We start from the raw sequence: 122,503 nt of genomic DNA, 5'->3' as shown, positions 1-122,503 counted from the left end.
AGTGATTTGCATTTTATTCTTGCTGTGCTTTGCACTGGTATTTTGGTAAGCCTGGAAAAATGAGCCGAGTGGGAGCTCGGTTATTAAAAGGGAGCAAATATATCTCAAAGATCTGTACAGTTTGTACATTATATGTGTTAATGTATATGCATTTCAGGTATTTTCTCTCGTTAGATTGTTTTACATTTGATTTTAATTTCACTTTTAAGTCTAAAATGATCTTCTTTGGTGATGTTTGCTTCCTTTGTTTCATTCTTGTAGAGACTATATTTCGATAATGTACACACACAAAGTGCTTGTTCCTCCTCTCTGTAAACTAAAACCCCGCTCCATTTAACCAGGAGCTCCCTCTTGTGGCCTCTTCCATCACATACATGTAAGATGAGAGTCAGCCTCCATCAGCTGGACACACACACTGAGGAACACTGAGGTGTAATGACAGGACAGATCTGCCTGGAGATAAGCTGCTGAAGTTTGACCTTAGCTGGTTCACTGTCACAAGGAAGTGAGTCATTGTCAAACAGGAGCCTGCAGGACAAACAAGCGGTGTTTAAAGCATCCAGGTGGACAGCTAAACAGCTCCATCTACTGCTGAGATGTGCAAAGACCAGTGGTGGGAACAACACTCAGATTATTTCTTTAATTAAAAAATGTGTAAAACATTCAAGTTCTCCCTAATTAAAAGACATAATCACACATAATCATTAAAAGTGTCATGTATCCCATGTATCACAAGTACAAGTGCTTGTAATACAAAAATGCCTCCTGAGACATTAGAATTAGAAATATTTAATTGATCCCTGAGGGGAATTATGATTCGTTACAGCTGCTCCCTTGTAGAGAATATAGAATTATAAAAAGTAAGAATAATAGTATGCAATAGAAGTATGTACATATAAAATAAGAAATGAAATAGAAATGAAAATGTGCATTAAAATAAAAATAAAAAGTGCATTATGCTGCAGTGTTTAACACTAGTACTTGTGATACTAAAAATATTGAAAAATAAAATATATATCATCACAGTGCTGTGTCTGTAAGTGTAAAAATGTAACTACTATATATAAATTAATGGAATAAAACAAGAATAGAATAAGAGTTAACATAAGAAATATGTACAGTTATGTGCACTGTATGTTGAATCAAGTTGTAATACTGATGTATCAATACACATGTAACATTTTAATGTAGTGGCTGGTAGAAATGAAGCTAAGTTTATACACTTTATATACAGGCTGATAGTCTAGCTGAGGGTTTTCTCCAATCATTGCATGTTTTTGTAAGGTATTCAATAATGTTTTACATTTTGAGCCTCGTAATTCTTTTTTAAATTAACTCATAGACATCTTAAATGGTTGGAGATACTGTTTTGAATTTTGTTTTAAATTTATCAAAAAATATCTCAAAACATTTGAGGAATTATCAGTGAATTGTGTTTTCATATCATGAAAATGTTGTAAGAATTAAATGTAAAGCTGATTGAAAGTAGAAATACCCCTTGGAGGAGAATGAGAGACACTATTTTTTGGAACTAAAGGTGAGTAAGTGCAGGATGGATAAATATATAATCAAGGTTAGTCAGATAAATATTTATGTTTTTAAAGAATTACCATTAATTTTGCTGAGGATAAAAAATTCCGTCCATGAGTTCTTGGGGAACTGTGATGAATTTATAATTTTGTTGAGCATAATTCTTGTGAAAAGGATGACAATTTGTATCTTTGTGTTCTGCTTAATGTTAAACCACAAAGATGTGCTGTCTAGTTCACTGTGTTTATGTGTTTTATTGTGTATGAGTGTGTAAGACTGTATGTGCATGGACCACAGGAAGAATAGCCAATGCTCAAGCTGGTGCTAATGGGGATCCAATGAAAGAAAGAAAACATAAAAAAGGAGCCCCAACTAAACAAAGCTACTTTTTTAAGAGGTTTAATTTTTTGACATGACTTAAGAGCTCATTGTGTTTTGTTTCCCCATGTAAAATCTGGTAAACATCACATGAACGTAGTGGAGTTTAAAAAGTACAATATTTCCTCTAAAATGTAGTGGAGCATTCAAGAATCTATTCGACATCCGTATGCATTAGGCATCATTTATTACATTCATTCATTTCTATAACTGCTTATCCTCTTGAGGCTGGAGCCTATCCCAGCTGACATTGGGCGAGAGGCGAGGTACACCCTGGACAGGTCAGCAGACTATCACAGGGATGACACATAGAGACAGACAACCATTCACACCTAGGGGCAATTTAGAGTCACCAATTAACCTGCATGTCTTTGGACTGTGGGAGGAAGCCGGAGTATCCGGAGAAAACCCACGCTGACACGGGGAGAATATGCAAACTCCGCACAGATGGGCTCCCTCCTGGGATTCGTTTTGGAGTTGCTGTTTGTGTCTGGAGCTTAGTATACCCTGTTGTGTTAGATGTTGTTATGAGTGTATGAATATGTTCTAAAAGTTTAATAAAAAGATTTCAAAATAAAACGTAGTGGAGCAGAAGCCTAAAGTAGCATAAATTGACCATTAGTACTGGAGTAAATGTACTCAATAACTTTACACCACTGACAAAGAACAGCCACTGGGGTTCCTACACATTCATTTATTCTCCTCCCTTTGCACTGGATACACTCAGCACCACAGCTGACAAGGTTAAAGGCACAAGACAGATAGAAAACAGTGGAGTATAAAAATCAAATGGTAGCAAACATCATGTTATTATTTAAGTATAACCAGTGAAAAACATCACATGATCTGACACTGAGTAAAGACAGCAGACGTGATACAAACATTTACAAACAAGTGTAACTGTAAAACTCCTCTGTGATGTTGAGTATTGATTATACAATACATCAAATGCAATCTGCAAACATGTACAGTATATGTAGTCAGTCCTTTGTAATAACAGCATGGAAAAGTGTAGTTACAGTGTGCACGGATATCCAGATACAGTGTAGAAGCATAAACAGACAGAACGTGAAAATATAAAGTGTAAGTTTTGCATAGGTTGTGCGCGTCAACAGTAACAAAGACAGACAGCATCAGTGTTCCCTGTAAGCCCCGACATTCTGCTTTAATAAATGTCCCTTTAAAACCCAAAGCTGATATAAATATGTCCAGTTAAATGTGCAAAATCAAAACCAGACACCAAAAATTTGATTTGTATTTTTTTTAACCGTCCTATGAATGAGCAAATGCACAGAAAACAAAGTCTACAGCAGATACATTCTCCCGTCCTGGTTAAAATGAGTATACCAAGGACCAACAACCAAAGATAAATAAAATAAACATGTGTTCATTGTAAAAAAGTGTAAAGTAAATGGTATAAACTCAAATGTAAGTGAGAAATAAACTCTCAAAGTTAAACAGGTACACAGACAGTGTGGTTAAAAGGCACCGTTAGTTAATTAATTTGGTGTTTCTCTTCACAAACGTGAAACGTTGTATGGCACCTAGTGTAGCTCTTGCTTTGATTATATATATATATATATCATTCCCCTGCTCATCAGTAACACCCTGTCCTTAAGAAAATATTTTATAAAACCCCAAAAAGTAAGAAATTTCAGACTGAATTACAAATTTGTTACCTAAATCATCCAAAAGTTGCTGTTATTTTTTCAATGTTTCCTGAATGCAGCATTTTATTTTAGAGCAAATAATTTCCTATGCAGATGACAGTGTAGTGTATGTTTAATATTCTACAGGTTATTCCTTTTGTGCGGGCTGCTCGATGAGTTTCCCCTTGTGGTACTTCTGTCCGATACCGTAGGGGACGTGTGCGGATATGGTGCCCAGCTCCTTGGCCCCCTCGATGTGGAACATCTGGTCATCAAAGTAGATGTGAGGTTTGATTTTCTGCAGCAGGGGCCCTTTCGGAGCCCCGGCCAGGAAGAGAGCCTCGTCGATCTCCAGGCCCCAGCTGCGGAGAGTCTTCAGGACGCGAGCGCCGGAGCTGGCGGCGCTGCGGGCCGTCACCAGGTAGGTTCGGATAGGGCAGTTCAGGCGCTCATTCCTGCTGTAGAATTTTCTCTGGAGCTTCCCCAGAGCCTCCAGGAAACACTTTAAGGGACCCTGGAAAAAAGAACCAAAGAAAAGACTTAATTAAAAATGTTCTAAAATAAGGAGCGCAGCTACAAATACATAGAGAGAAGATGGCACATCTGCATGGCACAAAATGAAAAAAAATAGTGTCTGATTTAAAACTTGATTAGAGCCAGCAGAGCCTTGCAGACATTCCCCAGAGCCTTGTTATGCCCCATACAGGTCTATGTTTCCTGTTACACTAACAGATATGGTGAACCCTTGTGTTCAGTTTTTTGCTTTTTACGTCTACACATAAGATATTTTTTGTTTTGGCTTCTTGTCCACACACAAACAGAGTTTCAAGTTAGCAAAACAGTTTTAAAATGCCTTCAAAATGCAATGCAAAATGCAGAATTTTTTAAAACTCTGGTTACTATGTATCTGTGTGGACATGTAAAATGGAGTCTCCTCAATTCGTGCATGCCCACTCTTGCTTTGTGTCATGAACATGCACCACAAACAACAATAACAAGGTCGACTGGTCTGTTTACATTTTGTTAGCACTGCTTGGTCTAATAACTACTTGACACTTAAACCTATAACTGCTGCACCACTTTAAAGATGAATGGAGGCGTCTGCTGCGCCCAGTGTTATTGCTCCACCTCTTTGTCCACAATTTAAAGTCCGCCAGAAACAATGGTTTTGGAAGAGGCCGAGTGGAACCAACAGATGGTGGGAGAATTCAAGGAGTGAGTGTCCTTATATCGAAGGGGAATTAACGATGATGAGATTTCCAGTAGGTGTTTTGCAAAAGGTAATGTTAGCTTGTAGACTTTACAAAACTTTGCAACGACGGGAGACAGCTTACGCCATCAAGTTTTTGGAGTTGTTTTTGCATTCTAGTATGTACGGAGATATTTTGTGAAACAAAGGTCATGCGGACAGAATTTTGCCGACTAATGAAGCTCAGCCAAAGTTCAATCAGGAAGACTTTCTCCATGCTCATTCATTCACAATTCTCTGCATCCCGCTCCCACTGCTTCTTCTAAACAGCTGACTATGGGTGTTCACTCTTCTACTTATCCAATCAAACTTTGCCTCCATCTCTCTCAGCCAATCAGGATGCCACTGCAAAATTTAAATTTAAATCTGCTCTCTCTCTCTGCTGCTGTCAGCCATCATTTTAGGCAGAACTGTCGCGCCCTCCTCCACCCCGTTCACCTCCAGCCATCGTATCCAGAGTCCAGGACGAGCTCAACAAAGGCTCCTTCATCTACTCATCCAGATCATCGGCACTTCACCATCTTCCTCTCATCTCATCTCATCTTCACCACCTCTACCACCGCCAGCGTCTAGTCCCTGGGGGGGTTCCCTGTTTGACTATGGATTCATCACCCTCCTTAAATCACACCATCTCTACGGGGTCTAATTGCAAAAGACTTTCCATATTTTTCATTCTAATGTGCACATCTTAATACATATTTTTTTTACAATAAAAATCAAGTCTCTCCTGATTGAAATATATAATTTCTTAGCTTTGTATTGTTATCCCTTATTAAGGGGAGGTCCATTGAGTAAGCCTGTAGCTTCTTGACCTCTCCTGTCACGTAATTTCTATTATCAGGATTTATGATGTTGTACACATGCACAACTTTCTTTCTTTCTTTTTTTTTTCTTAAAAGCACATATATGAAGCAATACTCCCTGAGACCTGTAAACAGACTTTCATCGTCTGGATTTAAAGTCTGCACACAGTGATGTTAAGTACACACAAACAGCCATCTGTTACCTGAGCGAGAGGTTTGTTCTCAAACTGCTTCTCGTGCTCAAAGAAAGTGTCCAGGCCGTGTTTCTTCACGATGATCTCCGACTCGTCTGAGAAGAGGACGGCGTCGCCATCGAACGCCACTCTCAGCTGAGTGTCGCTCAACTCAGTCTCTTTTTGCGGCATAAACATCGTGGCTGCAGCAATACCTGGAGGAGGGGAGGGCTGGTTAAAATCGTGCATCCATTGCTGTGTTCTAAGCAGTCTAACATTTGATACCTCACAGCTGCAGGCATCTTCAACTTCCTGTTTTATTAACAATGTTTTAACTGCTGCTGCATGTCAGCTTTGATTGTTGATACTTCTGTCTTTCAGTGAAGAGATTCAAATGTTACATCTATAGAGTTCAGACAATGTGGTCTCATAGTAACCATCAAATCTTGTTTCCTATCCTAAAGACAAACACCACTTTGCTTGAGAATAAGGCAGTGGTTCTCAACCCTTTTGTGTCAACCCCTGATACACATTAGGTTACAGACCCCCATTAGATCCCCCAGACCCCATAAGATCTCGGCTAAGGGACCTCCATCTGAAAAGATTGTGGTTGCTACATATGATTAACACCAGAATTCCATAGCTGACAACTAGAGCTGCAATGAGTATTCGATTAATCGATTGACAGAACATTTATTAACAACTCTCTTGATAATCGTGTAATCATTTCAGCAATTTTTTAAGTATAAAAGCCCAAGATTCGCTGATTTCATACTTATTAAACGTGAGAATATGACTCTTGTCTTTGTCTTACATGATAATAAACTGAATGACTTTGGATTTTTGTACTTTAAGTCAGATAAAACAAACAATTTGAAGATGTCACCTTAATAAACAGGGCATGTTTCACTATTTCTGACATGTTACTAACAAAATGATTAATTGATTAATCAAGAAAATAAAGAGCAGATGAAGCGATAATGGAAATAAGCCTTTGTTGCAGCCATATCATGTCATAACAGGGTTCCAACACATTTTCATGGACAAAATTTCAAAACTTTTCCATGACTTTTCAAGGACCCATAATTTTCTTTTTTGCCCTACTTGCCTCTAATTGTAATTTCAGCTAACTGGCATACATAGAACATACATAGAAACGTACATGATGGTAAACAAAAATCACACATTGACACATACTTGAGTGACGCTACGTTGACAGCTTCAGAAAATACATTTGCTGTTTTGTTACATCACATGGAAGGTTAGCCTTGGAAGATAACGATAACAATTTCATTACACAACAAAATTCCATGACTTATCCAAAACTTTGAATGATTTCCAGACCTGGAAAATGTGCCTTTAATCAATAGTACAGTCAAGCGTGAAAGGGGGAGAGAGAGAGGGAATGGCATGCAGGCTGGAGTCGAACCTGGGCCGCTGCGGCAACAGCCTTGTGCATGGGGCGCCTGCTCTATATGCAAAGCCACCGGTGCCCTGACATTTCATGTCTTTTCCAGGTTTTCCATGACCGTGGGAACCCTGCTTAATTAACTGAGGAGAAGCCCATTAAGGAAGTAAAACTTGTGATCTGGATAGTCACTGTTATGACTCTTACTCACACTGGGCTAACCTTTATAGTGAATTAAATATCAAAAATTAACTATTGTCCATGTTTCCGGGACCCCTGGGACTCCTTCAAGGACCCCTGGTTGAGCACAACTGGGGTAAGTTATGGTTAAAAAACTTAAGTCTGCACATTATTGATGCACTATCTATCAATGTATCTGGTTGCTCATAAGCCGAGGACAAGTGGGAAATTAAAACTTAATAGATCTTTTTAATGTGCAAATAGAATCTGACATCCTGTGCCTCGTGTGATGACAGGTGGTCACAAAAAATCCCATCACAATTTCTCAGAGCCAAAAGTGACGTCTTCAAATACCTTCCTTTGATCAAAGACAACCAACAGTCAAAGACCCAAAGATATTTCATTTACAGTGATATAAAATATGATATATAACATGTATATGTGATACACAACAGATAAAGCAGCAAATCCTCACATTTCAGAAGGTAGAACCTGCAAATGTTTAGCAATTCTGCTTCATAATCGACTTTAAATCCATTCTCAAAATTTTCTGCCTCACAACTCATCACTTAATTTCCGCACTACATCTGAACGTCAGTGTTTCAAATCTGTTTGTGTGTATTTGAACAACAGGGAGCCATAAATCACAGGCTGTCTCCAACCAGCACCTTCTTGCTGCACAGCGTGGGGTCGAGGTTTCCCTCAACAGTGTGAATGAGTCACACACAAAGTCAACATGCAAGTGTGTAAATATCAGTACAAATATGTCTCCAGGCTGCTGACTCATGGGTTGTGTGTGATAGAAACGAGGATTATAATCCAACAGCAGCATCACTTACCTTCCTCTATGGCTTCAGTGACTTTCTCTGCGTCCTTGGAGAGGTAAAGGTTTGTCAGGTAGGCCTTGAGGTAGCCGATAGGACTTTTCCCTCCAGTCATACAGAATCTCTCTATGGTCAGATCTGAAAGTATAAAAGCAAGTTGGAGTTGTAATTACACTTTAACAGCTCCTCTTTGTTTCTAGTGTGTAATTACTTGACTGAGTGCTGTTCTTGATTACTCCTGTTGCTGCAGCCGGCGAGCCGCCATCGTGCTAAACAATCAACAATGTTTGCTTTAGGATGCAGCGTACCATAGTGATTAATGCTGTTTATGAGGCGCACTCCAACTTGGGCATGGTTGTTAGTCATTAAGACGATGTCAAACAGCTCCTCGCTGTCTGGGTAGAGCTGCCTCAGTCGAGCGTTGACATTCATCAGCGCCTGTGTGAGAGGACGGACAGCTTTACATCACAGGCCGGGTTGTTGTGTCAGAGCGGCCAACACCAGGTTACGACACACATTACAACATTTGAACCACAGCTTTCTTTCAGTTACAGTCTTTAGAAAGAGAATATCAAGTTATTAAAACAACAATGAAACAAAGAAATGTGTTTTATACACCACAAACTCCTTCATCATAGGGCTGGACTCTAGAGTGATGCAGCTTAGATTTTGGATATTTTAAGTGGTGTCTTTTCCTGGCTTTAAAGCTCAGTAAACATTGGTCTGGTAGGGACATAGTGGCCCTGGGAAAATGATCCTGGTTGGACGCCAAAAACTGCATCCCGGTTATGAGGCAGACCGCCAGATCATATTGTTGTTTCCATGTCCAATAATGGTCAGTTCAGATCGTCTCTTACAAACCAGGAAGTAGTCATCATATTATTGCTATAGAAAAGCAACTGCATGTATCTGGTTTTTTTTTTTTTTTAATCTACACGACTTTTTGACAATTTATTTGTTTGGTTGTGATTAGACGGCCACACTGCAACATTCACTCCACACGATGCCCTTTTTTAAAAGTATGAATAGATGTTTATGCCATTTACGTATATCTGCATGTGAGTTACAGTCTTGTCTTATCATTTTAAGCTTGTAGTGTCTCTAAGAGACAAAAGTCTTTATCCAAACTGTCTTTGATCACACATGGGAGAAGTAACCCTCAGGGCTGTTTGACATACAGTCAGATGACATAGTATAAAGACTGACAAAGTCCACAGAGAGAGACAAACATAAAGCCAGATAAATGTATTAGGCACAGGACTTTCACCCAGGAGACTGGAGTCTTATATGAACATTCATTGATTTTCCACAACTGCTCATCCTGTTGGGGGCTGCAGGGTGGCTGGAGCCTATCGCAGCTGATATTGGGCAAGAGGCAGGGTACACCCTGGACAGGTCACCAGACTATCACAGGGCTGACACATAGAGACAGACAATCATTCACACTCACATTCACACCTACGGACAATTTAGAGTCACCAGTTAACCTGCATGTGTTTGGACTGTGGGAGGAAGCCGGAGTTCGAATTATGAACCTTCTTCCTGTGAGGCATCAATGCTAACCACTGCACCACTGTGCCTCATGTGAACAATACCAGTTTATTATTCTGTCGTGTTAAAATATTTAGATGTTGCTAGGATGCTCGGGAACGATGTCCAGCTTACAGCCAGGTGACATCCCAGATGTTGGCACAACTTTCATTTTGGACCTATTTTTGAACCTGAATGGGACGTTTTGATTTGGTGTTCAAACAACAGTCATTCAACATCTCTATGAGTGTGTTTAAATGACGTAATAACCCATTTATTATCAGGTTTTTGTAGTATCCTGTACATGTGTTTAACCTTGTAAACACCATATAACATTTATGAGAAACCTTAATGTGCTAGCTTAAGTACTCCAAAAAACACCAGGATGCTTACGGGGAATATGAATAACCAGATTTCTCTGTGCTCATGTAAACACCATATCCCAGATATTATCATAAACAGGATAAGCCTCATAAACAGGTTAGTCAGGTTCATGTGACTGCACTCATAATGCTTGCTGGGAGTCTGTATTACAGTAAAGTGATGTAGCTTTCTGAATTAATGTTGTTTTATGCTGTTTTAAATCACAATATTTTGAACCAAATACCACAATATCAGTTTTGCAACGATCATGATGACTAGAGCCAATTAATAGAATAACTAATACATATAATGCAGTCTTAAAAACCAGGGAAAGACAACACTTACGATATGACGATATCCAAAATCTAAGACAATATCTAATCTCATAATACAGTATTAATTAAATATAAATATATTGCCCAGCCCTTAACTTTAATACCATTTTTATTACTTGTGCATAATTTTACAAATGTATGCATTTATTTAATAATCTGATATTTCCGCAACCCCTCATATTGAAGTAACCACATTTCAAATGAAGCCAAAAACTAGTCATTCACAGGAGTTAAATCCACAGAGAAAACTTCTCATTATGGGCTGAATTTATAGCATTTCTGCCATTTAGAAACTAACAGTAGAGAAAACAAGGAGCAATGGTGCAATGGAAATAACTGACACGCTCCAGTGAGTCACTGGTCACTTTATACCCAACATCCAGGCAGGTTTACGTTTGGAGAAAGCCAAGTGATGCCTCAAACCCACAGTGTCTGTTGCCAGCTGTGGCAGCAGGTCTGTGTCCTCTGTGACCGAGTGGTTGCCTTACCGCCGAGGAATACAAGATCACTTTACAGTAACGGGGTGCAATCACTCTTCTCTAGATGTTCCTCTATTCCACGTTGCTGAACACATTCAGGAGTGGTCTGCAATTATCGCTCTGCACATCAATCAACCTTTAAGCGAGGTTGTATGGTAATGTTGGATTTTTCTCGCTAGAGACTGGTGATACTTCAGGACCTGTATGACTTCATTCCAAGAATGAGTGAAGCTGTTTTGAAGGCAAAGAGGAGCTTTAAAGGGACATTTCAGATATTCTGAACTGGGGTTGTATAGGGTACTTTTCCATACACATTGTATTACATACAGTATTTGTCAGAAAGCCTGCCCTCAGTCTGGAGAAGCAGGCTGGAAGCTAAGTTATCTACTGCTGTGGAGGGGTCTGCAACAAAAATCATTTTAGCCAGCTAAAAAAAATCTGTATCAGTTTGAATGTATGCTATATTTTCACCGCTTTATCTTAATGTCAGACAGTGATTTCTAATGGGAAAAGGAAGCAGTTATAATCTCTCTTCAAAGCCAGACTCCATTGAGAAAAACAGTGATTTAACATTGCTGAACACAGGAGCTGCTGGTAAATCACTGCCTCAATCAGTATTACTGTGTGACTTTGGTGTTAAAAAGGATTAGTTCGGATTCACCAAAGTCACACAATAACACAAACAAACTAACTGACAGAAGCAGCAGTAGACCAGCAGCTACCGTGTCCAGAGAGCCTTAATTGCTGTTTTTGTCAATGGGGTCTGGTGGCAGTGTTCAAGGAGCCAGATTTTGGTGTCAGTTGCATTTGCATTTGCTTTCCTTGTTATTGGTCCCCAGACTGATCCTGGCTTTGTCTGTCAGCTGCTTCTCAGCCTCTGCTGGACAGAGCCATGATCTGTTTGGGGACCAATAACAAGAAAAACAAATGCACATATTGAGATAATAATGTCAGGAAGCATCACATAATGCGTGTTTCTTAATCTGGTGGAAGGTTGATTTGCAGTGCCCGTCCCATTGACTCTAATAGAACTGATGTCAAAGTCTGGCTCGTTTGACGCTGTCACTGTCGTCATGACCCGTCCTTCTTTGCAGTTTCCTTAACCAGAACAGGCTGTCTGATGGAAAAGTAAAAATACTTGAAAAAATTCTAAACATAGCATGCACTTCAGCTGATATGGACTTTTGTATGTGGGACTTTTTTAGGTGGCTAAAATGGTTTTGTTGATGACCCCGCCAGACCAGTACACTCGTTAGCTTCTGTGTCTGACTCCAGTCTGCTTCTTCAAATTGGGGGGGTGCTGACTGACATCTACTGTATCCACCTTATTCCTGAGGGCACTAATGTAGAAATGATTATGGGCACAACTTCCTGTGAGATAGCGGAAGTACCAGTAAGCTAGTTAGTCCCATAGACTGTTTGTGGTTAGTCCCAGTGGCTGCTCTTGGTGGCTAACTGCCAACGCTGGTTCTTTTGGACAGTAATTTGCCTTTTAGCAAATACTGATTTATTTTTTTTTTTTTTTTTTTTTACAAATATTTAGCATTTTCTAAAATGTCTTTGCGGAGCTCTGGTAGCTGTTGCACTGTCCATGTCTGTATCGACTAACAACCAGTCTAAGCTAAATTTTTGTCTTCAGCAACTGTGTGTTGAACATGTGACCACAACAAAAAAGGATTGTTCCTGTTGCCAAAGGTTTGAGTTGCCAAGAGTTTCACCAGACATAGCGAAAAAGTATTAAATCAGAATTTGCAGAAGAGAATGACACCTAGACAGCAGTGAGTAGCCCCTTTTAACAGATTTTCCACAAATGTTGGGCTGTTTTGCCGGCAAGAAGCAAGCGTTTAGACACACAGAACTGGACTGGCGAGTTGATCCTAGGTGTCCAATTTTCCGGCTCGTAGGGTAGACATATTGGCGGAACCCTTTTAGTTTAAAAGGACAGAGGCAGCCTTCCGCAACAGGAGGAGCTGTTGATGACGCCACACGTGCGCCACACTGGCGGTGGATAAAAAGGAAACAGCTGATAGCAGGAATTAGCGAGCAGCTAGTAGCAAGAGGGAAACACAAACCTGACAGACACTGTAAAGATGAGCAATTGGGGAGACAACGAATTGCGCGCCCTCCTTGCCCTCGCAAGTGAAGAGGCCATTAACCATCAGATGATGGGGACGGTGAAGAACGGGCTGACTTACGAGAGAACTGCGGAAGGACTGACCAGCCGCAGCTTCCCTCCCACATCACTGTTTACGTCACACACTGAGCTACACGTTTTGATACTTGCTCACGCCCCCCATTGGCCCGAAAAATGCGCATTCTGTATAAGCAAAATTAGGTAGGCGGCATTTTGCTGCACTCCCTGATTTTGTTTTTATACTGCCAATGCTGAAAAAAGACTGATTGGGCTTTCCTGCAAATTTACATAATTCCTGTCTAAAAAGGGCTAGTGACAACAACCCCGCACACTCTTAAGAGTAGCATTTGCGGTGGAAACACTAGGGTCTAGGTACCACGTCTGAAGGGTTACTTTTGATTCCAAAGGTACCATACCGAAAGTGTTTGGTGGAAACGGGGCTTATGTAATACACTGATTATGCATTAAGTACCCCGTACAATCCCACTTCAAAAAATCCAAACTATCCCTTTAACTTTATCCCTTATTTTGTCCTGGCACTGTGCATATTAAGCAGCAGGAGAAAGTCTGAATTGTTTTAAAATGAGGAATTAATAAATCAGTGAGGAACCACTTCCATCTCATCAAACAAGGAAACTGTACATACATAATAGTTTCATAGTTTCCTTGATATCAGAAGTTGATGAGATGACTTCCTGATATCTGACATTTAAGGAATGAATGAACAGAGAATTAAGTGATTTGAAAATAAGGAGAAAATTGTGTCTCTGGTACATGCACTTAAATTAAGTTTTCTGATTGTGCTAAAATCCTTCCTACCTGCCTATGGGCTACTTGACGAATTGAGGTGTGGCCTGGTGTATCCAGGCCTTCGGTCTCAGCACAAACCTCTAAGATGTGGATGCAGGGTTTATAACTCTGTCCACTGTCAGAGACCACTGTGGTTTGTTGTAAATCAGGTTTTTCCTGGTGAGGAATGTATCAACAGCGTCCTTATACGAGAAGCCGAGGACATTGAACGCACCACGCCCTGCAAACAATGTGCAGAGACTTGTTGCGGGGATTGATTCTACCGGGACTGTGGCCTACCTTAACGAAGGGGAAAGCAGCTCCTGGCTTCAGAGGATCGTCTTCATGCTCCACCTGATAGGCCACGTATTTCTCTACCCCTTCGTCCTCATAGATCTTCCTCTCTGCCACCATGTTAAACAGGGTGCGAGAGGAGACGGCGATGGTGACAGCGTTACGGGGTTTGGGCTGTGAGAGGATGGGGGAAGATAAAAAGCAGTGTTGTTTGCAGTTGTAGAGTCACAAATTGTATGCAATGACATGTGTGAAGCTAACACACAAGTTATGGGTGATAAAGGTTGTCAGCAGAGTACTCACAGGTCTCGGTTTGTTTGATTTGAGGTTGTCAAAGAAAGCTTTGGCCGCAGCCCAGTCTTTCTCCTCCCCGCCGTCTTCAGTCGGAGCTGAGTCCTTTGGTTTGAGTTCACTCATTGTTGTAAAAAGTTTCCTCTGTAGTGAAACCTTGACTAAACCCGGCAGAATGGGAGGCAGCTGCAGTTTGTAAACTTTGCGGAAATGTATTTTCCTACAACGCTGGTGGGCGTGTCTTTGGGCTGTGACGTAGGCAGAGCTGGGCATCACTTGCACTCGGTTGGCTGGGACTGGACTGAGATAGATAGATAGATAGATAGATAGATAGATAGATAGATAGATAGATAGATAGATAGATAGATAGACATAAAGTCAAAGGAGCATGGGAAGATTATGAAACAATAAGCCCCTGGGCACAGATATGCTAATGGACCCACCACCTCTTTTTAGTTATTTTGTGTCTCACTGCAGTTCCAGTGCATCTCTGTGTGGTCTTTTTGTGTCTCTTTGGGGTCGTTTTGAATCTTTACCTGGTCCGTACATGTTCATTTGAGTGACATTTTGCAAATGACGGCCAGGAGGCAGCCTGACACTTTGGGCTCCTGGGCCTGTGCCCGGTAGGATCGTTCAGGAAATCCATCCCTGTGGTGGAAAGTAATTAAGCAGGCTACTGTTACTCAAGTGCAGCAGCCTATGTAAGTACAATTTCAAGGTACTTTTACTTTACTTGAGCATTTTCATTTTGTGCAACTTCATACTACTACCCCACACACACACACATGGGACACACACTCTTTAAAATTTAGAATATGTGTATTTTTCCCCACAGTAAAACATGAAGGTAGCAGAGAGCTTTTATTTTGACAAAATTAAAGATGCTTCCACCTTTGCATTGATGCAGTAAAGGTACAAATTGGTGCATAAATATTCAACAGAATGCAGGAAATTAAGTGTTTGATACTTACATTTTCTGGGGGAGCCAACCAACCAACCAACCAACCAACCAACCTCCCTGGTTTCATATGAGTCCCCCACAATGTTGAAACAAAACCTATGCCTTTGCCACTACACTTTATCGGAAAGACACTTTGTCAGACACTTTGTCTTACACAATGATTTAAGTGTTCAAAAGTTTGAGCATCAAAACTTTGTTTTTCTGCCCCATGTATCATCTCACAACCCTTCAGATTTATTTTGTGGTGCTTTGGAAGTGACCCGGTCCCCAAATTGGGAACCACTGGACTAAAATTGCTAATATGAGCACCCTGAGCAGCTAACAGTTAAAAGGCTTCTTACATATTGATGTATCGCTATTAACATTCTAATAATGTCACATATCTGTCACAGCAGACATTTTATTGCAGAACAAGTAATTTCACTTTTGATACTTTAAGTACATTTTGCTGCTGAATACTTTTCTCACCACTACAGATATGTCATATGACATGAAATTAACATGGTGTTCTCAGTCTGTCTGTGAAACCAACATTGTTTACTTTGGGACTGTTACCACAACCTAATGCCAGAAAGTCTTTTACCTGAAATTATTTTCTAATTAATAATATCATATGCATTTTTGAACAATCACTCTGTATACAGACCTGCACTCCTGCTTTTTTATATGATATAAAGTGTGTGTAATGCTTGAATTTATCAGTAACTTATAAATATTGCTATTGGCATAGGAAACACTAAATTACCTCAAGAAAGCTTGCAAGATGTGGTTAAAGAAGCCCTTTATAATAAACCATTCCGTATGCTGCTGTTCAGTGCTATTGATTTATTGTACATAAACATAAAATTATTTAAGATGTATGTCAAATGCTATGTTTAATGTTTTTTGCTTTTAATTGTGTATATATATATTACTTCTTTTTTTAAATATACAGAAATATTCTAATACTATCTTCATATTTTTAATGGTACAGCAACGATGTGTTATATTGCTCTGTCTCTTAACCCCATGTGGGATGTGCCAAATGTTTGTTATGACAGGCAAATAAAAAAATAACTAACCACCTTTACTGCACAAAAATAGATTAATATGATTCATGATAACTATAGGAGCGTCCTTATTCTAAGGTCACCGTGCCTCAGCTAATACCATGTACACACTGTGCACTTGTGTAGGCTATTATGGCCTGTTTAATAATATAAAATCAAATGCTTCTTCAATGTTCGCAGCTATTAATAGCATCAATGTCACTTTGCCTAGTATATATTTTAATTGCTATAGTATATCTTTTGTCTTTACTCATAATCTGATTGCAGTCATATACTATTTATATTATTATTTTATTTATCTGTAGCTAATTTTGTTGACTTTGGCTTCTGAAGATAATGATGATAATAATAATAATAATAATAATAATAATAATAGTAATAGACTCATTCTATCTTACATTCATGTTTTAAATATCGCATGTTTGACATTAATATCCTACATAGTACTCCTGTTACACAATCTCTCTACCTATCACACACACACACACACACACACACACACACACACACACACACCGTCCACTAGCACATGAATGACCTCCCTCCTCCATCACACCCCCCCAACAGTTGGTAGAGTCCGGGACGGAGCATCATGGCGATTGACGGTAAGTACTCGGTCTCAGGTGTCCTGCGGGACTCGCGTGAAACTTTACTCGGGACATAATGAGGACGCTTATTTTTAAAAAAATCTCTTTACATATTCAGAAGTGTGTTCTTTTTTACCCCGTTGTTGTGTTTTAATTCATGGCGTGAGTACCGCAGTGCTCCGGAGCTGGGACAGCTGATGCTGAAGTGCGGACACCCGCGCTGATGCAGGAATGTTGTGATCCCTTCATGGGATGCGCGCGTGCTCTCAGCTGCGTTAAGAAGTGATGCTGAAGTGGACACAGACACTAATAGTCCTCGTGCTTTGATTGACCATGTCACGTTTGTGAGATATTCGTTTCTGTGACAGCGATTAAAATTAAATTAAATATTTATTTGTTGGGCTTTAACCGAAATCACGGCAGGCTGCTGTAGTGCTACATCACATGACAACTACTTTGTTCTGCTACTGTTAGAGAACTACATCACCTGGCGGATGGATGTGGTGTCATGTCATCGTTTGAGTTGGGAAACCAGCTTGTTGTCAAATAACCGTTGTTTTTGTGGATGCACGTCACGTGCTGTTGATGTTCTCCCTCCCTGAGCGTCATGGGTAATGTGTACAACGATGAAGGATGAGTGGTGTCTCCTCAAGGTTTTAGTGAAAGTGACCGGAGCACATGACACCGAGCAGCGACAAGGGGGGAAAAAAGGATGCAGTCAGCGAAGAGTAGGCGCGTGCCTTGCACTGTCCTGTCATGGGCACTGTTCTTATTGTGTCACGTGCAGCCATGCGTGCAGCAGTGTTTGTTGATACGTACCGTGACACCTGAGAGGGAGAGGAGGGAGAGAGGATACGTTTTCATATCAGCAGTGACTCACCAGTGGTTCAGGGAATAGCCTGCAATTCCCTTTTCATACACTCAAATACTCATACTAAATGATTGGCTAATTGTTTCTATGGCAGCCAATCATCATACCTATACATACACACACACACACATATATATATATATATATATATATATATATATACATACATATATCAAATTGACTTGTTTGATGGTTTCTTATGAGACCAAAACAGAGGTAGGGGAGACCAGGGTTGGTTGACACACTTTTAAAGTGGGATTTATACTTGTGTGTCAGCTCTATGCAGAGCCTGCACCATAGCCTACACATGTGGAGCCCGGTCTCACTCTGAAGTCATCGACATCTGGCGCTTGGGCAGTGACTTGCAGCGTCAGAAACCAACAAAAAAGGCGTCCTTTAACATCAGCATGATACGCGGCCAATTGTCATTATAGTTTAATGGCGCCAGGGGGAAACGCGGTGAGACAAGGATGAAAGTTAAGGTGGCAAGATTCCGACTGTGGCTGGTGGGAGGGGTGGTGGATGGGTCCAACAAACACGGACTTTCACCCAAGAGAGCAGTGTTTGCGTCCCAAAAGATTCTAAAGCCAAACCCTGTTCTTTTTTCCCAAACCTAACCACATGTTTTTGTTGCCTAAACCTAACCACGTGTTGTTGTTGCCTAAACCTAAGCACATGTTTTTGTTGCCTAAACCTAACCACATGTTGTTGTTGCCTAAACCTAACCACATGTTTTTGTTGGCTAAACCTTACCATGTGTTTATGTTGCCTAAACCTAACCACATGTTTTTGTTGCCTAAACCTAACCACGTGTTTTTGTTGCCTAAACCTTACCACATGATTTTGTTGCCTAAACCTAATCATGGGTGTTTGTTGCTGAAGGAAAAAAAACATCAATTTGCGGTGTTGTACTGACGTAGTGTGTTTATTTTGAAAGAGACTTTATGTAAACGTTAAATTTCCTGTGAAAACTGAAGTGTATTTTGAAAGAAGACAATGCATGCATAGGCTATAAATTAGCCTAGCTGCTAGCAGACTTTTCCTCTACTCATATGAAGCCAGGGACAACAGCAACTTTTAACAAAGGTAGCTTTACAAAATTCGGCGCCGTCACAACTCACAAGGTTCACTGACAAAATACCTGTCTCATACTAAACACGTTTTCCAAACAAATATAACATGCCAACGTTATTAGCACAAGCCTATGGCATTTTACATTGTATAAACTAGCCTAGCAACAAGCGGAGATTTCATCTGTAGTAAGTAAATAAAAGCTTTGTTTCCACTGAAATGGTTTCAGCTTACAAAAATAGACAGGAGGTCTGCGTTGCCATGAGGTGTAGTCACATTTCTGGGGAGGTGCACGTCAGGCTATGGTGTTTTTTTGGGGGGGGGGCAAAATTTTATTTTTGACACAACTTGCAAGTATAAATTAACCAATAATGGCTGTCAACATCACAGCACAAAAGAATAATTTTAAAACAAATTTTCAGTAGGAATGTATTATAATGTTTGCCATTGACAATTTAAAATAATAATAAATAACAATAAAAATAACAATAGCCTGTAAACACTATTTTTAATTGTTTAAGATAATTTTAATCTTTCAAAATGCAGTTACAATTGTTAATTTTGCAATTTGTTGGTACATGTGCATTATGTATTTTAATATCTAATATCAAAATGTGTGTTTATTAATCAGAAGTTACAAATTTCCAACGTCTCTATCTAACACAGTCTTTGGAGCACTTTTTTTTTTTTAACTTTTGATACTGTAAAGCTGAAATGTCACCCTCACCAAAAAGTTTCAGATGTTCCAACATGGTAGATGAGTGCGGGTGAAGCAAGCAAACTTTTTTATGTTACATTTTTTTGTCTGTGACCTTCAAAGGGCCAGAAAACAGCTGTGTGCCAACCGACCCCTGCAGACAACCAACTTTGTTATTGCAGTTTCAAGCTTTTAGTTTTTTACTGATCACAAACAAGTGTGATGCGCAGCTTGTTCTAGAAACCAGTGTTACTCCATAAAATAGCCTGATTTAATGTTTCAACTGCCATTTTACTTTAAAACCATCAGTAAATCGTCATTGTGATGATTGTGGTAAAACAGCCTTTGTCCTTGTTTGGTCTTCTACTCTCATTTGTTTAAACATCAGAGGATCCAGGCTTCTTATTGTATATCTTGTTGCACTGTTAGTATAAACTTTTCCAGTCATTGGTGAATCTGTCTTTGGAAGTGTTGCCACTTGCCATGTGGAATAATCCACTGCAGTAGGAGTAGCATAACTTACTTTTGTCCTACATTTTTTGTCCAGTTGACTGAAGAAAAAGAGAGGCACACATAATCTTCTTCTCCTATTACTGTAAAAAGCCCCCCCCCCTTGATTTTAAAGATATCAGTGACCAGTGTATTACTGATTGCTACATTTTGGCAAGCTCTTTGTCCCAGCAGCAAGATTCTGTAACATTAAGTGAATTGGTCTGGAGGGCGTCTGGCAGAAGATAAGTCAGCCTCAGAGCTTTCCCTTCGCTCTGGCATCGAGTCGTCACCTCAGACCATTTCCAGCGTCCAATCCCTGGTGTGAGAGGAGTAATACAATCACTCCACGGATGATTTGTTTAAATTTTATGCGTGGATTTAAGAGCAGTAAAATATGGTTTCTTAAGATCAAGACGCTGACACAGTTTTGTAATTTAGACCCTCATTTGGGCCGTTAAAGAGCCGAGATCTGCTCCTGCCACACTGGAGATACAGGAATCATTAAATACTGAGGTGTTGAGCCAAGAGAGATAACGTGTGAATGTATGTGTGCGTGTGCATGAGCCTGTGGGTGTGTGAATGTGTGTGAGGGTGATACAAGTGTCAGTATTGTCTGTTAAATTAAGACTCAGGGGGATTGTGAGGGAAATTGTGGAGAGAAAATAGCAACATATTTCCAAGTAATGTAAAGGGATCATGTTAATTGGTGATAATTAGGTGAAACATACCTTTAACTGATGATATAATCAAGCCGGTTTTAAACATTGAGCTCACACAGGTCAGGACCCCTGTTGTTTTTGTCCATGAATTTAATGGTTTTTAGCAGCCAGTAGGGTTTAAATGACATATAGTGGGTATTTTATAGGATGATTTTAACATTTACAATTAAAATGAACTACTTTTAGACAAATGAACACATAAAAAAAGGATTCAGAATGTCCACATCTGAAAAAGCTTCTTTATTTTAAGAAAGACAATTATTACTGAATTAATACTTTAGATTGTATGAAAGACGCATTGAAGTAATGATCACTGCATTTAATTTGAATAATTTATCACATTAATGGGCTTTAGCACAGTTTTGACCCATTTAGAGAGATATATTTAAATTTATTCCATTGAAACTGGAACTACTGCTGCTTTTGATATGGTTACAAACTGTGTATCCCTGAAAGTGAACAGTATTTTAAAGGAATAGCCTGGATGAAAGGATTGATACACCTCTAAAATCTGTCAGTTAAAGGCCTAGTGTGCAGGATTTAGTAGGATTTAGTGGCATCTAGCGTGAGGTCGCAGAACTAAAGCTTTCTCAGGTTCCCAAGCATGTAGCAGAGTTTCAGTGGCAGATGCAAAGATGTAAATGCCCCAATTTTGAGCCAGCGTATGGTTTGTCCATTCTGGGCTACTGGAGAACAATATGGTGAACTCTGTGTGACCTGTGTGACAAGACCAAGCCCACAGGAAGTGTGTTGGGCTTGAAGCCAATATTCATAATGGCCAATCAGTGGAATTATAACTCATTCAAATTAGCAAAGCGCGAAACTGGAAGTTAGTCATTCAGCCTGTGAAAGTAAGACACTTGGCTGCACTCAGTCCAGCTTGGTCGCACTTGGCCAACATAAGTCACTCGTGCACCTGCTCAATGGGCTGCACAGTGCTGAAGTAGTGCCAATCATCTCTAGATCATCTGGGTAATTTTATACGTGGCAGTTAAACCATTTTGGCTTCATGTGCCGCTGTTCAACTGTCATAGGAATGAATAGGGCCCTGCGTTCAAGGCTGTATTCATGGCCGATATTCATATTGGCCAAACAGTGGAATTACAACTCACTGGTCCGTCACATGATGCCATTGGGCCCATAAAGACTTTTTCCCATTGACTTACATTGTAAAAGAGACATCAGCAAATCAGTGGTTACATTTTTTTTTTACCATTACAGCCCCCTGGAAATGATTTGTTCCTCTATCAGGATGAAATCTTTTTGTTCTGACAATATTTAAACATTTAAAGTCTAGAAGAGCTGCTAGATCAAATCATTTTATCCCCATTTAGTAACGGAAGTAAACCAGAAGTAGTCAGCTTGGCCGGTGGACGTATGCAATGTGTTTGATCTATAGGCCCAATGATGCGGACACAGCGCTGATCATCTGGCTAATTTCATCCTGCAGAAATAGAGCTTTTTTGGCTTCATGTCCCACTGAACAACTTTCATAAAAAAGAACAGGGTCCCTCCTTTAATGCTGTATTCAGGTCTGTTAATATATCAATGGACCGGGCCTGCACCGCATGTAGATATTAATGGTTCATTCTAAGGTAACAAAAACACAACAATTCTTATTTTGCAGTGATCATACACTAATTTAAACATAGTAATGAATATTATATTATATTCCATTGCTGTTAGTTTATCACCCTAAATCCCACAAAATGGACCTTTAAATATAGTTTGAACCTGGAACCACAAGACCATTAGCTTAGCTTAATTTAGGAGGTAACAGCTAGCCTGGTTCTGTCAGAAGATTAAAGAAATCTACAGAGAAGCATCTTCAAAGCTCAATAATGAACACAGCAAAGAAATAGTCCTGCATATACCCTCCACCATAAATCAAAAACTTGTAGTTTTTGTATTTTTTGTACGCTTGTAGGCTGGCTGTTTCCCTTGCTTCAAGTTTTTTTGCGCTAAACTAAGCTAAGCTAAGCTAAGCTAAGCTGAGCTAAGCTAAGATGAGCTAAGCTAAGCTAACTGGCTCCAGGTCTATATATGACAGAGTTATCAGTTTTCTCAGCTAACTCTCAACCAGAAAGTGAATAAAAAATGTTGAGCTTTTCTTTTTAGCCAGACTCCCTCAGTATGCATTCACAAATATTCTGCCTTCACTACGATCACCCGCTCAGTATATAGATATAAACGTCTTATTCTAAGGTAACAAAAACACAACAATTCTTATTTGAGATTCAGGTGATCATAAACTAATTAAAACATAGTTATGGATATTATATTTCAATTATGCCAATTTATCACTCTAAATCCTACACACTGACTGGACCTTTAAATACAGTTTGAAGCTGGAACCAAAAGACTTTTAGCTTAGCGTAGGAGGAAGCAGCTAGCCTGGCTCTGTCAAAGGTAAAACAAATCTACCTAGAAGCACATTTAAAGCTCAATAATTAGCACGGCCAAGAAATAGTCTTGCACATACCCCCACAATAAAACAAAAACTTGTGTTTTGTGTATTTTTGTTTTTGTAAACTTGTAGGCTAGCTGTTTCTCTTGCGTCAACTTTTTGCGCTAAGCTAACTGGCTCCAGGTCTATTTCTAACAGACAGATATGAGAGACTTGTCCATCTTCTCAGCTAACTCTCAGCAAGAAAGTGGCTAAAAAATGTTGAGCTTTTTTTTTTTTTAGCCACACCCCCTTTTAACATGCATTCACAAATAGATTCTACAGTCATTTTTTCCGCACCTCCTTTTGATGGCACATTCATGCTAACTTGATGTTCATAATTAGGCTAGTAATTTGATTGTGAGGTTTTTTTTCTCCGGTGGTTCAGATAATTAGTTTTATATTTGTTGTCATAATCATCTACCAGCTTCCCTAACCTGAGGCCTGAACATATGTTTCTACAGTACGTGGAATAATATTTCTAACCTTTGACTTCATCTCTCTCTGTCTCTCTCCCAGGAGGGGGGAGGAACTGTGGTGTTCATGAGCTCATCTGTGCCAGACGAGGTAAGGCCACGGTACAGCCGAGCACTGCACTTGTATATCTGCATTAGCAGATGTGTGTGTGTGTGTGTGTGTGTGTGTGTGTGTGTGTGTGTGTGTGTGTGTGTGTTTGTTTTCATCCTGAGCATAATTCGTGCTTGGCTGAATTCCACAACATCATTTTAAAAGCACAAAGATTGCCACATCCAAATGCAGCTCTCAACCTGCCTTTATTCATGTGAATTTCTTACTGAAGTTTTGTGTATGGAAAGTGCCTCCATATAGACTTCAGAAAGCATAATGTCTGCGAGTGAATTATGCATGGCATATCAAGTTTTGGTTCACTTCAGCAAAAGAAGGCAGCTGTGTGTTCATGATTTATTCAGCAGCGTGGAGGTTGTGTTTCGTATCAGAAGTCCATGTGTAAGCAACATTTCCAGATTGCCTACCTACTTTTTAAACAAGCCTGCCCTACAAACTACAACCAAGTTGAGTGTGTGCGCTGGTGTCAAAGCTTAGAAGTGGGATAAGTTGTGACATGAATGAATTAATGTTCACAATGAGGATATTTGACATAACATGACAAAATAATTTGTTTCCCCTTTCGTCTAAATGGGCTCACGTTTCTCTGAGGTTATTATTCATTCGCTGTTTGCTCATTGAATGGTTCAGTGGCTGCGTTCTCATGTTTGTTAGTCAGCGTGCCGGAGTCATTACCTGGGAAAAAAAAAGAGGCAGATTGAATCCTGAGGCTCAGTTCAGAGTCATGAGTTCAGCCTGAGTTCACACGCAGTAAAAAACAGATTTATTTGCTTATGTTTTCTTGTTTATTCAGTCGAGACACACAATTTGTACATGCACACACTCAGGGAGGATGGGATAGGGTGATAGAAGGGCAGACAAGGGGAGAGGGAAGTGGCTGAGAACGGAACTTTAATCTGCTCTGCTGTTGGGAGAAATATTAGGCTTTCCTGAGAGTGATGGGTATTATATAAAAGAGCTGTCTCAAAGGCCGGCTCGCTACCTCTCCACTTTCCAGTATGCATTGACGGAGGCATCAGGTTACCTCAGGTGTCTAAATTATTCAGCTGTTGTTGACATTTACAGAGCAGGGCCATGTATGAAGTGTCCTCACGCCCTGGGAGCACGGCCATAAGCTGTTCATTTCGACAGTGCCCGATGGCTGCGGAGGTCATTCTGGCACAATCAACACAAGTGTCTGCAGTGAGAGTTGATACGTAAGCCTGTCAAGTGCTGGCCCGGACTAAGTGTAAGGGATTTATTACATGTCGGATTACTCCAGAGCAGGACAACTTTGTTTTTCCCCCCTCGTCTTAGATCACTTGCTATCTATAGCAGCAGTGAGTACTGATAGTGCTTTTTGGGAACAGCTGCCGTTAAAGAGGATATTCATTTGGAGAAGGTAAGCCTCTGCCGCCACATCGCCTCTCTTATCTCTCCCTCCGACTTCTCTTGCCATTCTTGGGAGTTTAGCATTCATCACTTTGGCAGTCTGCAGCAGCGCCAGTTGTCAGGCTGCAGTGGTCTCTGCCTGTTGCCATGGTGAAACAAGTACGTCCGTAAGTTCAGTCTGTAGTCAGGAGGGTTGAGAGACTGTGCCTGTGTTTTTCTCTGCGTCTCTCATGTTAGTGCTCTCAGGGTGGGTTTTACACTGCTGACCAGTTTAGTCAGTGACTGCTGCAAAACACATGCTGCAACATGTGGGCTGCTTCAGCAGACGCATCCACCTGAAATGCACCATCGTTTTATGTCTTTTTATAACAGGGCTGCAACTAATGTTTATTTTATCAACTGATCAACTGTAGCTATAAAATGTCAGGACATACAAGTTCCTTAACTCAAGTAGACGTCTTCGAATAGCTTTCATTAAAAGTCTAAAACCTGTTTTCTGTCAGACAACGAAAGACAGTAAATCCTGACATCTGAGAGGCTGTGACTTGGGAATATTTGGTTCTTGGGGAAAAAAGACTAAAAATGAATAATAGATTATCAAAATAGTTGTTTTCTGTCAAACAGGGCGCCCAGTAGGTAGAGCAGGTGTCCCATATATGGTTCAATTCCAGCCTGCAGTCCTCTGCTACATGTCATCCCCTCTTTCTCCCCCTTTTACGCTCAGACTGTCCTATCTAATAAAGGCAGAAGGACCAAAAATCATCTTTAAAAATAATAATAGATTCTGTTGATCAACTAATCGATTACTTGAGTAACTGATTATGGTCTAGTTGTTTACTCATTTAACAATGACCGCAACACTGAGATTAAAAATCAAGAGTGCTACAGACTAATTACATGAAACACGTAACACAAAATATGTCACAAAATAAGATACAAACAGAAATGCAATTATCAATCACAAATAAAATAGCCATTTACGTTGATGACTTTGGCCGATGTATTTCGGTACAAGGAAAATAGTCCCTACATGAAACTGCTCACAACAAGGTCTGTGGATTATCTTGAGTAACGAGATTATACATTTTGGAAATAGATGTTGCTGTTGAGTTTTTCAATCTTTTGTTTTTGGCGCTTTGGGCAATACAAGCTGAGTGCCATCTAGTTCAATTATATTGGAGAGAAGGCAGACGTCTCCAACACAAAACAGTTGCTGTAATATAAACTTTCCCAAACACAATATAGGGCAAACCTAAACACTGATAGCATCCAGGACACAGTGAGAGAATACTGCACATTGCTAGTCAAGAATCAAGCTTTTTCTTGACTTGATTCACCTTCTGCATTAATACGTAATTCATAATTATTTATAAGGTGCAATAATTCAACTGCTGGAATATTCCGTGCAATTATTCAACTTTTTTTGTATACGACTTTATCACGCACAAAGTGGTGGGGAGCCCTTCTGTGCAGAGTTTGCATGTTCTCCCTGTGTCAGCGTGGGTTTTCTCAGGGTACTCCAGCTTCCTCCCACAGTCCAAAGACATGCAGGTTAACTGGTGACTCTAAATTGTCCGTAGGTGTAAATGTGAGTGTGAATGGTTGTCTGTCTCTATGTGTCAGCCCTGTGATAGTCTGGTGACCTGTCCAGGGTGTACCCTGCCTCTTGCCCAGTGTCAGCTGGGGTAGGCTCCAGCCAACCTCCAAAGTTTTGCCCCACAGCACCACACTCACTGTCTCAACCTGCGGAGAAACCCACGGCTCTCCTACAGTTGCTAAGCTACGTTTGGACAATCGCTGCTCAGGGGAGGGGTTTAAAGAACAGTCAATTTTAAAGCACTTGTGTGGGTGTGCAAACCCGTCAAGACTGGTGTTTCTAATACAACTCTGAGGGATTCACTGCTGAATACGTCCATATAATTGTGGGATCAAAAAACTGTATGATGTGGTGCTCAGATTTAAAATCCAGACACCGCACATCACACAGCCTCGCCTGCAGTGAGCTTCATCTCACAAGCTACCCTTTCCACCGAGGCATTTGGTCTTTGGAAATACCATTCATGCCTCATTGTCCACGAACTTCCCCTTTTTCTTCAGCTATTACACTGCGGTGTGTCTGCGTCGTAGCCTATTAAAGGCAGGCCCAGCGCGGTTCGGCTGGTTTACTGAGCCTACGTTTCAGTTAGATACAGCCCCTTTGAGGCTCTCATAAAAATAGCACATCAGCAGCGCTGCATGGTTACATGAAGTATGGTTGGCCTACATACACTGCTGTAGATTGTATCTGGTGTGCCTTTGAAGTGGAACAACCACTGACTGTTAAAAAAGCACAACATTTCCCTGACAAGGCAACAGTGGAGGAGTTTGATTCCAAAATAAGATGCGAATCATCAAATGGAGTTATTTGTGGTATCAAAGTGTGGTTGTTTACAGCTTTAAAAGCATTGTGTGCATCATATTTTAGCTTGCAGCCATCTGTGTTTGTTGTGTGCTGTATGTATAGCCTTTTTGTGTAAATGTAACTGTTACCTCACACCTCCATAATCAGTAAATGTTTGTGTCTAATTTTTGGTTTTCTCTTTTTCTGTCTGTCTTTCCTTTTCCTCCCCCATCTCTCTCTCTTTCTCCCTCCCTCTGTATTCCTGTTCTTCTGCTCCTCAGTCTCTCCTGAGCTTCTGGGTGTCCTGTCTTCCATTGCAGCCTTCATGGCGTTGATGGCTCTGTTTTTTCTTTACCTCAGCAACAAGCTGTCAGTGGAGAGTCCTGGCGATCTGTCACATCTCGGTGGCTATAAGAACAACCAGCCAGGTACTCAACACACATGTAGATCTACAACAGTGGCTGCATATACACACACGTTAGGATGATTGTTGGGCTTGTTCTGGTTTTATGTTCAGACCTTGAAGTTTACCCTGATGTCGTCTCAGACACATGTCCAATGTAAAACCAAATCAAATCCAAGGAAAAAAAGCAGCTTACTGTTCATATGCCGGGTTTGTGGGCTGAAATGGTGAAATGGGTGTTCTTATGCAGCTTATGACCTGGGATAGCAGTCCTCCAGAAACAAAAAAATCACATAAAATGGCCTCAGTTAACCTTTTAATTTCTTATCCTGACATGTTTCAGCAAACATCATCTCCAGGTGTGATGGAGTGTCACCACACTGAACAAGAATATACAAGAGAGAAGGTTAAACACTTTATATAGTGTTGATTTGCAAACAGAATTTTTCCATAAGTGGTTTCAATGTATGTTTGTACGCTCAACTGTGAAGCTTTGTGTCAAATTTGTCGACCCAGATTTTAACAGTGCTCTGCCAGACCTCTGAGAACGGGTGATCTAGTGGCTAGAAAATGTAGCTGAAGTTAGCTAATATTAGCAAGTAGCCTGATGCTAGCAGCGCATTCAATTTTTACGGACATTTATTCACCTGGTAAAAAAAAAAAGATGGCAGTCTGACTTTAGTCCCGAGGTTGCGGACCCAACTGCACACAAGATAGATCCAGTCCACTAGACTCTTGTACGCTTTCATCGGCTAGCCCAATAGTAATACAGTAACGTTAGGACATCTGTAGTGCGAGGTAATTTATTATGATGATCGTAAAGCACACGGGTTGAGAGCTTGCTGACATGGCTGCACATGTGTCACGTGTCTTCCTGTGCTGCTTGCTGAGTTACAACAAGCTGTGGACTGATGGGCCCAGGGTTCGCTGGGTGTACTGGTCTGAGGAAATAATCACGATATGCTGATGACAATCTACCAACAGGAGGTACTGCTGAGGGCCAGGCATGAGCAGTTGTAGTATCAGGGATCCGGCGTGGTGGTGCTGATGTTGTTTGTATTGTGTCCACTTTGGCAAACTGGTAAGATTGTAGGAAAAATCCCTTTTCTTTGTTTCGTACGGATCACATCCGATACGAGTTTCAGTTTTCTGAGGATACCTGCTGCCTGCAGGTTCAGCGCTTATAGTCATTTTCCTTTATTTGCAGTTCTTAGAGTATAGATTTATCACTTCCTGCCCTCCACCTGAACTCACACATGATTCACATGATTGCAGACAAGTTATAGTGGATGGAGGATGGATAATTACCTGATTGTAAAGCACTCTGACATGAGAACAGAGTTAGTACTGGAGAAAATGTGTAAAATGAATAAATCAAGTCTTAACTGAGGCCGTAGCTTGAGATTGTCATGTGTTTCTGAAGTGCTACTGTCCCACTTCATAAATTAATGTTCATTTTATTGTGACTCTAATGTTTGAACATGAGAAAATCACTGTGAAAGAGCTCTTGTACAAACGTGTTACAATCTTTACAGTCACCATATTGGTGTGTGTACATGTGTTGGTGTCAGCACACACTGATGGCACCCCCCTGCTAACAACCACATGTCCGTGTCAGTGCCTCTGATGAGCTAATCTAGTGGTCAGCGTGGTGACAGGATCCCCGACTGAGAGATGGCCTTCTTCAAGAGCTTCCAGCAGAACCTCCCATCTGTCAACATTTCCTCTGTCCTGGATGCCGTCACCAGTCGCGTGGACGACCTGGCCAACGCCGTCAGTGACGTCACTTACGCTGTCAGCGACCAGCTGACTGAGCAGGTCACCACTATAATCAACAAGGTGCAGGACGAGGAAGATGGTGAGAACGCCGGCGGCCAGGAGTCTGGTCAGACGTCCACGGCACAGGAAGGAGGAAGCAAAGCCAGCAACACGTCCTCAAAGACCAACCAGTCCAGTGAAACCAAAGAGGCAGAGTGCGCCCAGAGCCAGCTGGAGTGGGAATGGAGGGACGGGTGCTGGCGAGTTAAAAAGACAGAGGCTGAGTTGGCAGAGGAAGAGAAGAGGAAGCAGGAGGAGAAGGAGCTGCAGGAGAAGAAAGAGCAGAGGAGGAGAGAGAGGAGAGAAAAGCAGCTGGAGAAAGAGGCAAAGAAAAACAAAGAGGAATCCCAAGACAGAGAGAAAGAGGAGGGAGGTGATGCTTCAGAGAAAACAGACACCAGTAATGGACGAGACAGGAAGGCGAGTGACAGTGGAGAGCACGCCATCGCTCAGCCAAGAGGTGATGACTGCGACAAAGCCCCTCCATCACCTGGTCCTGACACTGAAAGCGGGTCAGCAAAACAGAATAAGCAAACAGAGGACAGAGAGGAAGAGGAAGAGAAAAGCCTGGAGAGAGAAGGAGATGATGAGGAGGAGGCTGAGCTCTCTAGATCTTCCTCAACGGTAAAAAAGAAAAAGTCAGACAAGAAGAAGAAGAAGAAAGAAGCAAAAGAGGGTTCAAAGAAATCTGATGAAGCCTCGGACGTGGAGAAGAAGAAGGAGAAAGGGAAGAAAAGCAAGAAGAAAAAGAAAGGAAAAAAAGGTTAGATGGTGTGCTGCTTCTGTTTCACGACCTGGGTCTCTTCTTCTTCTTCTTCTTCTTCTCTGAAGCTCTTACCTTGAAGGACCTTTTCCCAGCCTGCTGTGTTCCAGTTTCAGCTTCTGCATCTCTGCATCTGTGTCCTGCTTTTATTCAAACGCTGCATATGTTGTATTTTGTAAGACAAATGTAATGTTTGAACCGGAGTCTCCGTGTGCTCTGTCCAGAGGGAGTTTTATCAGACAGCGAGGAGGACAAAGGCCCCGAGGCTGTGGCCCAGCAGAACACGACTTCTGCGTGGAGCAACAAACGCAAACAGTCTGCTGAGCAGGGAGGCTACAGCAGTGAGGCCTCCAGTGGGCGAGGTGAGAGCACGCTCAGTTATACAACACAAACACTGCACATCATAAAACATAAAGGTTACAAAACACACAAGACACACGCAAGATGAAATAGGATGAAAATATAACACAACATGACTATAAAAACAGAGATTCAATTAATTGAAATGTCTAAAAATAAAATGTAATAAATGCAATAACAACATTAATAATGTCAAGTACCTATTCTGGTTAAATGTACCATTGTTTCTTAATTTCACTTCTATTGCCTTAAAGGTCAAAATGAAGACATTTATATCAGTTTGATATTTTCACATTTTACACTTCCCGTCACTGTATGTCCCTTTCTAGTCTGTGCTGAGCCGTCATGTTACTTTGACACTTTGAAACCTGACAAAACTGGCTAGATTTTTTTTTCAAAACTAAAGAATAAATGACACAAAAAAATTAGTAAAAAGAAAAAAATTAAATACAAGAAAATTAGTGGGGAAAAAAAGAAAGTTAAAAACAAATAAACAAGGAAATGACCTGGAAAGAGTGCTTAAAATTATAATAATTCTATAAAATAATTTTAAAATCTAATAACAATAATAATAATAATTATTATTATTATTATTTTTTTTTTTCCTAGCTTTTTTCTTATATTTTCTATTTTATTTTATTTATTTTTTGCAATTTGTGGGACATTTTTTACCATGTTGCTCATCACCCTTTTCCCCCATGTTTCTGAAAGAAATCGCACCAATTTGCTCAGGGTTTAAAGGTAGGATCTGGTGGATTTTCAAACAAAACAAAATATAGACATATACAAATGAAATCCTGCTTAATCATCCCCTATGGGCTTCTACTCATGTGTGGTGGTGACTCTGTTTGCAGAGCTCCTGCCCTTTAACTGTATTTTGATGTTTTTGTGAGCTAGGACCACTTCTGGGCAGAGATTTCCCCAGCCAATGAGAGAGCGCAGGTGCCGTGCCTGAGCGTGTCCGAGCATGCACCAGTGCGAGCCTTGCCTGAACCTCTTCTGTGAAGCCTTCTTCCGTACCTCCGGGCTCCGTACACCCGGGAGAGCTGAGCCTGATAGGAGGGGCCAAATTTGAATGTGTGTTTACAAACAGCAACTGGAAAATCCTCCAGACCCTACCTTTAAAGGTTTAAACACTTGCGAAAGGCATCTGAAAGCACAAGAAAAGTGATGTCACTCCAGGTTTCAAAGGGTTAAAGGAAGACTCCCCCCCAAATGGTTTATAACCCAGCCCCCAATGTATTTGTATATCAATTACTTACCCAATGTTACCTTGAATTTGTGAAGAAAACGTAATTGTTCTTGCATGCCTCCAACGGAGAATCCAAAAAAGGAGGAAATTCTTGATGTACTGAAGTCGTAGTGGTTTGTGTTTAAAAACAGCAAAACTATAATAAACCATCTGGTCACAAACTCTCATGCATTATAATCCAAGTCTTATTTATCCAGTCGTATGCTCAGTACTCCCCAAACACACTAATTTTCTGTAACCTAACTATCGAAAAAACGTGCGCATAAATAGTCTCACACAGATGAGTGGTGCATCTGCACTGTTTTTGAGAACGTGTTCCCCTACAACTTAAGTTCATGAAGAATGTTTGCTTTCGTGACGCCCCACCCTTAGGTGGCCCTATGGGGCAAACAAAACTCCAACACTGACCCAAAATGACCACATAAACACCTTTAAAACACTCAATTCCATGGGATTTATTAACAAATAAAACAAGCAAACAAGACAACAAAAATCCCAAGCTGAGAGGAGGCAGTCCCCACACCAGAGGCCTCCTCCATGCCAGGTGTGATGCACCTCGTTAGGTAATGCAGCTCACCTGGGCAGATCTACAAGGGAGGGAGAAGGGAAAGTAGCTTTTTACAGATTCTTCATTCACACTGGAGTCTTCTTCCCAAATTTAGAATACATAGGTTGAACAACTGATATACAAGTGATCATTTAGGGGGTGAAGTATTCCTGTAAAGTCTCACTATATTAGAGAAGTTACTCAAAACTTTGAACTGCATTTAATGTCTGCCTTTAGTGTGCACTTATTTATGTAGGATCTTTTTTCACATGATAATTACAGAGTGAAATATTTAAACTCAAGATGCCAATCTTTGTGTGACTGAATTTTACATCTCGACAAGAGTTTAGAATAAAAGTCTGTGAAGCTGTTTAGTTAAAAAAAAAAGATGGCCTCTGTGGCTCTGACACAGTTTAAGAGGTTAACCTGACTCTGTGGTCGACTGTACATTGCATACATACATAATGCGTATCTCTGCAGAGCACAGTGCGTCTCCAGTAACACTCCTCTCGTATCACATTACTCCCTCTGCATCTCTCTGTGTCACTGTGCTGAGAGCAGCCAACAGCATCCAGAGAATTAAGAAGGAGTCGTCCCTCAGTGAGACTCAGCCTCCACCGTATCAGGACGAGGGCTCGGCGGTACGCGTGTCCTCTCGGTCCCGCTCAGAGCGAGGGGTCAGGAGGGGGTCGTCCCCACAGCGCTGCGACAGCCCCCGCTGCTCCAGTGAGGCCAGCGTGGAGCAGGACACTGAGAGCTACCTCAACAAAGGCTGCGAGGAGGACATTCCCAGTGACAGCACCGCTGTGCTGGGACCAGAGGTCAGAGCAGAGCTACTCTGTGTTCCCTCCTCTGTGACTTTAAGCAGTACTAACAATTCTTTTTATAGTATGAATATATTTTATATCAAACCTGCCTTGTTGTTCACTAAGGTTATAGTATAAACACCATATACAAAGCCCCCTTACTGCCAATTAATTAAAGATTCATATGAGACCACTACTGTAATTACATACAGTAAGTTGTTTACTGTCAGTGTTACTTAGGTTACAGTGTCAGTTACAGTTCAGTTCATCTCATTATAACGAGACAAGGGGGCGGGTCACTGTACTGGTTTGAAAGGGGACAAAAATACCAGCACTGTTCCAGATATTGTTGTGCTGTTGTTACATTGGTCCTACAGAATATCCTGATACTCAGTCTGACCCAGATCTCATTATTATAACTCCTGAGGATCATTATATAAAAATAAATCAGTGATTATTTTAAACATGACAAAAACAGGTGAAAAAACTTACACTAATTGGGCTCTAAAAATACCTTTTGCTGCACAAGCTACTCTGTAGATTATTAATTTATTGTCTTAACTTATTCAGAAACTCATTTACATTTTTTCTCCTTTTTTTTTTTTTTTTTTTTTTTTACATCGCTTCCTACTGCCAGAAATATTTTCTGTGTGAACAAAATATGTTTGCAGCAGGAAACACAGCAACTTTTTCACTGTGTTGGGACATAAAATATAGGTTATTATTTTAAACAGATATTTTTTAAATTTAATTTTATTTTATTTTATTTCAATTTATATTCATTTAATTTAATTTTAAGTTTTAAATTTGCCACATTTTAAAGGCAAAATGTAATCAAATAATTTTTAATAATCGCATTATTTGTATGATATAATTATATGTTTTCAAATGTAATCTGGTTTGATTACATAATCCCAAATACATGTAAGCTGTTCCTACCCAACCATGATGAGTAACTTAACTGACCCAATACTGTCCAGGAACAGGAGGAAGTTGATGGAGGAAGTTGATGGAGGAAGCTGCTTCAGATTCTCTCCTCTCTTACACTCAGCCTTCCTCTTATTCTTTCCTCCCTTCAGGACGGCTCCGGTCCTCGCCTCCCCACAGCCTACGAGCCAGAGCCACTCGCCAAATACGGCACCCTGGACGTCGCTTTTGAATATGACTCTGGTGAGCAGTGGTTGGCTGTCACGGTCACTGCGGCAACAGACATCCCTGCTCTCAAACAGACGGGCAACATCGCGTGGCAGGTCCACCTGGTCCTGCTGCCCACCAAGAAGCAACGGGCCAAGACGGGCGTGCAGAAGGGCCCGTGTCCTGTCTTCACGGAAACATTCAAGTTTTCCAGGGTGGAACAGGAGGCCCTGGGGGACTACGCTGTGCGCTTCCGACTGTACAGCATCAGGCGGATGAAAAAGGAGAAGGTCCTGGGAGAGAAGGTGTTCTACCTGACTAAGCTCAACCTGCAGGGCAAGATCGCTCTGCCTGTCACCCTGGAGCCGGGCTCTGAACTTACAGTGAGAACACTTTGTGAATTTATATCTTACACTGTGCATAGTTTTATCTGACGCACTGGGACTGTAGTTTGACAGTGAATATATCAGCTGCAGACCTGTGTCATTCAACTGCATATTAATCTAGGGCTTCAAGTAAGGGCTGTTTTCATTATCAATTAATCTTTATATTTTCTCAATTAATACATGTATTCTTATTCTATAAAACTATAAGAAAATAACCATCCTAATTTCCTAGAGTCCAACGTGAAATCTTCAGATGTCTTTGTTTTGTTATACCAGGAGTTCAAATCCCAATAATGTTCAATTTTTCTCACCCTAGTGAGAGGGGTTCAGGTTTTCTCTAGGTTGTGCTTGCCAGTAGTTGCTAAGCGAACAGCAGTTGGAGCATGGCTAGGTGTGTTAGCTTCACCTTTGCACTTTCGGCACCTGCTGTGTCACCTGACGTTGCTGTGTCTCAGCCAAGAAAGTTGCACATGAACACACTGCAAAGACTACTGCTAACTGTCAACCAGCATATACGTTCTGGGCCTGTGTGGGAGGAAATGACTCCACACCAGCAGACGGAACCAGAAAAATGTCTTGGCGCTAGTTAGCACATTAACATCTGCTAAAGAAAAATAATCTTGCCTTATGCAACAAGTTTGTTTTGGTCCCTCTCAGCTTTAGCTTTTTGTTTACTTACCTCACTTCAGTTTCTCTTCTTGTGCGCTGAGCTGAACTGCCAATCAGAGTGATCGGCTGTGCCAACATTGAATCGGCCAAGCAAAAAGCCAATGGGGGGCAAAGAGGGGCAACAGCGCAGGACACACCGCACTGACGAGGGTGGCAGACGCTCACCAACGGCTCAAATTTGGCCAATGGCTGACTGTCAGCTTGGTGTGTCAGGGCCTTAACAGTTAGCTTATCACCAATAATGTGTAATGTAAATTAAATTAAATATGTATCTACATATTTTTAATGAATGGCCTGATTTATCTTACAGTAGCTAATAAAATGTTGGATTTATGTTATTGTTTATTTTCATACATATTTTAATTCAGAATTAAATAAATCATCAAACAATAATCTGGCGGCCCCTTGCAGAAACTCTGAGGGCCTCTTAGAGGTCACAGACCGCCTGTTGAGGATCCAGGTCCTATAAGAAGGCCAGACTGCCTTGGAACGCCTTCTTTTTATTGGTTATGACTCCATGTAGATACTGTTCAGAATCTAACTGGTGCTTTTACTGATAACTCCCTCTGTGGTTGATATTCCCAGGGTTGTGGCTCTGTGGTGAGCGTGTCTCGCAGTGCAGGAGCTCTGTCCTACCGCTCCACTGAAGACTCCTCCTTGCCAGAGATCCTCCTGGGTCTCATCTACAACTCTGCCACGGGACAGCTATCAGCTGAGGTCATCCAGGGAAGCCACTTTAAAACCACAGCGTCGGATAAACCTGTCAGTACGTACAAAAGCTTCCATGTAAAATCATCTAATTCTTGGCTGTTGTGCCAGCTTTGATAGAGGTGCCGAGTGACGATGTAAATTTCCCTTTCGGTAAAATTTCTCTCTTGTAATATTGCTTCCCCAAAGTGTGCTGATACACTGAGCAATTGTTTTGGCAAAACAGATGGGCAAGACTCCCGGCAGCGTGTAACGAAAACAAATTGTGCACCATTACATTTAAATGTTTCCTGGCAACAGCACCAGCTTTTTAATAACCTCAGTGATTAAAGCCATAATGCTGAAACAATTGCAGTTTATCAGAGTTCCATGAAAGCTGAACTTTTGGTGTGTGTCACAATCTGAAAACTATTTCCTCTCTTTCTTCTTTCCAACTCTGTGTGCCGTGGTGTGTGTCACAGACGGTCTGTTCTGTTGTATAAAACACTTTGTCGGGGGGCAGCTTTATATCATGAGAGGTGAGTCAGCACTTAATTACTTCAGGTAATTAGTGTTAGGAATATTTCAATCATGTGTAAGTTATATTTTAAGGTTTTAACCCAAAATGCCACGTTTGGTTCCCTGGATGAAATTTGATCAGTGCGTAAATTAACAAACACACACTCTTTGAATATAATCCTCCAAATATTTGTTTCTTACATATATAACATTAAATTAAAGGGCTAGTCCGTCCAAATTTCAGAACAACATTTATTATCACTCATATCTTGCAGTATCCAGCAACACAGAAACGTTTGGTTTTATTTCTGGTGTTTGCACATATAACTGCGCTGAAATCTTTAAAGGAATTTTTGGGAGAAAACACTTCTTTGCCTTCTCAGAGACGTGCTCACATGTCTGTACAGTAAATCTGAAGCTACAGCCTGAGGACTCTTAGTTTAGTTTTGCATTAAGACTGAAAACAGTGAACAGCTGGCCTGACTCTGTCCAAAAAAAATCCTTACCACCACCACCTCTAAAGTTTATTTCTGTGGGTGTAATGTAAATGTACATGTACACAAGTAGGTCAATAAATGCTCAGCACTTCTACTCCTCAAACTTTAAATTGACATTTTTCTATGTACGTTTTTGTACCGTTAATAAATAAATACAGGAAATATATAAACATATTAAGTAGATACCATGTTTATTTGTGAGCTTCAGAGGGCTAACAGACTGATTTTTTGCACCTTTGGACGGAGCTAGACTAGCCGGCTGAATTTGACCGAATTTACAGGACAGCCAAAACAAAAAAATGACCATACTTTCCAACTTTATTCATTGATTATAACCTTGAATATAAAACTGGGCAATGTCTTAATACTTAATGTCTTACATACAACTGGTAGGAGGCCCCAGGGCAGACCCAGAACATGCTGGAGGGACTTCATATCCCATCTGGCCTGAGAACGCCTCTGGGTAATCCAGAGATAGCTGCAAAAGCATTGCTGGGGAGAGGGACGTCTGGGGTGCTATGCTTGGCCTGCTGCCCCATGACCTGGCCCCAGCAGATGAAAGTGATGGACTTAGATAATGAACAATGTTTTAAAATTTACTGAAGAAAATATTTTCAAGTACACTTGTGCCCTTTTGGGCCCCAAATAACTCAGTGTGAAGTCTTTTGATTTTTGAATAATAAATCTGGATTGGTTTAGAGTTCACAAGTATCCTTTCAGTAGAATGCAGAAGAAAGAGCCCTTAAGGAACCATTTGATAATGTATTTCCACCCAAAATGTCGCTCACAGCACTGGTTCACTTCCAGACACTGACTCTGCTTCCAAGATTTAAAAACTGTGCTTGTTGCAGTACTGCTCTCCCACCACTTGATGGCGCTCTCTCACCACTCTCCCACACCTCCTTCCAGACACCTACGTGAAGCTGACCATGCTGGACTCCAAGGGGAAAGAGATGTCCAAGTGCAAGACGGCCGTGTGCCGCGGCCAGCCCAACCCCACCTACAAGGAGACGTTCCTGTTCCAGGTGGCGCTCTTCCAGCTGTCCGAGGTGTCTCTGGTGCTGACGGTGTTCTGCCGCCGGAGCAGCATGAGGCCCAGGGAGAGGCTGGGCTGGGTCTCCCTGGGCCTCAACAGCACCGGCGAGGAGCAGCAGGCCCACTGGACAGAGATGAAAGAGGCGGAGGGACAGCAGGTCTGCCACTGGCACACGCTCACCGACACATAAGAGGGAGATTTATGTAGACTGACATTAACAACATTCCCTGGAGAGTCAGTTTTTTTGGGGGGGAGGGGGGGAGCAGGAAGCACCTTGTGAGATGTGTGTGTGTGTGTGTGTGTGTGTGTGTGTGTGTGTGTGCTGCGTACAGGTGTGAGGGCGGGCATGGGTTCCCAGTCTTCACTGCCAGCAGAGACTGCATGAGTGCCCTTTAATCTGCCACTTTCCTCTGACAGACTGACTTTATTGGCGGAGGTGGAGATGTAAACTGCAGCTCCAGCCTTTTTATTGACAGGAGAAGGCGACGGCAGATTGAAAATTAATGACATTATAATTACTGAACTAACCCAGAGCAGACGGTTTCTCCAGTAATGCTGCATACAACAAAAATCTGCATGTACACTAACTGTTTACAGGACAATGTGAAGACACTTCCAAATGTTTTTGTTTTTTTTTTTGTCTCTGAATCTTGGACCAAAGAGCTCGGTCCAGCACTGGCAGACTCCTCCCAGCCAGACACGGCTTCTCTGGACTTCAGCTGCCACCAGCATACCAGACATTTCTCTATCAGTCATAGCCATTGACAAAAGAGAAGGCAACCAGAAGACTGTTACAAAGGGCCTACTACATGCTGCAACTATGCTTACAAGCTATGCTTTGTACAGTTTGTTTACATGCACGTGACATTATGCAAGATCCATTCACCGGTTTCCCCCTTTTATGATTTTGGATTATCAGTCAAACCGTTTACCAGATTTATGGGTGTCTCTCTGAGGGTTTGTGCGACACAAAGACAGCTCTTTTTTTCTGTATTGTGGTCTGGCATAACTCTGTACACTATGCATCTTTAAACGAGAGGAATGAAATTCTGTCTTGTGCTCGCTGAGTCGCTTACAGAATTGGACACAGCTCCGCATGCCACTGGTATCAAAGAGCAGCTTCCTTCCCTGTGTAATACAGATTGAGCCTGTTTCACCATTCAGCCTTCTGACAACTCAGCCATGTTCATTCATGTAGAAACACGGTGCTTCCCGCTGAGGAGGAATATGCAAAAGCCTGCGCAGTCCAATAAACCTGGCTGTTTGTCTGAGGCAGCGCCGATGACAGCAGCGTTGGCTGTGAAGTGAGTTGGAGTGGTGAGATGAAATTACAGTCTAAAAGAAAGGGAAATCATTTTTTTTCTGATTGCAAGAGAATGGAGGATGGATTATTAAATAAAGGCTAAAATAAATTGAAGCATTGTTCAGAAGTGTTTGAAATATGATTGTAACTGCACTGTCCTCATCTGGAACAAAGCCAGTCTTCAAGCCTCATCAGAAAAGAAAAGCTGTGAGTCAGAAAATCTCCCCAAGAAGACTACTGAAGACTTCGCAGCCACACCTCGAGCTTCAGTCACAAGTATGAAGCCCTCTCTTCCCTGCTGGCTGAAGCTGAGGGGTGTGGGATGTATTTTTCTTTCTTCTCGTCCCAGTGATGTCAGATCTGAGCCCCTCCTCTGGGTCTGGGGTGCTGCAGCCACACCTCGCCCCATCAGTTCTCCTGCAGGGCCAAATTTCTACAAAGTTGGGTTTTAGTCAATATAAGATGAATATGAACCAGATGTCTCACATTCCTGCCAGATAAACAATTGGCTTTTGATTGCAGGAATGGGAATAAGAGCCACTGGAGTCTGTTTATCAGAAGTCTGGCTTTTTGTTCTGAGCACTATTTGTGCATTAGCAGCATTTACAAGCACTGAAGAATTAGTTTAGCATTTTGGGAAAAACACTTTTCTGGCTGAGGGTTAAATAAAAGGCTGATGCCACGCTCGTGTCTATATGGTGAGAACAGAGTTTACAGTTAAGCTGGTTTGCAGACAGCAGCTGGTTAGTTTAGCATGCTGACAGAGAACAGGAGCATATCTATGCTCCCAAGGTCAGCAATTCTGTTAAACCCTTATTTTGTGTTCAGGTCAAATTTGACCCCTTTCATGTCTAAATATTTAATGAATATCTTAACCTGACCCCAGACCGCTTTCCTAATCTTAACCTGTTTGGAAATGACAATAGTCGACTACTATTGATTTCCTAACCCCAAACTGTTAAAAAAAATAATTTTCTCCTTTATCATTTTGTGGTTTTCTTCCTCTCTTTTTGTTGGTTAAGAAATTATTATTTTAAATTTCAGGCTGAAATATGGGGCTGTTCTCCATACAGAAACAGTGAGTATTGATGCACCCTGGTGGCTCACCGGGTAGAGCATGTACCGTTAAGGCTGTGTCCAGTAGATTTAATGACTCAGAGTCTCAGAGATTATAGTCCCCTAAACTAACCCCAGCACATGTCAAATTAAGCAACTACCGAGCTGAGGAACATCTTTTACAGGTTCCCATCATGTGCTTCATAGACCCTTGGAACACAACACATTGAGAACATAGGACCTTGGAAAATAAAGGACCCTGGAAACATAGGACCTTAGCAATGTAGGACACTGGGAACATAGGACCTTGTGAATATAGGGCGTAAGGAACATAGGACCTTAGAGACATTAGAATCTGGGAATATAGGACCTGAGGGACATAGGACCTTATGAGTATAGGATACTAGAAACATAAGACCTTGTGAATATAGGACCCTGGGAACACAGGACCTTAGAAACATTAAAATCTGGGAATATAGGACTGTAGGAACATAGGGCCTTGAGAATATATGACCCTGGGAACATAGGACCTTGTAAACATAGGGCCTTGGGAATTTAGGACCCTGGGAACATAGGACAATATAAACACTAAAATCTGGGAATATAGGACCTTAGGGACATAGGACCTTATGCATAGAGGACACCAGGAACATGGGACCTTGGGAATATAAGACCTTGGGAACATGGGACAGTGGAAATATAGGGCCTTAGGAACATACAATAGGCTCTTGGGTATATAGGGCCTTGTGAATATAGGACCCTAGGAACATAGGACCTTGAGAATATATGACCCTAGGAACATAAAGGCCTTGAGAATTTAGAACCCTGAGGACATAAGACCTTGGGAATATAGGACCTTATGAACATAGGACCTTGAGAGTAAAGACCTTCGGAACAAAGGTTCTTGGGAATATAGGAACCTGGGAACATCAGACCTGGGGAATATAGGACTTGGAAACATAGGACCTTGAGAATATAAGACCTTCGGAACATAGCACCCCGTGAAAGCACAAATGTAGTACTGGGGAACATAGGACTTTGGGAAAGTGTCATGATAAAAAAAGAATCATAAAAAGGGTCTGAGAAGTCGCTAAATCTCGTGGGAATGTAGACAGGTTGGCAACACAGAGCACCGCCGTAAATAAAGGAGTGTGCTGGATTTATAACACCAGACAAAACAAGAGCATCTTTGAGAAACACAGTGAATGATTGTTTTATCTCACTCATCTTGTTTTCATAATTGTTGGAAGCCAAAATCATAATTGAAAATAAAATTTGATCATTCACCTAGCACTATGCTAAGCTACCTAGCTGTAACTTGAGTCTCACCACACGAACATGACAGTGGTATCAATATTTTCATTGAGCAGGCTAACTTGAAAATAAACACAAAAGGTGGAACAGTATTTTTGAATAAATCTCTGATTCACCCTCTTCATTTAAGACCTTATCGAACAGTCAAAGTGCAGGAATGTGTTTTGTAAAGATGAAGACAAGAACGAGGCCATAAGACAGATAATGTTTTAACAATGTTGAAAGTTTTTATTTCCATTAATCTGGCCTTCAATGGTATGTTTGACGCTGTCATCAGTCATCATTCTGGCACAGCGCAAGCAGCGTTGCAGGTGGCTGGAGCCTCGCCCACAGTCGTGGATCAGACCCAGGAGCACATAGTTTCAAAACTCCTAGCAGAGTGACTGCGGCCTCCCAGGGACGTTTATCCTGCTCTCGGCCACGGAAAACCAGCTGTGCCACAGATCCTTGAGGAGGGAGGCTTTGACTTACAGAAAGAATACCAGCTGACCCTATTTACGCCCCAGGACAGGTTTAGTCAGCCAGGTAATTATGAAGCCCCCGGAGCTCCAATAAAAGTGTTCAGGTGTGACGAGGTGAGAAGACAGGCTGGTTTTTCAAGTCTGGTGCAGCAGTGTAAATTTGGATTTGTTTTAGCTGTGCAGCCATTTTGCGCCAGTGTAATGCAGAATCTGGCTCTTTGTTTAATCCATTTTAGCTAAACATGCCCAATCAAATATTTTTATATTTTAACTGGAGGGGCCAGAGGAGCAGCAGCAGCCAGCTGGAGCAGGTAGGTTTGGCTTCAAAGACGCTTTACTGCCTGTCCACTGACTGTTGCAGAAGCTCCGTTTATGACCATCTGTTACATTTCGACCTTTTTAAGACCCAGGTCGTCTTGACGTCTATAAAACACATTTGCCTGCCTGAGTGCTGCTCTAAGGTCAGTTAAAACCGTCCTAAGCATTCGGTGGCACAAGCTAGTTTTCCCAGGCAATGAAATAAGCTGACGGGACCTCTTTAAGATAAGGAATAATAAACTACACTGTCTTCTCATTTTATTGAATGTGTCATTATCAGTTTTAAAAAAATCTTTTTTTAATAATATATTCAATAAATATACAGGAACCGTGGACTTGTGAGAGTTTCATAAAAGCATCCTCACACTTAGAACCTTATTTGGGGGAAAAATACCTTAGCTTTTCTCGATATTTTTTAAAGGGATCTTTTTAGGTTGACCTTTTGTTCAGATTACAGGAATTAAATCTGGTCAAATAAAGGATCTGTATTTATAATACACGATGGGAAAGGCTTTGAATGGATCGACTCTACTAAAGTACCATGCAGAGTGGATATGGGTGTACCAGACTGCATCCCTTTAGCAACCATTCACACTGCGCACCCTGCAAATTATGCTGTAAAGCAGCAGACATCGTACCTATTTGGCAAAGAAAACATTCATCAAGCAATGGTTAAAAAAAAAAAAAAAAAAAGACAAAAAACAAAGTGGAACCAATATGGTGACACTGTAAAGTGACGTTTCTGTCTGAGCTGAGAAAGTTCTATACAGGAGGGTGACATGAATGGCGGGAAATATTTAGTACTTCTGTCTCAAAGCCAGAACTGGCGACATGTTAAAGAGAATAGCTCAACATGTTTATTTGCTGTTTGGTGGAGAGTAAGATGAGACGAGCTGTTTGTCAAATACGAGGCTAACTGTTGTAGCCTGCAGCCAGTTAGCTTATCTTAGCATAAGGACTTGAGCAGGGTAAACAGTTTGTCGTTTGTACACCAGATTTCACAGATGTTAGTGAGCTTCAGAGGTGCTGATGGGCAGGCTAGCTGTTACTGCCCATTTCCAGTCTTTATGCTATGCTAAGCTAAGTGGACAGATGTGATTAAAGTATAGATTAGAGATGCACAGACTGCAACTTTCTTAGTCGATTCCAATTTTGGCTGATCCTGATTTTCTTTCCTTCTGAGAACTACAACTGACGACATACACAACACGTTTGATCTTTTCTTTAAAGCTACTGGAAACTTGTCTTGAAGTAGTTAAAATGCGAATATGGTATCAAGGAGGAGCGTCCCGTTAAGCATCAGTGAAAATACATGTTCATAACTATTAGAAGACCTAGCTCAAGAACAGCATTTGTCAGGTTTGTGTGGGCAGATCAGATCACGCTTAATTGACAGCTCCATTTTCACTCAAGTAACGTCACCATTTTGTTTTCATTTTAATCACTAGCACTAAAACTTTTTGCGACCATGGAATAAACCACCAAATCTATGAAATGGACCCCACTCAGGAAGAAAGCTAACTAGACTAACTAGCAAACTTGGTTAGACCACCCAACTCTGTGTTTTTATTTAACTATACCTCCCAGAATATGGCGCTAATTAGCTTTAGCATTTTCCATTCACTTGCATGAAACAGTCAGCATTAGCTTTTCTATGCAAACCCTTTGAGTTTGTTATCAACTACCCGAGTAGTCTGCTAGTTATCTAAACTAATCTGCTAATTAGCAAACTAGGGTTAACCTCCCATAATTGTGTTTTTATTGAGTTATTTCTCCTGGACTAAGAAGCTAAGTGTTTTAGCATCTGCCGTTCACCTACTTGAAATACTTGGCATTAGCTTTGCGATACTACACTTTGCTACAGTTACAGATTTGGGTGACACATCAGTTTGCTAGTTAGCTTAACACAATACCTTCAAGCTATGTGAAGCACAAACGGGAATGAATTACACTGGCGGACAGTTATGGTCTGTGCTGATATTTGTGACGTAAGTGATCGTGCCATGCATGCATGTAAATTTTATCCACATGGGATCGGCTACATCTGACCAGTCGGTCATCAGTCATGGCCGATTAATCTGAAAATCGTCCACTTGCAGTCACCAGCCAATCAATTGGTGTATCTCCAGTATGGATCTTCTCATCTCACGCTCCTAATGACAGCAAATAAGTTTGTTTCCTATAATGTCAAGCTGTTCTCTTTAACATTTTTTTTTACCATAATCCTAATAGTACATTTAACTGTCTCTATAATCACAACCTTAATTAGACATCCAAACCTATTTTTTGTTGATTTTGGCAGCAGTGATTCTTGACTTTGTTGCACTTCTGTAAAGGACATTGTAACCTTTGATTGGTTAATATTATTACATTTAAACATGACTACTTCAACCTCGGACCATTTTTACAAACATTAGTAAACACCCTATAGCATAAAAAACAGGCCAGGCCAGTCCTGTAAGCATAACAAAATGACAAAATGGTGGCTGGTTTTCATGACAAATTTTGAGGCATTATGGTGACCGCTGAAGTGAATTCCTTCTTGAACACGTAGCGTTACTAAACATGATCGGGCCAACCTGTTTAACTCTTCAGTCGAGGTCCTGTCTCGTTCTCAGACTAACGAGTCTGTGTCTGATCTCCCACAGGCAGAGGTTCTGGAAAATGTTCATCCGACATAGAGATTTACACATTTAAACGACATTATTTTAAAAAAAAGGAAAAAACGTTCAATAAAATACTTCTCCATCAGTGCTTCTCTCACGTACATGTACAAGAAGTACAGTTTGTAACTGTAAAATGAAAAGAAAAAAAAAAAAAAAAAGAAGCGCATTGGCAGCAATGTGCCGCTGCCACGTCTGCTCTCCCAGCTTTAACTGTCAACAAGCTGCTGGGCGAACGCGGCCTGACATCAGTCTGTCAGTGATTCAGTAACTGATAGCTCCATTGTCAGGCAGAGTTTATCGTGGGGGAGTTTCTGTACACTGTGTACAACCGTCCTCTTTCCTCAGCAGGCCATTAAGAGGTGCAAATGACATCTGTAGTGGTTGATGATTGAGCGTGATTGAAGAACATGAAAAAGGAGGAGTGACATCCACTGAAAAGGCTTAATTTGTTGGCAGTGGTGCCTTTCAGCTTCCACTCTTCAAATTTTCAGCAGAGCTGTGGATTAGACCACCAAGCCAACAGCTTTTAAGGTCAACTCGTCTCTCCCTCCTCGGGCAAAATCCTTACTCCAAACTTTACTTCTGTGCATTCATCTGGCAGCCCATCCATCCATCTCCATCACTGCTCGCACAGGGAGCTGCTGTTCTTTAAACACTTCCAGTCCTTCAATCCTTGCCGCTTTTGGCTCTTTGCTGGGCCACTCAGCCCGATGCTAGATAAACTTGAAACACTTGGTCTTGTCATGGGGCAATCGAGTCTTAAACAGCACAGAGTCCACGCGGAACTGCGTGTACAGCAGCGGCATGTAGCCGTACACCTTGACGAAGAAGTTGATGCACTTGTGGCGTTCGTGGAAATGCGAGTCGTCATGTGAAAGGGCCTGAGGGCAGCCGGGACAGCGGAAAGTCCAACGTGACGTTACCTAAGACAGACAGAGACACAGTCATTTGTGCATGAGGTACTTTTCAGCACAATGCTGCTGTAGGATGGAAAAGATGAGCTTCAGGAACTGACCAAGCTCTAAACTGGCCAATCATATCATAGCAACTGTAACTAAACACAGATGTCCCATTAGGCTTTGGACTCTACATTTGATGAGAGCAATACTCTGCATTTGCAGAGTTTGGAGAATGGTGTCTTTATTTTAGCCTCTCAAACATTAAAAACACAAGAGGAAACGTGTAGGCAAAAAGTAAACAGTGTTCGTCTGCAGCCATCGTTAGCATGTCCAACTATGGAGCTTTATCCCTATCTTTATCCAAGAGAGTGGTCTATCAGTTTGAGAACATTATTTATTGATTTCACGTTCAAAAACCCTGCCCTTGCACTCAAATAGCCTCTGCTTGCGCTTGGATCTACTCTGTTTCTGTTCAAACTGTGTGCTCGCACTCAGATACCATGTTGCTCGCACAGATTTCCTGCTCGAGCTTCGGCTTTTCTCCTCGCGCTCAAACTGTTTCTGTGTGCTCACAGAATTTTTGCTCTCAGATTTCTGCCCTGCGCTTGGATTTTTTTGTGTAACAACCCTGTCAAAATCCCCCAACCAACAGAATGCCAAATGATCCCTGCCTCTTTGTGGGCACGCTCGCTTTAGTTTTAGAACGTCCCGTCTGGGCGGGTACTCTTTAACCGGGTTCATCCACTCCCACCCTCCAGGGCTTTATTAACAGCTCAAATGATGTTACTAACCCTAATCTTAACCACTTACTACCTTACTCATCACTGCCTCTGGGACACAAGGCTGCAATGGTAACTATCCATCACAATTTGTCCCTGGCAATATGCTGCATTTCTCTCCTTGACCGGCGCATCTTGTCCATCAGTTTTAGGCAAAATATTGTTGTTAAGGCCACATAGCCAAACAACTTTTCTGGGGGAAGCCCTGATATGATAATAAAATAACAATCTGATCCAACATTTTAATTTAATACATAATACCAGGTCTAACTAGCTCTACACTGTGATACAAAAACAATGCTGTTTCTTTATTTCCACATCCTCTACATGGATCATCAACTGGTGAAGATGCTAACTTTTATCCTGGGACACACAGCTTTAGCTTCACCCTTTTAGTAGGTTATCACATTTATAGCCATCAAGTGTCAGCGTCAGCTTGACACATTAAAAAGTCAGCTGGAGTTTGCTTTTTAAAACAACTCAGGGAGCTAACATTAGCTTAATTAGCTCGCCAGGAACAGCTGGTTAAAATCTGGTAGTGAGACTTAATTTCATGTCATTTCAGCCGACAGTCATTGACTAGAAATGAGAAGACTGCTTTTGTCTACCACTGTCTAAAGGACCCACTGCTTTAAAAAGTTACAGTTATTCAAGTGGCAAATCCGACACCATTATCATGTAATTGTAAACTGCGTATGTGCTGCACAAAAGGAGACGGGGCTTAGTGAATGGTCAATTAAGAACAAAAACTTAAGACTACAGAACTGCTGAAGAAAAGGACAGATATCCCTAAAACTGAATTTGTTAATTCGTCATCAGTGATGCATAAAAATCAATTTCTTTTCTGTTTTTGTCTTATTTGGACTAAAAGAAAGCCCCTCACCATTTATGACTCCACATTCAAACTTGCCCCAAATTCATTATTCACCAGGCTTATTCCTCGCAGCGAATTGCTGTCATGCAACACACTCCATCAAAGCCGTCCTTAATTCCCCTCTGAAACACCCCTGAATATTAACACCGCACTAAATCAAAAAGAAGTTAAACTGAGGGCTGCAATAACATTTCTGCTCCAACAGCTTCCATGCCTTGATTGCTATAATTATTTGTCTAGCCATAAATATGCACTCCGGTAATAAATGTCCTTCCGATAAAAATCCAGTGGAAAAAAAAAATCAGGCATAACCCACCAATTCGATCTTGTGTTTTTGATTTATCATTTGTAAGGAATATTGGATATGTCAGTTTGAGTAATGGCAAGGCTAAGTGGGCAAAAATATAAATACACGGGGCCTGAGGGAGACACAAAGCTTGCAGATGCTGAGCTGAGCACGAGCGGACTGGGTGCTCTGTCACTGACCTTGATGGGTGGTTTGCGAGTGATGTGTGAGACCAGGAAGTTCATGGCGATGTCCTCGCAGTTTATGTACTCGTCCACCATGTCCCTGATGGCTTGGGGCATCACGTAGGAGTACAGATAGGCGTAGTACTACAGAAATACAAACACAGAGGGGAAGTGAATGAGATGGCTATGAGACAGCAAGACGATTATTTTGGCTAAATGTTTATTTTTTGAGGATGAGGAGTAAAAGATCTGACCTTGTGGAAGAAAGCCGCTCCTGTCAGGACCATGGAGAGCTCACAGGAGTAGTTGGAGTTGTAGAGCCAGGACTGATGGTTGACGTCCCACGCGTGATACCTCCCGGGGAAACCCACGATGCGATCTCTGGCCTCGCGCCACACTCTGAGAGACACCGCCGGACACAAAGTCAGCAGAATTCCTCATTTTCAATCCATCAAATACGACTTCACTGGGCAGGATTAATAAATGATTTATGGATGACTTTCTACTGTTGTTATTTGTCACTTTTATATGGTCATTAGTCTCCAAGTGTCTGTGCATATGCCACCCTTTTAAATCCATCTGTTTCAAAGTGTCGTCTTTATAAGCAATGTGACAGCTATTCGCCTCTTGGGAGCAATTAAGTAACCGTTCTGTTGTCTTCTATTAGTATTAGACAGTTGAGACAGTTTAGATATTTAAAACCAAAGTGTCACTCTTGGCTCATTTTTACACGTGCTGCAGCCCAGTAACTGCGAGAAAGTCTTGGACCCAATAAAAGTGTGTTTCCGTTTATCAGATTAGATACTTGGAATTCCTTCCGCAGACACAGAAGACACAAGAAATCTCAAAAAGCAAATTTAATGTTTCAGACAGGCTCATGTGAGACCACTTAGACAGACATCAAACACAGTCAGCTGCTGCATAATGTTTCCTCTTTGGTGAGAATGAAAGTGGGCAAACATTCCGGGGGGGGGGGGGGGGTTGGTACACACACACACACACACACACACACACACACACACACACACACTTCCTGCCTGCCTGGACAAGCTGCAACAGCCCCGAGTTGTAGACGAGTCTGGAAGAGAGAGGGGTGGTGCACAGAAATAACTGAACCTGCTCCTTTAATGGGTTTAAACATGGCCTTCACATTCAGCTTATCTAAGTACAGTATTAGCAAATGAATCATAAACACAAGGCACTGGCAGCATGTTTCCCTTTTATTTTTCTCTGGTTCAGTTACAAGTGGTTCGTTCAGTCTCTCCAATTCCGTATTTTCAGGAAGACGTCGCTTCTGCTATTTTTTCACCTCTCACTCGAGACGACGTTTGTCTTCCTTTTTACTGCATTTTTTCAGCTTTTTTTAAAGCACTTCTCCTTGGAAAAGACACTACAAAACTTTTAAATGGATTTCCTAGCCAATGCAGTGCCTTTGCTTTACTACTTATGTAAACAACTATCTTGTGTGTTATCGGCTCCACTGAGGAGGTTTTGTGTTCGGTTTGGTTTGTCTGTCTGTCAGCAGGACTACGGAAAAACCACTGGTCCGATTTTCATTTGATTGGTGGAAGGGTGTTGCATGGGCAAAGGAAGAACCCATTAAAATTTGGAGAGGATGTGAATGACAGGGCAGATGGATACATAAATTGTTTTTTACTTTCATGAGATAGGGCATTTGGCCTTGGCAGATTAAGTGCCATGCATGAGCTCAATGCAAAATTCAAAGCTTACGAGTTGTCTAGACACAGTTCTCTACATGAAGGGTGGCTGAGCCGGCGGCTCGCAGCTAATGGTGACTCCACAAACAGTGTTATAACAGCAACAGTGCTAACAGAGCTAATAGTGTTAACCATGAGGGAACTGGAGGGTGGGCCTTCCACGACACCATCATGTATGAGCACAGTACAGAATGGCAGCAATGACCTGGCCAGTGGGTCTCGATGTCTTCAAACAGTACTTCCTAATAAGCTTAATTAGCTTGTTACTGTTTAACTATGCATCGATCTGGATGCATATATTGATTTAATGATCAACAATTCAATATTATCAATGCAAAGTGAAAAAATGACAGTGTCGATATATGAATCCCTAAAGCGTCACGCATTCTGTCGCCATCACTGACCTGAACCCAAACATGATCTCATCGTGCCGGAGATGAGCGTCATCATCAATTGACAGTATGGCCTCGGTTTCCACGGCATCCCAGGGAAGGAAGCGGTTGTTGAGGCTGTTCTTTTCTGTGCGGACAACCTGCAGGCACAAGACAAGATTCTGCTTAGTTGCCATTTTTGTGAGTAGTGATACTCACATAAGAAATGTAACTATTCACGACTTAAACTTATAGTTGAGAACATTCTGAGTACTGACACACAGAACATTTCGTACTTCTACCTGACCTATATAAACCAGCAATAACTGACTTTCTGGCTACGTGGTGATACATCTTCTAAAACTGATTGTGACTGCGTATGACTCATGATTAAACTCAGTCTTCAAGATTCATCTGATCACAGAATTATTCCATGCGTGGGTTTGCTGTGCTTTTTACGTTGTCATACAATCTACATGTGCCATATAGAAAAAGTAAATATAGAAGCTTATTTAATCTTTGGCAGCACCAAGACTCTTCTAGCACTGAGGAATACAGAGTCTAATTCTTTAGTTCCTCTTTCACAGCTTACCACTTGTTCCTGTCACAAACTAATGGTGTGAATATGAAACACATGAATATTTTATTTTCCAGGCTTAATTCAAAAGCACAAATTTTATTATTCATGGATGTCACACTTCTTCACATCTAAAGCTTCTGGTAATTTGTATGGACTCCTGCAGAGTTCCAAAGAAGCACTGATCCAAACAGCTCAGTGTAATGTACTTCAGCAAACTTTGCACCACCTCTAACACATCGGAAATATAACAGGTTACTGTTTTGCACTTCAGAGAGATGGAAAGAGACATAGATGTATTCCTTATAAAAGAAACCCACACCATTTAGATGAATATGTGAATATTTGCTGAATTTCTAAAGGAATACTCACCACAATTGGCAGGCCAATGTCTGGCCACAGCAGGTCATCCGAAGGAGGCTTGGGTGAGTTCCACACCACCACTACTTTGTTGAGGTACGGCAGTCCATTTAGCCTCTCTAGAGAGTTCATCAGCACCTCCTCCCTCTCGTAAGTCAGCATGACCACGGTGAACTGTTCTCGGGGCACATTCCCTCCTAGAGCTGCCTGAAATTCCTTCCCCGAGCCTCCCGTACCTCCACCGATAGGCCTGAAACCAGTACCTGAGCCAAGGAATTTAGCTTCAGAGGGCAGCACAGGGTCCAGAGGAGTGTGAGGGAAGAGATGGAAAGGCCCCGGGGCCCGGTTCCATGCTCTGTAGGTGTCTGCAGCTGTGTAAGTGAAGTTGCGCAGAAAGCGCGGAGAGGCGTAGGGGGGCTCTGTCTCGACAGGACCTAAATCAAGATCGCCATTGTCAGCCAGGTTGGCATCAGTTCCTGCCAGTTTCCCTGCTTTGTGGGGAATCTCGTGGGCGGGCTCTTCTTTGATAGGTGCAGCAGGGACCTGGATGCTGGTTCTGATGCTGGCCAGAAGGGTGTTAAGAACATTCTCTGAGGTGGAAAAGTAGGTCTCCCACAGGAAGCGGCCCTGCCGCCTCATTGCTAGCATATCATTGTCTGATAGGCTGCGTAGCAGGAAATGTAGTTCTGTGACACGAGGCTTGGGGACTATAATGGCAGCTTCACTCCAACGAATAAACTGGTGATATGGTAGTCTGGAGTGGTCCCCCAGCACGACTGGGATGGTCCCTACCTCGAGGGCCTCAAAGAGCCTCATCCCACAGCCTGCCGAGGCCACCAGCTGTCCATCCCCTGGAGCAATCACCAAGCCAAAAGTTGAAGCCTTGAGCACCTCCAGCCTGTCCTCCCTTTCTCCACAAAGAGCCCACTCAGTCGGCAGACTTGGCCGTGGGTTCTTGCAGGTGAACTCCACCAGCACCTGATCCAAGTGGCTGTCCTGCACCGCCTTTAAGGTACCGATGATGCGATCATCGTAGTCTGCTGGTGGGTCTCCTTCCATTTCCTCCTCGAAAGACTGAGGGGGTGCCTCCTGTAAGCTGCTCCTCAGTGACTCCACCCTCTCCCCCTGGAAGGTGAAGAGGTATTTCCTCTTTACAGGAACTTGAGGGGGCACCTCCAAAAAGTTTGGTTCTGAGAGGGCATGAACCAGTGGGGACACAACCAAGTCAAAGCCCTCACGGTACTGCTGCTCCAGGAAGGTGGACTGAGCGACTGCTGCCCGTCCTGTGCTCACATTATACAGGAAGTTCTGTGTCATGGATTTTCTAGAAAGATGCACCAGTACATGATTATGTCCATCAGATCTCCAGTATGGGAGAGCTTTTAGTTGCTTCTCCAGCTCTGCAGGGGATGGAGGAAGGGAGGAGGACTCCTGTAGCTCCCCTACCAGCACCAAATACAGACAGGCAATGCTGGGGTTATCAGTTATATAAATGTTGCTCTTAACTGACGCTGCAAAAGCCTGCTTCACCAGTGGGTCAATATAGTCCGCCCATGAATAGGAGATTGTGTCGTACACATAAACAGGAAACCCAGACGTAAGAGGGCAACGCGCATAGTCGAAGCAGGAGCGTAGGCGGCAGGAGCGCGCAGACTTGGGTGGTGGCAGTCCTGGGTCCTCCTTGTCTGGCAGCAGCCTGACCGGCAGTGATAGTTTGGGCTGATTCTGGGCCATTAGTTCTTTATAGGAATGCTCTGTCTGGCTGATAACATTCTTGAGCTGCAGCAGATCCTGCTTGGCGCTGTCAATGCTGCGCTTGCAGGCCTCGATGCGCAGGTTGAGTCGGGCAATCTCCCCGTTGAGCTCCTGCCTCTTGGCCTCCAGCTGCAGCAGCTCCTCGCTGACCGACTCACGGATACGACACAGATCCTGCACATGCTTGGCCTCACATAGTTCGCCACCGGGCCGCGGCCCAAAGATGCGCTTATCAGGACCCCCAGCTTCATCGATGGTAGTGAGGTAGTAGTGGGCAATGAGTGGGAAGAAGACCAGGATGAAGAAGAGCATGAAACTGAGCCAGGTGAGACGCACACGCCGCAACACCCATGGCTGGCCACCGGCACCCACTCCACCACCGTTACGCTGCATTGTTGACTCTCTCAGTCTGCACCCCGCCCCACCAAGGAACTGTTGCTATGGGGATCAGCAGCAGCCATGATACGACCTTGTCAGCAAGGCAGCGGGATGGATACTAAATCATCAAAGCTGGGCTGTGGCTCCGTCCTTGTGTAAAGGTCATCTGAGGCTGTCTCCCTCCTCTTAAGCGTCCTGTGGATATTGGCTAGAGGTTCAGCCTCACCTGTATTCTAATATGTACTCTGATGTGTTATAGCGCACACAAACTAATGCCATTTCTATTGTGAGGTTCAGCTATTCTTCTAAATCTATGTCAGAAAACAGTCCCGCGTGTAGAGAGGGGTTCCCCTCGATGTGTGCTGCAGGGAGAGCATGGCTGCTCACAGGTCAGCCAGATAGCTGGGTTGACCCGTTGCTTTTGTCTGTGTTGTGCTCATTTTCTGGCCCCTTGTCAGGAATTCCACTGGAGATGGGACTTATGAAATCTTCTCGTCCTTGTCAAAACAGCCTGGGGAGAGAATGACAGAAAAACACAATGAGTGACAACAATTAAATATCTGTGGCAAGATCAGTCTGACTTCAGTTTAACTAGAAGACAGATTTAGCTGGTATTTCAGATGGTGCCCACAAACAGTCTCATGCTGCGTTTACATGGAATCAGGCAGATAAGAGAAGGGAGACAGAAACACTTTCTAAACAGCACAGGAAAAACAAACAGTCTAATGGAACAGCAGGACGGTAAAACAAAACACGGAGGACGATAAGTTGCGATGGAGATGCTGTATCCTTTATAAAGAATAGAATAAAATATATCAAATAGAATTATATTATGTTTATTATTTCATGTAACTCTTCTAGTGATATCCGATTGTCCAGAACGCCCGTGTTTGTGCCCTGTGTGAAGGAGCTACGTTAACATCTGGTTGTAAATTCCATTGCAGAGGACAGCAAAAAGTTAAAGTATGGTCTCACAATACATCCTGGTATTATCTGCCAGCCTCACCTAATTTTACTGCCTGCTCTCGTCCACTATAATGATATCCAATTCGCCATCCACTGTCTCTCTGATTCCATGTGAATGCAACGTTAGGCCCAGTCCACATAGACACAGGTATTTTTGTAAACAGGGTTTTACTGTCCTGCCATTCTCAAAGAAAATTTTCGTCCAAATAAAAGCAAAAAAAAAAAAATGAGGCACTGTCATGATCATGCCAAACCTGCAGGCGGTGATATAACTCTAACCATAAAGCCACGCAAAGAAGACGACGATAGCGGCCAGGGTTGGAAATTAGCACCAGCCACTAGCCCAATTTAGTAAAATATGCACGTGGTTGCTAGATTTGCTTCACTCACTTGGCAAAAAAACATTGGTAATCTACTGAGTGGCTGGTAGATTTTGGGAGCCGCCAGCCAAAGTGGCAAGTGGACAAAAAAAGTTCATTTCCAACCCTTATGTTGGCCGATCAGCAGCGTGAAAAAAAGCTATTACCGGGCAGCGAACTCCATCTCATGTTCTGACACCTCTGTTCCTCGATTTATCACAAGAGTAACTGTACATTTATGTGTGAACATGTAAGAAGTTATCTTAGTGAGGTTAGAGTCAGCCCGAGTTTTCAACATGTCTGCTGTTGCACTAAATGTAGCTCATTTGTGACGCCTCACAAAGGTGGAGTTTCTATAAACTTTCACCCTGGACAGAGTTTCACAAAAGGTTCTTCTCCAGTAGAGATGTTCTTAATGTCTTATTTCCCTGACATTTAAATAAGGTTTAAACTCATACTAGTTGACAAAAAGTAAGAAAACAGTCAGAAAACAGTTAAAATTGAGGTAATTGAGGTAAAACTTGTCAGAAAAAAATATTGTGTATATTATAAGAGCCATTAATGATTGTTAATCACATTTTTAAATGACCAAATCAGATTTTAAATGCCACTGAAATGTGTAGCACTTTGCACCATGCGTTATGAACGTTGCACATTATCCTACAAAGATAAGAAACAATGCGCTCACTCACGATTTAAACTTTCAGACTGGGTGCTGGATCCTTAATGTAATTTATAATAAAGTAAAGACATTAAAGAGAGTATAGATTCTGCCACACGAAGATTTTGGGCAAGACGCCCTTCTTCAGCATGTATTCCGGCAATGTCCTGATCTTTACTACATTATCCTACAAAACATGACAACCACTCACTGAATAAAAGTCAACAACTTTATTGAAAACAATATTCTTTAGGGGATAAAGCTTTCGGAAATATGCCTGATTTTTACAACTGCATTTTATTGGGTGACTGCAATCACATAATGATAATAATAACAGTTTAACAGACTCGTATCTCTAGTGCCAGCAAGCAAGGGTAGCAATGTTTAAATCGACTAGTTGACTAATTGCACACATCCCTAGTGTGAACACAAGGCCAAAAATGCACTAAAAAAGACATTTATAGAAATACCTGTGTGCAAAATGCCCCCTGTAAAACTTATGACTGAGAACTGCAAGCTACATTTGGCAAAGCAAACTCATCAGATACAGCCGAGATGCCGGTCACTTTGTTCTTTTATATCAGTCGGTTACATCTTGTTTGACATTACAAAGACACGAGGGGTGAAAGGCTGCAGGCCCCTAAGGAAAGGTCCACACTAACATTTATTTATAGCCAGGCTTTCCATCCTCAGCCACTGTAAAATGTTTCTTTATGAAGCAAGACTCGGCAGCTCATCCTTTTTCTCGCTGCATTATGTGCATGATTGCCCAGTCCAGGGAGAAAAAAAAATCATCAGTGCACTGCAGAGTACCAGGGGGTATCTTTTTCTTTCATTTGCTTTCTTTCCAAGTCACACAGAAAAGAGCACAAATCAGGGGAGAGCCATCACGAGTAAACTACACACAGTGGGCGTGCCAACACCACCAGCACCTCCAGCAAATCTCATTTAAGGCCTCCTCCTGCATCCCGACCTCATCACAGACTCAAATTACTGAGCATCCCTGATAACGGTCCATCTTTGAGAGTGATGTTGAATTATCTTGCGTGGCTCGGAAGAGAAAAAGACTCTTTCACAACCGGCTGCACCTTCTGATGCAGACTACTGTGCTCCTGCCAGTTTTATTTCAAAGTCTCCAAGATGTTCTGGAGACCGCTGGTGGTGAGCTTTCAGGATATAATGGCTAGTGTTTTATCTTAAAGATCAATGCAACAATAAACTCAAATACATCTCCCTCTTCGGCTCATTTTCATTTTGTTAGAAAACACAAAGAATATACAAAATAAATCAAGACCTCAGGAACTGCATTGTGCAGATGTTTTTGAAAATATAGCTCCGGGCTACAATCCACAGAAAACTAGAAGTTATATTAGGTCCCTTTGAACGGGCGTGAACGTCTCTGAGAGATCCTTACATCAAGTGCATAATCTAAATTTCAGCACAGATTGTTTCTCTCAACAAGCAGCAGGCAATCTGCTTTCTGAGCTCTACAGCTATATCACAACACAGCCCAAGCCCCGAGGACGTCGGACGATAGGCCAAGTGCCAAACAGTCCTTATCACATACAGTACTAAGCCCACAACACTGAGCGCGAGCCTTGATAAAGCAGCGCGGTTCAGAGTGACACAGTCACAGGGACCAGAAGCCAAAAAAGAACGCAGGTGCTGTTTACCTTTTGCCGACATAACAGCTCCTCTCGATAAGGATATTATTCCCAGTACCGGTGAATTCAAACTTCTGTGCTTCTAACGCTTTCATTGCCGGCTGGTTAGATCACAACGTAGACAGATATCATCTTAAAAAACAAACACGGGGGGAAAAAAGTCATTTTTCATTCTGTCTGAGTCGAGTAATCATTTCTCTGTGCTGCCTCCATGTGACGGGCATTTCTGATGTTTAGAGATTACTTCTCCCCCCGTCTCCTGAAAAACAGCATCTTGCAACACAGCTGGCGTGTGTGTATGTGTGTGTCTGTGTGTGCCTGTCAAGGAGAGGAATGAGGAAAGGTACTGGCCAATCACATGACAGGCACGTGACTTCACCTTGCCTAAAATGACCGACATCCTGCTGCTACTTGTCTCCCTGTAGCTGCACCTTAAATCTTACATACCATCAGGCTGCATGAAAAACATTTTCCTGCTAATAAATGCCGTTATGAGTTGTAACATACTTGGAACACACCTCTGCCCACGTATTTTTCATTTCATCAACAGGACTGCAACTAACGATTCTCATTAGCAATGAATTTCCCTAATTATTTTCTGGATTAATGGATTTAGAATTGTCAGAAAATAATGAAGACTGTCATTATGATTCACCAGACCCCAGACTTCTTAACATTCCTTGTTTTGTCTGACAAAAAACAAAAATGCGAACATTATCATCTCACAGTGATGTAACACAGAAAAAAATCATCACATCTGAGAAACTGAAATGACTGAAAGGACCAGTACAGTATATTTTAGTGCTGGGCATTATATAAGATATCGTCTTAAATTTTGGGTGTCACAGTAAGTATTGTCTTTTCCTGGTTTTAAAGGCTGCATTGCAGTAAAGTGATTAAAGTAAAGTAATTAGATTAAACTTCAGTAAGCTTCTGCCTACTTAGGCCACGATCAGGCAGAGCGTGTTTTAGCAGTGTGGGGCGGCTTTTTGTAATGGTTCTCAAGCATGAGTGAAGCATTGTTTAAAAAAAAAAAAAAGAATATAACTCAAAGTTGAAGATTCTTTTTTCAAACTTCAACTCAGAGCGGAAAAAACACTTGACGTCATTGCTTTTTTTTCCATCGTCCCATCACATAAATTGAGAGCCCTTCTGTGTTGCTGCTGGCAACAAGTGGTAGCATACAGTGTTAAGCTGACGTTAGCTTGCTTTCATCATCACCCTACAAGCTGTAAGACATATCTGAGCAAACTGTTGCCTCAACTACCTCTAAAGTTTAGCAACCATAATTAGGCCTGAGGATTGACAGCAGATTATCAAACTTTCCCCAACTGATCCTAAAACAAGCGTGACACTGACCATCGTTTAGGTGAAGCTCCTGGACCAGCTGGTGGTGCTCCCCAGTTTTCCTCAGTTTTTTAATGCAGATTTTAAGGTACAGATCTGTGGGTTTTCTTCCCTGCTTAATAGTGGTAAAACTAAGGTCAGATAATTCAGTCGTTATCAAGCAAGAGAAAGAAAAAAGATGCATCAAGCTTCAAAACGTGCTCTGTAACTGACAATTTCTATGACTGAATAGTGTGTCAATTATATTTATGTTTACTTCATTGATGATGTAGTCTTAAAAATGTCACCAAACACAGAAAGATGCTCTTCATAATTTCCAAGAGCCCAGTTTGACAGGTTAAAATGTCCAAAACTCAAAGATAATCAATTTACCATGATATAAAACAGCAAAAGCAGCAAATCCTCATATTTGAGAAGCCTGAAATTGCACGTTTAGTTTTTTTCTTTTGATCAATGACTTTAAAATTTAATCAAAATTACAAAATTACTGATGATTAATTTCCTTGCTACTGACTTACTGTTTCAGTCCTAGTGTCTAAGATTGATTTAAAGGCTGCAAATTCAGTGCCACACAAATACACCCTCTAAAACAATTTAAACATGCTGCCTTGTGATTCCCATCTTCAATCATAATACACCTTGTCAAATACAGTTGCATTTCCTGGCAGCCACCTGGATACTTCTGCATTTACTGCCACAGCATTACCAAGTTAGTGACGAGAGACTGACTTGACTTTTCCTAATGCCATCTTAAGCAGAAACAACAGAGCATCAGTACGCATTAGATACAGAAGTGACTGCACAGTGTATCTTCGGCTACAAAGGTACAGCCACAGTCAAATAGGGAAACAGAACAATCGAGGTTAAAGTTAGATAAGATGCTCTGGTCCTCCAAAGTAACTACAGGCCAATGGTTTTTGTAGTTAGGAGGGGACACGTACAGTAAAAACTCCCAGGGCAGACGACCCTTTGAACGCTGCCCCTCATCCTGCTGCTCGGTGATGTGCCCGAGGTGCAGAGTGACCGAGTGGCGACTATCACAACAGTCTGATTAATTGCTGCATGACTGCCAGTGTCACAGGGGTAATGGCAGACAGATGTTGGCAAACGCTGTTGCTAGGCCTAATCTGGAGCCAAAAAGCATGCTGGTTTAAAGCTCTGCCCGTGGCTGCCTCCGGGAAACAGAGCAACACACACACACACACACACACACACACACACACACACACACACACACACAGATAGAAACTAAATCTCAATCTCTTCAGATGTAGCTTTCTAATCTGCAGAATGTCTTCTCTCTGCTGCAGTCGGCTTAATCTGACTGCTGTCTGCATGGGAAAACACATAGGGAAGCATTGATCGCTCTGGATTTACTTTGCGGGGATCAATGATAATGCCATCATTACCTACCGCTGAGCTGTGAGGCGGTTTGGTGTTAAGCACCTAAAGGACTACCGTTGTAGCCATTTTCACTTATAGGCTTTAGGCATACAGGGCGGCACAAGAGTGAGAGTGAGCTATAAAATACATTTGCAGTCAGAGAGAGGTACTGGCACGCCCGTCCTCGCCTTCACCTTAAAGCCAAGACACGCCGACATCAAAGAACTCGTGGCAACAAAGGCTGACTCTGATGAAATCATTAATCACATTTTTCATCAACCAAATCATATGTATTTTTTATTTATGTAACCTTTATTTAACCAGGAAGTCCCACTGAGATTGACTGTCTCTCTTACAAGAGAGACCTAGGCGAGGTAGCAGCCAATCAAACACATTTAAAATACAACAAATACAACATATAATACAAAAATCCACAACAAAACAACAACTATTCAAACATAGCGGCCTCTCAAGAACAACAAGCACATGTGTCTGTCGCCACATTCTTTATGATGCCCTTAAATCCATTGATGGATGTAAGTGTTTCTAATTTTAGATCTTCACATCTGTTAAAACACAGGGTACATTAAAAAACAACCACTTGGAGGAGTGTAGCCGGTAACTACCAGAGCTGACACACAGAAGGGTGCAGAGGTAGGCTATCGCTTTAAATATTTATATTTTAAATGCCGGTGAAATGAGCGGTACTTTGCACTGTGCAATATGAACATGACACATTATCCTACAAAACATGACAACAGCTCACTAAGTAAAAGTTACACAACATTTATTTACTGTGTATTTAACGCCCAGCCTCATCTCCACTCAAAAACACACACTCGCAGTAGCTCTCTTGTATATACACACACATACATACACCCAGGGTTGCTGGGACCAAATTCAGCCTCTCTCATTCAGCCAAGCAAGAAGACATCCAGCTTGCACAAGTCTGTGTGTATTAGACTCGGACATACTTTCCATGTTAAACATCCAAAGACAGCTGCGGACTTGTACCAGTCGTGCGCATGCGGTTCCAACCATTGGGAGCACACGTGTGTTTGTATATATGTGAAACAGAGAGAGTTTCTCTAGTTTCCCTTGCTGATCCAAACTCATCTCATTTCCCTCTGGGTATCTAAGGTCAACCGACTAATTTCTTGTGGTGATTAGCAAAGGTAGTAATGTTGCTTCCCCTAGTCCAGTGATTCCCAACTGGTCCAGTGAGAGGGTCCACATTTCTCCTTAGTCATTAGTCCAAGGTCCACACAGTTTAATATATTCAGCGTCATACTTGCGTTTGGCCATGTTGTTTAGATAGTTTGCTGTCTATGTTATGTAGCTTTCTGTTTGTCACTCACTCTACAGCAGGGAATGGCATTTCAAAGTAAAAGCTCTGTGCCGGAAATTCATTGTACTTCAAAATAAAGTGTGTTTTTTACAAACTCGACACGTTCTCTAGTCACTTGTGGTCCATTCACTTCTGGACCAAGACCCACCAGTTGGGAACCACTGCTCTAGTCGACTAATTGGGCACAGCCTTTGCTCCGACACTGATTCAGCATGCTGAATAGGCCCAAAAACAGGTGATGAGGGCTGACTGGTGCCAACAATGCAGGACATACCTCAAAATCTTGGACAACAGATGCTCACCAACAACTGTCCATTGGCTTGGTGTGTCAAAGCCCTTCTACAACACAGTCTAAAGCCTCTGGGCATTAGTCACTGTACAGCTGCAGGGACCAAGTAACAGTTTATATTATTCTTTCAATAGATTTCACCGTGTTGAATTACATCTCGCAGATGATCACTAATCTCTGTATATTGTAGTGTAAATACTCCATTACTCATACTGCAAATCAATACAAATATGATATACAATCCAGCAGCTTTTCAGAGAGCTGAATCCTGCAGCACGTTCAATTCAAGTGTTCTGTAGTCTTCTCAGGGGAAAGGAGAAGCTAAAGCACAGCCGCCTCACTGATGACCCAGATAAAAAAACCTTTTGCTTCACATGGTGAGCACCGAGCGAGCAATGACTTAGTCAGCAAATTACTGGTCAGGCCTATGAATAACGCAGACCGCATTAGTCTAGCAGTCTGTTAATTTGATTTAGAGGTATGCAAACTGACGAGATGCATTCAACACGCGCTTTAATATCAATCAAGATCAAGTTGCTGGCTCATGCCGAGTCAGGGAGCGTGAAAGCATGTAATGTTTGCCGGCGCTCGGAGATGCATCGTGTTGTGATTAATACCAAGTAGGTCTGGAAGAATATCTTCATCTGAAGTCAAAAGAATAACAGCAGCAGGTGCTGAGCTCAGAGCCTGAATGAAGAAGTGAGACGCTGCTTCCAAGTTCCCAGACATTTGCGGGCAAGCGCTTGTATAAATGTTTGAACAGTCTCTCTGCACACTGGCTTTCTGAGACAGTCCTGAAATTCCTCTATGAAGAAACAGGAAGCACAGACAGAACTGACATCCAACTATAACAGGTTTTTACTTGACCGCAATCAACTCAAGGGTCGCATCTCATGCGGGGAGGAACAGGAGAGGCAGCTGGAGCAGTTTGTGAATGAGTGAAAGCTGAAGTTTCTGAGGAGTGACACATAAAGTGAGGGTGTTTGTTTTTTCCGCCTGTCTATGAGGCATCTGACAGAGCTTTTGACAGATAGTAAGATGAACTGAGGGATTTCAGGGCTGACAGAAAGATCACACAGCTTGTATTTTTAATAAGGCCCCTGGTAGCAAGGCTCCAAGAGGTAGCGACTGCGAGGACTGAAATGTTAAGGAGATGAATTTTTGATTTTTCTTTTAATGTCTCGAGAAGAAATGGCTTACTTCTAATGATAAGAATGACAGTGATTTTCCACAGCACTTCAAATACTCTCTTCCACTGCTTTATGTGTGACTCACTGCTAAATCAATCTGAAAATAAATAATAAAACAAGAAAAACTGTCATAAAGCAATTCGGAATTTGTCAGACAGCCTCCTTCATAATCAATTAGTCTGGCTGTGCTTCTGGTCCAAAGTGCAAACACTGAATCATTATTCTATTTAAATGGAAACAAGACCAAGAGTCTACAGCCATGCTTGTGGCTCCAAGAAACTGTGAGCACAATGGTGCTGTTAGCTGAATGCTAACATGCTCACAGTGACAATGCTAACATGTTTATTTCTGTTCATTAGTTTCAGTGTGTTAGCATGTTGACATTTACTTATTAGTGCTCAACACAAACTCCAGCTAAGGAGGATGAGGATGTCATTAGTTTTGCAGGTGTTTTGTCATAAACAAAAGTACTGGCCAAAGTGAAAATTTGCCTGAAGACGGCACTAGATGAAAAGCCAGGAGATCAAAGTTATTACAATTCATCCTGAGGGGAGCATGAATGTGCGGAACAATTTTCCCTGGCAATCCATCTAAAAGCTGTTGAGATATTTTAAGAATTTCTGCTTCCCAAACACAAGAATGCTCCATCTATATATGTTGTTTTTACTTTGCTACATTTAGAAACAGAACAATATTTCACACCCATCATGGCTCTTGAAAAGGCACATGCAAAGACTGTATAAAAGAAGTGGATATAGCCACTTTGACATCAACCATTTCCTGTTTTTGGAGCCAGACATGACCATATTAGAAAAAAAGGGTTGCACTTCTGAGAGGCCAGAAGCGGACTGTCGTGGTAGCACCTTATCAATCACAAGGTAGCCACACCCTAAAGCATACCCTGCTTTATCAGCTATTTTACTTAAAATGGGATCATAAGTTACAAACTGAATATCATGATGTATTGAAGAAGACTTCAAACTAGCAATTGAGACAATACACTCATTAGGAAAAAGTTTACTGAGGTAATGAATCAAGTGAGAAGTAGGGTCAATTTTTCGTAAGCCCTTTTTACAGAGATCATTATATAGGGCCGCTGTGAAGACCCTTCTTTATGCCTCTTTTGCATTTCTACACACAAGCAAATGATGGTGGCGTCATTCCACTCCAGCGTGTGATTACAGACTGCATGCTGCCATCACAGAATCAGAAGAGGTGTACTGGGTGTGACATTTGACACAACAACTTCTGTCTCTCATGTGACATTAAACATATGCATCACCAGTGATTTCTAAACAATAACAATGGCTTAACATGTCAGTCACAATCATTTACCGTCTCTGTTATATGGCACCTGATCTTGTCCTCTGCTCAGACAGTAAGGACCTCCCAGACCTCAGTGTTTTCCAAATTTGTAGACATTTACGGCCACTGTACTTCTTCTTTGAGTTAGCTGCTAACTGCTACTTACTGCTTTTTAAATCTCCCATAGTGGGTCACACACATAACACGCTGCTGAAATGTTGATACCCGTCCTGCCGGCTGTCCTGTTTATACAGACACCGTTTCGGCACTAATACTACCTCCATGGCTTAAAGGCAAGACTGCTATATCCTTCCATTCCACAATCGTACCTTATATTCAGGAAGGCAAGGCGGCCACCTTGAACAGGTAGTGCAAAGGGGGCTATAGACGTTTATGCAGTCTGATGTCTTTTAGCAACTAGTGGAGTCTCCCCCTGCTGGACATTAGATAGAATGTTAGTTTCAGTCACTTCCACATTGGCTTCACTTTTTAGACACGGAGATAAAGCTTTGGGTACATAGTAGATATAAAGTCTTTGGGAAGCAGAAATTCCCACAATATGACTGGACAGCAACTTGCCAAGAAAGATTTTTTGTAGGGTTTTTTGCACAGTGATTGCTGAGATATTTCAAAAAACGAAAAAAAGTACCTCATGGTGATGCTACAGGAAAAGTCGGTGGATCACCAAATACAGATTCATCCTCTGGTAACCATGAATGTATGTTCAACAAATCATCGCAATTTATTTAACAGTTTTTGAGGAATTTCAGTCTGGACCAAAGTAACGACATTGCCATCCCCAGAGCTATGCTGCCAACATTCTCACCTTTCATTCTTGTTTCTGTGACACAAAATAGCTTTGTCCATATTTGCCACAGCTTACAGTATATCCAAACTACAATGGTCTGAAAAAAAAAAAAAAAAAACAGTCCAAGGACAAAGGAAGGGCTCTTTCTGTGGTGTTACAATGTTACAGACATTAATACCTGAATATTTCCCTCAAGTCAGCCACTTAGCACCTCTACGGCAACAGTAGGAAGGTTATATGTACCGTACGGTTGGGACCACTTATGGTAAATGCAGTGAAATCAATTAAAAAAAACCATACTGTTTTTTTCATTCTGCATAATTAAGTGTTCTGCACACATATCACATTATAATAGGTGCTGAGGGCACTGAGAGTGTTTATCAATAGTTCCTTTTTTCCTACTTTTTCTAATGGATTTTCGTAACTTGTCAGAGAGTGTGAATCAGCATTCATGCACTCATAAATTGTCTCTTTAATCACTCCATTCTGTTCCTAACATGGAGCCGCACTAGAGCTGTCGATTAGGTGACTAACAGAAAATTGGTTCTCATTTTCTTCCAGCAAAATGCCAAACACTTCCTGTCTCCGACTTCTCTAATGGGTGGATTTGCTGTTTTGCTGTATTTATAACATTTCAAACTGACTGTCTTTGGGTCTTCAACTAATGGTTGGACGAAATGAGACATTCGTAGATTTCACCTCGGGCTTCAGGCAATTGTGACAGGCATGTTTCACTATTTTTATACATGCTACGCATTTATTAGTTGCAGCCCTAAGCTGTACTTTGAAGAAAAAAAAGAGATACTCGTAAAAACTGAAGCATGCGAGTGTTGTAAATCCAAACATAAACAATTCTAGCTTACTGCAGCAGTGAGCACAGGCCTCTGGAGGAGATGCCGCTGCACTTCAGAAACTCATCACAGCTTCTGGGACTCTAGGTTATCCTGATGCATTCTCCCCTTGAGGGGCTCTGGCTCATTGTGCTTGCAGACAACCCTTCAAATAATTAATTGTGATTTCATGGAGAGGATCGGGGTAGGGCACTCCCTGTGGAGGTGATGGGGGGGGGGGATGGAGGCAGCTGCAGGGGAAAGCACAGTCACAGGGCTGTGTGAGGGGAGCAGCTGTTGCAGGCATGGATCACAGCTCATCTGCAGACGGCTGACTGAGCCATCTCAAGGACCTCTTTTTTTCCACTGGTAAATTACAGAAATGGCTGTAGGGCTGTGGAGTGGTTCTCGAAGAGGTAATAAAAAGTCAGAAAATTCAGGACTTTTTGAGATCCAAGAATAATTTAATAAGAGAACAAACTGTTTTAGTGCTAAAACAATTAGTTGACTAACAGAGTGAAAATTAATGACAACTTTTTCAATAATTTCAAATGTTATTACTTTGTTCTTTTTGTTCCATCACTCATTTACTGGTATTAGCTGTATCCGGTTTCAACCAAATCCATATGTACGTATTGAGCACAGGTGTAATGAGGGAGCTAAATGTGGCTGTGGAAATCTTTTGTGTGACTGAAGCTTATACTTAATTGACTCGTCTGTGTGCAAATGTTTGACCCTGAAAAAGATCAGAGTTTGGTCGATATGTCATGATAATATAGACTCTTTGTTACTGTAAGCAGCACGCCTTGACTTCTTTGAGGAATTCATTCACTTACATTAAATACGAGACATAAGCTTCTTTCCTCCCTTTTTATTTCATAGAATTAACATCAATTCAGTTGTACAAAACAGCTCATTTTTTAAGTTGGGTTTTGGGAGATTGTGATTGACATTTTCATAACGTCTGTACTTCTGGACTTTCATATTCCTACACATAACCAAGACCCTCGCATGGCAGCAGTAGCTTCGTGGGCTTACAGTTTCCACATCTGCACCATCACATAGCTTTTGCTCTTTCTTGGCCTCCAGTTTCCACATACGTTTGCCCTTTCTCTCTGTTTTGGCCCATTCAGTTTCCCTCTGAAAAAGCCCCTGGTCTGTATACTCTGATTCATAAATGTACCCGACTGTCTCCACAGTAGCTGCATAACGGTTCTGAAACCACGACCAAAACGGCGACACAAACTGCCATGGTTCTTGTGTCATGTGGTTTGGTCTTCTGCTGCCACCATAACTGCTGCAGCGCAGTGAGCTCTCATTACATAACAAGGCTGCACTCTCAGGATGGCTGCTAATAAACTTGAGATTGCAGATCCACCAGGCACATTGGCGATGCATGGGTTGACCCACAGGTTGTGCTGGTTCGGGTAAGCTTACTAGAAAATATCACAGGTTCAGACAGGTCAAAAAATGACAAAGCAGTGTTCTGAGTCATTTATTTATAACTTAAAGAATGATTGCTTGCAATAGTCCACCTTCCACCTTCTCTTCTCTCTCTCAAACACACACACACTTGACCCATAGCACTCAGTCCTTGTCTCTGTCCTTGTCCTTGTGACTGGCCCTCATTATGTTAATTTATGTGAAGTTATTTTTTTTAAGTTAATCTACCTCAGTGTCCTTTAGTGTTCCTAAAGTGCTCATGTAGTTGATACAATAAAACCTGCCATGACCCGCCATCTTCACACCTTCCATAAGTCTGACCAAAACATTTGATCTATGGCGTAATATAGTGTGCAGTACAGTTGCCATAATACGTAGAAATAAGGAAGTTCTACAGATCATTGCTTAACTTCTGTGACAGTACTCCTGTCTGTTTCTCCAAACTGGTGGCAGCCAACTGCGATGCAATGAAGGTAACATACTGACTGTGGATAAGTACCTCATACAACCCCACTTCAAAAGATCTGAAGTATCCCTTTAAGTCCAAAACAAACTAGGTTCATCCTAAACTGCTGAGGGTACTACGCTGGCACAGATATGGTAGAGACAGGCTTGGATTTGGAAGAGTCAATGGCATATTTGCAAATGATGCAGATAATGTGGAGATCTATCAGAATCTTCCATACAAAGATATCAACTAGGTTTCACATACTCCATGTAAACATTACATCCCAAATAAGATCAATACCAGGATATTAGTGTGCATGTTGACATACTCAGTGTAATTAAAATAAATCCTAGACAGATGAAAAGAATTCTCAGCCCTCATCCAATTCTAATGATGTGCTTGATGTGGGCAACATTAATTAAATCTTCTATCATAGTACACACAAGTTCATATCGAATATTAATAGATATCATTTCTAACTTTTGTGAAAATCCAATTGAGAAACTGTATTTGGAAAAATAACTTAAATAATAATATAAATCATCGCACATTCACATATATGTAGTTTTTTGTCGAGACGCGTGCGTCATGTACTGTAGGTTTACATTACCAAAGGTTTATAACAAAATCACTTGAGACACTGACTCCTGAGTGCGCACGGTGAGAGAGGAGAGGGAGAGACGCTGTGCTGCTGCCAGAGCAGCCGCTGAATGAGTTCCCTCTGAGCAGTAACTCACTAAAAGAGTCTGAGAAGTCCGGGGCTGTTCATAAAACATTCAGGACGCCACAGTTTATTCCACACTACTGAAGCTGCTCCTCTTTTTGGAACCAATGAAGAGTCAGTAATAATTTCGCTTTCAGCCATGCTTATTGTTGCCATGGGTAACAGTATGACGTCAATATGTCAACAAAATGAAATACTGCGAGTATAACGATCTGAATTTTTCATATGATATTAAAAATTATACCGGAATTATCGTGAACGAACCTACACGCTATCAACAGGTTCGAAAAATTTGACGGTTGACAAATGTACATAGTTTCTCACTTTTTATTGTCATTTAGTTCAAGCCTAATGTGCTTTACTGAAAACACTGCATGCTGCTTTCTGCTGCTCTTCTTATTACCTAATAATGCTGAGGAGACGACAGCGAGGCCGTTGTGATCATCAGGAGTATTGGTGCGGTGATGACCCGGCACAGGAGCAATTAAGTTCACCCTCCGTGAGGACCACCTCCTACTCAGTGGAAAATATATGAGTGTGTTGACCTTTATCTCTCAGTGTGTGCATTAAACACTGGGAGAAGACAAAGGCAAACGGAGGCAGACAGGAAACCCACCCTTCACTGCCCCGTTGTTTAGAAACAAACATCATACGACTCGCCCAGTGATGCTTATTTATAACTTTGCTGGATACCATTTAGCACGGTGGAGACAGAGAGAGATGTAGATAAACAGAAAGAGACAGAGAAGGAGAGATAACCAGAGAAAGCGAGGGCGAGAAGGAATGAGTTCATAATGACAGATGGGCCTGGGCGCCTTCCAACCTCCAAAGCTCCTGCAATATGACAAAGATTACACAGGAGAGCAATTCAAAAAAAGGTGTCCATGTCCTTGCGGGATGGCACACGCTCTCGACTTTGAAAAGACAATCCAAGGTAAAACAAATCTAAAATGTATCCAAAAATATTCATCTGGCAACTTGACCGCACCCGCTGACCAATCTGTGAGCATCTTCGGAGATGAGGCTCTGTCTTTGTAGGAGCTGGGAGAGTGACAAACAAAATGCATCACACTGGCTGTGCAGGGAGTGCTAATCTGTCACTGAAGCCTCTGCTGTAAAACTGCTGTGGCACGAGCTGCCCCCACAGGGGTGAGGCGAGGAGAGACTCTGACTGTGTTGGTGAGAATCGAGAATGTGACAGCCAATTAGAGTCAGGGCAGACGCACAGACACACAGGACTCCCCCGCTTTTCAGCACACAACAGCTCGCACATTTTTCTAATGAGCTGCGACTTCTAAAAAAGGGATACATTTTAAATTTTATTTGCCTTTTCTTTGCGGGAAACTCACACAGCAGGCAAAAATTTAACTACGTGTCCTTCGTTTTCCCCAAAATGGTTCGTTAGCATTGTTACTTTACTCCTCTTGGAAAACAAAGGACAGAGTTAGCAACTCTCAGCTGGTTTTCCCTCTTTCCTTTAATTATGGTTTGACTGGTAACATGTTTTGAAGTCAAATATAATTGATGTGAATCTTTTTAAACCAAAGTGCAGTCAAAATTGGTCTATTTTAAATGTTTAAAATGCCCCACAACGACTACAAGTCCACAGAGGAAGGCTGAATCTGCATTGTCAAATACAGATGTATGAGCTCAGTGAGCAGACCCGAGGCAAGATGCACAACTAATTGTTCCTGATGTGGTGTGAAAAGCAGCATTTGACTATTTTCTTGGCTTTTTCCACTGGCTTTTCCACTTCCTGCATGGTTTTGTCATACATTTAGCTGGTTAATTATATTTGCATATGAGCTGGACTGCTAACGAGGTTATCAACTGCAAGCCTGAAGAGCTACATGTCTTTCTAAAGTGTCTATGTGGAGAATATTTCCTACATCTTCTTCAATGCTTTCCACCACTGTAAAGAGAACTGCAGTGACACTAAAGCTCGGACTAATTGAGGACACCTTTGACTCGCTGCTGCCACTGCTGACTTGGTTTCTTCAGTTTCACTTTATCTCGCCGTGCAGAAAATGTCAGACAGGGTGACAGTGAGATGAGCGAGGAGAGAGGAGGAAATAACATCGGCAGAGATGAAAGATTCTGTTATATTTGTGAGTACACACGTTTATGTGCAACTTTCTGATCCAACAAATAAATCAGCTGACCCAGCTTTCTTGATTAATCGTACACAGTTTGGGGCTGATGAGATTCTTGAATTAATGAGTGATGTTGGAGATTATATTGACTGATCATTAGTGGAAGAAACTACAGCATTGCTATTACTATTAGCATTTAATTTTCAGTAGGCAGGGATTAGGCTGTCTTTTGAAACTTGCAAGGTCAAATCAGTGATGTTTATGGGCTTTCAATGTAGCAACACCTCAAATCTGATAACTTTATCTTCTACAACCATATCTAACCGTATCTTCAAATACAATTTATTCGCAAAACATGACATGAATGTCACATCCTGAGTTGGGCATAAAAAGCACCAACATCATCAACATGTGATTTGATTTGATCAAGCAAATCAAATCAGATATATGATCGTGATATATGATACTCAAAAAATATACATAAGCTACTGTGCAAATTAACTAAGTCAAACATTTTCAGAAATATGCATATTCTCTTTCTCTCTGAGAAGAGTTTTTATGTGTTCCTTTCACTTACTGAGACTACAGCAAAACCGAATGTAGTCTTTGGTGAGATATGTAGAGAGATATGGAAAATGGCAGCTGCTGGTAAAAATATTTAACCATGGCGCATCCCCTGGACGGTAAATCATCGACATGAGTGAGCACAACATCTGCTGTCACAGCAGATGTTGTGACGTAAGATAACAGGAATGTCTGTAATATCCTACATATTTACCTACAAATAAAGGTCACTGTCAAATGGTGGTCTGCAGGGACCTTCATGCTGTGTCACCACTACCTATGCTTAGGCGCACAGAGCTTCAGAGAGCCAGGGATGACGGCAGGTGAGGGGGATGGGCAGGCAGATGTCAGGTCTAGGGATGTCAGAAAATATCCATACACTTCAAGTATCACGATACTGTATTGATTCTCAAAGAGATCACTCAGTGTTGTAATCTTCATTTTCATCTTCAGCCATTTGACTCTTCCACTCCAGTGCAAGAACATATCAGTAGCGTAAACACAAAGAACACAGGCCTATGAAGGGACAGAGTCATTACGGGCGTGCCACTATCCTAAAGTCAGATTTGCTTCCAGGATTGCAATATATTCAATTATAAATCCTGTTGCATAACATATATCGTATTGCAAGACTCTTGCCAATACACAGTAGGGTTGAGAAGCACCAGGAGATCCACGATACGACATCATAAGTTCACTCGTTCACTTTCAGCATGTTTTGCAGCAGTGAAATGTATCTGGAATGAAAAAGAAATGATCATATTATTCTAGTAGACTACCAAAAGCTGATTTGTATTTGTTATATTAATAATTTATCTATTTATCCTGTACAGCTGTCAATACCCATACTCATATATACATGTTCTTATTTCCATATATGCATTAGTAAAAGGTGTATATAGTGTAAATAGTACAGTATATAGCTGTGTCTAAATTTAGTACTTTAGTAGTATTTTATATTTTTCCAATTCTGATATATCTTTATTCTGTAAGTATCCTAGAGCATTTCAGCTTGCTTTTCTATCTGTGCTACACAAAACACAAAACCACCCCCCTAATACACAGCCATGGCAGATATGTGCAGGGCACCAAAACAAAAATACCAACACATCACTGACAGTATGATAATAACATCCAAATGACAAACTTCACTCTCGGTTTCAGTGACAGAAAACACTTTCAAAATAAGTTTATTCTGAGTAGACATACTCTACGATGTTCACAATGTGGCATTCTTTAAAAAAAATTAGTGTGTATCTAGTGGACACATTGATGGTGTATTGATGGTGCATCCTTACTGTATCCTTTCAGATTTTAAAGCGTCAGGAACGCAGGACGTGTACCCAGCAACATCGCTCCTAAATGTTTTAGTTTGTTCACCAAAGGTCCTGTTGTCTGACTTGTCTAATCTTGTTCCTCTGCAGAATGTAAAAACCTCTGAAATGGTTTAACAGCTCCTTTGCACAGAGTGAAGCTTAATTTGCAGGTTTTTTGGACTGACAGTGGTGTAAAATAAGATCTTAATTTCTGAGCAGCACCCACTCTCCAATATTGACTCAACAGCACCAATAACCTCATATATATATATAGATATGGTCTCTGAATGTGGAATACTAACAAGAGATGTAGTTCAAACAAGTGTCTCCTCCATGTCCTGTAACAGGGCATGCCTATGTCCCCTGTAATGCAGCAACTACACTGTCAAGCCCCGTCTTCAGAGGGAATTTCGGTGCTCAAATGCCTGCGACTGGTATTTAACCCATTCATTACCGAAAATGTAATTACAGGCTGCCACATGGTACTCATTTAACCATTCGTGTCTACATAATTACTTTAGATGAAAAGGGACGTAAGAGTCTGAGGCTCCAAACGGGCCCGTCATGTCATACACTGTCTAGAGCGTCACCTAAACAGAAACTAAAACCACTTTCATGATAAATATGGCTGTGTTTACCAGCATTGTTGTGGCTACTCTGTTGCTATAATTGTATGTTATTACCTAAATTAATTTTGGTATTAATACCAATCTATGTCTACTCACGCTGCTTTATCTCACCTCACCTAACCCTGACCTCTAAATAAAGTGCTTATATTATCACATTAGACACACTCTAAAATAATCTTCTTTGGGTTTTTTTTGTTTTTCTAAATTTTCTCCTGAGGTTTCTTTTTTGTTTCAGTGTTTAAGATTTAGGCAATCACATCCCAATTTCTCACTGATCAACAGTTCCCTCCTTCAGCAGGATAAGCATTGTGGATTTCATGCTAGCATCTACTGCTTAATAGTTATAGTCCAGTTTCAGACAAAATAAGACAGGTTGTCTGAAGTTTTCCAGCCAGGCGCCTATCAAATAGGTCTTGCTACAGCCATGCAGAGTTACATTAAAGTAAATTCCTTCCATTAATCAAGACTCTTTGGACATTTGGCAAGCCGAAATGTCACCGTTTTGAAGGGCAGGGCCGACGTTAATTAGTCACCTGGGTTACAATCACGCTTTATCTGGAGCAAAGTGAATCTGGCAGGTCGCAACTACATGAACTTTCACAGCTCAGTGTCTCAACAGTTTGTCCAAGACAGGAAGAAGAATGAGGGCAGGAAAAAACACCACAAGTCTTTTTGTATTCAAGAGTGGGAGCTGCTTCGGTGATTGAATACATGTCGAGTTCACTGCAGCAGAGAGGCTCTCGTGTGTCAAAAGAAACCTCTCTCTTTCTCTCAGTGAGGCAGCATCTGAGGTAAAGTTGAACAAAGGCAGTGCCCACCACATCCTGTCGGTCTATATTTAAGTAGGGTACCCGTTAAGAGGAGTACATGGGGAGATTAAAAAAATCATAGCTGTAACGACTGAATCTCCTCGTGTCGTGATTCTTTATTTCCTGAGGCCAACCCAATGAATATTAGCACTATGTGAAAGATCTCGTACAAATCTGTATTTAATTTTGTTGATTTGAGATTTATAGGAAAGCATTTTAGTCATTACTTGGGTGCTTTTTATTTAGACATTTTTACTGCACAGATGAAAGTAAGTCATAATGACTAATGCTGCGTTCACACTACAGGTGACACTGCAACAGGCTACAAGTCACTTTCAATGGAAGTCAGTGAAACGAAGCTACAAACAGACACATCACACTTGTCACTGCGTATAGATGTGACACGCTACAAATACAAGCTGAGCTGTAAATCATGTTTTTGTTTCTAGCTGTGGCGCTCTTTCATTTAGCTTAGTTAGAGGACACTTTGCTGGCTTTATGTGCATTGCGGTGCACACACAGATTCAATGGGGCGGTGAAATGTGATGTCACAATGAAGCTCAGACACTGATCAAAAGCAAAGATACTTCAAAGACCAAATACAAACTTTGGATGACATTCAGTCGAGGCGCTAAGTGGCATTTCATTTAGCCGACAGGGAAATTAGTCACCAGGAATATTCCTAGTATATATGTATGTATCTCTTGACCGACACAATACTTAAATGATGTACACACCAGTAGTGCACAAAGTGTTTTCAAATTTTCCCAACTGTGAACATATTGGGTGTCTGGTGGGGACAAATACAACGAACTTAATAACTAACTAACTTGGACATCTCTGTGTGATGGTGGTCAACTGACTAACAGCTGTTGTCACATTATTTACACTCACTATCTTGAATTTCTCATAAATAAAGAGTGCCATACAAGACAAACACTGATAGGTCTTTGTCCACGGTAGACTCCCTGACTTGTCAAACACAGGTGTAAAAAATAACAATGTGTCAGGGCCCTGCCATTGTGCATTGACACGGCTTACTCGTACACCTAAATGGAACAGAGCCATCATTAATGTTATTATGTACACCTCTGTTTCCTGCTATAATTAGTCCAAACGTCTCCTGAGAAAAAGGCCTGTTTAGAACAGAAAACCCCAGTGTTTACTCGACTACACCTGCTGGTTTGTAGGCATCAACTGCCTCACTTAGTTCTGAGCATTCTTAAGCCTGACATTTTGTCAGTATGGTATTATGTCTACAAATGTCAAAAAATAACTTATTGTGCCTCTCTCCTCCGTCTGCCCTCGAAAAAGTTGTGAACAGCCGTGAACTCTCAACAGTCTGCAAATGGAAGTATGGCTCCAAATATTTGCCTTGACGACTGAATCTAATTCTGTAGGTCTCTGCCAATTTCCTCTCCCAGCATCAACAACCACTGTGTGCCAGCCCCGCAATATCAGCAATTTGGCTAAATCCATAAACACAACTAGTTTGTAAGCCATGATAATCACACAGAAAAATAGGCTACGTCTGGCTACAACTCAGAAAGTGATTTAAATCCACAGAGAACTGTCCTCATTCAGTAATAAGGCCAATTTAAACTTATATCACTTTGATGCTGTTAGCGTAAATATTCTATAATTCACTGGCACTTCCTTTGTAGATATGAAGCTGTTTTAAAAAGACTGGATTCAAGTCAAAACCTTGAAATCATTAGCACAATATAAAACTGCCAGCTGACACATGTCAACTGAAGAGCTTACATGGACTCTACGAGCTAGGCACAGGAGAAGTTCATGCACTTAAATCAATTTTGGTTCCAGTTTTTAAGCTATTACACTACATAACTGTATCATTAATGGCTGCAACAAGCAATTGTTTTTATTGTATTATTAATGACTACTTTCCCAATTAATTGTTTCAATGTCCAGTCTATGAAATGCCACAAAATAGTCTATGAAATGATACAAAACGTGTCCATCAGAATGCAAGGTGACGGCTTCAAATGTCTTATTTGTCTGACCAACATTCAAAAACATAAAGAAATTCAATTTATGAAGACATAAAAAAGAAAAGCCGCTAATCCTCACTTTGAGGAGGCTGCAGCCACAAAATATTTGGCGTTTCAACCTGTTTATGACCAAAAGATTATCGACAATAATCAAAATTGTTGCCGATTAATTTTCTGTCCATCGCCTAATTGTCTTGCTATAATATTGTGTCTGTAATATCCTTCAACCTGGCCTTCCCCTGCACATATTTTACAGGGAAAACAGTTAGCGGGTAACACGGCAAAATTAACACACAAGCACTGAAATCCTGCCCTCCTAACAAATAAATCCTCTTGTTATCTTTCCATAGCAGTGGCAGCAGCCTCGCTTGCTGTGTCCTCCTGAGAGCTCTTCCTCTCCCCCTCCTGTGCATGCTGGCGTCGACCATAACAGATTGACTCAGCCCGACAACAGCTGCCAGAACCCCGCAAGCCTCGTCCTCCAGACACTGATGGATTGTGGGAGGGGAGCCAGGGTGATTAGCCCCTGACATGGGAGAATGATTGCAATGCACCACCCCAAAAGAGATTGCACCTGAGTGTCAGCGTAGGGCATTCACACTACTTTAAGTCATGTTGTTAATGTCCATTTGGCCTGAACAAACACACCGGGCATGTCAACAACAAGTGGCAGGATTGTGTAGGGGGCACTGATCAAACTCGTCACTGTCTGGAATAAAAAATAAATCAGGGAGATAAAAATGTGATGGCCTCATTGTGACAGTGATTGCACCCCTTTTCACAGGATATGTTCTGCTGTGTGATTTGTTTGTAAGAAAGCACTGACAATCAAATATTCACTTGCGCCTCGCTGCAAAGTTTATTTTTAACATAAAGCACTTACCTTGAGTTTGACAGTGACATACACTAACTGAGGTCCACTGAAGGTAAGCTAATGGTGCTTCTATTTGAGGAAATATTGCTGCTTGGGGAAATGAATTAGCCGAGAAATCCTACTGCTCGACTCGCAGGCATGGCACGGAGCGCTGCTGTTTGCTTACTGTGCCAAAAGTAAAAACTAGTACTGCCATCTCTCGCTCTTTTCCCAGCGTTTTTCTGCTCTCGCTGCTACGAGCTGCCACATCTGTTCCAGTCAGAACTTTTATTCACGCCATTCATTTCTGTCTCTCTCCCCTTGTGCAGTAATATTGAAAAAAAACATCCTGCTGTTATTCAATAAACATACAGAACAAGCTGTCCTTGGTTAATGTGGCCTCTTCAACCAGATGTTCATTAGAGTAGAAGAGCTCGGGAACACTCGGCTATTCAAGTGGAGTTGAACCTCTGCGCTTTCTCAGACGAGAGCAGGACAGTTTGACAGAATGAAAGTCAAGAGTCAGCGGCTCCATTTGGTGATTCATCCATACCCTCATTACAAGGACGTGGCACTTAATGCCCTAGCCTCAATGCTCAACACCACAGCCAAATTTTCTCACTCTCAACGGTGAAATTTTATCAGACTAAAACCATAATTCAGGGCTGCAGTAAAGAGGTACACTCCATCCCTGATACTAAAGTAGTAGTGCGCTGCAACATCAAACCACATTCCTACAACACCACATGTCAGCCAAACGATTTAAGATAAAGGCCTTTGAACTGCATTTAATTCTATCGTAGTAATCTTTGATTGGAGAACTAAAGTCTATTGACTGTCCCTGACCGGCTTGTCTTTGTCCTGGCTGCCAAATCACACTATTAAGTACACATTTTAGGGTAACTGTTAAAAACAGCCAAGTGTTACAGCTGTTTTTCAGACAGCTTTTTGCACTTGAACAACAAAAACATAATTAGCACTTCTTCTACATCGCAATGTAACAATGAGAGTCGGGTCAACTGATCATATTTAACACTATAGTTACACCCACATAAACACGCTTTTGTTGCAAAACGGCATTTTAAAATGAAGCGTTTTAGCACTGTCTCAGAAAAAACCCTGTCCATACTAACATGCCTGAAAATGCATATCACATGACCATTTATGTACCCTGGGCACGTGGTGCTGGTGTAAATGGGAAGTAGATTGCCTACTCTGGGGTTGGTTGTTTAGCTACAGAAAATACTATGGAGGTAAGGCCAGAGATTTCCTTGCTTGGACCAACGATGAGTTAGAACTGTTACTGAAAGTAAAACATGAGTATATGGCAGTCATGGTGACAGAAAACAATGATTAGGAGTTTGTTGCAAAGCAAATATGGCGACATATTTGAGCAGCACTCAGAGCATTATCCATCACCAGAGGACACCATTTCAATGGGAAAGGAGTACGCACACAAGAAGAATCAAATCACACAAGATATGAAGGTGTATCTATAATGTTGTGGCTAGAAACTTCATGACGAATAAGACCCAATCGTGAAGCAAACGTGGGTGTCTGTGTCATCATTTTCAAAAGTCTCTGTTTCCGCATGTCCAGACTAAAACACAAACTGTAAAGGTTCAGTAGCATTTTCAAAAGTCTCCATTTTTGGGTTTCAAATACACCAGAGCAGTGTGGACACTAGACGTAAACCATCGACAGTGTAAATATTGGACGTAGCTACCATGATGTCACCCGCTGGTTTGTGGACTCCTGATTTGAAGGCTCAAGTTTGGCAGTACGGATGTCGGCGTCTTGGTTATTTGCAGCCAGAAGTGACCATATTTGGGCAAGAGGCTGGCACTGAGAAGGAGCGAGGGGTGGATCTGAGTCAGAAGCCGAGGACACTATCGCCGGACAGCCTGTCACTCATAGCAGCCTGCCTTTAAATATATGTAACCTTAAGCTTTACGAAAATGCAAACAGGTGAATAGTAAAAAAATTCAGTCCCCACGCAGTTGTCATGAGCTGAGAACTGTTTTTCTTAAAAGGCTGTAAACATGCTTATTTCTGCTGTAGAGTTAAGCATTTTAACATGGGGGTCTACAAGGAGTGACTCCAGTTTGTTGGCTTCATTTTTTAGCCCCAGAAGTTGCCACTTAGTTGCAGTAGTTTTGTGTTGTAAAATGAAAATGAATTAGTGTGGATGTAGCTTATATTATCCAGGTGTACTGGCACCTTCTATCAGTGACCTCTGACAACAGATGGAGGGAATTTTTGTCACTTTTAGCTCACGTTCTACTCGCATAATAAACTGTTAACATGTCCCAGAGCACTGGTATTGTGCATGGTGCTTCACTGACAAGGGTTACTGGGACAGCTCAATAGAACAGAGCATCAATAATGTTATTGGCTACACCTATGCTTTTCCTGCTGTAACCTTTCAAAGTGTCCTCTATGAATCCTTTGTGGGATGTTGGCAGATGATACCTCATAGGCCTACATCTCGTACACATACTAGACTTCGTTAAACCTGCACTAACTGATCTTTCGGCCACTTGAGGGCAGCTCTATTTTTGGTCCCTACTAACTCCCGAGGGAAAACATCTGGCTCTATAGCTGCTAAATACTCTGCTATGTTCACCAGCTAGTCGCAAAAGGTGTCTGCCGTCTGTCTGGTGCTGAACAGGTAGTGTGCAAGGGGTTTTTAAGAGCTTTTTGCTGAAAACATCTGCCTGCTGTGGCCGAAAACAAGCCCATGGGGGTGAATCAGAACGATGAAGTCCAGGCCAGACGGCTTAACAATGACATGAAACTCATTTTAAAGCTTTGTTAAGAGGAGCTGCAGATTTGGGTATTCACGCTCAGTAAGTTCATGACTGTGAGCAGCTGCTTTCACATTGTCATTTACCACATTGTTATTGTAAAAATACCAATTAGAGGTCTTTGAAATAATGTGGTAAAAAATCAATTTGAAACTGCCACTTGTTTATATTTCATTAGCAGCACCCAACTGGAGATTTCATTTGCAAGAAAATGCCTTTCAAATGCTATCTAGCAGTGCAATAGGATTTTTTTTCCCCCAATTATCAACATCTGTCGCAGGCCAAAATATATTACATTACTCAAATACTACTAAATCACGGCACTAGAATGACCCTGCACGTATGAAAAATTCAGAAAATTGGAGCATTGGGCAGGCGTCCAAGTATTTAATGAGGGCAGCACATCTACAGGCACCTTGTCACATAATGAAACGCTGATTTTGTCATTATTCTGCATTGTGGGATTTGTTGAGTCCTACGTGACCACTGGGAGAGGAAAAAAAAAATCACTCAGAGACAGCATGGTAATCACGCCTGTATGAGAGAATGATCAATATCCTTGTCCACAGTGGGATACACAATGCCCCTTACAGTCCATATTAATGCATGCTGTGGTCCGGTCTAACCATTGCAGGGCGAAGTTCAAATCATACAACTGGCTCAAGATTATCTTTTTTTAATTTGTTAAGTAGATGGGCAAAGATTAAATCTATTATGAAGGCTTTTTATTTCAGGGTTGTAAAGACAGCTCTTAACAAACCTCTTTTATTTAGTTGACTATTTCAAACACTGAAATAACACGCTCCTGTTGTTTATATCTCAGCAGGAAGCAAATACAAGAGAGAAGAATGCCTCCATTAAAACACTAAGCTATAATCAACACTAGCATCTGCAGTGATACATTCACAGGCAACTGACCTAGAAAAACTACACCGCTGTCTGGAAACTGTCCTGAACATCTCACACAGATGCCCAGAAATATAATAACACATGACAAATATACCTGATATCATAACTTAAAAGTGATGAGCAGTGGCTTGAAACCCACAAAACAGACAGCGATGTGAAATCTGAACTCTAAAACTTTTGCTGTCTCTATACATCAGGTGAGTATTTTGCAGTCCCTTTTTAGTTTTCTCTACATCATCAGATTCAGGACGCTGCATATGTTCGTGCTCAGCAACTTTGCTTTCCCACCAAGTTTCAGACATTGAGATGCATAAATAACAACGTGTAAAGAAACAAAGATATTTGACTACGATGTTTTAAGTGATTTGACAAGAGCATCCTTCTGTCAAGTAGAAATGCACTAAGGAATGCTCTGATGATGCAGCCACAAATAAACTGACCACACAGCTCTGGGCCAGCAGCTCTAGTAAGGTCGCTATTAAGTAATAAAGTCCGAAGCTGATTTACTGGTTACTGAAGCATGCTGTAAAAGTAGTGCCCTGGGCCGTAACCTCAGTGCAGCAACAAGCATGCTAAACCCAGCTGTAATATAGGCTGCTGGGGTCTATTTCCCAAATCTATAGGAGGCTGACACCCTCATCCTTCAGCTCATACTCTCTGGGTTGTGCTAAGCTCCCCTGTCTCATTAGTCATTGGTTGAATGCCACATTGCAAATTACACAACATCTGCACTCAGTCTCCAGTTTATTAGGAACGACTAGCTAAAGCAGTCTAATAAGGCCCTGCAATTAATCCTGCCTTCATGTTGTTGTGATGATCAGATTTTGGGTGCTATTTTAGTCTACTCTTTATATAACCAGGTAGTGTAATCAATGATTTAGTCAAAAAAAAAAAATAACATAAAACATTTTGCAGCAACTTCTTATTGCATTTTAAACAATGCCATAGGAAATCAATACTGTATAACAGGACAAACACTGAGTCAAGTGTGAGACACAATCAATACCCACTATGATTATCATAGCAAATATATTATTGCAGTTAATGCTACTTTGCTCAATGGCAAAGGTGCAGCATGACTGACAGAGCAACATTCAAACGTGTATTTTAAGAGACCTTATCTGAACACAGCAATCAGAGCCTCCATTTCTAAATGTGTAATTTAATAATTATGTCATCAATATTAATGGCAGCTATTATAGTTTACAGGCAATAATGTAAGGTATAATAACTAGTGTGTCGCAGAACAGATCGGCGGTGTATTAAAGCATGCTGACTTAACGAGAAGCTCATTATGGCTTTCATAATCAGCGCGTAATCATGCAAGTATTCGTGGTCGCCAATGAGCACGTCGACATTAAATTGCCAGATTTGTTAATGGAGTTCGGCGTGACATTTACTCCTTATAAAAGAGCGGCACATTTTTGGGGGTTGTGGGTTTGACAATCAAATGGTGGTTAAATAATATGTAGTTAAAGGTTTGATGTGTTTCGGCAGTCGTGTACAGACTACTTAGATTAGGCAAAGCATCGAGTACACCGGCTTGGTTGACGTGTGCCTTTGCCGAGATCAAAGCAAAACACACTCACGACTTACAGCGGCTATACTGTACGACTCAACAAAGTCTTTATAAAAACTACCAACCTTTTACATTTACACCTCTTAGAAATGCCTAATATAAATCCCAGTGAGCACAAGTGGACACACGGCTGTAGTATTAACTAAATATGGACAGGGGGGTTTGCAGGGGGGGAAGACACAAGGGGCCATATGTCTCATCTGGCCAATTAGCTAGCCTGCTAGCCAGCAACGGTCACAACAAAATGCATTACTCTCCACTACAGTGGCAGACAGACCAACGTTAGCTTCAGCAGCTACTCACCACAGCACAAGAGTCCAGGATGTCCTAAAAACTGAGTCACGGCCGCGCGGCAGGTTTGTCAAACCGTCCAAATGTCGCTGTGTTAAAATGTGGACGACTACAGTGACCGGACAAGCCTGCGGTGTTGCTGCGTTTTCAGTTCGCACCGCTCACAGCACCATTAAAAGCTGCATTGTTGGAGCGACGGCTGGACAAACAGCACCGACAGCACGCCGCAAAGCATTATGGGAAACGGTGTTGATTAACCGTGGAGCTCGAGCACAGGAAATATTGGGGAAATGCTCCACCTAGTGGTCAAAATGGCGACTATCAGAATCAGTTTCACAAAGTGTGTTGTCAATGTACATACACAGATAAGGCATATACAGTATCTCACATAAGTGCGTACACCCCTCCCATTTTTGCAAATATTTCATTATATCTTTTCATGGGACAACACTATAGAAATGACACTTTGATATAACTTAAAGTGGTCAGTGTACAGCTGTACAGTAAATCTCTACAGTAGTAGAGATTTACCTTCCTCAGCTTCCTCAGCAAGGCAGTTGTCAAAACACACCTAGTAGATGACAACTGCCTTGCTGAGGAAGCTGAAGGTGAAGGTGATGGACTGGCCAAGTATGTATCCAGCCCTAAACTCACCTGTGCACCTGTGGGGCATCCTCAAGCTGAAGGTGGGGTAGTGCAAGGTGTCTTCACATCCATCTGCTCCATGATGTCATCATGGAGGAGTGGGAGAGGATTCCTGAAGCAACCTGTGAACTCTGGTGAATTCCATGCCCAAAAGGGTTAAGGCAGTGCTAGATAATAATGGTTGGCACACAAAATATAGACACTTCAGACACAGTTTTGACATGTTCACTGTGGGGTGTACTCACTTATGTTGCCAGCTGTTTAGATGTTGATGGCTGTGTTTTGAGTAATTTTCAGAGGAAGGTAAATCTATACTACTATACAAGCTGTACACTGACTACTTTAAGTTATATCAAAGTGTCATTTCTGTAGTGTTGTCCCATGAAAAGATATAATGAAATATTTGCAAAAATGGGAGGGGTGTACTCACTTATGTGAGATACTGTAGCTAAAAAATAATTTTTATTAATAAGAATTTATTTATCAGAGAAGGAGGTGGCTGGGGTGTGACTTCATTTTTGTTTTCTTATTTTTGTGATCAATTTTATTATTATTATTATTTATTTGTTTTATGTGTTTTTTACCCTCACTGAAACTGGGTGACTGGGGAAAATGCATGACCCTCCCTCCACCATAAATTAGTCATTAGGGATTAAAAACATATACCCTTTGATGTTTGGGAGTTAAAAGTTGAAGAGGAAAATCCTGGAGTTGGAATAAAATAGCCTTGATTTCTCACCCTTGTCATTCATGCTGGTTAATTAGTGCAAACATTTTAAATTTAGTGAAATTTAAAACAAGACATATATAATAAAGATATCATAATTAAATATCTCTATCTTAAGCTCAGATTTCGTAATGTTTTTTTTTCACGTTGTACATGATGTGTTCAAGACCCATCAGAATTTGAAAATCCAACAATAATTTCTGTTTTTACAGTGTCTGGCTGTGACAAAAAAAAAAAAAAAAAAAAGTGTAATTTGGGTCATTTTTGAAGGAGGAAAAATGCCTTTCAACGTGCTGTTGGTTTTGGGGATTCACAGGGTATTTAAAATAAATACAATCGAAGTTGTATGCCCCCTCCCCGGGCCAAAAATAAATAGATACATAAATAAATAAATCATGAACAGTCCCTGAAGATAAAGAATTCAGTCCTATGAAGAGAGGGGAAAAAACATAGGTTATACATGAGGTAGGCATATGCACGGGCAGATATGTCCGTATACCCAGTGGATACATACAGCATGCTTGAATTATGACAAAAACCACTTTTTTACAGTGTGTATTTGATATGAATATCTAATGCACTGGTGTAGTGGATGTCTGGTGATACAGAGTTATTTTACAGGGATCGTTTCAGATTCCCTGTGAGAGGAGAAATTGCTTTTAATGCAGTAATATATATTTTTAATTTATAATAGTATATATAATCATGTATTTCTGTAAAATAACATTTCTTTAAAAAACCCTGTATTTGATCAAAAATATAAACTTTTAAGGTCAAGATCTCAAAATTTCATCTTTTGTGAGAATTGGTGATTTTTATAATTTATTCATTACTGTTATTGTTTTTATTTGTTTTATATTGTGTAAGTGTTGTTGGTTTGAATCACATAAAATACGAGAGTCTTACAGATGGCAAGGACACCGACATCTTCAGGAAGCTTTTGATTATTTATTCTTATTTTCATATGTGTTCAGTACTGTGTTACATAATATATCTTTTGCTCATATAGCAACTTTTATAAAACAGCTCATCAAAGAACACAAACAAGTATAATGTAAATGTACAGAACTACAAAACTGATCATTTGCTGAGATAATCTGAAAGACATGAAATACATTTTTACCATTATGAGGATCTGGAAAATAGCATAAGAAGAGCTTAACTGAAGAAACTGACAACAAGACACATTAAACTAACAGCCCCTTTATGATGTATACAAAAAGTTAACTGACCAAGTGAGTGAGGTTCAACTTTAAAAGTGAACCGAAAGAAATTACTTTTCTGTTTGTTAATATCAAGCAAAACATACCTATCGTAGGTGTGATCTGTCAACAGAAATGTAATAAATTAATATTTGTTTGCAGATGAATCATTACACTTCAGTCGTTAACAGTAAGGAAATTAATTAGGTAACAACTTTGACATGATGGACCATCTTGCTCTTGAAAAATATATATTTATGATTAAATAATCTACTATATATGCTAATATCTTAAGTAGTTTTTTGTAGGCTACTTGTTTGTTTATTATTATTATTATTATTATTATTATTATCGTTATTGATTAATTAAGTAATTAATCAATTAATCAATTTTATCACAAACTTTTTCACGTACTCCCTACTGTGTTATTATTTTTTTGTTTGCTTGTATTTGTTAAACAACTTGACAATTATTATAATATAATATAATATAATATAATATAATATAATATAATATAATATAATATAATATAATATAATATAATATAATGTCTTGAGTGGGCTGCAGCTTGTAATACCACTCTACAGGTGGCAGTAGTGAGCCCGTTAGGGCGCAATTGTACATAATACAGCCGTAGAAGATTAGACTCCAGCAGTCGCCGGGTGATGACGTCAATCTAGATCATGGAGCGAAAACACATGTCAGCTTTTGCTTTGTATCAAACCTTAACAACAGAAGTGTCTGCTCCTGTCACCAAGTCTCCTCTGCAGGTAGATGATATTAAAATAATGTGACGTAATCTGGTTTAATGGCTCGTGCTCTGCTCTGTGACAGACTGTAAGTTACTGAGTCCAGCACAGTCCTGCTGCAAGTATTAAACCATGCTATCTCTCCTTTCACTTCTTCGGGCTAACTGTGTATCTGCACTGTGTTTATCCCTGTGTTTACCTCGTGTGGTGTTCCAGGTAGCGGATAAGAAGAAGAGGAAAAAGGAGAATGGCGCCAACAAGGTGAACACAGGTAAAGCTCAGTTAAAGCCTGACAGGAAGAAGATGCGAAAGAAGCTCATGAAGGCTGCACAAAGAGAGGAGAGCCCAAAGGGATTAACAGAGGTGAGTGTGTGCACCTGCTGCAAAGATACTAAGATAGGTGCCATAGGGTGCTAATTTCACATCCATGAAAAGTCACGTTGTTTTTGAAATCCCCTCAAGTATTAATTCTTTCTCTTGCAGGAAGAGGAGTGTGTGAATGGAGATGGGGAGGCTCTGGATGCTTTGCTGTCTGACCTCACTAAAGTCAACAACAGCAGGGAGAGAGCCAGCAAGCTGTTCCAGTGGCTCATCAACCCCATCCCTGCCAAGACCTTCTTCAAGTATGGATGAGTGTGTCGGCAGTCTTTCTGTCTGTGCATTCAGAGTTAATATATATGCTAAATCCAAAATGACAACAGGACAGGAAAACCAAAATGTCTCCTCTTCTTCTTGGAATATTCAGCAGCTAATATCTTTTCTCCGTCCAAAGGGACGTGTGGGAGAAGAAGCCCATTTTGGTTCAACGTAAAAATCCAGATTACTACAAGGGACTGTTCTCCACGGCAGAGTTTGATCGCATATTAAGACAGGTAAGGATCTGAAACGTCACCTCATCCGTCACCACTTTATTTACAGTCTCCCCACCTGTGTTGGATTTTGCCAGATATGTTATCATCACCATTATTGTTGTTGTTATCATTATGGCTGCAACAAAAGATAATTTCTTGAGCTTTACACTACAGGCACCATTCACCCATTCACACACATATTAATACATTCATGGCCGAGGCTACCATACAAGGTGCCACCTGCTCATCAGATAAACATTCACACACAGTCACACATCGATGGCGCAGGCATCAGGAGCAGTTTGGGGTTTGGTGTTCAGTATCTTGCACAAGGACACTTCCACATGTACATGTCAGGGATCAAACCACCAATACATTCAATTGGAAAACGGCCATCCATGTTTTATCCGACCAACAGTCCAAAAATCCAAAGCTGTTCAGTTTATTATTACGTATTGTAGCATAGACTTATTAAGGCAGCTAATGCCCACCGCTAAAAAATGTGAAGGGAAATCACAAATAATCTTTTCATCCTCTTTATATTCATCCCAAAACAGGCTCAAATCAAATGATGAAGGCTCATAATTAAACACAAGATTTCACACAAAAAAGTATTACATTTTCATATTCATGAAGCAAGAAATCTGCAAATGTTTGCTTCAAAAAAAGACTAAATTTCTACATTTACTATAATGATCGCAACAGTTGCCAATTCATTTTTCCTCAATTGATGAATCTATTAATGGACTAATTGTTGCAGCTCTGATTATAATCATTGGACTCGTGAATGAAAGTGTAAAAATGAAGGTACTTTATTTAATGTGGGGATGTTTTTCCTCTTTGGAAACAAGTTAAGAAACGTATTGGTGACTGGGCGCATAACTGACAAGACAAAAGTTGGGTTTAATTGGAGATATCTCTTATACCAAAAGTTAGACTTGCATTGGCAGACTTTATTTGTACCTCAAGGACTGATCTCCACCACTGGAAGAGTTGTACAAAGCCTGATTTTTGCGAATGGTTAACTTTAATTTCCAACATTGGCATTTAAATCTGTAATCACACAGACAAATAGTAATACAGGAGGTTTTATGAAATTTGGTTTCATTTTTAAAAACTTATATAAAGAAAGAAACACAACAGGAAGTTAATATTATTGTTCCTTTATGTGCCTAATTTTGTTTTATTATGGTGTTTTGTTTATTTGTACATTTCCTGTTTATTTGTTGAATGAATGAATGACTTTATTTCACACCAAAAACTAAAAAAGCATAATAAAAAACAAGACAAAGATAGCAGTGTCTGAAAAGGAGTACTGTAGGTAGAAGTAAAATTTATATGTCCCTACCCCTTTCTTAAATTTATTCTTTTAAACTTCTTTTATATCATTTCAACAGATTCCCAAATGTATTTACAACTGATATACAACTATCCCCAGTTTATTTACCACCCAATTAAACGCAGGTTAATTACAGTCCAAGTACCACCCAGTGTTGTAAAATAAATAAGCACTCCTCTAACACAACCTTTCCTCATCTATATATCTGCCAAAAATATCCTTTTTGTATAGTTTTGAACTGATTTATAATAGATGTTAGTCTTATTTTCTTTCTAGTAGCTATGTGCCCAGATTTGTTCTCCAGTGAGCACATGTAAGATTTTATCATGTGTTGCATTATGCTCTTTGATAGCTGATCTGTCACGCTGAACTACACGTCTGTGTTGTTTAATTTAAGGAGGATGTTCAGTTTGGAGTCAACCTGGACGTCACCAGCTACACTAATGGCAAGAGGGAGACGCACAATCCTCCAGGGCGAGCTCTGCCGTACACTGTGTGGGACTTCTATGGGGTAAGGCCACGCTGAGATTTGTATACAGCATGTGATTTATTATTTGCAACACACCATCACTGTGATTCTGCATCTGTAGCTGCGTCAGTTTCCTCAATGGAGATCATTAAAGTTTCTCCTCACTCTGAAACCTTCCAGGACCGCCTCCATTAAAAAGCAGTTAGATGTATTTTTATATATATGAAGCGGTTTATTCATTTTAATATATTCTGTGCTGCAAGCTAGAAGTCATTTTACTTTAAGTGCATTAAAAGTATGAGTGTACCATCTGCACAGCGCTCTCATGGCACATTAGTAGTCACTGTCGTATCTCTGTTCCTAGAGTGGCTGCTCACTGCGCATGCTGAATCCCCAGGCCTTCTCCTCCACAGTGTGGAGCGTGCTGTCCATCCTCCAAGAGCACTTTGGCAGCATGGCAGGAGCCAACGTGTAAGTGTTTGGGACAGCAATCACCATGGAAGCCTTTCCGGATGCTGTCAGTTTGCTTTAAATGTGTGCTTTTCCTTTAACCAGATACCTGACGCCACCTGGAACACAAGGCTTTGCTCCACATTATGACGACATTGAGGCGTTTGTGGTTCAGCTGGAGGGGAAGAAGCACTGGAGGGTGTACAACCCGAGGTAAGACACCATGAGGAAGCTTTTAAGAGTAGCACAAGTTAAATTCACACGGGTTTTGGGCTGGAAAAGCTTTTTATGCTGTACATTGACCATATGTTGCTCACTGTGCACCTCACAATGTTTCCTCGATAGCTTGATGTAAAATTAGTAAATAAGTGAGGGATTGATGCAGAGAGACACACTGTAAAGTAGTTTTTCTGACTTTTTGCAGGACAGAAGATGAGGTCTTGGCTGTATTTTCAAGTGGTGAGTAAAAAATATTTATTTCATTTTTACAAGTCTTGGAACTGCTGTGAAACTGCACCTACTTGGGGCAACAAAAAAGTTGACAGAGACATACTGGAAACTTAAAGTAACAGAGCAATGATTCAGCCTTATACAGAACATTTCACACATCACTCAGCTGTGTCTAACATTGGAGTGCAAACATCCTCTGCAGTATTTTAACCTTCAGACTTCCTGGAGTCGGCGAAAGACTCTCAGGTCTTCAAAAATATCTAAACCACTACTATGGACGACCACTCTCATGATATCCTCTGAGCTGGTAAACCGTGTTCGCAGACAGCTGTTGTTTCTCAGCCGTGACTGCTTTGCATTTCCTCTCCAGAAAACTTTGATCAGGCAGTCATCGGAAAGCCGATCCTGGAAGTGGTGCTGGAGGCCGGGGATCTCCTCTACTTCCCCCGAGGATTCATCCACCAGGGCGACTGCCTTCCAGATGCTCACTCGCTCCACATCACCATCTCCTCTTACCAGAAGAACAGCTGGGGGGATCTGCTGCACAAGGTGATACTCTCTGATCAAAGCTCTCTACATGAAAGCTTTTACATGTGCGAATGACCTGATTAGAATTTGGTGGTCAAAGGTCAACTTCACTATGACGTCTGGACATTATTCAACATCATATATCAGGAACAGAGGGGCAGACATTTGGTTAGATACTGAATTGGTGACACTAATCTTGGGTGTCCACCTTCAAACTGTGCTGATTGTATAGATCTGTGCTGCCAGGTTGAAGATGTGTAAAGCATCCATGATTTAGAATTTCTACCATCTTTGCAGCAACATCCATATTTGAAGCATTGTCTGCCTTTTTCTCAGGTGGTTCCAGCAGCGTTGGAAATAGCAATGGAAGAGGATGTGGAGTTCAGACAGGGCTTACCTCTGGATTATCTGACATATATGGGAGTGCAGAACTCTGACAAGGTAATTCAGCTGTTGCTTTGTATTTCCATGCCACTTTCCATCGCCATCACCATCCTTGGCTTTTCAATGATTACTCATGAATGATTCAAGTCCTTCTAATGTGTGGGTGTGTGTGTGTGTAGGACGACCCACGCAGGACAAAATTCTTCACACGTATCGAGACTCTGATGAAGAAGCTAACAGCTTACGCCCCGGTCGATGCTGCCGTGGATCAGAAAGCCAGAGACTTCTTCCATGACTGCCTTCCTCCCATGCTCACACCAGGTACATGAGGGATGCCTGGGAATTAACTCACTTTCAGTTCAGTTAATTCAGAAAAAAATTAATTGAACAGGACAGTCTCGGGATACGTGATGCTTCTGACTCTAACTATTTCATGCCATCTCCCTCAGAGGAATTGGCCAGCAGTGTGCAAGGAGTTTCAACCAGGTGGGAGGGCGGGCAGCTTATAGACGGAGGTGCACAAATCACCACTCAGACCCGAGTTAGACTGCTGCGTGCCGGATGTGCCAGGTAACTTTTGTATTGCACGAACAGCAGTTTTGGAATTTACTGTTAACGATGTGGAGTATTTTGTCTTTGACTGTATGTTGTCAAGAGAAATCAATGACGCTTAGCCTTCTGTCTTCCCAGGTTATGCAGTGATGGAGAAGCTGTTCATCTCTACTACACGACAGACAACTCCAGAGTGTACCACAAAGAGGAGCCCAAGAGTTTTGAAATAAAAGCAGAGGTAAATTTGGAGGATCAGCGAAAATCACTTGGTGTCTCAAAGATGTTGTCACCGTCTAATGATTGTTTTCCTTTCAGCACACAGATGCCATGGAGTTTCTGATCCATTCATATCCCAAATTTGTGACAGTAGGAAGTTTCCCATGTGATTCTGCAGAGGACAGGGTGCGTTGTTACATGATCTGTGCTGAGATGTGACACCGCTTGAACAGTCAGGCATTGTTTCTGCTCTGTGCAGTCGTGTTTTGGGAGAGGGGAGGCCATCTAACATTTCCATGATTCATATTTGAGGTTGTGTTGATGTGAAATTAGCGGTTTGAGTTGTTCCTCATGTTTTTTTTCTCTCCACAGATCGCTTTAGCTGAGCTGCTTTTTGAGAGGGGGATTATCCACACTGCAGAACCTCTGTAGTGGCCACATATTCTTCAGTCATGCTGACTGCATGAGTAGATTCAAATTACCTTTGTATAAAATAAAAGGTCTTCACAGCAGAAAGACTTCTTGTCTCAAGTATTGTTATGCTAACCAACTCATTTTGCTCTTTGTTCAGCACTAAATAAACCATATTTGAAAATGAAGTGATGTCATGTGTTATGTATTTAAAATCACCATCAAGTACCAAATGATTTTGTTGAGAAAGGGCATGTTTATTATCAGTTGATGCAACTCAAAAAATTAAATTATTGGGATTATTGGGAGATCCAACTCAAAAACAGAGATACAGGAATCTTCTTAAATATTCTGATTTGAGGGTCATTCACACCACAGATGACAGCAGGACACATTACAGGTAGGGGGAATCTACTTCCAGGTCACCTCCTCACCAGGCTTCAGCTCCCTAAAAGAGAACAGATGACAAGCTTACATTCAGAGGAGCAGTGACTGTTAGATACCTTTTTTTTAATGCTTGCTATCACAGTCAAACATAAAAACTGCAAATTACATTTTATGTTTAGGGTGCCATCTAATAAATGTTTGGTTGGGTTTTCCAAAGTGGACTAACTGTATATTGGGAAGCTATTAGCTGAGTGTTGCACCTGCATTCTGCTGACTTGTATGCATAGTAATTAGTTTAAACTGTGGGTATGAAGTTGAAGAATCATTATCAAACATCTTTGGAACAAATACCACCTGAGCCTTAATTCACTGACAACCTAGAGGGACCTGCTTTACTGTTAGGTGAGAGATTGCTTTTTATCCTTACCTGCTGAACAAAGCACTTTTGTTCCTGAAAGCCGTCAGCTTCTGGTCCTGCTGTCTGTCAAGGTACCATCCAAACACAAAGCCCATCGGCACCAAGATGTTCACCCAATGCTCCCGGGCAAGTGCTACAAAGTTGACCATGGTTCCTACAGGAATAAGCAGAAGACACGCTGTCATACACATTCGGTGGCACTGATTTTATACTCTGATCTAAAACAGTTATGCTTACAGTAAGATAGAGGGGACTGATGCTGCCACATTTTATTCCCCACATGCTTGCAGTTGCAGAAAAGATTTACGCAAGCTTACATCTATGCAGTGTTTCACTTTATTGTTGAGCTTCCAGTCTGTTGGACCTTCATCAGAGCATGTGCGGAAATCTTTTCCACCAGTTTGGACTTAATGATGTTTCCAGCACTTGCCAAGACTAAGCTGGGTAGAACAGTGATGGTCCTGCATCATTCCCCACATGGTTTAGACTGGAATCATTAAAGTAAGTTTAAAAAGTATGACATCACTAGTCAAACTCAGGACATTTTTTTGTAGGTTCTCTGCAGTGCAGATCTGGTAATGACAGCCTATTGTAACAAACGAGTGCAACACTGACATTACAAAGCATGCTGAATACATAAATGTACCCACATGACACAAGGCCAGGATTACATTATCTTGCTATTACATGTGCTGAATAACTTCTTGCCACTCCTTGGTACATTTTTTTCACATTTCTGCACAATTTTTATTTATTTATTTTTCTATGTTTTGATTATAACTTAATTATGTCATATATTTATGTCTACTTGTTTTTTAGTTTAATTTTCTCTTACTATGTTTATGTTCTACACCAATACACCAGAGCAAAATCCTTGTAAATGAAGACCTATTTGGCAATTAACCTGATTCAGATAACCTAAGCCAGATCCAATCGGTTGCTCTGCGAAGCACTAAATAAACATCTGTGGATTTAGTCCAGGGACACTGAAATCAGTGCACTGAACCCCCCCAACGTCGCTCGGGGCACCTGTCATGGGCAGCCCCCTCACTCTGACATCTCTCCACTTAGTGCATGTATAGGTCCTGTTTGTGCATGTCTGTGTTTGGACCTGTGTGTAATTGACAACGGAGTGAAAAAACTGAATTTAATAAAGTATATAAAATTAAGACTCATATTGTGATTTTTTTTTTTTTTTTTTTTTTTACAGCTGTGGCAATAGGAATTGCGATTTTAGTGAGAATGGCACATTTTGCTTTTTATTTTCAGTGAAAGAAACATAAATGATGATGTGATTTTTGCTGGGGTCTGCACAGTGGTCTAATATTAGCAGATGAGGTGGGTGTGCCACTAGGTAGATGGGTAGGTTACCAAGGAGGAAGTGGGTAAACATGTACATGTATTGCAAGGACTTTTGATTGTTTGGTGGGTATACTGTGAACAGCGAGAAAAAGAGGGTTGTATGTATCCACCCTCCACCCAAAACTAAAATTATATAACAAATCATAAGTAATGACAGCATTTAAACACGTGTTTTTAGTCCTGTGCGACCGTATTTGTGTGGACACCTTTTAGCCTCTGTGCTGACAGGGACATAATAGAGAGTGAGAGGTTGTTTAGAATAATTACTGTTGCTGATGTTTGTCTGGCAGAGCTCTGAGCTAATTGCTATTAGGTCAAGGTATTCTCCAATCCTGATAAATTGACTTATCTAAGCAGCTCTGCCTTATACATAACGGCAGCGAGTATAGCACAACAATTATCTCAAACTATGTATGTATCATTTCACCATTTAACTGCAGATACCCATAAAATGGAGCTACAAATGCTGGAGATACAGCTGTCTTACCTACTTCGACCCAAACTTTCTGCACCACAACCACTGACTGGCTAATCGGTTTGCTAGCTAGCTAGCATTAGCAACAGTCTAAGCTGTCAGGTTTTCGTCGAGAATGGTTTCTCGGTTGCAATAATTACTTTGTGTTTAGAACAGGTAACATGTTACAGTACAATAAATGCAATAATGAAGAGACAAGCTGTTGTAATATGTAAAATATTACCTTCTGTTTACACCAAGCCGTGGCCTTCAGCTCTTCACTCACCAAGCAGAGGACATTGGACTCTACCAACTATGGAAAACACGACGGTGTTACTTGACCAATAAAAACAACTATTATTACCGTATTGGCTATTGTGGATTATAATATGAGTTACAACATATTAATTCGAAATATCTAAGTATGTGTATTAAAATACAGTGCGATAAAATAAGTATTCGCTGTTTTGTCATAAAATTATTTTGTATTGACACCTCAAAATTTGGTACGCTCCTGTGACCTTTCACACATGATGCAGCGGCAAACATGTCCGCCAGTCAAGTGTGTACTAAAAACGCTAGCCAAAATGTCTTAACGTTGGAATTATAGCAAACCATTTTTTGTGTTTCTGTTTCAACGAGAGGAAATTTATATTATCACATATTTATTGGTACGTTGCACCTTCCTCTGTCGATACAAGCCACTCGCATCCACAAGCTAAATGTAGCTAGCATGCTAACTAAATGGACTTTGCCGGGTACTTTGTTAGCGTTGTTGCTATGCTAGAGCGACTTAGCTGTGGCTAGCAACCAAACTGTCATTTCTTTTAATTACTTGTAATTTACTTACTTCTGGAGGAGCCAGTCGCATCTTTCATTTACGCAACTGTTGTCTGGTACCATTTCAATTCAATATCGATCCATGTTTTTGTTTGTTTTGTTGTTAATGACAGTGATTGGATTCAATGATCCAAGCCATTGTATTAGAGCAGCTAGCATAACCTCATGCCAACTTAATTGTACTTTCAGAGAAACAACTGAAGAAAAATGACGTCCATTATCAAGCTGACAGCCGTGTCAGGGGTTCAGGAGGAGTCTGCCCTCTGTTACCTGCTGCAGGTGGATGAATTCCGCTTCCTCCTGGACTGTGGCTGGGATGAGAACTTCTCAATGGACATCATTGACGCAATGAAACGGTAACTATTGGTATCCATTGTCTAATAACCTCACTTTCTATTTTTTCTGTGACTTAAAACAAGTGTGATGTCCACTTTCCCCGCCAGGTATGTTCATCAGGTCGATGCCGTGCTCCTCTCCCACCCTGACCCCATACACCTGGGAGCTCTGCCATATGCTGTGGGGAAACTGGGTCTGAACTGCACTATCTATGCTACGATCCCTGTCTACAAGATGGGGCAAATGTTCATGTATGATCTATACCAAGTAAGAAGAGGGAATGGGAAATGTCATGCATGTGAAGTCATTTATTAATAGAGCTTGATCGCATGATTAGCATTGATTTCTTAATCCTTTCCTTCTTTCCACTCAGTCACGAAACAACAGTGAAGATTTCACACTGTTCACCCTCGACGATGTGGACAGCGCTTTTGATAAAATCCAGCAGTTAAAATACTCTCAGATTGTCAATCTGAAAGGTGAGTTAGTTGCAGACACGTATAGGAGGAGTCACCGCCATTTATTGTATCACAGCTACTAAAGTGTTTCATATCTTTACTTTTACCTGACAGGGAAAGGACACGGTCTTTCCATCACTCCTCTCCCAGCTGGTCACATGATTGGAGGTACTATTTGGAAAATTGTGAAAGACGGAGAGGAGGAGATTGTTTACGCTGTGGACTTCAACCACAAGAGAGAGATGTGAGCACAGACAGAACTTTAATATGAAATGGAATTAGTTTTTTTTATTTGGCTGTTAATTCATTCCCTGTTTGATTTTGTCTTTTTATTCCAGACACCTTAACGGCTGCACCTTGGAGAGCATTAGTCGTCCTAATTTACTTATCACAGACTCCTTTAATGCTACATATGTACAGCCACGTCGCAAACAAAGAGATGAGCTGCTTCTCAGTAAGTAATCTTCACAAGACTTAATAGTAGTGGTAATTTATGTGTTTACATTATATTTATGCAATGGAGTTAGTAATCATTTAGAAAATATTGCAGTCATTTGTCCCACTGGTCTAACAAGTGAAGCATGTAATCATGTATTGTTTCAACATCAAAATTGAAATTCAAAGGAGCAACTTGTCTTTTAAAGTCCTCTTATTGTTATTTTTGTTTAATACTGTGTGAAAAACAACAGGATAATTTGTTGTGTTTCAGATTCTTGCATCTCAAACTTTTAGCATTTATGTGTAACAAGGGTTAAACTGCATGACATATTCCCTTGTGTCCCTTACATTTTTGTTCTTCTTAGCCTCTCTTCTATTTTTGTAAAACTAAAAAAGACACTAGACAAATAAATACAATATATCTGAATAAAAATGAAAGAGCAGTGCAGCTTTTAGAGGTGGCAGTTTGTGCAGAAATGTGCAAAATTGTTCAAGACAACAACAGAGGTTCACAGTACAAAGTACAAAAAAAAAATATGCCGTGTATATTGTACAGAGATATTCCATTGATATTCTTATATTTTTCTTTACTCGCAGCAAATGTAATGGAGACCCTTCGCGGTGACGGTAATGTCCTCATTGCCGTGGATACAGCTGGGCGTGTGTTGGAGCTGGCTCAGCTCCTGGACCAGATCTGGAGGACAAAGGATGCTGGGCTTGGAGTCTACCCACTAGCTCTGCTGAACAATGTCAGCTATAATGTGGTGGAGTTCTCAAAGTCCCAGGTATCAATCACTGTTTTTTATTATGATATTTGTTCCGATTTTGATCTTGGCAGCATTTTATTTGGCAGATACAATAAATGTTCACAATAATATTTTTAGTACCATTGATTTAGCGGTGTAACAGCAAATTATAAGGGCTGAAACCGAATATTTAACTGTTTGGATATTCGTTGATTGGGTGGGTATTTGGTTTGTCTGGTGTTGACAGCATATTATTTTGGGCATTTATATATGTCTATAAATTTATCTATGATAAGAAAAATTGTGACAAGATGTTATTATGTCAGAAAAAGTGCATCCCAAGTGGTTGATCAAACCACTTGGGATTACACACGTGCATAAAACACCTTGTGGAAAGTTTTGAAATGAGAAGAATTGTTTTTAGGTTTGGAAATGGTTTGACATTGACTGAATGTTTTAAAAAGTCTTGAATATATTGTCAGGGTATTGTTTAAAAGGTGCTCATGAAAATCACAAATGTGTTCCTAGTGTTACTAATTCCAAATTTAGTGCTGTGTTGCATGATTGTAGAATTGTCACATGATACACACAGACCAGACCAGCATTGCGTCAGTCCTGCTGTCACATTAGGAGAGAAACAGGGAGATGCTGAATAGCCGTTGTTTAGCAGGTTAACCAAGGCGTTCACACTCAAAATCAAAGCTATAATCCGTCTCTATGATCTTTGGTTTTCTATGCCCCAAAAAGGGGTGCGGCCTTGACGTTTTGCAAAGTACCAGCATGTGCACGTCTTGTCTATTGGCAGTGGGCATATGGCAGGAATGTCTAACTAGCAAGTAGAAAGCACCTTCAGTTAACAAACTATGGCTGTGTGGCTATATTGGTCAACCTATCTTAAACTATTTAAATGGAGTCATAGGGTAAAAATAGTATGGAAATATTTTTGAAATTAATTGGTAGAATGTGTGGGAACCCTGTGCATAAAATTGCTTTTCACCAGTCATGACTGTTAATCGACTGTCTCTCTGCAGGTGGAGTGGATGAGTGACAAGCTCATGAGGTGTTTTGAGGACAAGAGAAACAACCCCTTCCAGTTCCGTCACTTGACCCTGTGCCACAGTCTGGCAGACCTGGCCCGGGTTCCCAGCCCCAAGGTGGTGCTTTGCAGCCAGCCAGACCTCGAGTCTGGATTTTCCAGAGAACTCTTCATCCAGTGGTGCCAAGACGCCAAAAACTCCGTCATCCTGACCTACCGCACTACTCCTGGAACCCTGGCCCGCTACCTCATCGACAACCCTGGAGAGACGATGCTGGATCTGGAGGTGAGACCAGCAGTCACGATGCTGATTAACCATGACAGAGGGTTTGGGTTTATCTCTTCCTGCAGCATTTGCCCCACGGGAAGCTCCTGTCTCTCACATTCAGACCCCAGCTGAGGGAACAACAAAATGTGTCATCCTATCATTTGCACCATATCCATCTTTCATTTTTCTCCTGATGACAGGTGAGGAAGAGAGTGAAGCTGGAAGGCAAGGAGCTGGAAGAATACCTTGAAAAGGAGAAAGTAAAGAAAGAAGCAGCTAAAAAACTTGAACAAGCAAAAGAGTAAGTAGAAATAGAGACGGGTCTTCCGAGTACTCGACGGTTGGATGTCTCTTTCATGCCTGTTGGTGGAACAAAGCATTTGATTCATACAATTTAACAGTCTGTTAAAAGCTAAAACAGGAAATTCTGTAAAAAGCCAACAGAAATGCAAATGGTGCTCTAGATTGCATATTTAAAACAGGCTATTTAAATGGAAATCTGCAAGTGGGAGATGAGTCATGATACTTTGAGACAACATTTATACTCAAATCAACAAAAACCAGTTGTTGACTCGTATATACGCAGCTGATTTTTATTTCATACGCCTGCAGGGTGGATGTAGACTCGAGTGACGAGAGTGATATGGATGACGATCTGGATCAGCCAGCTGCAGTGAAGACCAAACACCACGACCTGATGATGAAGAGCGAGGGGAGCCGTAAAGGCAGCTTCTTCAAACAAGCCAAAAAGTCTTATCCAATGTTCCCCACACATGAAGAGAGAATCAAATGGGACGAGTATGGAGAAATCATCAGGTAGTACAACACAGAAACATGAACATAAGGTTACACATCAGAGGATACAGAGAAACTACACTGACCTGTATTTGCTGTCATTAACAATAATGCCTACCTTACACTAGAACATTGGTTCCCAACTGGTGAGTTGCGGTCCAAAAGTGGGTTGCGGTCCTTTCAGAGTAGACTGCAAGTGACTTTTTGTAACAAAAAACACATTTTATTTTGAATTACAGTGAATTTTCAGTACATAGCTTTTATTTTGAAGTGCCATTTCCTGCTGTATAGCGAGTACTAACAGACCACTACTTGACAGAGACAGCAAACTTGCTCGACAACATACAAGTATGATGCTGAATAGATTAAGAATAGATTAAACTGTGTGGACCTTAAACTAATGACCAAGGAGAAATCTGGACCTCGTGGCTGGACCAGTGGGGAACCACTGCACTAGAAGACGTTTAAAAGACTCACTGCTAAAGACAGTGTGACTTTTTTAGTTACATTTAAGATTTTACAAAGACTTGGCATCTTGAAGGGTCACTAATGACTAGATTCCTTTTTAGATTATTTTCCATCCTGATCCTGGTGGAAAGTATCACTCCAAACTTCCTTTAAGAAATGTGACATATTAATAGTTCCTTATGTGTCTGGAAAAAACACAGTACACTAGAAACACAATTCAGCATCAATATAATCCATAAAGATAAACTGTGTTTGTGTACAACCTTTTTGGATTTTGCCGCTTCAACTTGCCACCAGCCTCCGGTGGTTAGCTGCGCTATTTTAGCGGGAGGAGGACCTGGAAATGAGTGGCAAACCATTTCAAAAATTAATATTTCACACTAAAATAAGTGCAGGTTGATGGATCAGATACACCCTTAAGTTAGAGTTAAACTCTTACTCTTGGTCACTCCACAGCTCCACCAGATTCTCCTCCTTTTCCACAGTACAAAAGAGCCTTTTTCTGAGTCTCGTCCGTGCTTACAGTGTGCCCGGTTTCCTGCTTCCTGTTTGGTGCTGAAGAGAGCACACCTGTTAGTTGTTGACAATTTTCAAGTCATTGAACTTCACTATTTGCATGAGCCAAGTCTAAAAGCTGTAAGGCAAGAAAAACACTGACTGAGTTTATAACCAGCTTAAGCCCAGTTCAGACCAAAGATTCAAGACGAGACAAGTTGAAACATGCAGCTACTTGCAATGCGCCATACTGCAACGTTCTAAAACACCTGCCGGTTCACACCAATGCAACTAGATGAGACAGTGTATCATCTCTATGCAACAACTCTCTGTACTGTTATTCTGATTTCCAGCTTTTCAGGCTGATTTTGTGGCTGAATATAATTTGTAGCTTCTTAAAATATGAATGAGGATAGTGATAGTGAGATACTGGCTACAGTTGCATTTGTAGTAGTGTTGAAACGGCGAAAAAAATAAAACACAATATAAGTAAGCAGCGCCAGTTAGCAAGTCAATGAGAACGTGTGTGTGTGTGAGGAGAAATAAGCACATACAGTGAGCAGCAGCAGACCCATCATATGACACCGGCATACGTGAGGATGGAGACAGAGTCATTTTGACACAATCAGCAGACTTCGCTACACGCCAACTGGCTGTTGAATCGGATGATGTGCCACCGTCAGCTGGCTTGAGTCGAGCTCAAACAGCCAGTTCACACCGCTGCAACTTTTTTTTCTGCAGCATTCTAAAACAGTTTCGTCTCATTGCAAATTAAACTGGGCTTTACAGCAGATGATTGTGATCACAGGAGTGCTGGACAATCATAGCAAAACTATCAAGATTTTATTCTAACGATGTAAACTTGTCTCAGACAGTCAAATTGCTTGAAAACTGCTTTGGTGTAAGGCCATTATTTTTCTTTCACAGGCTAGAGGAATTTCTGGTTCCTGAACTACAAGCTACAGAGGAGGAGAAAAACAAACTGGAATCTGGGTTAACCAACGGGGACGAGCCCATGGACCAGGATCTCTCTGTTGTTCCCACCAAATGCATCTCCAGTATTGAGAATCTTGAAATTAGGTCAGTGATTCTCTCTGTGACAAGAACTCTGCAGGTTTAAGCTCCCAGTATTTCTCGCCTCCCTTTTACTCTGCTACTGCAGCTGATCAGTTCAGTGCTGTGGTGTTCTGGATGGTCTCCAGGTGTGAAAGAGCGTAACTGAGGCTAAGCGTTGTTGGAAAGCACCTTATGTCCACTCAGCAAACCTCTTTGTATAAATTACAAGTCTATCAAGAAATCTCATCTGTGCTGGTGTTTAACAATGTTAAAAAGCTTTATCCCGCCTTCATTCCCCTACAGAGCGAGGGTAACCTACATCGACTACGAAGGTCGCTCTGATGGCGACTCCATCAAGAAGATTATTAATCAGATGAAGCCCAGACAGCTGGTGATCGTTCACGGGCCGCCGGAAGCCAGTCTTGACCTGGCTGAGTCCTGCAAGGCTTTCAGCAAGGACATCAAAGTCTACACGCCCAAGCTACAGGAGACTGTGGATGCCACCAGTGAAACACACATCTACCAGGTCAGCTCAGAAAAGACATGTTTTTTATCAAAGCTTATTAGTTTTCCTCTTTTGCCTGCTAGGGTTAGGGTTTCAAGCCCCACTCCAGTGTATTTTGGCATTTTTATAATATTTTATATTTTCCTGAGTCATTTTCTGACGACGTTAATTAGCCGCACTGGTCGCCATATATTTTTTTGACTAATAAATTCATTTTTTGCTCAAAGTAACAAAAATAACGTTGTTGTTAAAACAGGAAGATGACGAATGACTCTAGTAGAAGCTGCAAATTTGCCATCCTCCAAGCTTGCAAAGCTGCACTGTCCTGCCTCTTTGCACCGGAGCAGCAAAACCGATAAACATCGTTGTGAGCTAGCTAGTTAACTTAACTATTTTGGCTACGTTGAAGACTGATGTGGACCATTTGCAGAGCAGATGTGCCACTGAATGTATCTCTTTACTGGCAACACCTGCAGCGCATATAGAGTGTAGTTTGGGTTGTGTGGCGAGTCACAGACAAAACAAGACAGTGAGATGTGTTTTGGGATTGTGTGGGATTGTTTCTTCAGTTTTTGGACCCAGCATAACACTGTAAAACTTTTTTATTAAGTTTCTTTAATATGGGCAACTTAACATCTACAGACCAGATGGTACTGGCAAAATAAATGCCAACAGGGAGATGAAACCCCACAGCTGAAGCTCTGTTTGATACAAAGTAGCCAATATACAGTATGACTAACTTACTTAGCAAAGCTCATTAAAAACTGACAGGAAATAATTATTGATTTTATTATATTTTATTAACTTGTTGGTGTTACAGAAACTAGCAAACAAAGTAGTTGCCTGCATTAACTGTCGGTTAAAAAGTTAAAGGGGAGCTATGCCCATTTTTAAATATCATACATGTTATTCCTATGGTCTAAGACAGTCCAAAAATATAAGTAAACATGAACAACTCTCTCCCGAACCCCAAAACAAGAATGCTAAATCTCTGGAGCTGCTCCACAGAAAGTAAATTGAGAAAGCTCTTATAAATGACACTGAGAGCACCCAGGGGAATGATCTGAGTATATGGGTACATTTTCTGTTTTATGACTGAGAACACTACAATAACATAAAGCTAATTTGGGTATAAAAAAGAAAATAAACAAATCAGGCTCCCATTTATTGTCTGTGGAGCAGCTCCACACTTTATACTTGATGACATCACAAGTTTGAGACTTACTTCTCTGGTTTCTGGCTATCAAAACTCTTAATTTAGGTGGTGTTTCCGTCAAGCAGTCGTCATTCAGAAGCTAACAAAAGATTCTTATTCATTCGTATTTCCTCCAGGTGAAGGAGGTTGTCGAAAATCCTCTATCTCATGACCAGTGTTAGAGAGACTGCTATCACTGTCCATGCAATATTGCCTTGACACATACGCTAAAACAATAATCTGGTTGCCATGGTAATGGATTATGTCTGACTATTGACCACAATCCCATTCTCTGTTTGAGAAAGAATGTTAACCAAAAAACTGGAAGTAACTCTGCTGTAGTGGAGCTTTAATGTGTTCTGTAGATTCAAAAGTCTGAAATATTCTTCTGTGAAATAGTAAAACCTGATAAATCTGTCTTTGTTATCTCCATAGCAACTGAGCCAATAAGTTAACAGCTGTAAGGCTGATTTATTGAGCAAAGCATAAAGCTTCCATGAGGATCCCATGTCCTCATCTTGTCTCATCTTGTCATTGCAAAGGTGCGCTTGAAAGACTCCTTGGTGAGCTCCCTGCAGTTCTGCAAGGCCAAAGACACGGAGCTCGCCTGGATCGACGGCGTGCTGGACATGCGCGTGGTGAAGGTGGACACAGGCGTGATGCTGGAGGAGGGCGTCAAAGACGAGTCGGAGGAGGGCGCCGAGATGGCCATGGAGGTCGCCACCGATCTCGGCATCGACCAGAATGCCACGGCGGTGGCAGCACAGCGCGCCATGAAGAACCTGTTTGGGGAAGACGAGAAGGAGGTGTCTGAGGAGAGCGATGTCATTCCCACGCTGGAGCCACTGCCTCCACACGAGGTGAGGCTGGGAACACAGCAAATTTGCAGCAATAACATATTATTTCTGAATATTAGTTGAGGGGTTTGGGGAAATGTGTGAAAATTAAATGTCATATTTTTTGCTAGTAAGCTTAAAGATTCTCTCCACAGCTGCTTGGAATAATAATTTGTCTCTTTCTCCACTAAAAGATTTTAATTACCGCGATAAAAATTACATCTACTCCTTCTCCCTGATGCAAATCCTCAATCTATGAATATGCAAAGATTTTCATTTCAGAAGTTTAAGTGCTGGTCACAAGATGTCTCCCACTTTAATTAGAGGCAGATTCTCACTGGATGACACCTTAATGCAAGTTATTGGACCATGCAAGGGTGTAGGTTTTGCTTCAACGTTGGGGGGGGGGGGGGGCTGTTTTGAGCATTTATTCTCCTGTAGATCAACTTCTCTCATTTAATGTTATCCCTGCTGAGTCAACACACATGTAGGCATACTTTTCCCTCCTCTTTCATGTCTAAAGATTATTTTTGGGGGGCTTTTTGCCTTTAATGACAGGACAGTTTGAAGTGTCAAGTGGGGAGAGATGGGGGGACGACATACAGTAAAAGGCTGCAGGCTGGAGTCAAGCCTGTGGCCGCTGTGGCAAGTATGTTGCCATTATACAGGGTGCCTGCTCTACCCGCTGAGCCACTGGGCGCCCCCTCTTTCATGTCTGCATCTCTGGACTTTAATAGCTTGTGTTTCAGCAAGATGTCCGCTCATGTTCTAAACATTCTGCACACTCAAAAATCATATCTTACATATGTGTGTTCTCTGAGAACTCAACAATTAAGTCATATTATCTTAAGAAAAAATCGATCTGCCCTACAGTCTGCTGTGCATTACATGAAATTCAGACAGTCGGACAGACACATAACCCAGCATCAGGTCTCTGAGAGACACGGAGACATTGACAGAGCTGCCAGTCAAATGAAGATGCCTAAACCTTTATAGGACAAAACAACTAGAGCCTACAGTAGCCTATGGACTGTCAGGAAATGCTAAAAGATACACGACTTTATTATTTTATTCTCTTGCTAATTACGGCTATGTTGGAGCTCCTGCCGTGTTTTCACCAGTCCTCCACCAGGACTCGTCCTGCAGTAGCACTTGCTTTACCAGAGGCATACTGTAGCGTCTATGAGTAGTGTTCAAGCAGTCCTTCAAAACTAAAGTCATTAGTCACTTTCTAGTGGTCCTACAAAATAAAAGACTTCAGCTACTTTCATGTTTTTATTAGAAGGGACAAATGCACGTGTGTAAAATAATGAAGTACACTGTGTCACCCCTGAAAATCTACACCTATGGGACCATGATTGGCCTCCATGTAAACTCAGATTTAAGATGAGCGGGAAGGAACTTTCCCCCATTTAGTAGATTAATGTGAAAACAGCCTTCTGGTGTCAAACTCTGCACATACATCATTCTGTACAGTGAAGGTCAAACATGTAATTGAAGCAACTATGAACAAAACAGGTAACCTCATTTTAAGAGTCCTTGCAGTCATGCAGATGACTAATAGTTAATGAAATAGTACAGGCAACAGATGACCTTTACATCCCGTCAGCTGCTGCAGCCGGTGCACGAAAACTCCAGGAGGAGGCTGGGAGACAGGTTGCTCAACATGACTCACAGAGAGGAGTTAATCACTCAACATGGGACTCTGATTAAGATGGGGTTGTAACATGATTCCACCAGTATGTGTCCACAAGGGCATAAAAGCAATTCAGACAGCGCTCAGTCTGATTGGCGCTCTCTGCCGCTCTCCCTCCAGATTCCAGGGCATCAGTCGGTGTTCATCAACGAGCCTCGCCTGTCTGACTTCAAGCAGGTCCTGCTGAGAGAGGGCATCCAGGCCGAGTTTGTGGGAGGAGTGCTGGTATGCAACAACATGGTGGCCGTCCGCAGGGTGAGTTGATTTCCCACTGGTTCAGTGAGCATGCCATCCCTGAGCTCCCTGCAACACTAGTCCTCGACAGGGAGAGTAGCCAGTGCAGATGACATATGGCATGGGCTGGTTTCTCGCCAAAAAAAAAAAAAACAATCAAAATGTGGAGCTTCTAGTTTTATCCCAAATTGATTCATATTTTAGGTTTATGTGCAGATGAGTTGGGTAGTTGATAAATTGCCAGTGTTTTAATTAAATTAAAATCATATAAATTTAAAAGGGCCTGTTCAAAACACTTAAAAGAATTAAGTGTCCAACAAATTTAAAGATGCCTTTGAATCATCACTAAAATACATGCTTTCACATCCCTGTCTGTTGTCTTCAGAAACTTCTATTGTACCCGTTAAAGCTCCAGAAACAACCCAACAATAATTCACCGCTGCAACAAATAGGCACAGAATCTCATACATTTCTAATGATGAGAGTATTTATTGCCTTAGATTCTCTACTGAGGGCCATCAGAGGTAGTGATGCACATCTAAAAATTGTTCCCACAAGACATACTAATATTGTTGTAAAGCAGTGTGACACATTGAGCTTCTCCCTTTGTTTGATGATGGATTGTGCATCCCGAGCAAGCAGCACCGATCAGTGCAGGTTATTTTAGACGGAGCAAGAAACACAGCAGCTTAGTCTGGAGTCTGGAGAAACACAGGCAGAGGTAGCTATTGTATGTGAGCGTATTTCTCTGTGTGATAAGTAGTATTGGCAGGGAAAAACACATTGTTAGCAATGCAGTTAAAGGAATATGTCACCTTCCAAATGACCATTTGTATGTGAGTTACTCGGCTTGTGTCAAACTGTAATTTTACCTCGCTGAACACAGGTGCTGCTGGTCTACCGCTGCCTCGATCAGTAGTTTGTGTTATTGTGTGACTTTGGTGAATCTGAACTAACCATTTAAAACACCAAGATCACACAATAACAAGCAATCTAACTGATCAAGGCAGCGGTAGACCAGCAGCTCCCATATTCAATGAGCAAAATTACTGTTTTTGTCTACATATATATATATATATATATATATATATATATATATATATATATATATATATATATATATATGTTAAGATAAGTAAACTGTACAAAAACAAAGAGCAAACAGTATAAAAACACAAAACAATATAATAAGGAAGCATCAAAAAGAAGCAGAATATAATAAAGAGACAGACTGAGTGGCTGATGGAAGTATAGATATTAGACAGTTTAACAATACTGATATTGCGCCTGAGTGATTGATTGTAAGATATAATAATACATAGACATGATTGCACAGATCAGTGTAGATATTTCGAAGTAAAAAGAGCACAGATAACTTTTACTTCTAGTTCAGTTCCCCATCAGAAAGGGCCGTCTGTTGGGAAGTACTGAGCATATGACTGGATAAATGAGAATTGGATTACACTGCATGAGTTGTGTGAGAGTTTGTAAACCGTTGTTTTGATATAGTTTTGCTGTTATTAAATGTTGACCACTATGACTTAAATTCATCAAGAAATTTCTCTATTTTTGGATTCTGCGTTTACCATGGAGGCATGTGAGAAAATAGTAGTTTTCCTCATGTAATCAGTGTAACACAGGGTGAGTAACTGATATGAAAAGGGTAATTTTGGATGTTGAATATTCCTTTTTAAGTAGTGTTGTATACAATGGAATATACTGTAGTTACTGTAGTTTGATGACTGGTAGGATTAAGGGTAATAAGGATTTACCAACAAAGTCAGGTTATGTAAAAATCAGAACCTGAACCCCACAGGGCAAATCTAATTAACAGCGTCTTATCTCCAATTTTAGGTGAATTATCAAATAAAGAAGTGTGGTTCTTGATGGTTTCGAGGTTACGGTTGATTTACTTACACACTATAAGATAAGAAACCAGTATGTAACACAAAATGGAACATTAAACACAAAGAGAAACAAATGCAGCCTGCATAAGTAGGATAAAAAACCCCAGTGGCATATGAAAACATCACCTCAAAAGAAATGCTCAAGAAAAAAAATCACAGGCAGAACTTAACAACCAAAGTAAAAGGAAAAGTAGGAGTGAGCCAGGATACCAACAACAAAATGCATAATTGACAAGAACTTAAAATAGCCGCAACCCAGAAAATGAAATCAAAGAGAACTGAGACTTTTAAAGGAGTGCGTGCGTGCGTGCGTGCGTGCGTGCATGCGTGCGTGCGTGCTATTTAAATGGGAAAACTTGAAGTGGACCGCTTCATTAGACATTTAAATCCCAAGTCTGAGCATCTGTGGGAAAGAATTGGAAGCATATTTACTTTAGAGGTCAGCGCTGAGCCGTACAGGGTGTGTTCACTTATGTTTAAAAGTGAAACCATGTTGTACAACGTGTTAATGAATGAACCCGTATGACCTGCGCATCTTCGTACTCTTTGTCCAGACGGAGGCCGGACGCATTGGCTTGGAAGGCTGCCTGTGTGACGACTACTATAAGATCCGGGAGCTGCTGTATCAGCAGTACGCCGTGGTATAGCAGCAGCAGCAGCAGCAGCAGCAGCAGCAGGAGGAGGAGGAGGAGGACACGCTGCAGAAGAGCATACCACGGCAATACAGAGACAGTCCTTGTTATGAGGACTTTACCCAGAGGAGAGGAGTGCACCACAATCAGCCTACCTCTGCCTCATGTGTGGCTCCAGCTGTTTCACTGCAAACCCTGTTGTACATTTTCCCTTTTATAGTTTTTCTGGATATATATTTTTTTTTTATTGTTAGTTTACCCCTTCAAAGTGAGAGGCAGATGCTCTCCCCGGACTGACCTCTCTGTGTGTGAACAGACTCTACAACTCCTCCCTCTGTACAGTAACATCCTGACGCACTGGATGGACTGAAGGATGTGTTCCCCCTTCATTTTTGTCATTAAACACAAATCTTTTTCAAATATGCCTCACTGTTTAGGGTTTGTCTCACATGTCCCACAGTATTTAACCTTCATACCTTTTTGAGTTAAATGCAACCAAAGCATCAGGTATCAAAAGATGGCATCAGATTCTGAAGCTCAGTCTAAAATCACTGCCTTCTTAACTCATTTGCAACTCTCTAAATCAGGAATACTCAACTTGCTTTGCCTGCGGGCCACTTGCAAAATGACAGGAGGCCAGGGACCCGTTATTAAACAAGTATTAATAATGAATATATGAATAATTAGCCCAGACCTCCCCAACAAGCCCTGTTTTGATTATTTTTGTAAAGCACTTGGGCACTTTATTTACATTCAACGTGCAAGAAAAGAAAGTGTAAATCAGTTCATTTATATTGTGAATTAGAAAATAGGCAGTGGGCCACCGAGCACCCTATCTGACCCACAGGAAGTAAGTTGAGTATCATTGCCCTATACACCAATCAGCCCAAAAAATTAGAACCACTGAAGTGTGTAACAATCATTCGCTCGACCCATCCAAACACCTCTACAGATCAAGTAGCTCTCCTCATGGCTGCAGAACTCCCCAGTGGCAGTGGCCCCCCAGCAGGACAATGCACCATGCCACACTGCAGAAACTGCTCAGGAATGTCCCAAGGAATGTGACGACAAGCTAAAGGCATCGACCTGGCCTTCAGATTCCCCAGATCCAAATCTGATATAGCATCCATGGGGTGTGCTGGTACCTCAGAGGTACCCCTAATCCACGGTGGGGCCTCCCTGTATCAAACTTGTCTCGGCTTCGGATCATTTGAGACCTGTCACTTGTGAGGTGGGCTACCAGCACGTCCCAAGATGCTCAATCAGATTGAGGTGTGGGTGATTTGGAGGCCAGGTCGACACCTTGAGCTTTTTGTCATGTTCCTCAGGCCGTTCCTGAGCAGTTTTTGTGGTGTGGCATGGCGCATTTTTCTGCTGGGACGGGTCACTGCCATCAGGGAGTACTGAGCAGTGAGTAGTTGTCCCATCCTTTCGTAAAGCAGTGTAAATGCCATGGACCCTACCTTTCTTTGACTATATATATCCAGGTGAAACTGAATATTTGGTCATTTTAGACCGCATTTTATTATGCAGAGTTCTTGTATGGTGGCTTGTGATAACATGAGTTGGTACTTGGGTGTTTTAGTCTTGCACTTTCATAACGTTCATAAGGTCAAAATCGCAACAGCAGAGGCCTGAGGTTTTTTTTCTTACTTGCTCTTATACAGATGGTTTTGTTTATTGGCAGTTTTAGAATAACGATTTGACGTGCCTTAGGAAAACAAGCCTGTTTTATCCCCCTTACTCTCAAACTTGCAGCAAACTGCACAACACATAGTTGGAGTTTCACCCACATCCCTCTGACACCACCCAACTAAACTCCTGTTTCCAGGTTAATTAAAATGCTCTTTGCGTTTCAGCTCGTAAACTTTGTCTCTACCTGCGGCCATTTTCTTGACGGTGCCCAATGGTGCTGCGTATGTACTTCTCTCTACAGTGAACGAATCAAGATGGCTTACTTCCTAACTATTTCCATCATCAGCTCCAGGAAAAACAATGTGTTTAATTCTTTTTTTTACCACTTACAACTGTCACTGACTGACAGATGCCCATTGAATTTGATAACTCAAGACAAAACACAGCTAATTTTCTTAAAATCACCTAATCCCCAGAGCCACAGGAGACAACTGTGTCCTTAAGATGCTAACAGTGAAATGATCTTGTATAAAAAAGGTGTATTTTGTTAAATGAAAAAGTAAATATTCCTCAAACTAAGACACTGAAAGCAGGATTTTAACACCAAAACTCTTGCACCAAAATGATCCTCAGCCTTATTCATATTAGATGTGCTGTTTGCACTATCATCACACGACATTTACTGCCTACTAGGTCAACTAGTTACAGCAGTAACACCAGATGGAGACATTTTTCAGCTCCATCTAACCGGCCTCTGAATACCCATATCAAATCTGCCCATGCAGCAGGACCATCTGTAATATGACATTGTCCCTGAAGTGATAACTGGGATTGAATATAATTCATCCTGCTATGCAGTGAGCCAGGATTACTGCTCTTTATAATTTTTAGGCAACATGTCTCCCACAGCCCAAAAAAAACTGTTTACCTCCCTGGCTGTTTGTGACAGGGTAAAAAAAAAATAATGAAACGGTTCAGCAGTTTGTTTTCTTATCTTCTTCAGACACACGTGGATATACAGCCTCACCTCCGCTGTGCTCCACTGAGGTCTAACCGGTGTATTAGAAACTTGGGTGATAAGAGGGGATGTTGCTGGCGCTGCGGACGGAGGGGAAGGCAGGGTGTCATTGCCGGAGAGATGTGTCCGCTGTAGCCGTGGTGGCACATTGACTCGGTTGATTACGTTTGCAGCGTTGTGTGAATCCCCGGGGTAGATCCTTAACACAGGCAGCTGTGGGATGCCACTTTTATGGATATACCACAACCCCCCCTTCTTCCCTGCTTCCTGCCTTCCCAATACTCCTCTTCATCATTCCCATCTCTCCATCATCACATGCATAGTGGTGGAGACTCCTCCTACACTAACAGCCTGTTAAGCAATCACAGGGGGGCACGCTCACACACAAGTCGTGAAAGCAAGCAGTGTTACCAAGTGTGTGTGTGTGTGTGCTGGGTGGTGGTGGTGGTGGTGGTGGTGGTGATGGGGTGATCATGCACATGGTTGGAGGAGTTAGACTTGAGCACGGATGGCTGGCTGACGTGCAGGGCTGTTTTTACACAGTTGCATAACATACAGTTTTGCACTTTAGAAACATTAAAATTTAAATGCTCTTTTTTAATCCGTGGCTCACACACACTCACACACATACTCACACACACACACAAAAACTTTCATGTTCAGAAACGCATCAATGGTGCTTTTTATTTATTCCCCCCACCCCCTCTGAACCTCAGTAACCTGTGACAGACAGAAGCTGAGTGAGAGATAGAGAGCTAGAGTGGAGATGAGGAGGAGGGAGAGGAGCTCTTCTGTGCCACAGAGCATGCCAGCCCTGCCCAGTCACTGCTTTTCATTTTGATAATTGACCGGCAACGCCAGAAATGTCCATCAGCTAATCCTCTTAGCTTTCATAATGCTGACTCTGTCACAGAAGCCCCTGTTTTAATGTAACGAGCAGCTAAGCCCAGAGCACAGGGCAGAGTCTCCCTGGGGCACAGAGGCCACTCTGCCCCCTGGAGGCCGGCGAGAGATCTGCTCTCTGACTCAACAAGTGCCCCGCCAATCTGTTGGAGCACGTCACAAATCCATAAATCCATAACCTGGCTCCAGGGTGACCGCCCCTGCTGCCTTTCACACTGTACTCATTGGCACGAAGCTGGACTCAAAAAAAGGAGCATCTTGGTCGTGTGTATCCATTCATCTGTGTGGATTGGAGGATGAATGAATTTAATCCCTTTTGAATTCCCGGTCTACTCACTAAGCAGACCACTTAATGCCAATGACATCAATGTAATAATGTGAAGAGGGGACGGGTTTCTATGAAACCTCACAATATTCAAACATAGCATAAGGCACGAAAATCCCATGATATCCAGCTCTAAAAATGGAACTTGTCACTCTGCCCAAATGGACATCACGTTGAAATTTCTGGGGATTTATTACTGCTGTTTTACAAGCTTAAGCACAGGTTGTGAATGAATACAAAGTGGTCCTTTGACAGAGTGACAGTTGTTAGATATTTAGAAGTCGTGCCTCCACTTCTGTTGAACATTACCAATGTTATTTTTCATCTCACCCCAAGACAAAATGTGAGATAATGAAATTCTGAGACTGTTCTGTGTATGATGTTCAGAGCATGAATCTACACTGTAAAAAGAAACCATTTGTTGTAACTTATAAAAGTTAGTGTCCCGGCTGCCTTGAATTTTTCAGCTGACTGAATTTGAGAAGACATGTTGAATTATTACAAAATTACCTCAACTTGTTCTCTCAGATTCAGTCAACTTGAAATTTTAATGCAGCCCAGATACCAACTTTTTGAAATTAAAACAAATAGTTTTAAGCAGCGAACAATTATTTGCAAAGTAAAGATATGAGCTGTGTCTCAATTCAGGGGCTGCAGCCTTCGAAGGCTACATTTGAAGAACGATTGCGTCACATCGGCGCCACAAAGGCCGTCCCATTTCAAAGGCTCTTTCAAATGCAGCCGGGAAATGCAGCCTTCTTTCCCAGAATTTGGAGGATGCAATGGATGAATCCTTTGTGGCCCCTCCTATCCCAAGATGCATTGTGCGCTGGTGACGAATGGGTTGTTTTCAGTATGGTGTCTGACACACCACAGGCAGCAGTGGCGGCAGATTCCACTTTTAAATGTAAGTACTGGTTTTCAACTCACTTGAATAGCTAACAATTCAAATGTTATAAAACACAAGAGGCCTTCAAACCTTAAAGTTTTGTTCAAAGAACAGACTAACGTACGTGCTGTTAGTGATGCTAGTTAGCTTATCTCATCAAGCGCAGCTGGTTGCGAGGTAACTGGAACGCCAACGGGTCAGGCAAGAACAACTGCTGGTGCTAGACCACATCAGCCAAACTGAACGGTCTCCAAAATGGGAAGGTGTGGTCTGCGGAGGATTTCCTGGTTGCATCACCAGTTGTTCTTGCCCCGACCCATTGGTTTTCCTGTTACCTAGAAACCAGCTGCGTTTGACGAGAGAAGGAGTCAGTAAGTTAGTTAGCCCTAAATCACGGACCCAGAGGTTGTTATTTTATTTTTTAAATTTTTATTTGATACTTGAGGAGATGATTCATTGCTGGAGACACCGCTCTTTGATATATAATTTGAAGGCCTGTTGTGTTTTATAACATTTGTATTGTTAGCTATTCAAGTTAGTTAAAACTCAGTTCTTACAGTTAAAAATCTAATTTGCCACCTCTGCTGCCGATGGTGTGTCAGACACCATACTGAAAACCACCTAATTGTCACCGGTGCTCAATGCATCTTGGGATAGGCTGGGCCATGAAGGATTCGTCCCTTGCATCCTCCAAATTCTGTGACAGAAGGCTAGAAGGCCACAGCTAGTGTGTGTTGTAATGCGACTGCGTTCATACAGAGGTTACTCCTGATATCCAGCGATGACATCATAATGAAAGCATAACCAGTGAAGCGGAAGTTAGAGCATCCTTAGCTTATATACAGAATATTTGATCAGTGCACAGTAACGAGGAATTCATATCTAATCCTTTGCATGATCAGACCGCTAATAGTGGGCAGGCTTAGAGTTTAGCGCAACACAGAGCTATGATAGACTGCTGGGCCCACACACACCTCCCTCAGGGTTAGATCAGGAGAGGGATGAGGGAGAGATGAATGAACAAATTCGACCTCAGACACATTGTCCTGAAACTGAAAACAAAGGTTTGATTGTTGAAAAGTGTGTGTGTTAAGGGCTGACAGTATCACCTGACGGGATCTGTCTGGGAGAAAGAGAGGAAGCACATGGTATGCTCCATCTAAAGTTAGTTGCTAAACCAGCCTACTGTAAAATGCCTTGCATGTAATGTGGAGTTGTCACAAATACCACTTTCCTCAGAGTGAGTACAATGCAGCTTGCAGCCTGTAGCCATAGTGTTTTTAGGGAAACGAAGACACACTGATGTAGCATGCCGTTGCTAGCTAGCTCTCTATGGCTAAAAGTTGCAGACTGATTGATGGGTGGAAGTTGTGATATTATTTGCTGAAACTGATTGGTACTACCACACTTCATATTCATATTCCATCTGTGGTCATTTTAACTTGACCAGCAGACTTCACTACAAGCTGATTGGCTGTAGAAACAGGTGACGTGCTTTACATTCTAAAACCAGCTGCCGGCAACTTGACCTGCTGAGCTTCAGGTGACACCATTAGTCGGCTTGAGTCAAGCTCAGACTGGCCGCACATTTTGATATAAGAATATGAAAAAAAAATCATTTTTTGGTGTTTTTTTTTTTTTGCATATATTGTTAAATTGATGCACAATAAAATACTGAAGGAGTGGGTCTCAAAACCTGGAAATTAGTTAGCATTGTACCACTCCTGGTTTCCTCGTCTCAAAGTCAGTGGGTTTTTTGAATGTTTTTTTGGTTAGATGCCTGAAATAAGTTCTGTGGTTAACACAAGCTTTAGAAATGCTCACGACAGTAAATACCCCACTCATTAATTTTGAAGCTTTTATGTGTCTCAAAAAAGACCGTTGCTAACAAATGGCTTATTTGTTTTTAGACTACCGAGTGTCATAACACTGAAACGATTTTACAGCCTCATTGTGGTGGCGACGTTGAGTCATATGACTGTAGTGTAGTTCGTTTATAGAGTAACGTTAGCTTTTTACTTCTGGTGATTGCATTTAGGCAGTATTATATGAACAGTGATGTGATCTAAAAAGAGTTGATAAGGCATTTTCCATTTCATCTCGGCTTTAATACCTTTAGCTCTGTCAGCACTTCTCTGATGTTTTCGTGGTATTAGCACTGTTAGTTGCTAGCTGTCAGCTCAGCCACGTCCATGTTGAGATCTGTGTGTAGACAATCTCCACTAAGACTCTTCACTAAGCATTGCCATGAAAGTATAATGTCCACCCTGTGCTTCCTTCCTAAGCTAAAGTCCCAGTGAAGAGGAAGTTAGAGCGTATTTTGCGTCTGTAGTGTGACATATTTCCCAATGAAACAGGATATTTGATGGGTGAACGGTTACAAGAGGAATTTAAAAGAAAAGTCTTAATATTTGGCTGGACAGCTAAAGGTGGGCGGGTTGTAGTGTAGCACTATAGAGTGCCCTGGGGCTGACGTTTATCTGTGGGCTGACATGGAAGTTAGCATTGCCCTCGTTCAATTGTCAAAAGGCCTATGGGATTTTTTTTAAAAAAATAATCTCTGTGGCAAACAAATGTTTATGATACTTACACATTTTGTTCAGCAAGATTATCTTCACAAATGAACACCACTGTTATTATTATTGAAGCTTAAATGGAATTGCCAGAAGTAAAAAGCTAGCGTTAGGCTATAAACGAACTACGCTACGTTCACATGACCTAACGTCACCACCATAACAGGACTGTAAAGCCTTGTTTGGCGTTGTTGAGCACGATGACGCTCTGTAGTCTCATTTAGCCACTTGTTAGCAACCGCCTTTTTTAAGACACATAGAAGCTTCAAAGTGTGGGGTGTTTACTGACACATTTTCTGTTGCAGAACAAAACTGAATGCCTCTTCAGACTTTATTTCAGGCATCTAACCAAAAACCCATTCAAAAAACCCACTGACGTTCAGACGGAAACCGTGAGTGGTAAAATGTTAACTCATTTCCAGATTTTTAGGACTCATTCCTGGAACACTGTACATGGAGCTACAGCAGATTCTGGCTCTGCACACACAACCCTCAGCGTTAGATCAGGAGGAGGATGAAGGAGAGGTGAAGGAATGAATGCATCAGATTAATGAACGTAAAATCATATAGATCATAGATTTGCTCTTAATATGATATGCAGCTCCTTTAAAACTCAAATTAATAGGAAAAAAATAGTGATTCAGGAAAACAATGTTGCAGAAACCTCAAAGAATTTGTTTGACATTTCGGAAAACATGTATCAGAATTTGGACTTTCATGCCAGCTTAGTTGAAATTTTGAGTCTGAGATAATTGGAATTTCTGACAGCTGAGATATCTCCCACTTGGTGAAGAGAACGACAGAACTGTCAACAAATTGTAAATGGTTGCAAAGCCACCATTGTGCTGGCAGCTAATCTAAATAGAATGTCATTGTCAACTATTTCTCTAGAAATCTGTTTTGGACACTCTAGCTGCTCCCCCTCCTGTTTTCAGTCTTTTCATTTTCTTTCCCACTCTGCTCATCTTAATTCCCCTCTCAGCCCCTCATTTGCCTTTTCCTCCATCTCATCCCTAATTCTTGCCTCTGTGGGTAATCCCCATGTACCGGCATCTTCCCATGGTAATGGTCCTTCAGTGAAGGAACCACTCTTGCCCACCCTCTTTTTAAGACACACATAGAAAGGCCGTGTTGAGCAGGAATCCTGAATTACACCATTACTGAAGTGATCCTCTTATGCAACCTGCTCTTCACACCCATCCACAAAGCGGGAATGCTCACGAGCACAAATCCACGAAGGCACTTGCTGCCAGATTATCCACAGTCTACAATACTGCAGCTGCCATGTTTCCTTTTTGATGAAACAATACATTTTGTTGGGTGCATTCACGGCTGGGACTCATCCTGGCTGGCTCTCTGGCAGAGACATTTGGATGACTTCATGATCATGTGTATGTGACTGGATATTTAGGACAGATCACATGAGATTGTTTTGCTTGGCTTGTGTACAAACAACGCATTCTTCTCCTCCCGGAGCAAAACAAACCTGACCAGTTGGTTGTCCGTAACTTGAGGCGATGCAGGCAATAGGATCGGGAAACACGTTCTTGGATGAGGGCAGTAGCAGCCTCTTAGCAAACTGCATTCAGGCTGACATGTGGTTCCAGCCAGTCAGCAGAATGCAACCTGGCTGGCCTGCTCTTTCCGCTCAGCACGTCGGAGGGAGCCGGCCTTATCTGATGTGACATGGCTGACACCACCTTGAGAGCTGTGAGGAGACCCTGCCGCTGATTATTTCAAGCTCAGAAAACATGGTGTGGATCTGCTCGCTGTGTGTTTACCCCCGCAGACGTCTCTGCTAAACTCAGGATGACTGTGTGGCATGACACGGGGCCGTGTAATAAGGCTGAATCATCTGCAGTGAATGATGGCGATGTGAAAACGAGCGGAGGCCAGACTGAGGAGTGTGAATCCAGAGAAGTGACTCAGCACTACAACTGTTTATCTTTGTGCAGTTTAGTTTACATGCCAGCACTGTGAGTGGTGGCCTGCAGACCTCGGTCAAACTCAATGTCCAAATTATTCTGCTTGCTTTAACTTGGAGTGCAACATAAGTGAGCTGCATCTAATACAGATAACAGGGGAGTGTTCTTTAAATGCTTTCTGTCAATCTAAATCTCTTTTGAGGCAAATTCTAGACATCTTGTGCTGAACGAAGAACATACAAAATCACGGAAACTGTTTACTGATGTTGGCCTTACACCAAATGAATGTTCAAGTGATTTAATTGTTGCAGGCAAATTTTCAGTGAATGAAGTCACTAGAGATTTCCCTGAGTTAATGCACTCTCCCGTGATCTCAATCATGCAGAAGTTCAATGAGGTGAACTTTGCCAACAACCACTAGGTGCGCTCTCTCCAGCACCAAACAGGAAGCAGAAAACTGGGTAAACATGGAGGGAAGGGGCAAGAAAAGCCCCGTTTCCACCGAGCAGTACGGTCCGGCACACTTCAGTTCGGTACGTTTTTTTTCCGATTCCACTGTGAAAAGTTGTGGATGGTACCAATAGAACCGTTCCTACGGTCCCCATTTTTGGTCACCCTTCTGTGCGGGTACTTAGCACACAGATCTGATACTAAAAGGTGGAGTCTGCAGTCTGTTGATTGGTCGACAGAGAATCGTCACTTTTGCTCGACCAAGGACTCAATGCACAAAGCGGAAACCTTCCATTTTTAAAAAGCACATCGATTGCGATGAATGTTGTAAATACTGCAGTCTTTTCTTATCTCGAAATGTTGGCACGCAACAATGTGTCTTGGTCAGTCAACAAGGTGCAGATGATCCTCTCTATTATCAGAGAAGAGGAAATACAGCGGGAACTGGACGGAACCGTGAGGAACGAAAGTGAACAAGTTGGGTTTTCTTGTACTTTGGTGAAGAAGGAGAAACTGGTAGAGCTGTGGTGATCTGGTTTACCAACCAGCACCTGCTTTAGTGAGAAACTTCATTTTGAATCAGTTTGTCTGTCATTTCCATGGTAACCAACAAAGGCTGGGAGCAAGTTGACGTGTCAAAATCCAAAATATTAAGTCTGTACACAAATACTGTTTGTCTTTATAGATTGTATTGATGCCGAATTTGCAATAGTATGGCACCTTTTGATCGTATGTTTCTACAGTTATGTGTTTTTGCAGTCATGGAAGGAAATGTTAATATGTCATATTTCTTAAAGGGAGTTTGGCGTAATATTTTCCACCAGGAGCAGGATGGGAAATAATCTGAAATGGAATCTAGTTGTAGTCTTGCAAATACTGACCCTGCAAGATCCCTAGTCTTTGCAAAATCATACAGTGTGTGACTGACATCATCTGTAGATGTGAGAGGGTGTCAAGACTTGAGTCTTTTCAAAGTTCTTCAAAGTGTTCTAGTTTTTAGTAGGCACTCTACAGACTTAACATGACTGGAGACCTGAGAGCAGAAACAAGAAAGTTCTGTGTGTTCTGTTCTGTATAGTAATGTATGACCACCTCTTATGAAGTGGCCAAGGCTTCACCCAGGGCTGTATCGACTCTAAACAGGGCCTCAGGCCAAAAATGAGCTGTGGGCCCTACTGACCCCCTACAGTTTAGCACCAGTTTGCAGTAATTTGATTAAAAAGGGATCTACTATGCTCATTTTCAGGGCCATTTTTGTATTTTGTACATTCTTTAACATTCAAAAAATGTTATTTTCCTGATACAGTCTGAGCTGGAACATCTGTATTCACCCTCTATCTGAGACGCTCTGTTTTAGCACTTGTCTCTTTAAAGCTCAGCCCGCTCTGATTGGCCAGTGTTTCTCGATCTTTTGTATCTTTGTGTCTCTGCACCATCATTGCACCTGGGGAATGACTGTAGCTCTACTGTGAAAAGTATATAGCTTCTCAACTAGGACATGTTTCAGCAAGATTTGATCCAAAATCAGAAAAAAATTAATGTCTGCAACCAAGAACGCTCACAGTAGTGTCCCTGGAGCAGCTGACTAAATAAAGGAATCCGTCACTGAGCTGATGACAGCTTGTCTCGAACGTAGAAAAAAACATTGGAAACAGACTTTTCTCAACGGTTAAAAGCCTCAGGGATTATTTTTATGTACGTTTACCTCATTATTTGAAATTTAGGCCATGTTTAATATGAAAATCCCACACTTTAACATTATATACATGTATGGCAGAAAATAAAGAAAAGCATTATAGGTTCCGATATGTCATGAATATGCGCTATGCAAGAACAACAGGGCTGGTTGGTGACCTTTGCTCTACCCAAAGGTCACTTGATGAAGCTTGAGTGGGCTTTGTTCACTGATTAAGGCCATGAGATGAGATTAAAATCTCAAGAGAAATCAATTAAGTGGAGCCATTTTAATGCTATTATTCAGTTAACTAAAAGACTTGTGACTTGACTTAAGACTTGTTATTTAACACATGATGTGGGCTTGTCGTAAAGGGAAACCCCATCTATTTAGCAACACATCTTTATTATTACCTTCAGGGATTTACAAGAGACAGATACAACAGAGGCTGAGATACTCTTTATTTCTAGTTCACTAACAAAGACCACACCAATAAGATAAAGATTTCTAATGGTTTATTGCGTATGATGGATTATGGTTCGGAGGAAAGCGTGAAGGGGTGAGGACTGAGGGATTAGAAAATGAAAGGATGAGGATGGGAGGGATGAAGGGATGAGAGTCGAGGGTTGAATGGATAAGGGTCGAAGGGTTGAGGGATGAAGGGATGAAGGGATGAGGGTCGAGAGTCGAATGGATGAGGGATGAAGGGTCGAATGGATGAGGGTCGAAGGGTTGACGGATGAAGGGTTGATGGTCGAGGGTCGACTGGTTGAAGGATGAAGGGTTGAGGGTCGAAGGGTTGACAGATGAAGGGTTGATGGTTGAAGGTCGACTGGTTGAGGGATGAAGGGTTGATGGTTGAGGGTTGAATGAATGAGGGATGAAGGGATGAGGGTCGAGGGTCGAATGAATGAGGGATGAAGGGTTGAGGGTCGAAGGGTTGACGGATGAAGGGTTGATGGTTGAGGGTCGAATGGTTGAGGGATAAAGGGTTGATGGTCGAGGGTTGAATGAATGAGGGATGAAGGGATGAGGGTCGAGGGTCGAATGAATGAGGGATGAAGGGTTGAGGGTCGAAGGGTTGACGGATGAAGGATTGATGGTTGAGGGTCGAATGGTTGAGGGATAAAGGGTTGAGGGTCGAGGGTCGAACGAATGAGGGATGAAGGGTTGAGGGTCAAAGGGTTGACGGATGAAGGGTTGATGGTTGAGGGTCGAATGGTTGAGGGATAAAGGGTTGAGGGTCGAGAGTCAAATGGATGAGGGATGAAGGGATGGAAGGCTGAGGGTTGATGGATGAAGGCTGGGTTCCCGGGTAGCAGGCAAGCGCAATGAGGAATGTGTTGGGTTGAAGGCAGGAACCCGGGAGGAGGGATCCTGGGAGTGAGACTGATTTGGGGAGTTGTCTCTTCGTGAGCTCGGCTTCGGATGGAGCCCTCACTGGTTCCTGTATGCAGAAAGGAGCAGAGAAAAAGATGTAAGAGGCAAGACGGGATTGGGTGGGTGGGATATGAGAGATGTGTCGAAGAGAAAGAGAACGCATCAGGTGTGCTTAAATACAATTGGGCGGAAATGGGATGTGTTGGAGGCGTGGTCTTTGCTCCCAGGCCTAGCTTATAAAACTACATTATGTGTCAAATTTCAAAAACACTGGATCCCTAGAATTCAATTGCATCTCTGGTTCGACCTCCCTGCTTGGTAAATACCCAAATCTTTCAGATTCTACCCCCAAGTTTGTAACTCTACTGTTTAAAATGTGATGTCTCAGAGCCACAGAGGACACGATGCCGCTGTTCTCACAGCCTGAGCTGTACTCTTCAAGCACTCACTCACTCATCCTCATATGAAACTGGTGGAGTGCTACTTTAAAAACATTTCTGATAACTTTTCCATCAAAAAGCACGCTCCAGTCCTCGTGCCTGCTTATGAATAATACTATGACATTAACAACTCCTACTCATCCTCCTACGACACAGTGCCTATAACTTTTGTGTCCAGTATGGAGGTGTGCAGGGTGATGAAATCACACAGCAGGGAAATCTACTGGCTCATTGACTTTATTGCACACCCCTCTACCCCCAGCTCCGAGTGAATGAAGTGAAAGAACTCACCCTCACTTGCCCTCTGTTTCAGCGTACTGCTGGCTGCATTAATATAGACTTTGTAGCCTATGTCTCCTACCCTGATGCTATCTTCCCAGAATGAATGGGCTGCATGTTTCTGCTGCCATAACCTCTGTGGTCAGTCTGAATGGGACTCTCCACTGTTCTTTGCAAGGGGAAAAGGTTGCTCTTTGCCTGCCTACCCTTTCTTTTCTGCTCTGCAGACAAAAGAATAATGAAGTTATTTATGTGCAGCTCATTACAAATGGCTAAGTCTCTCTCAGATACAGCCAATCTCTTTCCTCTGGCCACTGTCCGTCGTTAGGCAGCAGTAAAACCTTCATCCAATTTCACACAGTCGTGATGCTCATGCTCAAATGAATAAAACCGTAGTAAAAAGTCAAATACATGTCTTGGGCTCAGGGGATGAGGGTGGTGTTTTGATAGGTGCACTGTGGTTTGTAGGAGGGAAGTAAAAAAAAGTGTAAAGCAGGTTTGGCAGAACTGGTAATAGAGTTTGCCACCAGTGATGAAAAAGAAATAACAGCCTCACATAAAAGTAAAAAAGTAATGCTGAGATATTTCATCAGAGGAGACATTTCTTCTACAGCACAAAAAAGTATATTTACTGTTATTAGGTCCACATTTGTAATGGACAAGGGTGGACAAAATAACGTGAACACCCAGCAGTATATTTAAAGCAATCCAATGCAACACCACAAACTACTACAACACATTCTCACCCCAACCTCTTCACGTATTGATATATGGTCATGGACTTTCCACTTCGAGTTTGGCTTTAGAGTCTTACGCGATGTGATCATTGCTCTCCTGGGTAAAAGTCAGTTTTTGTTGGACACATCCACCCCACTTGTACGGCATTATTTTCTTTCTTGCCCTGCCACGTTTCATGCCGACATTAAAGGACGGCTTTTCTCGTCAGTGTCTGCAAGTTTCTGCCCAAGCGCCGGATGTTGATGACTTCGGAGTGAGATCGGGTTGACCACAATGTTAAATTGAGTACATTAGGC

The 122,503-nt window shown here is 41.5% G+C and overlaps 6 protein-coding genes across 7 annotated transcripts; 3 read left to right on the top strand and 3 right to left on the bottom strand.

Moving 5' to 3' along the window:
- Window positions 1–2,582: 2,582 nt before the first annotated feature.
- On the bottom strand, window positions 2,583–17,523 carry LOC125897048 (cytosolic 5'-nucleotidase 1A-like). The gene is made up of 7 exons (XM_049590076.1): window positions 17,494–17,523; window positions 14,422–14,710; window positions 14,125–14,292; window positions 8,503–8,632; window positions 8,210–8,332; window positions 5,813–5,997; window positions 2,583–4,071 (listed from the first exon to the last, which is right to left on the bottom strand). The coding sequence occupies exons 1-7, from the start codon at window positions 17,514–17,516 to the stop codon at window positions 3,706–3,708; spliced, it is 1,284 nt and encodes a 427-aa protein (XP_049446033.1). The 5' UTR covers window positions 17,517–17,523; the 3' UTR covers window positions 2,583–3,705.
- A 4,866-nt stretch (window positions 17,524–22,389) lies between these two features.
- Window positions 22,390–38,791, top strand: LOC125897047 (synaptotagmin-14-like). Its single transcript, XM_049590075.1, has 10 exons — window positions 22,390–22,451; window positions 23,822–23,869; window positions 27,920–28,066; window positions 29,660–30,622; window positions 30,847–30,984; window positions 33,343–33,602; window positions 34,667–35,104; window positions 36,362–36,542; window positions 36,946–37,002; window positions 38,389–38,791. The coding sequence occupies exons 4-10, from the start codon at window positions 29,716–29,718 to the stop codon at window positions 38,703–38,705; spliced, it is 2,298 nt and encodes a 765-aa protein (XP_049446032.1). The 5' UTR covers window positions 22,390–22,451; window positions 23,822–23,869; window positions 27,920–28,066; window positions 29,660–29,715; the 3' UTR covers window positions 38,706–38,791.
- A 3,599-nt stretch (window positions 38,792–42,390) lies between these two features.
- On the bottom strand, window positions 42,391–82,654 carry extl3 (exostosin-like glycosyltransferase 3). 2 transcript variants are annotated; one of them, XM_049590217.1, is made up of 6 exons: window positions 82,455–82,654; window positions 51,695–54,326; window positions 50,779–50,906; window positions 48,911–49,055; window positions 48,672–48,800; window positions 42,391–46,556 (listed from the first exon to the last, which is right to left on the bottom strand). In XM_049590217.1, the coding sequence occupies exons 2-6, from the start codon at window positions 53,828–53,830 to the stop codon at window positions 46,347–46,349; spliced, it is 2,748 nt and encodes a 915-aa protein (XP_049446174.1). In that variant the 5' UTR covers window positions 53,831–54,326; window positions 82,455–82,654; the 3' UTR covers window positions 42,391–46,346. The 2 variants fall into 2 exon arrangements, with proteins under 2 accessions (XP_049446174.1, XP_049446175.1); XM_049590218.1 differs by lacking the exon at window positions 82,455–82,654 and adding an exon at window positions 57,475–57,621.
- Window positions 82,655–85,664: 3,010 nt separating this feature from the next.
- On the top strand, window positions 85,665–91,603 carry riox1 (ribosomal oxygenase 1). The gene is made up of 15 exons (XM_049589944.1): window positions 85,665–85,786; window positions 85,982–86,128; window positions 86,249–86,388; window positions 86,538–86,637; window positions 88,353–88,466; window positions 88,789–88,895; window positions 88,980–89,087; window positions 89,299–89,333; window positions 89,695–89,873; window positions 90,189–90,293; window positions 90,416–90,557; window positions 90,686–90,806; window positions 90,927–91,026; window positions 91,104–91,190; window positions 91,377–91,603. The coding sequence occupies exons 1-15, from the start codon at window positions 85,700–85,702 to the stop codon at window positions 91,434–91,436; spliced, it is 1,632 nt and encodes a 543-aa protein (XP_049445901.1). The 5' UTR covers window positions 85,665–85,699; the 3' UTR covers window positions 91,437–91,603.
- Window positions 91,604–91,651: 48 nt separating this feature from the next.
- LOC125897226 (NADH dehydrogenase [ubiquinone] 1 beta subcomplex subunit 1-like) lies at window positions 91,652–94,378 on the bottom strand. Its single transcript, XM_049590388.1, has 3 exons — window positions 94,281–94,378; window positions 92,230–92,374; window positions 91,652–91,863 (listed from the first exon to the last, which is right to left on the bottom strand). The coding sequence occupies exons 2-3, from the start codon at window positions 92,367–92,369 to the stop codon at window positions 91,827–91,829; spliced, it is 177 nt and encodes a 58-aa protein (XP_049446345.1). The 5' UTR covers window positions 92,370–92,374; window positions 94,281–94,378; the 3' UTR covers window positions 91,652–91,826.
- Window positions 94,379–94,551: 173 nt separating this feature from the next.
- Window positions 94,552–108,437, top strand: cpsf2 (cleavage and polyadenylation specific factor 2). The gene is made up of 15 exons (XM_049590387.1): window positions 94,552–94,707; window positions 95,066–95,232; window positions 95,320–95,479; window positions 95,586–95,691; window positions 95,785–95,914; window positions 96,009–96,124; window positions 96,706–96,893; window positions 97,886–98,176; window positions 98,359–98,459; window positions 98,771–98,974; window positions 100,844–100,996; window positions 101,276–101,498; window positions 103,215–103,532; window positions 105,325–105,459; window positions 107,900–108,437. The coding sequence occupies exons 2-15, from the start codon at window positions 95,084–95,086 to the stop codon at window positions 107,990–107,992; spliced, it is 2,367 nt and encodes a 788-aa protein (XP_049446344.1). The 5' UTR covers window positions 94,552–94,707; window positions 95,066–95,083; the 3' UTR covers window positions 107,993–108,437.
- The last annotated feature ends 14,066 nt before the right edge of the window (window positions 108,438–122,503 follow it).

Source organism: Epinephelus fuscoguttatus, linkage group LG11 (genome assembly GCF_011397635.1).
Source record: "Epinephelus fuscoguttatus linkage group LG11, E.fuscoguttatus.final_Chr_v1".
Classification (NCBI taxonomy): domain Eukaryota; kingdom Metazoa; phylum Chordata; class Actinopteri; order Perciformes; family Serranidae; genus Epinephelus; species Epinephelus fuscoguttatus.
This window is presented reverse-complemented; position numbering and strand designations above follow the sequence as displayed.

Coding starts and splice junctions, on each gene's coding strand:
- extl3 (XM_049590217.1), bottom strand. CDS start 53,830: ATGCAGCGTAACGGTGGTGGAGTGGGTGCCGGTGGCCAGCCATGGGTG. Junction 50,907..51,694: donor ACATTGGCCTGCCAATTGTG/GTGAGTATTCCT, acceptor TTGTGCCTGCAG/GTTGTCCGCACAGAAAAGAA. Junction 46,557..48,671: donor CTCGCAAACCACCCATCAAG/GTCAGTGACAGA, acceptor TGTCTGTCTTAG/GTAACGTCACGTTGGACTTT.
- riox1 (XM_049589944.1), top strand. CDS start 85,700: ATGGAGCGAAAACACATGTCAGCTTTTGCTTTGTATCAAACCTTAACA. Junction 88,467..88,788: donor CTGTGTGGGACTTCTATGGG/GTAAGGCCACGC, acceptor CTCTGTTCCTAG/AGTGGCTGCTCACTGCGCAT. Junction 89,088..89,298: donor TGGAGGGTGTACAACCCGAG/GTAAGACACCAT, acceptor GACTTTTTGCAG/GACAGAAGATGAGGTCTTGG.
- LOC125897047 (XM_049590075.1), top strand. CDS start 29,716: ATGGCCTTCTTCAAGAGCTTCCAGCAGAACCTCCCATCTGTCAACATT. Junction 30,623..30,846: donor GAAAAAGAAAGGAAAAAAAG/GTTAGATGGTGT, acceptor TGCTCTGTCCAG/AGGGAGTTTTATCAGACAGC. Junction 30,985..33,342: donor TGAGGCCTCCAGTGGGCGAG/GTGAGAGCACGC, acceptor TGCTGAGAGCAG/CCAACAGCATCCAGAGAATT.
- LOC125897226 (XM_049590388.1), bottom strand. CDS start 92,369: ATGGTCAACTTTGTAGCACTTGCCCGGGAGCATTGGGTGAACATCTTG. Junction 91,864..92,229: donor AAAAGTGCTTTGTTCAGCAG/GTAAGGATAAAA, acceptor GTTCTCTTTTAG/GGAGCTGAAGCCTGGTGAGG.
- cpsf2 (XM_049590387.1), top strand. CDS start 95,084: ATGACGTCCATTATCAAGCTGACAGCCGTGTCAGGGGTTCAGGAGGAG. Junction 98,177..98,358: donor AGACGATGCTGGATCTGGAG/GTGAGACCAGCA, acceptor TCCTGATGACAG/GTGAGGAAGAGAGTGAAGCT. Junction 98,460..98,770: donor AAACTTGAACAAGCAAAAGA/GTAAGTAGAAAT, acceptor ATACGCCTGCAG/GGTGGATGTAGACTCGAGTG.
- LOC125897048 (XM_049590076.1), bottom strand. CDS start 17,516: ATGACACCACATCCATCCGCCAG. Junction 14,711..17,493: donor ACACCACATCCATCCGCCAG/GTGATGTAGTTC, acceptor TATCTATCTCAG/TCCAGTCCCAGCCAACCGAG. Junction 8,633..14,124: donor CTGCTTTCCCCTTCGTTAAG/GTAGGCCACAGT, acceptor CCTCTCACACAG/GCGCTGATGAATGTCAACGC.